This window comes from Pholis gunnellus (assembly GCF_910591455.1).
Source record: "Pholis gunnellus genome assembly, chromosome: 17".
NCBI lineage: Eukaryota > Metazoa > Chordata > Actinopteri > Perciformes > Pholidae > Pholis > Pholis gunnellus.
The window spans coordinates 1,480,973-1,625,151 of record NC_136544.1 but is presented as its reverse complement, the minus strand read 5'-3'; the positions used below and the strand labels follow the sequence as shown (position 1 = coordinate 1,625,151).

At 41.5% G+C, this 144,179-nt stretch overlaps 4 protein-coding genes across 8 annotated transcripts in view; 2 read left to right on the top strand and 2 right to left on the bottom strand.

The window, feature by feature from the left end:
* LOC306708864 (apoptosis regulator BAX-like) overlaps positions 1–5,371 on the top strand; it is an 8,782-nt gene extending 3,411 nt beyond the window's left edge. Inside the window, exons 5-7 of one of the 2 annotated variants that reach the window (XR_013767461.1) lie at positions 814–918; positions 2,585–5,048; positions 5,102–5,371. Coding sequence is in view for 1 of the 2 variants with exons in the window: in XM_079176822.1 (XP_079032948.1) it covers positions 814–918; positions 2,585–2,728 (249 nt within the window). In the remaining variant the exon portion in view is untranslated. Of the gene's footprint in view, positions 1–813; positions 919–2,584 lie in introns of both variants that reach the window. The other variant, XM_079176822.1, reaches the window with a different exon arrangement.
* Positions 5,372–27,669: 22,298 nt separating this feature from the next.
* Positions 27,670–96,904, top strand: LOC306709046 (voltage-gated potassium channel KCNC1-like; the record flags this gene model as incomplete). Of its 3 annotated transcripts, XM_079177062.1 has the most annotated exons (6): positions 27,670–28,212; positions 63,894–64,025; positions 65,142–66,003; positions 70,566–70,775; positions 76,864–76,884; positions 91,219–91,370. In XM_079177062.1, the coding sequence occupies 6 exons, from the start codon at positions 27,670–27,672 to the stop codon at positions 91,368–91,370; spliced, it is 1,920 nt and encodes a 639-aa protein (XP_079033188.1). The 3 variants fall into 3 exon arrangements, with proteins under 3 accessions (XP_079033188.1, XP_079033190.1, XP_079033189.1); XM_079177064.1 differs by lacking the exons at positions 76,864–76,884; positions 91,219–91,370 and adding an exon at positions 96,840–96,904; XM_079177063.1 differs by lacking the exon at positions 76,864–76,884.
* Positions 96,905–116,583: 19,679 nt separating this feature from the next.
* Positions 116,584–125,212, bottom strand: LOC306710051 (pyruvate dehydrogenase (acetyl-transferring) kinase isozyme 2, mitochondrial-like). The gene is made up of 11 exons (XM_079178426.1): positions 124,988–125,212; positions 123,856–123,997; positions 122,442–122,513; positions 122,081–122,268; positions 121,784–121,873; positions 120,570–120,647; positions 120,409–120,485; positions 119,929–120,027; positions 118,662–118,772; positions 118,410–118,523; positions 116,584–118,116 (listed from the first exon to the last, which is right to left on the bottom strand). The coding sequence occupies exons 1-11, from the start codon at positions 125,115–125,117 to the stop codon at positions 117,973–117,975; spliced, it is 1,245 nt and encodes a 414-aa protein (XP_079034552.1). The 5' UTR covers positions 125,118–125,212; the 3' UTR covers positions 116,584–117,972.
* A 2,486-nt stretch (positions 125,213–127,698) lies between these two features.
* On the bottom strand, positions 127,699–134,834 carry prr15la (proline rich 15 like a). Of its 2 annotated transcripts, XM_079177777.1 has the most exons (3): positions 134,621–134,834; positions 134,380–134,480; positions 127,699–129,594 (listed from the first exon to the last, which is right to left on the bottom strand). In XM_079177777.1, the coding sequence occupies exon 3, from the start codon at positions 129,563–129,565 to the stop codon at positions 129,203–129,205; it is 363 nt and encodes a 120-aa protein (XP_079033903.1). In that variant the 5' UTR covers positions 129,566–129,594; positions 134,380–134,480; positions 134,621–134,834; the 3' UTR covers positions 127,699–129,202. The 2 variants fall into 2 exon arrangements, with proteins under 2 accessions (XP_079033903.1, XP_079033904.1); XM_079177778.1 differs by lacking the exon at positions 134,380–134,480.
* Positions 134,835–144,179: the final 9,345 nt, after the last annotated feature.

The following is a 144,179-nucleotide window of genomic DNA, read 5'->3' as shown; positions in this document are numbered from 1 at the left end:
CTGTGTTTAGATAGATATAAACTTTATTCATCCCCAGGGGGAAATTAGTATGTAGCAGCAGCAATTTACTGAGTAAAATCAAATATTACGTATGGAAAGCCAACAACAAGCAACAACCGTGTAACGTTGTGGTAGTCATGTGAAGGATGATGATCTGGCCAGAGGTGATTTATTGTAAAGTCTTATAGCAGTGGGCAAGAATGCACTGGTCACAACGGACTGGTAGAACATCTCCAACATCTTGCTGCACACGTTGAAGGATCGAAGTTCTCCTCAAAAAGAGTCGACTCATCCTCTTCTTGTACACAGCGTTGATGTTGGTCTTCTAGTTCAGTCTGTTGTTGATGGAGACTCCCAGGAACTTGTACTCCTCCACCATGTCCACGTCCTCTCCCAGAACTCTCAGCGGTTACATTATCACCCTCTATGTACCAATGTACATTTATAACAAATACCACGCATATTACAGTAATCAGCGTTGCATATGTGTCTGACCAACATACCAGAAAAATCTAAAAAGAAATTATTCATTTAAATTATTTTTCTTTTTTGGGGGGGTAATATGAGTAATAAGCATATCATTTAGTTATCGCTATGAAATAAAAATAAAGTTGTGAACACTGGCTGAATATCTATTCAAATCATTATAACTGCTACTGTGTAAAGGGAATACTGGAACACACATTTATCTGCCACCCCATAAACATTTTTGGCCATAAACGATCTGCTTTTCACTGATCCAGCCACGTTATTGAATTCGGCAGCATCTTCTCTTTGTGTATGAACCTCTTCTGTGTTTCTGCTGTCCATCAGATGGTGGAGATTCACCTCTCTCAGACAGTGAAGGACATCCTGAAGTGGACTGTGGACTTTTTCACAAACAATCTCCTGGGCTGGATTGGGGATCATGGAGGATGGGTATGTTGGGCTGTCATTTCTTCCATGTGCTTCCTCTGAGCACTTTCCTCTACCATGTTGGTTCTGTGGTTACAGGAACGCAGCGATACTGAGACCTTTGTTCAGTTGGCCTGTCTGTATGAGATTATACAGCTGTATAGATAAAGCTATATGTATTTCCTTTTTGGCGGGACTGCAACATGGCGGGGCCAGCTGCAACATGGCGGGGCCAGCCCTATAAACTCCAAAGTCTGTCCCTGATTTACTGAGTATAGTTTTGGAGGTTGGCCATTGCTCTTTTCAAATAAATAGGGGGGAGCCTCCTCCATAGACTGTCGCAGGGATGACGTCATTTTGTAGGGCAATCCCACAAGTTAGCCTAGCAGTGGTTCTCTTGACCAAAAACAGCCTACGTGATTTTCCCATCCACGTTATTTAGTCTCATTTACCCACATGTTAGCAACCAGCTTTTTTAAGGAACCTAAAAGCCTCAAAATTCACGAGAAGTGTATCTGCTGACGTATTTTATATTGTAACGAAACGTTAAACTATCATAAGCTTGTGTTAACCACAGACCTTATTTCAGGCATCCTACCAAAAACGCATAAAAACAACCATTGACTTTGAGACGACTGAACAGGAAGTGCTAAAATGCTGACTCATGTCTGTGTTTTAGTCCCACCCGTTTGCTCAGTGCTCCGATCAATTTCCCCATTTCCTGTTATACTTAGATATGCTACGTCTGCTCAAAGGTAGCATTACTATGGAACTCAAATTTTATTATACGCACTCACTGTGTATGTAGTCACATCTTAAGTTGGCTAATGTTAGCGAAATGCTAGCTGACTAGCTAACGTAGGGCTACAGCTAAGTTGAGGTTTGCTTCCTCCTATTTTCTGTGGTAATGTTAGAGGGCCAATTTTGTCCTCTGGAGGCTTTTACAGTGAGACTCAACAATTTGGCTAAAATGTAGCACATTGACTAGCATCACCAGTCAAAATAGAAAATGTAAATTAGTTACACATGTAGCTAGTACGTTGTACTGGAAGGTGGATTTACAACACTGCAGATCAGCGATTGAGAGAGAACCATCACCACCTCGACACAGCACATCCTGCACAAACCTGCCGTTTTTAAATAGCCAAGCATCAATAGCGACCGCAATTTGTTTTGTATTCACTGGACCCAGATCTTGGGGGTGGGTGCGCAGTGGAAAACGAATAGAGAAGAGCAGCTGGTACCAACACGTGGGTCGAGTCGAACAAAGCTGTACGGTGGAAACACGGCATTAGTCTGATAAGGGATTGACAAACAATGGTAGTGTTCACACATGAGACAACAACACAGTGGCTGCACAGTAAGTTAGGGGTTAAGTTCCGGTGGTGGAAAAGGATCTAAAAGTTTTCAAAGGAGTTTGAGCGGCTGAACGTCGCTGATCCAGCTGCTGCTTTTGCTTGTGAAGCTTTATTCACAGTTTTGCTCACCGTGAAGTGCACAGCACCATAGCGTGACGGATGGATATTTCTCATGTTTGTTGTCACTTCTGCACCAACAATAAAACATTCCAGAGCCACATGGACTACAGATAGTGAATCACGTTTTTAAAAAAGTAATCTCCATTTAGTCTAATGACTGTTTTCCAGATACTTGTTTTCCACACCAGGTGATCAGAGCCGTCTCTCCACAGATCAACAGTTTTTCGGAGCTGGCGGTGGTGTCCGCGCAGAGTGTGTCGTCGTTGAGCTCTCACAGCTACGGCCTCGTCCTCATCTTTGTCACCGGCCTGACTCTAGGGAGCGTCGTCACCTGGAGACTAACCACACGGCCCTGAGGCTCGTGTTCTCACTCTCTCGCACACGCACACACATGCGCACACGCACACACTCCACACACTCTACACACTCCACACTTGGGTCACCCGTGTGTTCAAAAAGTAATTCTAGGCGTTTACCAGATAGGTGGTATTTGACCTAATATATAGAGCAGCCTGGTGCAGTGTTGCCAACTCGTCAGTAAGGAAAGTAGCTATTGGCTGTCCTAAAAGTCGCTAAATGACGTCATTGCATAATTGTAAAAACACCCTAAATATGTTTAGAACTACAAATGTACTTTCTTCTGTTGATTCTTGTTTCTTTTCTTTTTTTTGCCATTGAAATAGGCTATCACTTCTTATGGACCCCATTGTTAATCTCGTCACAGCGGAGGCATTGTCAGCCCTTATATCCAGAAGTTTCTCCGTTTTTTAAAAGATATACACCTTTACAGCGCACTCCGTAAGCCAGGGTTGGATCAGCGGCGGCTGTGCGCATGCGCGATTCATTTACAGTAGGACGCGGAGTGTCTGCGCTGACTGCTGCTGGGACTGCTGCTGTGCGAGGCTACTGTGAGTGCATCGGGGCGGTTCACGACAGTAACTGCAGAACGGTACGTGCTTTCACGTCAGAGTCAAAACACCAGAAAAGTCGCCAAGAGGATTCGGAAAGTCGCCAGATTCAGCGAGAAAGTCTGCAAGTTGGCAACACTGGCCTGGTGTCCTAAAAAAATACGTTTCCATACAACAAAACACATTTAATTTTTTTTACATATCACAAATACGTTGCTTTAATTTCTTTATCCCTCTTCCTTTTTCTTTTAGCAATTCTACCTAAAAGTCCTCATTTCTAGAGACTTTTCCCAAAAGGGAACGATAAATAAAATAATGTATAAAATGTACATTCATAGTGTTTGTTAGTCAGATCTGTCATGTGATGACAAAGTGCTGTCATGTGCTGATCACACGTTGCCATGCGACGGTCCAATCAGGGAAATGTGCCTCAGCCACTCTACATTTCTACTTCTCTACTGTTGTCTATGCAAACTTGAAAGAAACATTGTGTCAAAGATCTTTGGTATTGTTCTAGAAAACGTACTGTATCATGCTAAACTGATGACTCCATGCCCTCAGAGTGGTCATGAGACAGAAAATCCAAAAGTGTCGGTTAGGTTGAAAGCACTGGATGTGACCACTCTGATGGAGGAGTGTTTTTAAATGTAATAGCAATCAAAGAATAAGCAACTAACTAAGTTAAGGTGAAACTATTTTGTAGGTTTTGGTTTTTAAGACCAGAGTCAGCCTGACGTTTTATACCAGCACAGATCCAGCTCAGGTGTCATACCTCATGTTTAAATCCATCTTCTTTTCCAGTATAGTGGAGCCGTAGGGCTGATTAACAATGGACAGGTTTTCTTTATGTCGTATCTGTTGTTAGTCTATCGTGGATCATTTTAGGGGCGTCACCATTTCAACTCTAAATCGATTATCAGTCCAAATGAGCTTTCAGTTTTGATCTTCCTTATTTATTAGCCTTAGCCTGCAGCTGCTCCTTTCGACACAGAAACCACAGAACTATAACATCCTCTTGCGTCACCGAAGTCGCCAGCGTGGCAACACGGTGCCTTCCTCGTGAGTTACTGTATGTGAACAACGAGCGCATCGTTGACAGAAAATCTCCAGCTGGCTGACCTACGCCAGAGCCGTTTCCATAAGTGCAAAATATGTTGTAGATGGCTTCTTCCTTGGCCCATGCGACACTCTTCCAAGCTTCATGAAAATCTGTCCGGTAGTTCTGCTGTTCTGCTGCTGACAGACGACCGGACCAGAAACGTAGCCTCATTGTCGCAAGTGTGTTCAGCGTCTGTGAAGTCCATTCACAAACATGTACTGCCACATATTATCATCTTTTTTTTTCTTTTTTAACCCCATTACTTTTAGTCCTTGAAAAATGGTGCCTTTTTTAAAATGATGAAATCATGGTGTTAATATAAACTACTTACAACCTCTGTACTCCACTGGTTTACTCTTATGGTGGTAGTACAGTGTATTTGCACAGAATCAATTGTTTATTCGTGACCACTTTTGAAGTTCTACTTAACATGACCATGAAGCGATGTGGAAGGTCTCCTCTGTTTGAAGACTGTGCCCTGTGAAGTTCACTTTCCAAATACATGAGGTGTGGGAATAATGAGGTTTTCAAAGTGTGCCTTTACCTTGGTGGAGTAACGAATGCTTTTCAGACAAAAACATTAAAATCCAGGTCGTCAAAGATTGCCAATATAAGTGTTTGATCTTTTTATTGGTGATTTCTGGCAATGGTGTGTGTGTGTATGTGTGTGTGTGTGTGTGTGTATGTGTGTATATATATATATATATATATATAGTACAAAGTTTTTTTTAATCTGTGCTACTTTGATTTCATGCAAATATTCAGAGTTTATGTACGGCTAAGGTGCAGCTGCTCATTGAGCGGTGCATTGTGATGGCTGATGTTATGGGCCAGTTCACAGATAAATGCTAAATATGTTTGAGGTCATCCAGAAGCAGTGTGTGCATTACGTGCTTTGTCCACCAGAGAGCGCTGGTTTACTTTTACATTGTATACTTGGTATATTTCTTGGTCTCAATTCTTTGAAATTAAAGGCATTCTTTTATCAAAAATGTTTGTTCATGTTTTTTTTTGAGTAAATCATTTTATTAAACTACAAAATAAAATGACATTAAAGACACAAGATCAATAAAAGTATGAGAAGCAACAAAGTAATTCAATAAGCTTCACGTATAACAAAAGGCAGTGAGATGAGATCTCGTGCTCTCAGGGAGTTATTAGAGATGATCAAGATATTGATATTGAGGACCCCGAGTTGAATAAGAACCCGTTGGCAGAACTGACACAAACCTTTTCTCCAGGTTCATAAACATCAGGTTGCTAAATTAGATATGATTCAACCCTCATCCAACTGGAGTTAACATTTTTCATTGTTTTCTGTTTTAATTTGTGCTTTTTAAAAATAATGATTTAAATACTAATGAGTTGTGGTCATGGAGGGGTCCTTGGGATAAAAGCTGTTATTTCAGATTAGTGTATATTTTCATTTTACACGATAAACAAATTAACTAATTTTCCTAAAATATAATCTTTTTTTTCAGATGACAATCAAAGTTATAGTGCAGTTATATCTGCACTATCGTGCAGATCTCTGCAATCGCCACTGTTTGATTAAATGAAAACAACCCACAACTGGCAAACACCTCGCCTGCAAGTGTATTAGACCTGAAGCGTTTATTTAGGAGTCAAGTCTATAAATAGATATTTATACAATACGTGTGTAAACGTGAAGTCGAATCCCAAAAAAAGGCAAAGAATAACTGTCTCTGGTAAGCTGTTGGCAGCGAATGTCTAGAGAATATTTGTTTTAAAGCTTTGCTTTTATATAGTTATTTATAATGAATAGACTTTAATCTGAGTCTTGCACAGGTGGTCCAAAACCAATCCAAATCCCAAATGAAAACACTTTATATTCCGCTCCTAATGCCCTCGTGTTTGTGTATTTGCAAAGTAGGAATGGAAGACAAGAACACACCTTGTTGTTTGTGTGCAAATAAGTGAGTAAGAATGAGAGAAATGTCAAAATCCAGCCCACGCCACCAGTCTTGCAGTGTAAGAAGTAGAGAACAGTAACTACTGGATTGTCTTTTCCCTGTAACACATCCAACAGTTGTTTAGTTATTTCAGTCTGAATCAAATTGCCATCCCTAGAGTCATACTGCTGGCTAATACAACCCAGTGGCAACTGCCCACATCCACAGAACAGAAGTGTCCCAGTGACATGTACTGAACCTGTAGGCCTCTGGATAAGAGGCCAGAGACTGATCAGGTTGTACTTTACAGTCTCTTACTTTTACTGTCCTTTTAAAAAAGTCTCTTCCTTACAAAGTACACCATATCAGTCTTGTTAAATGCTCTTTGAACTGAAATAAACTTGAGTCGTCCTCCTCCTTCCTGTCATTTCCCCTACATTCCCTGTGCTAAGAATAAGCTCTATCAAGTTCATGTGTGATTTGGCTTAACATAATTATACCCCGACACCGCTACCTCTCTATCTCTCTCTCTCCCTCTCTGTCTTGCTCCCCGGTGTCTCTTGTGGTCCTATAAATGGTAGACAATTAGCAGGGAAGGGTAGTTTTATTAATTAGCCGGTAACAAGGGATGAGCAAAAGAGGGATTGATTGATGGATGGAGATGTTGAGCTTACAGAAAGTCAGATTTTACGTGTTCAATGCTGTTAATTAAGGGCTAGTATTGTAATATAGAACACATCAGAATGGACATGAGTGCAATAGACAATAGTCAGATATAGAAAAACATATCCGACTTCACATTTAATCACCTTTATACAGAGCCAGGCTGGCTGTTTCTTTGGGCTAAGCTAACTAGATGTTAGCTGTAAACCTTTGCAGGTTTCATGACTAAATCCTATTAGTTTCCTCCTTAATAGTCCCCGTGTCCACAAACAATTAAAAAAACCTTTCCAGACAGAGAATGTCTAAGGGGCTAACCACACAAAACATAAAATAATCGGACCACACATTTTATGCTAATGCTAGCTGTTGTGGCTAGCCCTGTTCTGCGACCGACATATAGGGTATGGTCTATCTCAAGCCATATATTTTCCTTCGTTACGGTATTTGTTGTTTAATATTGGGTTTTGAGAAACCAAATTGATCAAATGTTCCCCCATTTTGGCAGCAGGCTAGCTATGACCAAAGATACTGAACCGTCTCTGGTCAATCCACTGATATTCAAATATATGTTTCCCCCACACAAATGTCCTGCAGGGGGCATTCAAGCATTCACAAGAATCCACAAAATCAGGTTTGATACATTTTGAATGAAAATCCTTGAAAGGAATTTTGATGTGGTTTTTACTGTGATTGGTCTACATGGCGATCGGCCAGATGGAGGATAACATCCTTTCTCTTTGTATTACAAACTGCTGTGCAATGTTTATGATCCGACAAGCCTTTAAAGCCTTTAAAGCCTGGATCTGTTACTCAAACTGAATGGTATTTCATCTTCTGACAGGTACTTTACCTGACACGCAATGCTATATTTGGTCTCAATGCGAAGGTAAATGCTGAGTAGCAAATCATTTCAAAGCAGGTGTGACATATGAATCCATTTATGTAGGTGTGACCGGGTATCTGACAGTACTTTGTTTCAAGCAGCAGTGTGTAGCAGGTTTAAATTGCATTTCGATCGGTTATGGAAACTGGGCTTGTATATGGTTGTGTGTGTGTGTGTGTGTGAGAAAGATTCCAGTGATCTTTTTCCCTCTTTCTGTCTGTCTCTGTTCATTCATTATTAATCCCTCAACAGTGTCTTGCCCTACTCCCTGCTCATTTATTATGGCTGTGCAGTAGAAAAACACTGGTAGGGGCATCCTGTGCTAGGCGCACGTCTCGGGTGATGTAACATGCACTCTGGCGGCCATCTTGTAAATCCACAGCTCTCGACGACATCGGCTGTGAACAACTTAACAGCCTCAGCATGAAATCCACAAGAAAGGAATGGAAAAGATAAGAAATACCTGATATTGTGTAGCTTTACTTGACAATGTTATCGCAATACCTGACAGCGAACACAAGAGGGAGCCCCTCTGCACCACACATATGAGGTGGACACGGCAGCATATTGCTGCCACCAATATAACGTTTTTTCGTAATAACAAGAACATTTTCTTGTATTAACGTAAGCCTTTTCCCATTATGATAAATACGTTCATGATTAACACTGTGAAACACCATACAGGAATTCACTTGCATTAACTTATGTCAGACTAAACGCCACAAAACTGCCCCAGGGAGGAGAGCTGAGATGGAAGCTAAGCTAACCCAGCTAGGACCTGAGGCTACTCCACTACCCAGACTACAGCTGGCTGTCTGATGCTCGGTTGCGGAAAAATAAGATGGATGAAAGCAGGGGGAGGTCGGTGACTGTTGAGCCCACATCTTCACAGAGACCTGGATCCATCGTTCATCCCGGATCAAGCTGAACTTGACAGGTGGACATCAGGACAGAGCTCAGGACTCCGGTGGGACGAGAGGAAGAGGGCTCTGTGTTTGCACCATGATGCTCAAACGGTCAAAGTTGATGGACAACAATGTTTTCCTCAGGTTGAATTTTTAATGTTAAGATGTTGGTCATATTAGAATTGTTTTTGTTGCTGCTGTTCACATTCCTTATGATGCAAATAAAAAAGAATCACCACAGGAATGTACAACTACGTTTGTTTTGTTTGTCATGTGTTTGTCACATGGCATCAGTCAATCTGAGAACTTGACAGAATGACAAGCTGTGTTTTCACTTTACTCATTAAATGATGTTACAAGAGAAACATTAGCATGTCAGCAGATCTCCCCGCAGGGTTCACACACCAAATCAAACCCAGTCGATTCCTGAATGAATCCTCACCAGTGGCTGCCCTACATCTGGCGGTTACTGTGATAACTTACTGTAATTTCATTACTGAAAAAAATCATCACTGCAAGGTCACTGGGAGCAGCCTGGTGTGTTGTCTTTCTACCAGCTTTGGTGCAAAGGGGCCTCCAGCTGCAGCCTAGCTGTAAGGTCCAGGTTGAGCTCATATAGTTTACGTTTTCACGGCAGAAGGGGAATTTATCAATTTTATGTTTCACCTGTTTAAAATGTTTTATAGTGTGATAACATACTCATTTCTTTTTTTTTTTTATATTTCTCATTATTTCAACATATCACTTAATATTACAAGCACTACTTATTAATACAATTAAAAATAGTTCCAGTCAATGCTTTAACACTTAGCCTGCCACGGCCTGATACATTGACAATGACCTTTCCTTTTATTGTTTCATTTCCTCTTTTCTCTTCCTTACACTGAAAAAAAAAACTAGAGGCACATTCTAAACCGTCATCTTGTATTGCCATTTTGGGAAACGAGACAAGGAGCAGAGGAGGCAGATTGCGAGAAGAGCAGGAACGGAACAAGGAGGTCAGAGGGAGCACACGGACAGCTCAAGGTAGAGAGGAGACGACGAAGTGCGGAGGAGGGAGGGGGGGGGCACTGCAGTGTTTTTGGTTTCCTGCAGTTCTTTCTTTTGGCCCTTAGATGTCCCCGTGCACCACCCTGCAGTAAAACAGATCCAAGAACAGATGCAGAAACTGCACCGCACAGAGGGTGTGTGTGTGTGTGTGTGAGAGAGAGAGAGAGGGCATGAGAGACATCCAGGTACAGACTCTCTCTCTTTCTGTAGCAACAATGCAGCTGTATGCCCTTGATCTTCACGTCACTGACGTAAGAGGACACTTTCTGCCGCTCTTGTTGTAAAAGGAACGGTTCGACATTTATGGAAATACACTTTCTGTGACGTGAAGATGAATTTCAGTCTCATGTCTATGTGTTATGTACAGAGCTGGAGTCAGGACGCGGTTAGCTTAGCTTAGCAAAAGGCCCCCCTTGGTTACTGTTGCTATGCCTATCAAACTTTAGGTTCATGCTCAGCACAGACGCAGTTTCCATCCATCTGTTTATGTGAGAGGAAAAACGTCGATATATCGATAAAAAAGAAACTTGACAAAGTGCAATGGAAACAGGCTTAAAGAATAAATCCTGACATGCATGGAGCATGTGACCTAAACGTCCACTGAAGAGATACAAAGCCAAAACCAGCAAACTATCAATCTCCATGAACCAACTCTTAACATTCACATGTTCATTCTTCAACCGGCTTTCTGGAAATGTTATTACAATTTGTTGTACATTTTGATGGACTGTATTATAAATATATATTTAACTTCAGCACTATCTTATTTCTCATTTTATTTTTTACTTGATACATTTAATGAACATTGTTACAGGTAGCCTGACAACTGCCTCTCTGTTATTGTTGTGCATAAAAGAACAGAATCCTCGTATTTCTGGTCAATTCATATATGAAAGACCTGAAAACTCTCAAGTAGTAAAAAAGGTACAACACTCTGGGAGTTGGTGTAGGCCTTTAAGAAACTTTTAATTTGAATACGCTTATCCTATTCAGGGTCGCGGGGCAGTGCACATATAGAGACAGACAAACATTCACGCTCACATCCACACCTACGGGCAATTTCGAGTCTCCAAATAACCTAAGCTGTATGTCTTTGGACTCTGGGAGGAAGCCGGAGAACCCGGAGGGAACCCACGCTGCCACGGGGAGAACGTGCAAACTCCACACAGAAGGACCACCCGGGCCTCTTGCTGTGAGGTGACAGTGCTAGCCACTACACCACCGTGCAGCCCCAGCATTTTGTTATTACAATACAAAAATAAAACAAAATTGCATTTCAATGAACAAATATGTATTGCTGCATAATAATTGATGTTATGTTAATTGATTATAGTTATTGATGCATTAATGTGTTCATTACTTTAATGTTGCAGCTGCTAAATGTGGTGCTAATTTTTATTTATTCATATCTATTTTGTATATTATCTCACATATGACTGTGTAGCTTGTGGATTTTCCCCTGGGGACCAATGAAGCCGTTGTGATTTAATAACATTATTTAGTATGTTTTGTATTGTTAATCTAAATATGTAAAGTAATTGGTAACTTAAACTGTCACATAAATGTGGTGGAGTGAAAAGTAGGCTACTCTGAGATGTAGTGGAGTAGATATATATAAAACGTATAAAGTGAAATGGGATTAAAGAAAGTACAACTACATATTTATACTTCAGTACACTTGAGTGAATGTACTGTTATTTTCCACCACTAGTAACTGAATTGAGAGACACCAAGAAGTTAGCTAATGCTAGCTTGTTTAGCATCATTACATATGGCTTTAAACAGTGTGCAATGTTATTTACTTTGCGATGGGTTACATGGCAGCGGCTGGTGTGTTATTACCAGCACTTTATTTACTCAGGCTGCAGATAATAAAACTTGACTCACAGTACATTTTCGCAGGCTTTGGGCAATGATTCTCGTGTAACCCACGTTAGCCTCAGCAAAGTGCCACATTGCCACACAAGTCTGTTCGCTGCAAAAATGAAAGCTAACCTCAAGACACATTTTCCAAATACAGTCCATTCAGTTGTCAAGCTAATGTTAGCAAAATATTAAAATGATGCAAAAAAAATAATTAGGTGCATTTCTATCGACTGGTTTGGAGCGATTAAGCTAGGCTGCATGGCCACGCATGGCTGTAATCCGCTGTAGGGCCTCGCCACGCAGCTGTACTCCTTGGTTCTCACGAATGGCCTGGTAACCGAGCAGGCATACACAGAACTTGTCTTTCACGGCAAGGACCTGAAAGATTCCTGGTTAACTTAGTACGCACTGATGAGTTTCGCACCAGCAGCAACAGCAAAGTCTGCCAGCTGACTTTTCAAGCAACAAGCAAGTTAGCACCGAGCCGCTAACTCAAGGAGAACCAGGGATCGACCGTTTTCCTCTGATCTGCAGAAGATATCACATTAATGGACTGCATCATTTGACTCCGGAACCTTTAACTTTTCCCAGTGAGCCTCCTCCACCACTTGATAGAATTTCCAGCTAACAAAGGAATCCCTTTTCCTCCATGGACCTGGTAATGTCTGGTAATGTAACTGTGCCTCGCGCAGCACAGCATTAGCACCGTAAGGGCACATGACTAAGCGAGACAATGTACATGTATTGTTTTGATTTAATATTATTCAGAGCTTTATTGCTGCAATGTCTGTTTGTAGTCAGGATGTTGAATAGCAAGTTCAGGTTGGTAATGGTCTACACAGACACAGGTTCTTACATGAAAACTAACCACCCTCTTTGCTAAACCGCTACACAGATTTGGGGCTGCGGTGTCTTAGTGGGTAGAGCAGGTTGTCCTTTATCTTATCTATAAGTGTGGCGGTTCGATCCACGGCCCTTACTGTCTGCATGTCAAAGTGTCCTTGGGCGAGACACTGAATCCCAAGTGGCTCCCCAGGCGCCTCACAGCAGCTCACTGCTCCTGAAAATGCTTAGGATGGGTTAAAGGAAGATGTCATGTATGTACCTGTATGTAAATGTTGACCTCAATCAACAAACTACCTATTTGAACCTCACACCTCCCATTTAATTGGTTTCAACTTGACAAAAGTATATTCTATCAACAGACATGTCTGTGTCCAATGAAATGAGGGGCTGAAGGGGGTGTGACCTTTTGTTTGGGATGAAGCACTCTTTCCAGGAAGCAAAGCTGCACAGGACACAATGCCACCAATTGGTAAATTTACTATGGCTTTTAAACAAGTTTAAATAAAAATATCTTGATATAAAAAAATGTATGCATGCACATTAGTCAATAGTATGTAAAGAAGTATGTTTGATTCGATTATTTAGTTTTCATTTATATACTAAAAATGTTTTTGTTCGTTGCCTCAGGGCAACATTGTGCAGCTAGACCACTTATGTTCAGGCAACATCCTGCTACAGTGTGGAGATGATTATTATGACAATAGTTATTGTTTTTAGTTTACTATCTACTAATAATTTCAGAAATAGACACAGGAACATATTATGGGAACAAGGAACAGGATCAGGCGGTTTATTTGAGAGACAATCAGGTCTGCAGAGTAACGTGTGTGTGCATGTGTGTGTGTGTGTGTGTGTGTGTGTGTGTAGCTGTGTTTGTTTGCATGCGTGGGGGGTGCGGGGATACACATTTTATGATTGATATATTATCAGGGACCCCAAAGCTTCCCAAAAATGGAGTGAAATATTTTTGTAGGTATGTATGTCAGCGTTATCTCACAACTCCCACATCACACGCTCTTTGTTCTGACTGAACACGTCGCTGAGGTCCTGGCCATCTTTGATTCGGCCAATTTTGTAATTTTACATTGTCAGCCATATTGAATTTTAGATATCCAAATTGATAGTTTGGTACTGTTAAATGAGACTAAATTATTTGGCTATCATTTACCCTTTTTGAAGGGTGGTGCCCCATGAGTTTATTTAATGTAAATTAAATCATATTATTCATTATAATAATTATTTTTGAGCAACTGCACTTACCTAATTGTACTGCCCTGTAATTAATAATATCTATTGAAAATTGTATTAAAATGAATATGTTTTGTTGATAATAATAATAATCTTTGATATTTGCTAACAAGCAAGCCTGCTACTACGCGCTCCCAACATGTTGAACAGAGTAGAAGAAGAAGTAGAGGTTGCAAACGGAACAGACCAATTCGCCTCGGCTATCTAACCAAGAGACAAATGGAGACAGGTCTTCAGGAATTTGTTCCAATTCAAGTTTTAATTGTCCTTTAATTTCATCTAATAATGGCCTCGTTTAATGCTATCCGAAGACAATATAAATATATATCAAGGAAGATGCCACAGCTGACATCTGTTCAGTCATGTGAGATAGATGATGCTACATCAGAACTTATTCGGCAAAGACGTTTCCATATCCCATTTAGCACATCAACTCTTTTATGACAAAAAAACAAATGTTGTCATATAGCTTTCCTAATATGATACTTCAAAATTAGCATAAGTGTATATAAATGGAAACACAGCTTTTCTCTCCTCACTCACTCAGCACTAACATCTTCACGTGTTGATTGAGAAACACGGTCCGGAGAATTTTGTCAAATGGGTCACAAATAAGCACTACATGATATCATGCTAAAAGACTAAGATGCAACCCTGTTTGGCTATAAGCTATAAGCTTGGTGGATGGACATTCGTTTGCAGCTAATTTTAGAGCAGATAAACACCCTGTTTAATCCATTTGTTACACTTATACACTCTTTTAGGTTTAGAAAGACAAAAAAAAGTCACCTCTCCCAATTATTTAAATGCCAAATATCTCTGCTACTACAGCCCCATGTATACAGCCGATCTGGACTCATAATGGTAAATGGACTTACTTGTATCGCGCTTTTCTAGTCTTCCGACCTGTCAAACACTTTAACACTACATGTCATTCATCCATTCACACCCATTCATACACTGATGGTAGGGGCTATCATGCAAGGTGCCACCTGCCCATCAGGAATAACCAACATTTATACCCATTCACCAACGGCATTCCTCCGACTCATGTAAATGTGGGTATTGCGCCGAAACTGTGGTAATGGGGACTGCAGGAGTGCCGAGGAAAAAAGGGCAGTGGCTCGGCGCAAAGAGTTGAAACAAAATCAACTTTTGGAGGAACGCAACCCTCTTCGTCACACTGCATTGGCCAATCACGGAACTGGCAATCCAGAGCTGTACAACCCTTCCACGAGGGAACAAAAGGCTTTGATCATCGTATAGCCACTTCTTGTTGATGGGCCATTAGGCAATCTTTGCGCCAATCGGACGCAACGCCTGATTTGGTGTGAATACAGCCCAAAGGCTCGACAGAGGTTGATGAAAACTGCTCAGCACATCACCAGGACAAAGCTGCCATCCATGGGAGGACTTCTACACCCAGCGGTGCAGGAGTCAGGCTAATAAAAGAACCCAACCACCCCAGCCACAAACTGTCCTGCCTGCTGCCGTCGGGCAGACGGTACCGCAGCATCCGGTCCCGCACCACCAGGCTCAGGGACAGCTTCATCCCGCGGGCCATATGCCTCTAGAACTCTTGAACTCATTACTTTGACACTGTCACTTTATGTCGATTATGTAGGTATTAGATTCCCAATCTTTACTTGCATGATTTTCATTTTAGATTTAAAGAGTGTTGTCGAAGGGACCCTGACTTTTAAGATTTCCATTGCCAACAACTGGTTCTCTGTTGTTGTTGTTGCATATGAGAATACATAACTTGAACTTGAACTCGATCTATGCTCCTTCTGTAATTACATGAATAGCTCTCTCTCTTGGTCTCTTTCTCCTTTGCTGTAAATGTCTCAGGCTTCTTGCTTGCTGCACTTTTCCCATCTTCTGCCCAGAACACACACACAATTCCTGTTTTAATTTCGCTAAGTCAGCACCCCAACCAATTTATCACTGTCTCTTTCTCCCATCTATCTACCCCCCCCCCCCCACACACACACACTCTCTCTCTCTCTCTCTCTCTCTCTCTCTCTCTCTCTCTCTCTCCCCCCCCCTCATTGTGCTTTATTTGCCTGACCATCATTTAGTACAGTATCACCAAAGCAGGTTGTACAAGGTTACAATGTTCATCTAGTTTGCACGTTACTATGCTATATACACTATACTATACAATACCATATACACCATTCAACATACACTATAATAGACTATGACTACGTTACCATACTACATTCTATATTAAAGCAGTGGTTCCAAAAAACATCAGAGCTCTTGTTTTTTGGTTGTTCTCAAATGAATCAGATTCTTGGACTTATTTCCTTGGATTCGGTAACTTACACCATTATTCATAAGAAACTACAGGTCTGCCCGCATCTCCACAAACTCCCCCTTCATGAGGTCTTCAGCAGTGGACCAGGCGATTGGTGAAACAATTCTGCTTCCATTCTCACCTGTCCTGACCCTCAGCAGCAGTTTGTTGTGGGAGTGGACGCTGTTAATTGTGGAGCTGGGGCAGTCCTCTCTCAGAGATCTGTTGATGACCAAAGACCGCCTTTTTTCTCTCCCAGAAGCACTCACCTTAAGGCATCTCAGGAACTGGCCCCTGGTCCCAGATCGTATTGGCCTTTCTCTGTAACACAGTCATCCTCACAGTTGTCGGATGCTTTTCAGAATCTGCTCACTTCATTCCCCTACCTAAATTACCCTCAAGGCAGGGGAAGATTAGCCAAAGAAACAGCTGACATCATGTTGAATCATTTTGCTTGCAGGTCAGAGATGATGTCTCTTGGGATGCCCCAAGAGACATCATCTCTGACCTGGGGCCCAAGTTCCCCTCTCGTTTCTGGAATGGGTCTAAAATCAGCCTGTCCTTGGGCTTCCAGCCTCAGTCCAATGGCCAGACCGAATGCATGAGTCAGGAATTGGAGACAGTCCTGCACTGCATCTCTTTCTGAAAATTGGAATCCAGAAAGTTGGCTATCCGGTTTGTGGGTCTGTTTCCCATTCCCAAAGGTCATCAATCCAGCAACAGCCCACCTTCACCAGTCTATGCGCATCCACCCCCCTATCCATGTCCACCGACTCAAACCGGCTCAGATGGAGCAGTGATTGAAGCTGAAACGGTTTGCTGCCATCACACTGCTGTAATTTGCCCATTTGACCCCAAGTTTGCCCACATTTTTAATGAAGCACTAATTATTATATCGTAATTTAATGAAATTACGATGCTGAAGCTTTTGTTTTTTGAACAGAATCCAACAAATTATATAGGTTATAAAATATAAAATGTAGGTTATTGTTCTAATTCAAGGTGCAAGCAATCCAGGCGGCTGAAAGAGAGGGCCTCTACTTATCTTGCCATCTATTCTGTGCCATGAAAGCTCCAAGAGATGCATAATCAATAGAACTTGGGAAATTGATGAGTTGTAATGGCAAGACTGGTTGCTTGGGGTGCCAGTTAGGTTAGCGTCGAACAATGCTTTCGTCAGGTTTGTGAGTCAATGTTTTTAAGTTAGTCAACCGCACACATGACTCCAGTATAGAGCACAATAAACACATAAACACATTACTCATATCTTGAACCCTCCAAAGTACATCCTGAAAAGCAAAACATTTAGTACAGGCCACCAAACAATTAAACACCACAACAGCTATCTCTCAATGTAAATGCAGTTGTAATTCAGATTACTACACAGAAACAATTAGCTGTGTGATCGTGCGCGCTGAACTCATCCATGCAGCGGACTTTATTTGCTGTTAACAAGACTTGTATTTACTTTAATTACTTATATTTTTTATATTTATAAAGTGACACAAAGAAACAGATAACTTGCCAAATGATACGAAGGGACAAATTATTAAGAATAATTAAAGAAGAGTAGCATACCCCTTGATTTTATGAATTGTGTACAGAGAGGTTGTCGTAATGGTACATTTTAAATTGACAAAAGGGTCATTGGTGCAATGGCATGCTGGCCTAATCAAACCCTGCTTTCCTGACAAGGACCTCTGGTGACCGTCCTCTGTCAAGAGCAAAGGCAGAGCGTGACGTTGTTATAGAGCGCATAGTCCGCATAGTGGATGGGTTGACAAAGCGGCTGACATTGACATGACAGAAAGCTATTTCTTTTCAGCTTCCTACCAAAAATCTAAGTGGTTTCTTTTAACCATTACCGCAATCATTCCCTAAACTTAAACAAGTAGTTCTTCCTTTGACCGTGACAACAAAGGCACCCTAAACTTAAATGGGAAACAATTCCCCAATAACGGAGACAATAGTGTATTATTCAGACCAAATGCAGCCTATTTTTACATTTAAAATAGTTTTTTCCCTAAAAACCACTGTGGGATGGCCCCACAGTGTTACATGCCAGGGGAGAATATTTGTAACCATTTTTTCCCCAAAATACCCTATCATTTTAAATATGTTTTAGCTAACAGTATGGCAACATCTGGAACAACTAGCTTCAGCTGACACGTAGGCCTGTTATATTGTAATGAATTCCCATGCATGCTGATCATTGTATTTGAAGTGACCTGCTCATCTGCTGTCAGCTAACACAGTCCTGCTAATAATAGTGCTAACAGCTAGAGGTTGCATTCAGTTACATTATGATGCGTTCAAACTCCAAAGAGATTAATTCTGTTATTGTGATGCGTTCAAATGTAATCTTGTAGAAATTAGTTTTTTAAGGCTTTAATAAATCCAGTTGTATTAATAAAATAGATATTAGAGAGGAAATTCTAATGTGTTTTTTTGCAGTACCCACTATATATGTCAACAACAAAGTTTATTTTTTTTTGTCCAGTTGTCCAAATCGCCAAATTTGATTTATTCTTTAATAAGCCTAGATTTTCCATTTCAACAAGTCATTTTGGCAGTAATTCGGGCAAGTAAAACATCTCCGCTACTTAATGATAATAGTGTGGAATAGTATGTTGAGCTGATATTTTGTGATCCTATTCCAATGGTGCTAAGCCTACACTAACCTTCTATTTCTATTGTGATGTTTGAAGAAGAGCTGTGCTAAAGCAACACACCTGTTTGTTATAGGCAGTATTGTACACTTGACGCTGAAAAAAGGAACTTGTTCTTATTTTAATCTGCACACATTTTGATGCTAAGCTTCCCTTTCTTTTACCAACGATTTCTTCTATTCTTATCCAACTTTTGCTCAGAGGGGTCTTTCTCTCTTTCTGCCCTTTCAATTGTGTGGTTGAGCCATTGTACAGCATTTTATTCTCCATGCAAAAATACTTTTTATGCAAACCCTCATCCCATTTACTGGGTGAAAGATACACAAACACATCGTCAGTTTGTAATAAATTGTCAATCTCCTCAAACCACAAACAGGGTTGAATTATAAGTCTAATATAAATTACGCAATAGCATTTTGATTGTAGAGTATGAGTTACATTTATTTTATATATCGCAGCCATACAATACCAAGCAAGCTCCATGATTTTTAGTGCCACAAAACTGAAGCAAATTCATCTATAAGATACATTTTCTACATACACATGAATGAATACTGTAGATAGCCTACATATTGGAAATATAATAATCCTCACCAGCAGGCGGCTACGAGGAAAAGGAAAAACACTAAACTAGTGCCAATGTCGAAGTTCAGCAAGATAGTCCTTAAATATAAAAATATAAAGAAGTAGATCGTTAAAAAAAGACACATTATAATCAGTTTTCACAACCTCCATTTCACTATCATGACGTCGGTTATGACATGTGTGTGTGTGTCATTGTCCTGACAATTCAGATCGGAAAATGCTTACGAGGTCATTTGAGATTTTTTGTGGCAACAAAAGCACTTGGCTAGGGTAAGGAAAGGATCGTGGTTAAGATATATATGTTTGTTATGTGAAATAGGTACGCTTGTTGTGTAACTAGTAAATCATGGAAGTTACATAACAAAACTAAGGTAAAATAAGTAAATAAAGACTCGATTTCATACAGGGAACGGGCAACAGTCTCTTGTGTGAAAGTCTGTGTTTGTTTGACCCACCCAACCTCTGAGGACTTCTCACTCTTTATACTGCGTCAGTTACTCTGACCTTCTAATAATGACGCGGATGGGTTTACATTGGAGCTAGTTGAAAGCCTGGTGCGATTCATAGGGATGCAAAAAGGGAGCCTTAGTGCACAAGTTAGACGTGTGGATGGCTCGTCTCTTTGTGAATTGGTGCAATGTCAAAACAAACAGGTCTTTCCAGGTTGACTTTGCCTTGTACTGGCTATGTGTGTGCTTTGTCTGCATGTGTCCCCTCCTCTATCACTCTCATACTGCAAAGAGCTCTGTAGCTCCTTAGTCAGCATCTTAACTTAATTAACTGAGTGTGCATAGGGTTAGGGTGTGCGTGTTTACATGTGCTAATGGTTGGTCCATCTCTGTGAGTTTTTTTTGCATCGGTGTATGTGGGTGTGCGCGCTCGTGAGCGGCGTGTGTGAAGGAGAGTGCATGTGTCCATGTGTGTGAACGCGTGACTGCTTACGAGAACAAATAGCCAAGGCTGACCCATCATTCATTTTCAGTAAAAAAAAAAAGAGGTGTAAGAGGAGAAAGCAGGAGAGGACGCGGCGTCACAGCGAGGGTTAGAGAAAGTGTCACAGGACTCAAATGCATAACCAGATGCAGAGTAAAACGGGTTTTAATGAGCCAAGAACACGACAGGAATCTTACAGGGACACAGCAGGGAACCCAAGGACGAGACGAGAGACGAGGGTGGAAATCCGGCAGGACGAGGCAGGACGAGGCAGGACGAGGCAGGACGAGGCAGGACGAGGCAGGACGAGGCAGGGCAGGCAGACTAGGAAACCGGGAACCGGACGAGCCAAACGAGCATGTTGACATGACAATGATCTGGCAATGTGTGTCTGAGAGGCAGGGGTCTGTATAGTGGCTTGATCAGAGGCAGGTGAGTGAACAGGTGAGGGGAGTTGTGTTGATGACGAGGGAGTGGCTGACAGGTAGAGTGAGGAGGGTGTGGAGCTCCAAACAGACACACACAGCAACAGAACACAGAACACAGAAGGCAAAGCCTAATCGTGACAGTACCCCCCCCCCCCCCCCCAACCCCCCAACATAGGTCACAAATATCCCTGGACTTCTTCCTCGGTTTACCTGCCATTCTCAATGTTGTGGACAGATTTTATTAAGACTGCTCATCCTCTGCCAAAAAACCACTGAGATTATGCTCCATGTAAATGGTAAATGGACTTTCATACCCATTCATACACCTCCAGCAATTTGGGGTTAAGTGTCTTGCCCAAGGACACATCGACATGGCCTAGCGGAGCCAGGGATCGAACTGCCGATCCTCTAGTTGAAGAACGAACTTGCTCTATCACTGAGCTATACAGTCGCCTCTATATCCGACTGTACTGTATGGTCTCCCAAGTGAAGTTGTCTCTGATCGGGCCCCACAAATCACCTCTTGTTTTGCAGTCTCCTTGGGGCCAAGGTCAGTCTGTCATCCGGATCCATCGTCAGACCAATGGCCAAGTCAGCCGTCAGCCACAGACCTCTACCCCTTTCAGTGCTCCTGAGGTTACTATCCACCACTGTTCCCCAGACAAAAATGTGATTGATAGCTTTCCCTCAGTCCAGGCATCTGTCCTGTGTATCCCACGCTCCAAGGACCACTACCAACAGACCGCCAACCCTCACTGCACGCCCGCACCCTTTCCGATCAGAGGGGAATCCAGGAAGTTGGCACTGCGGTTCGTGTGACTATTCCCTATCATGAAGGTCATCAATCCTGTGGCCATCCTCCACCACCTGCCCTGTACCATGAAGACTCATCCCACATTCCATGTCTCCAAAGTTAAACCAGTTAATCTAAGTCTGCTTCCCTGTTTCATCAGCACAGCATTTTGACATTAAGTGAGAGAAAGACATTTTCTAATGATGGAAATCAAAAGAACAACAAGCTGTTGTAGTTACAAATAAAACAGTTTTATGCTATCACCTGTGAACTAGTTAATATATAAATAATACAACTCTTGACCTCCCCTACTTGAAGATTAAAGGTAGACATTTCTGTTACAGGCAGTCAAGCAGTACAAGCAGCAATTCCCATTTCCCACTTCACCTTTATCATTGGTTTTTTTGGACTAACCACAAAAAACAATGAATTGGGAAGTATAGTTAAATGTATGGTATTTATGGGGTAGTAGCCTATTAAAGGCTACACAATAGAGCCATAGTAATATGATGCGGTTTCATTTCAATACAAATTATTTCTCATATCCCAACTAATTGTAACACACAAATATTTCATACAGTAAACTTTTGTATCCCCCTTTGCTGGAATTGAAACCAAGCCCAGCATGTCTGCGTCACCATGTATCAAAAGGATTTAGTCAAGCTTTGACCTGTGCTGCGCTGACCTTTATGGCCACAGTGAACTGAAAGATACTATCATATGTTCAAATCAAATCAAATAATAGGGTTCAGCTAACTTATTATTTATTATAACCTATAATGTTTTCACTGTAAACTGTGCAGCAGGTGTTTCTGCACTGCAGCCACCTCTGAACCAATCGTTTACATTGAAGAGTATTTTTAAGCTGTGAGAGATTTGATAAATAGTTTTAGGATTTTGAGTGGGAGTGAAGAAGAAGTTACAATACAATATACACTATGTATGTATACCCACAGTGACCTCCTTCAAGCATTGAATCCACCCAGAGCAGGCATCCATTTCCCCCACAGTGTCAGTATCGATATATAGTAATATTTGAAATATTAATCATAAAAATATGAATTAGGTTCATCAAGTTTTGAAGTGACAGCCATCTGTGGAGGTCCTATATATACAGTGTATATATATACTGTACATGGTTAATGGTAATGTAATCATGAGGAACAATCACTTATTTTGATTTTAGGAGTAACATCAAAATCACGTCATTCATTCATTATACGTCAATATAGAATCATTTATGCATGCTTTTCCTAGACAAGTACTTACAGTACTTCTCCCCTCGTGGCTCCCAAGGTCACATGTTGAAGTAGTCGAATGTGTCACTTTGTGTTTTTCTGGTGGAGACTGGTGGTGGTGCTGCTGTCCATGGCACTGAAAGCAAAGGGGTCAGCTGCTCCTTCCCTCAGTACTGATTCTCTGCTGACGTTCACGTTCAGCACCGCAAACAGCGCCAACACAGCACGTCTGCGGCACTGTGTCGCAGGGCAAATATCCTGTGCAACGGTATTAGGTGTGTACATCATGTATTGGATTGCAAACCGTACCATTTTTGAGGATGTATAACAGAAACATCTCTCTGAATAATGCAACCGATGTTCAATCCCAGCGTCTTTCTGGCAGAATATGCATTTTTGATAAATATATGCCTGAAAACCTAAGTAGTCAGTGTAGTAGTGAGCCCTGAGTAGTATACACCGATATACACTATCACTATTATTATCATTATTATTATCAGTCACATTTCTATTACTATTACGATACCATTATTGCAAAAATAGGACTTTGAGAAGTGAGGGGGACATGTGTCCTGAGTGGAAATGACCACAGAGTTAAATCGACACCTCTCTAAAACAGGTTCAACAGAAAATATTGAACATTATAACATTATAAGGACTGCATTTGTTTTAGGTGTACCTAATAAACTGGCAACTGACTGTAAATGCCTTTTCTGTCCAAGATTGACATTTCTTTAATGACCATGAGTAAGTAAACTTGCCAAAGTTATTAAAGGTTTTCAATGTAAATGTAAATGTATCTATCGATCTGACTTTTTGTCGATATATAAAAGACTGAAAGCCTACAAGACCATAGAGGCCCTAATAAAATGTGTTTCAGTGTCGTTGTAGTGGACCCTATATAGCAGAGCACAGTGCTGCAGACTGTTCTCAACAGACCAACACAGCACATTAGCTCTGCACTAGTGTGTGTATGTGTGTGAGAGAGAGAGAGAGAGAGAGAGAGAGAGAGAGAGAGAGAGAGCGAGAGAGAGAGAGAGAGAGAGAGAGAGAGAGAGAGAGAGAGAGAGAGAGAGAGAGAGAGCGAGAGAGAAAGCAGTAGAGATGATAAGGGGAGGTGGAGATGGAAATGGAGAGAATACACTGTGTGAGAGAAAAAGAGAAAAAGAGAGAGAGAGAGAAAATTGGGAGAGCACTAATGATCTGACGGTCTGCAGTCTTTTCCCCCCATTTTGTGGAGCTCAGCAAATACTCGTTCTGCTTCTGGCCTCTCTCTCTCTCCCTCTCTCTCGCTGGTGGTGGAGGGACTATCTTGCAAAGGAAAAGAGAAAGAGAGAGAGAGAGAGAGAGAGAGAGAGGGAGAGAGAGAGGGAGGGAGACAGAGAGAGGGAGAGGGGGAATGGGCGGTGGGCGTGAAACACTCTATCATACCCCTCCTGCTTCGCTCTAATTGAGCCAAGTGTTTTAGTAGATTGAAAGACAGTGTGGAGGAAGGGAGTGATGCAGCAGAGAGAGGGAGGGAGGAAGGGAGGGAGGGAGAGGACACATGAGAGCTTTGGTAAAGGAGACTCATTTCCATGCACACTGAACTGGATCTTGAATATGAGTGTTGTTCAACTTGAGTGTTGAGGTACTGGCACTCCTTTTTGAGATCTTTTACTCCCACATGGACGTTTCTTTGACTGCATACAGTATGTGTGATGGATGTTTTTATCACCAAACACATGAACAAAAAAAAAACACTTAATCATGTCCATAATTTAAGACACGGGAAGAAACTTTAAGTACATTTTAATGTTAATACGTCTTCACATGTATGGTAAAATGTATCCATCCGTTTTCTGTACCGGCTCATATGGCCTGTGTTGGGTTTCACCAGCTATTCATGAAAATCCATCACGAAGTTTAAACATAAAGGTTGCACCAGTGAAGCTTCAGAAACGTCTTAGCTAGTACAGACTTTAGTGATGTGTAAATCTGTTGCTAGGAAACTTCTATGGTGCTGGCCAATATGTGACCTAAACAGGAAGTCACACTGTCATCACATGCTAAAGATAACTTCCAAAAAACCTACAGTTTAGAATGAGTGGGAAATATCTGATTTCACTAACCTAATGTTTCCTAATTTGAGGTCTGTTGTCATTTTCAGGTCATGTATGCTGACCGTATTCCATATTGTGTCTTTTACTCTTCTTATTAAATGTATTAGCAGGCTAACGTTAGCTTTGTCAGTTGGTTCAGGTGCTTCACAGCAGTAACACCCAGCAGTTCAAAAAATGTCCTTAAGTGGTGTCACTTGAGTCAGTGTCTGTTGGGAAAGAAGACTTCAAGTTTGAAAACAGAAGAAAGTCTGGAAGTAAGGAGTTCATTGGATAAATTGGCCGCTACTGGCATAACACAAATGAGTCTGTGAAGCTACTGACAATGTTATTGTTTTTGATCATTTTTAAGTCTTTACTTATCAAGAACAATTAAGCTGTTTGGTAATGTTTGATGTAAAATCAGTGATCATGTTTAGTAGAAAAAGAAAAAAAAAAGTTCACGGTCCAAGTAACAAAAAATGAAGAAATGAACTCATGTTTTTGTGTCTACTGACACATTTTCATCAGGAGGCTTCCCTTCCACAAGCGATGTACACCCACACCGACCGGATTGGGAAGAGGAGATGGTGCCAAAGTCAAACTCTGGCTGATCATTTCTGGGCAAATATCCATCAAATATTAAGTGTCAGACGGACACCACTAAAATTCAGTGTGGACAGAAAGTGATGGAAATGGATCATCGACTGCTTGCTCTCTTTGGCTTGTTGGGCACTGTGCATCCAGGGTCAGATTGACGCGTCAGAACTGTGGAAGACGCGATCCGAACCCAGCGTTAACCTCCGGTGCTGCATAATGATGCAGACGCAGCCTACGCAGCAGAGGAGACAGCTTAGCCATCTCAGCTAGTCAGGTTTAGGAGCACTGTTGACGCTAACTTGACTAACGACTCACGTCATTACCATGTGACCAATGACTTACAAGACTAGCGTGTGAAAAACAAGTCACGTGAATAACGACGATAGACTTAAGAAGTGGACGTAGTCATTGTGACGTCATCATTGGTTTGTGGACTGATGTTTTGAAGCCGCCTCGAGTTCGACGATTTTGCCGGCGCCATCTTGGATTACGGCTGTCTCCGTGTTGTTTTATTGGAACCCATAAACAGAAGTGACCATATTTGGAATGTGAGGAGTGTCGTACAGACGCCGTATACGGCTTTGGTAGTGGCAGTGACCTGTCAATCACAGTAGCCCCGCCCTAAAGCGTACCCTACTTTATGGTCTATTTGACTCTAAATGGACCATACTAAATGAACATCATGCTGTATTGAAGAAGACTTTACACTAGTGATTGAGACCATAAACTCATGTTTACAATGTTTACTGAGGTAGTACATTAGTCAGAAGGAGGCCCATTTTCTCATAGACTTCTATACAATCAGAGGAGTCGCCCCCTGATGGTCAGTAGAGAGAATGCAAGTTTTATGACACTTCCTCATCAACTGCTACCTCAACGACTCACATGGGTAACGTGGGTTGAAAGTGCGGTGCATCGTTATGAGACGGGGAGGGGTTTGTCTTTGATGAGTTGAGAGAGAGACCGGGGTTGACTCACGTGGCTACCGAGCAGTGTTGGGCAGCGACACATTGCTGTAATATTATTACTTTCCCAGTAACCAGTAGTCTGAGGGAGTTCCGAGTAACATTGCGATTTGTTGAGTTGAACTTTGGAAAACTTTCAAGGGAACATGCCTCAGGCGCATGTGTGACCATGCCAGGAGGGAGAGGAAGACACAGGCCCAGTTCAACTGGATACAAAAGCATGCATTGCAACCTCAGTTTAATAATTTGCACCTTCAGTTAAAATCTGAAACTCAATTACTGCATTTTGTGACTATTTCACAAACTGTAGTCAGACTGTGTTTCTGTGTGTCTGTTTCTCAAAACTGGGGTACGCTGACCACCATCAACTGTAGGTTATACTCTAACTATGAATGAGTACCTCATACAACCATTAAACCTCTGGCAAACAATTATATTTTACACAAAGAATATTCTTCCAACTTGTTGTCAACTCTTTATGTTTGGTCCCTTTCCTGTTGCAACATGACAACGTCCCATGCTCAAAGGCGGCTCCGTGAAATGTTTTTTTTCCAGAGGTTGGTGTAGTGGAAGAACTGGACTGGTCTGCACAGACTAAAGCCTTAAACCTCACCTTCCTCCAACACCTTTGGGATGAACGTAAACACAGTAACCCTGGGCCAGACCTGAACACCCAACATCAGTGTTGGACCTCTTCCAAAACCGTAAGCATAAAGACACATAGAAGGTGTAGCTTTCTTCAACAATGCAGTTTGCCATTATTTTTGGTATTTGAGCATTTACTGATAAAAAAATAACCATATAGTTTCTGTCCCTCTCTCTGCTTCCCAGTTCACTGAATGTTATTTCTTTGTCAGTTCAATCGAAGGATGCAGCAGATTCCACAGTAGCTACCAGAGAGCCCCGATGTGCAGAATGTGAATAGATTTGTTGGGCTGCAACGGCAGTTTTGACCTGATAATAACATCAAATGAGTAATATGAATTAAATCAGTCAGTCAATCGGGCAGTCAGTGATTCAGCGGGCAAATCTATTGATTCATAAAATCCGCATCCCACATATTCTCTCTCTCTCTCTCGCTCTCTCTCTCTCTCTCTCTCTCTCTCTCTCTTTCTCTCACTCTTTCACTCACACACACACGCACGCAGACTCCTCCTTCATCTCCTCTCCTCCTCCTCCTCCTCCTCTCAGTTGGCTCTGTGACTCCTTGCCGGGACGGTATAACAGTAGCCTACCGAGCGAAGGACCAGGCGGTGGATGGGGAAGGGCAGTAGCAGCAGCAGCAGCAGTCGGGCGCGCTGACCGAAGCATGCTCCAGCGCAGTCATGACTTGCTCGGCGTCAGATAGCGAGAAGATCGTGATCAACTGCGGCGGGATCCGACATGAGACCTACCGGAGCACCCTAAAGACGCTGCCGGGCACGCGCTTGTCTTGGCTGACCGAACCCGACGCCTTCAGCAACTTCGACTACGACCCCAAATCCGACGAGTTCTTCTTCGACCGCCACCCGGCCACCTTCGCCTTCATCCTCAACTACTACCGCACCGGCAAGCTCCACTGCCCAAATGATGTGTGTGGGCCGCTCTTCGAGGAGGAGCTCGCCTTCTGGGGCATCGACGAGACGGACGTGGAGGCATGCTGCTGGATGAACTACCGGCAGCACCGCGACGCGGAGGAAGCCCTGGACAGCTTCGAGACCCCGGAGCCGGACGTGCCGGAGGACGACCCGGCGCTCACCGGTGGGGCGGACGGCGACCTGAAGCGGCTGTGCATGCAGGAGGACGGCCGCAGGTCGACGAGGTGGGAAGTGTGGCGGCCCTACATGTGGGCGCTGTTCGAGGACCCGTACTCCTCCAAATACGCGCGGGTGAGTGTACCCCCCCCCCCCCCCCAAACACACACACACACACACACACACACACACACACACTTTCCCGTTTCTCCGTATTTTTACTGTTAAAGGACTTCGCTCCTTTTTTATTTTTCCTTTCTTTGCGCTGCGCTCGCATGCGCCATTTGGCACCGTTTTCGGCCACTGCGCATTGTTGCGCGTAAAGTGGCCCTCTAAAAGTGTTTTGGAGGAGTGGGGGGATGTCAAATTCACTGCAGTGTTTTTTCCCTTCCTCTCACATGTCTCACCTCCCCTCCTCTCCTCTCCTCTGCTCCGCTGAGGTACCCCCTCCGCTGCTCTTTCTTTTTCATCTCTCCCATTGATATCATCTTGTGAAGGTTTGACCACCGCTGATGCGTCAATGCGCATCAGTCCAGCCTTCTCTCTGTCTCTCTCTCCATCCAGTGTCTACATGTGTGTGTGCCAAATGATTTCTCCTGCAAAATACTCGCACAGATTAACATGATTTAAATGTTAATTGATTTGGGGTCCAGTTCTCTGCACCATCAGTCCACATGTGGTCCAATAATCTACTTAATCACATAAATCCACGGGGAAATCCAAATGTTGGTGGGTAGTCCTGCCTCCATGTGTCTGCTCTTTCTCACATATGCTATAGATGAAACAAAACTAAAGCATCCACCTCACACTGCATCCAATAGCATGCTGGGTGGTTCGTGCATGTGCGTGTGTGTGTGTTACTCCTTTACTCATGAGTGTGCTGGAAGGTTACCAGTGCCTGAGTGTCTGGATGTGTGTGTTCCAGTAGATAATGGTGCAAACACTGTTGCGCCACGAAACACTGCTCTTCCTCTAGCATTTGTCAGTTTGTTGCTTTACTTTTCTGGTGAGCACGCATCCCATTAGTGTAGACTGGAGAACGACATGAACCAATCACATCTCACTGATGTATTAGTAGTTAACATATGTAGAGCTGGTTTGAATCTGGCATGAACTGCACTGCTTTTACAGTACAGATGGTGAATCCTTTATGGCTCCAAAAAAAAGGAAGAGGTCCAGTAGAAATGCAGGACATATTGTACCCTTCATGTAGTAAAGCGGAGGGTAAGGGTCAGGGTGGTGTATTGGTGTTAGCGTGTACCACTTTACTGCGATAAGCTGGAGGTTGGTGGCAATCCGACGGTTGAAGGGTAGCCGATGCACACCCTTGGCTTCTCCTAGATTATTTAAAACGTGCGACGTGGAGGGTGAAGGTTGGTGCAGAGTTGTTGGAGTCGCAGTGTGTGATGACGCAGGGGTTCAGGGGTAGAACACGGGGTGACGGGGGACGGAGTCAGATCCACCACTGGTGATGACTCTCTCAGGATCAGGCCAAATCCAGGCTTCCATGTAGATGCACCGATTCCCAACTGTTTCAGTCCCGATACCGATACCTGGTCTTTGGCTACAGAGATACAGAGTACCGATCCGATACCAGTGTTTGATTAATAAGCTGTGTTCCTCACTGTGTGGAAGTGACTGGGATCATTCTTTGCATCAGGCTTGACTCAAACATTGCTTTTGTAAAAAAAAGTGTACTATTGGTTAAAACTTGTATATACAGGAATTTAAATCCCAGTATATTGCTCCACCTGTGCGGTCCGTCCTCCACCTATCACCCTTCGTCTCCCTCTTCTTTCCTCTGCTTAATTGTTGCTGAAAATCTATGGCCATTTGTAGAAACAGAGGCCAGTGGTGCTGACCAGGATCATTGTCAGTTGGGGGCTGTTTTCTCTGGACATACGCACAGAGACAGCATATTTGATAAGGCTGTCCTCGACTAAAGAAACGATTAGTCGACTAACACTTATACCATTTTGCCGACTAATCGATTTTCTGATTTACTCAACAGATCTGTAAAACTGGATTTCTCCACAACAAATCACACAAAAGAGCCACTTTAAATATTTTGTTTAACATGAGTTTCTTGGAAAAAAGTCAGCATGAAAAAACCTTCAAAAAGACTCATCCACTAAAGAAACCAAAAAGACCAGAATGATTAGTCAACTAATTGACTGTAAGCGTACAGCCCTGATATTGTCTCTGTGACTTAAGGTGTAAACACATATACACACACACACACACATACACACACACAGTCTGACCTGTGCACATGTAGTACTGTAGGGAGTATGAAAAACTGTAGATACCACACACCTACACACACACACACACACACACACACCTACACACACACACACACACACTCACACATCACCGTTTTCCTACTGTACAAGTATAAAAACATGTGGTCTAGAGAAACACATTACAGCCCATTTTCCCCAAAAAATGATGTCCAAATTAAATGATTCTGCACCTCGCAATTTGTGCCCAATGCCAACGTTCGTGTTAGTGCAGGAAGTAGTTTGCCCTTTAAGTACCAAGGCGGAAAGTAAGCACGTGTGTGGATGTGTAACATGTCTGAATTCCATGCAGGGGCGCAACAAAACCTGCAATTTACTTTGGCATCTTTATGAACCCGTAACCGCAATCTTTTTCTCAAATTCATTCAATGGAAGCCTTGCAGACTCTGTGTCACTGCAGTGCAGTGCAGTTTTGCCGGCGGACGATTGGAGCGCTGGGGTGCTGGTGTTGTAGAGGGAGGCCGGCCGCCGCTCATCTGCACGTACTGCCAGAACGTTAGCAAAGTGGCAACAATGTTAACCAAAACACATTTTGCTCTCGTCCAGCATTCGTAGCAGTACTACCTACGAATAATTCATTTGTAGATATCCCAGGATTTTTTTCAGTATGTTATTAACTTAAGTACTTCAGTAAAGGCACTCCCGTGGTTATGGTAACTATTCCGAGTTTTGTTGATTTTCCTGTGAAGACAGAAGTTTATTCTGAATAGACCGTATGCAGGAAAATGCAGGAAAAATGATGAATGACTCTTCTTATGATATCATACTCACCGTTGTCTGAGGATACGTTGGGCTATAATAAATATATCGATATGATTTTTGTCTTTGCCCACTTGGCCATTATATCCACAGTACTGATGAGCATTTATTAAAAATCTCATTGTGTAAATATTCTTGAAAGTGGCAATAGTCAACCCAACAAAAAGGCCACAATATCGTTATCGAGGTATTTGGTCAAAGAGATTGCGGTACTTGGTGTTCTCCGTATGGCCCAGCAATAGCGGTGTCGGTAGTTGCCGGTAGGTCTGTGGCATGTCAGCTGGGCTGCAGGACTCAAACATGGGTTGAGAACCATTGGTTTATAGCACATACTATTACAGGAGGAGTTTGGATTGTGAACCTGCAGCATTACAGGAGGACGGGCGCTCATTTTCGATGCGGCTGCATCTCCTTGAAGAATCTTGCCCTGTGCAGCTTTTTTTCACACATAAAATATGACAAGTCAGAAAATTGAAATGGCAGCCAAACAAGCGATCGAAGAACCAAACAGGGGTGACTGTAAAAAAAAAAGAAATACAAAAAAAAAAATGAAATGCTGGGGTGGTGTTATGGTGTGTGTGTGTGTTTTGGGGGGGGGGGCATCAGTATGACAGCTGAGGTGACTTTGAAAGTGTTGCAGTCAATAGTTTTCAGTGCCAGCGCAGGGACATAACGATAGGTTGGAAAAGGGGGGAGGGGGCAGCCAGCACAGCAGCATCGGCGCTCAGGTAGGCTGAGGTGAGGCGGTCGGCTCGGTTTTAGCTGATTAGTTCGTTGGAGAACGACGAGGGCGATCCTGCTGAGTGGTCCCTCGGCTGGGGAAGAATGTCGGATGTTAGAAGGAATTCAATTCCGTGCGTCCATTCATTATGCACATATGCAACGTCCTCGCCAAGGTAGCACGGTTTTTCCATCTCTTCCTTTTCCACCCCCACCCCCACCCCATCTTTCCTCTTCTCTCCATCGTCACCACGGACAGCTCGTGCTGCTTTATTACCGCGATTTCAGAGCTGAGTGCTGGATTGCTTATTATCGCTATTCAGCCCCCCCCCCAACCCCCCAACCCCCCAACCCCCCAAGCCCCCTCCTCTCTGGTTCTCTCCAGCTCTCCGCTTGTGCTATAGCGTAACACTGCAGTCCCCGTAGTAGCTGACTGCGCTCTAGTCTGCTGCAGAGAAGGAGGGAGAGAGACAGAGAGGGGAGGGGAGGGGGTGACAGGATGAGAGGTGTTTTTTAGTTGTGGTGTGTGTGTGTGTGTGTGTCTGTGTGTGTGTGTGTGTTGAGATGAATTCAGAGTAGGAAGCAGTAGGGGAAAATGAAGAAGAAGAAGAAGAAGAAGAAGAAGAAGAAGAAGAGGAACAGCATGGGGGTCACTTTCTGCACCACCCCAACATTTTTTGTTGCCCCTATTTTTTTCCCTCCCCCTTTCTGCTAAGCTGGGCAGGCTGGGACGCTCGTTTCCGTTTATTGATCGGGCCGTGCGTCTCTGCAAGCCTTATTCAGGTGGATGTCTCAGCTGAATGGTGTTCCTTTGTAAGCAAAACCTTCCCACACACACATGCCTCCCCTCTCTCTCTCTTCATCCTTTCACACGGTGCGATGGCAATTCCCAGCCCCTCAAGGAGGGAAACAAAACACCAACACAGTAGCAACACACACCTCCACTTACACTTACACACGCTTACTGTTTCTTCTGCCACACGCGGCCAATTGCGGCAGCGCTAATGTCATTTTGACCTCATTCTCAGGGGCTGTGTTGCATACGCAAGTTATTTTTGTTCCTCATCATTATACTGTCTGTGCTGTCATGGCCAGAGCGTAGTACTTAATCCTGCAGTTAAGCTCCTGTAATTTATTTGAACAGTATTTGATAGTAGATATACTGGGTTTTATGGTAATTTTACAGTATATACCAGCATGTTACCGTTTATTTACAAAGGGTAATAAAATCTACTTTATCATTTGATTCCCCACAACTAAAAAAAAAAGGGTAGAAAACACAAGAATTCATATACAATACAAGGAGTTTATTATTTGTAGTCAATCTCTTATACAGCTGACTTTGTAAGACAAAATTTAACAACATTTGCATTCAAAAACACTGAACTTGGCAAAGCATATTTCCACCACTTCACAGAAAATACTGTATTAAGCGGATCAATTATTTATCCAGCACTATGGCATTAACTTTTAATTTACATGCAAAGGATGAATATTTAATTGTATGTTACAGTTGTGATAAAATACTGTAAGGGGCTTGCACAGGCGCACCAATTGCTCATGTAGCTGGTCTTTCGTAGGAAAATTGACAAAAAAATAATATTTTCATAAGAGATAATTATGAACCGTTGTATTTGTCTGACCAGCTATGATATGCTGACTGCACAGTACACACATCCAACCAATCCAGTCAGTTGTGACAGCATGTGTTGCCACATGTAGCAAGAGAGCAGAGAAATTGTAGTTTACTAAATAAATAGAGTAAATTGCAAAACAATTGAAATAGCCAACTTAAAGTAATGAAGACACAGTTGCAATAGAATGTAAAAGTAGTTGACATAGTTTGATAAAAGAAATGGTTGAATGGTTAAATACTACGCTAAATGTAAGGGTAGCTAAAAGTAATAGATGAACAGTTTGAGTACCTAAATACTACTCCATTACTCCAACTCAATAAGGAGAAGATAGCTACTAATGGAGGAACGGTTGCATTATCCAGCTTCCGCCTCAAATTGGTGGGAACACAGATGCAAACTTGACCAAACTGACCAAATCAACAATGATTTTGCTACACTATCCACTTATACAATTAATAGTGTTAAATAACATCCTTTTAATATCAATTAAAATGTGGATTTACCTGCAGTTAGTGTATTCCTGCTTCCTGTCTTAATGCTAAGCTAGGCTAACCATTCCATGAATCCATCTCTGTGCTTGACACACACACACACTTGAGATTGACATGTTTGCATCTGACGAAAAAAAAAGACCCGTCTATGACCCAACATGTAGATCTGTTCCTTTAAGAGCTAAGGTGAGACAGGTGGTCAGTGGGTGGAAGCTGGCCCCCGTTTATTCACCGAATCACCCAAAAACAATGACTTAGCCAGTTTTATTTATGGAGCGGGTACAGTGCTTCTGACCTTCAGCATGGAAGCGCAGCGCCAGCCGGTAACTGCAAGACCTCAATCCTCTCTGCAGCAAAACTATGACAACCAGATGATGATATTTAATGACACACACTTTAGCGGTTTTCACACGGTTTTCTCTCCTGACATTTTTCGGCATCTTGTTTTCTTTTTTTTTCAAAGCCTTTAGCATATCTCTCTCTCCCCCTCCCTCTCTCGTGGTTTTTCTGCGCTATAGGCAATATATCCACCAGGGTCCCCCTTCCCCCTCTGTGCTTTTCAGGATAATGCTGCGACAGAGCTTTCTTTCTCTGTGTTGCCCATCGCAGGAGAGTGAGCGAGAGAGAGAGAGAGAGAGTGAGAGTGAGAGTGAGAGTGAGCGAGAGAGAGAGCGAGAGTGAGAGAGAGAGCATGAATGTAAGAGGAGAGGGTGCAGAGAGAGAAAGAGGGACACTACTATATTTGATGACATGTCAAGAAATAAAACGTTTAACCTCAGAGTGATCTCCACTGTCCTCTTGCCTCACGGGGGGGGGTCAATAACACACACACACACACACACACACACACACACACACACACACACACACACACACAGGCTAAATGCAGAGACACAAACACTTGCACAAAAGCGGGCAATTGAGCGTAGAAAATAGCATGTGCAGTAAGCCCCTAGCCCTCGACACATACAGTACACTCACATGCAGCAGATTACCGCAGAATGATCTGCTGTGACGTGCTGTGCGGCATGTGTGTGTGTGTGTGTGTGTGAGGGAGGTAAGAAATGCAGCTGATCTCCTTCTACCTTACTGGCTTGACTAGAACGCCCTTTCCTCTTCACTGTTTTGGTGCTTGTGTTTACTCTAAAGACTGGATATGGCTGCAAGAAAACCATAAGAAGCTGCTCAGATTGCAACAAGAAGGCTTCCTGACAACAGTTCCCAAATGCTCAGTACGGCATCTGCAAATAATCTTCTTTATTTTTTATATTTTCACATTGTTAACAAATCCTATTGAAAGACCAAAACCGATAAAGCATGCACCCGTGCAATACTTTCAGTACAACACTGACACTCCATGGGTTCAACTGAATGCATATATTTTTAAAGACGTGTGATCAATTTCCCAGCACAGCTGTATACTCAAACAGGAGGAGAAGGTGCATTTGTTTGGGACTACTTTTAGTGGTGGATGAATCCACATGTGGTGCTCTAGTGAGTAGTTGGGGCAGCAAGACGGTGAATGTGGGATTAAGTCAAAATAAACTTGTGTGTATGTTTTCATGGTAATGAAGGAACATGAGTAAAGCTCATTGATGTGTTTTTAATAGTTTTAGTCGTAACAATTGAGCTCTATGGCACAGAGGAAGAAGGCTTTGGATACAAGGGATAATACGTGAACCAATGTTAGGACGGAGCTCATGTTTTGACATTGGAATCTTTTTCAAGGAGGAACAGTAAACACATGATCTGTTCACTATAGCGATGGGGTTCATTCAGACTGATAGTCTGGGTACAGTCTAGGGACAGTTGGTCTTCTTCCAAAGGGGGGAGTGATGGTTAAAAGCACAATGAGTAATATTTGTCGGTTATGGTTTGTAAACACAACATTCAAGCAGCTGATGCTATTTGGTTAAGGTTGAGGAAAGATCAAGGTCGTGACTAAAAAGAAGAGGACAGGATACAAACAGCTTTCCGTGGTGCCAAAGTCAAATGCTTTGTACGCCCACTATACAACCTCCTCTTTATGAGTTTGTGTGGCACCATGAAGTCCAAAACAATCTAAGGAACAGTTGCTATCAGCAACATCTGTTAACGTGTGCTAAACTGCATCCTCAAAGCTCTGTAACAGCCAATAACACCATATGCTCCGCTTTAGGCTCCCGTTAGCGAACAACAACAACTCCCAGAAACACAAAGGCTACATCAGTCACATGCACATGCCTGGACACACACACACACACACACACACACTCATACACACTTTCATTTGTCATGGCTGAGCAGCTGCCTCGTGTTCTCCAGCAGTATGGAGATGCCAAACCGAGCCCAGAGGTGCCCAAGTGAAACCTCCTGTTTACTCTCATTTCTTTGTTAACCTGTAAGATGAAACACACGACAGCTATGACATCTGACGTCCAAAGGGTTAGAGTTGGGTTGGGGTTAGGCATAGCGGGAGAAAAAACGTAAAAATGTATTTTGATCAAGTCAAAATGTCATCTTTTTGTTTAGTCTTGTGCCTCTTCGTGGGGGCACGCTCATGTGATTGGTTGAAAATGGAGCAGGCTTATGATTGGCTTGATTTGTGACGTCATGGGACTCTGAGAAAAACACACACACAAATGCAGTGAAGTTCACACACACGACAAGCTGATTGTGAATGCATGTTCAACAGTTTGCATATGAATGTAACAATAAAAATTAATCTAAAACAAGATGTATATTCACAAAAAAAAGAAATGTCATGTGTTTTGTCTGCATTGAAACATATTTTTGTGGAGAGAGTCATTTGTATAAAAATCCTGAAACACATTTGTGAATCCTTCTCTTTGCTTTCATCAATAACTAGACTGATGATACTTGATGCCTGTCGCTCGCCTGCAATCGTAGCCTCATTCATTCAGTCTGCCCTTCAAAGTTGACGAGATCAGGTGGCTGCATAGTTAAACGATACGCAGCCCTAACTTTATGTTGTATCACACTTTTTAGTTTTATATCTTCAGTGTTTGGTCGGTTGGATTAGCTGATGGTATGTTAGTTCACCACGTCGGTGGTCAACAACTGTTGGATAGATTGCCATGGAATTTAATGTAAACATTATTATTATGAGCATGTCAGCATAATGAGTACTTGCCCACAGAGCTGTTAGACTCTTTGCTATTCCTAACTTTTCTGTCTATTTTTTCTCCGTATTATAAAGTGTGTGTGAGATTGTATGAAATACAACTTTTTTTCTCTTTCATTTTTAAATGCTTTCGAAAACAGGAGGAGAGCTACCTTTGTGTAAATAACAATTTACCAGTGGAATCAAATTCAATTGTGTATCAGTATTGTGGCCACAGTTTAGCACATTGACTATTCACGATCCACGTGATAGGGATGGTACCAACTCACTTTGAGCTTGGAAAATGTAATTGAATTGAAGAAAAGGTTGCTGTTCTTCAGATTGTTGTAAAAATAAAATGGCTCAAAATATCCACTAGGTATGGTTGGTTCTGTGCAGAAGTGTTTGATTCCCTTCGGGTGTCTGAGGAACCTGGATGAGAGCTCGCAGTGCATGACTCCTGCCAGTGTGCCGGACCCCTGAGCTGCCCACTGCTGAGCGAGCCGATACAGGGTGTAGATTTCAGCTAACGGCACAGTCTGCTAAAAAAATGAAAAGCTCTACACGTGCTGTTTGTTCCCTAGTGGTGCTGTCCAGTGCTGAAGTGGCTAATGTGGGTCGCTGGCACCGTCGTCTGACACAGAAACGGAAAGCATCGCTGGAAGTGAGGGAGTGCTGAATCGACTACAGAATGCAATTTTCATTTGGTGTTTAGGAGTGCTTGTTTTGTGCAGGTTAATTTGTTTGTTGGCACTTTCCGATAGTGAAGCAGCTGCTGAAGCAGACGTTGTCCAGCGCTGACGTGATGAAAAGACCCTTTTGGAAATGAAATGCAGCTGGTTGAAAGAATTAGCTTTCATCATCTCTCCTGACTGACTCAGGTCACATCACTTTGATGGAGCTTGTCTTGCCCATGACAGGATCACACCCAGACCCTCAGGAGCCCCAGAGCCCCAAGTCTCACTGTGTGGCAATTAGTTTTTTGATAATGTGATTTATTCTAAATCAGTTAAAATAATATGCAAGTGAAAAGCATGGTATTAACTGAAATGATGAGAGCGTCAATGAGCCTCTACATTAATCTGATGGCCCTGTGTCAACCTCTAGGCCTGTACACTACAGGGGCCTTTTTATTTGTGCAATTAACTTACTTACTTTCACACAGACTGCAAATATTACGTGGTGGAAATGTGATGTAATTGTTGTTTTAGAATTGGTCCATTTTGTCTTAGTTAGCCTGGCTACGCAGGTCCTAGTGTGTTATGATATATTACACTGATCTATTCAAATAAGAACATTCTAAATCTGTAAAGTTCCCTTAATTATTTGTATAACTATGATTATACTGCACAGTACATGTGTTTTTATTATTTAACACTTACGTCTACACCTGTTATTTTTATTTTGTATGTGTTAATATACATTTACCTCACTTTATCTTGACTTTATTGCTTCAAAAGCTAGAATGTGTTCAAATCTATAGAATTTGTTCATCACCTTTTGTCTCTTTAATAGTCGGTGCACCAAGATGAAGACTCCAACGTATTATTCTCTGTAACTTCTCCAGTCCATGTCGATTTGTCCTTGTGCAACACTCTTAACACCATATTGCCAAATCATTTGTGTATGAATGGGTGTGAATGGTTGGTTAGTCCTGATGAGCAGGTGGCTAGGTAGAAAGACTATACAAGTACAAGTACATTTACCATTTACCGTAAACAAGTGTGATGAGCTGTGTGCAACATGGAATAAAGCTGCAAATAGACCATAAGGTATGCTTCAGGGCGGGGCTAATTTGTGATTGACAGGTTGCTACCGCGGCGTTGTCCGGTCTGAGAGTTGTCCGTGTTGTCGTCTTTAACCCTTTCACAGTGTGTTTTCAGTTCATGAAAAGATTATTGTAATGTGTTGGTGCCCTAATAATGTCTTACGTAGCTCCACCCTCTAGTGCAACTTCTGGTTGCAAAATACCAAGATGGCGACGGACAAAAAACCAAGATGGTGACTGCCAAAATACCGAACTCAAGGCTTCTAAATCCTAGTCCACAAACCGACCCGGGACGTCATGGTGACTACGTCGACTATTTATATACCGCTTATGCTTGGAATAAGAAAGTGTGGTAAACCTCTGCTTTAAAGTAACTTGAGACACAGCTCTGTGTTTCCTGTAACAGTCAAAAAAGTGTAATTGGAAATTTCACATGAACGCGCATGTACATATCACAGGCAAAGCTGTGCTCATGTATCCATTCACAGACACGCACACACACTGTGGTAAGGGTGACTTTATTGACAGGTGACATTTGAAGAGCCTCCATGGGGAGTTATTGACCCGAGGAAGCCTTTCATAGTCGTTTGACCAAACCAACAGTATCACTCTAACACTCATTACAAAAAAGCCGCTGGCCGTACACACCACAGGATTACAAGCCACAGAGAGGACGGTTCCCTCTCCAATCCACAGTCATACTGTGGGTGCCAATAACAGCATGATGAATGCATTCATGTTAAATGATGGATTGACACAGATCCAGTTGGCGTTGACTTCTGGAAACACGCACACATTTTTGTGACACTGAATTATTATTATTTTTTACATTAAGATACAAATAGAGTAGTTCAGATATTGTCATTGTGTTCAATGAGAAGCTGTGTAAGCTGGATTTAATTGGTGTAGTTTTAGGATTCTCCTAACAATTCCTCCGTAGGGGGTTTGGGGAAAGCACTGCTGCCACCGCTTGGGAACCTACATTAATATAAAGCTTGTACACACTGGCCACACACATTCTTAGTGGAGCATCAAATCAATCTAGACTGATGAATATTACTACAGGTAAGAGGAAAAATATGAATCTTTGATTTTGGGGTGGACTGTCCATTTAAAGCTAGCGTGGGTAATGTATTTGTATTTGTTGAAACTCACTCTGTGATATTGAGGCTAAACACATCTTGACATAACTATCCCCCTTTAGCCACACAGTGGGGTTCTTGGGATGGATGGCAACTTTTGTTGGTCTACCAATTTGGTCCAGACGGAAATATCAGGAGACTATTTGATAAATTTACATATTTTGCTCAGACAGACAGAGGATGAATCCTTTTGAATGATAATTATCTTCTAGCACCATTGGCAATGCCCAATGTTCAATGTCCTGTGGCTTGGTTTATGACCAAATCCTTACCTGCAAAAGAAATGACCTTTCCTCTAGCCACAGCTGTGCTGTGTGTTCGATGCTATTGTCAAGTGTTAGCATGCTAATATGCAAATCTGAAATAGCAATCAAAATCACAACAGGAATCAACAAATCAAATGTTCCGACAAAAACTAGAAAAAAAATCCGGTATCTGTGCCTGTCACAGTAATACGTCTTGTCCAATCATTTGCGCCTGAATGAAATGATTGGACGGGCTACCTGTCTACCTACCTAGCTGTCTGCGCGCTCTGTCTTACCCCGGCTGCTAACTTGAGAGCTGTAAGTGCTAACAATAGCCATGTTCAGTGTTTACGTTCATAATTATTCATTTTGGGGGAGTGGCTTTGTGTGGCGGCCTGTCAGCGTTATCTACTGTGTGATTTCCTCGCTAGCTTTAGTGACTTTTGAACCTAATGCTGCTAGCTAATTACATTGGAACAATTAGCAATACTGGGCTGGGGTTTTAGTTGGATGTTTAAAAAAAATCTAGGGTACCCTTGCTGGGTTCTCCAATGTTTCCTAACCAAGCTTTTACAATGCCTGTGTGTAATATGAAATGACAAATCCGCAAAGCATCATCGGCAGCTCTGCACCTCCCGTGAGTTTTGTGGATCTTTTAGCTCATTTGTTTTGACCTACAACTTTAGTGTTTTTGGGTCGGTCTCAGAGGTCTCATCAGCCTGGCTTTCAGCAGCAGCAGGCAGTTGTTTTTGGTGAAAAGCTATGTTAGGCCACCGTACACCTGCTTAGCAGCAAGCGGCAGACAAACACCGTTAGCAACACGTGGGGGAACATAGTGGAGCATTTAGAAGCTTAAAAGTCAGATGCTTTTCTAAGGAGTTATGGCAGACCAAACTAAAGCGCTAAAGAGCTAAAGGGAGAGTGAATATTGGACTCACATTCATCAGGTGGAACCAAACACAGCTCCAAATGAATGCCAATGCTCCCCAGTATCTGCTGGATGTGTTCGCAGGCAACTATATGCTAACATACCATATCATCGTTTCAAGATGTTTGTCAAAGCATTAATCTAAAATACAAGATTGCTGCATAAAAGTTCAAATGACAGTTTAAATACATGTTAAGTTTGAGACTTTGTTAAAGATGTGATTGATGGAACATTTTTCTTTTATATTTACAGGCAAGTGGTGGTGCAGTCACTTCGAACCAGAATCAACATTAGATATACCACTCTATACAGAGGGTTTCCCTTTACTTAACTTATATTAGAAACATTTTATTTGTCCTCTCTATCACATAGGGCCTTCATTATATCCTGTACCAGCTTTTAACAACTCTTCATTAAAGATACATAATGTGTTCTTTAGAAACCAACTTCTAGCTTCACACTGAACGGACAGGTATGAAAGTAGTATCTATCTTCCCATCTCACTCTTGGCAAGGTATTAAATAACCAAAAGTTGAAATTATTCCTTTGAAATGTGTTTATAATTTAGTATGCAGTGGACCAGTATCAGAAAGAAAGATCCAGAAGAAAACAAGAAGTATAATTAACCACTGACTGGCAATTCGGGAAAAAAAGACACTGTAGAAGAACATGAAGACAAGTCTTTGCTGTGCTTTATAGTTTGCCACGGAGAAGACATTTTCCAACTGCCTAGTAAACTTGTGACAACACCCATATAATGGATTACACCTAAAAAGATCTTTAGTTTGGTTTTTAGTATTCGTATTTAGCTTCACCCTCTAGTGTCACTTATGGTTCCAAAACCAAGATGGCGACGGCCAAAAACCAAAATGGAAATGACGAAAACCAAGGTTGTGATGGCCAAAATGACAAACTCGAGGCTTCAAAACCATAGTCCACAAACCAAGGGTTGACTCTATAGGGTAAATGGTAAATGGATAGTCTTCAGATCACTCAAAGCGCTTTACACTACATGTCATCATTCACCCATTTCCGCACATTCATACACCGATGGCACAGATTCATTTGATCTTCCGATTGGACGAGGACCCGCTCTATCTGCAAGCCACAGCCGCCCCGAGTGACTATGTCCACTCCTTATATACATTGTATTGTTCCCAAACAACTACATTTTCTTCTCAATAACGTTTCGAGGGAAACATTTAACATTAACATAAACATTAATGTTGTAAATTAAAACAAAATAAAATAAAAATGCAACTAAAGTACTTGGTTAGGTTAGTAAAACATCATGGTTTGGCTTAAAATTTGTTACGTTGTTAAAATTACGGATGTGCAAGTTTAATGTTGATCCACCCAGACCTCTTCCCTCGGCGTACTTCTCGTAATGCGTCAAAAACAAAGATAATTTGTGAGAAATGATGTTGCAGGTTTGTTGTATGGGAACGTCATTTTTTGGAGACCAGGCTGGGAAAGGAGGGCAATAGAAAAATAATATCTATGTTACCCCCTGTCTTACTGTCTTACATTACTGCAGACTAGTCTGCCGTATCACACACACACACACACACACACACACACACACACACACACACACACACACACACACACACACACACCACAAACCTCTCCGTTAGTCCTCATGCTCCGCACTGATAATACGATGATTTCTGTAAAGCCTACCTTGTATGTTTGATGTCTTCAAGTCTCTCGTGCCACAGTCTTGGTTGACTGGATTTGTGTTTGTGTACCTATTCTGCATACTGCGGGAAAAATGTGAGGAGAAAAGAATCTAAGAATGACACCAGTGCAATGCCGCAGCACACCGTTCATAAAGTGGCATAAAGCCACAGGAGAGAGGGAGCTAGGACGACGAGTAGATGAATATAAAGAGGAGTAGATGATTAGAGAGGGCGGTTAAGGAGGGATTATTTCATGGGAAATTAAGACCTGGGAATTCTGTAAGGGAAAGGAGATAAAGGAACCTCCACTTCCATTTTCACAGTTTACATTCCCCCGATTCATTCCTGTCTTTCCCTTTTCTTTCTCTTCTGAAATCATGTGATGTTCCATTCCGCGTTCTATAAATTCATCTGCGTTAATGTTTCCCTTTCAGTATTACGCTAAGAAATCTCTGCCGGTTTGTGTGTGTGTGTGTGTGTGTGTGTGGAGGAAGAGTTATGTGCTTGTGTGTGTTCTTTGATGATGGAGATGAAATAGGTTGCTGACCGCTGCTTTGCAAACACGCATAATCAGATTGCTCTGTGAATGTACAGTGTGTGTGTACAGTATGTGCGTTTTATATTTTAGTGTGGAAAGGAGCAGGTCCTTTAAATGTATTTAAAGAAAAGTTTGAAATAGAGGCATTTCGTTTTACTAAACAAGACCACAACCAAGGTTAGGTTACATCTTTAAGAATGATTACATCTCTGTTTTGGAAGATCCGGAGTCATTGGAAACGTGGGTCTCTCGGCTTCGGGTGAGCTTACTAGGACAGTTCAGGGTTAGAAAGTGACAAAGCAGCGTTCAGAGTAAGTTAATGAAAATCTACAAAAGCAGTGGAGACATTAAAGTACACCTTGTCCCCCCCCCCCCCCCCCCCCCTCTCTCTCTCTATAAAATAAAAAGACGTCAGTCCTTACAATTGTGCTCCTATGATGATTAAAATCAGCAGTTTGCAGGTTGGGTCGGGTTCGGGTGGTTGATGAACACATATTTTTGCGGGTAAGACGGTGCTGATCGGGTGGGTGTGGGTAATAAAAAAACCTGATACATCACTACTATGCAGCCACCAATAGAATATCATTTGACAAATAATGATACTAATAATATTAGTCTATCTGCAACTGTCAATGAATAGACAGCTGGACAGCATTCAAACGTTGTTTTAGAATATGAATGTCAACTTTATGAAGACGCTTCAATGCTTCCAACCATTTGATACGGCCCTAGAATTGTCTTGGATATTGTGTTTACTGACTGGGAGGCACTCTGTTTTCTTTTTGTCTGTCAGTTGACTGGGGGTGGTGAATTCATGTTGCCGTGGCATGTTGTGATGGGAGGGAGGGAACTCCGCCGTCTCCCTCTCTGTCCCATCAACAACTCCATTTGACGCCATGTCATATTAGCAAATGCAACAATAACCTATGACAGATGACAGATGAGGAAAAACGCTGCTGCGCATCTTACCATATAAATAATGCACCATTTAAATAGCAGGAAAATACTGCACCACTGACTTCATACCAGGGCTTTTATTGTTCAATGGTGCAATTGCTTTCTGCGGCCTCAAAATAGCAAAGGGCCTGGCCTCACCTCATTTTAAAACCACACACACACACATGGGCGCACAGATGGGTGCAAGTACATTTGTACACTTACACAATGTGGGCATAAAAGCTAACAATGGCGGTGACTGCACCACTTTACGCCGAGTGTAAGATAGTGCCCATGGACTTCTGAAGGTGACAATACTGGGTCAATGTTAGCATGTTAGCAATCTATATACAATTGTAAACATGGCAAACATCTTCCAAACATCTGCATAGCATTGTCATTGTTAACCAGTTAGCAGCCCGACATTAGCATTTAGCTCAAGACACTAAATACAGCCTCACACAGGCACTAACATGGATGTAGTCATCGTGACGTCACCCATTGGTTTGTGGACTGCCGTTTCGAAGCCTCGAGTTCGTCGTTTTGGCCGTTGCCATGTTGGCTTTTTGCAGCTAGTGAACGGAAGTTACCATATTTGGAATGCTGAAGAGCGACGTAGAGACGGCCTCTGGTAGCAGTAGCGACCTGTCAGTCACAAGGTAGCCCCGCCCTAAAGCACAGCCTGCTTTATAATTTACTAAATGATCATCATGCTGTTTTGAAGAAGACTTGAAACTGTTGAGAACACAAACTCACATTCACAATGTGAACTGAGGTAATAGATCCAGTGAGAAGTAGAGTCATTTTCTTATAGACTTCTATACAATTGGATTTCTTTTTGCAACCAGAGGAGTCGCCCCCTGATGTCGAGTAGAGATAATGCAGGTTTAAGGCACCTCCGCATTGGCTTGACTTTTCCGAACTGGAGGTTGCCAGCTGCTGTAGACTCTAAATTAAATATTATCTGTGACGTTGAAGTGCTGACTTTCAGCTTTAAGGGTGTGTTTCACTGCGGAAAACTAGACTGCTGAACCCAATATTTGACTCTCCTCTAAGCTGTGGTTTGGTATAGGTTCCTGAGGAAAAATGTCTTTTAAGTTGTGACTGAAAGAAGAGGGAGGAGAGAGGACGCAGTAATCGCAAGGAGCATTTCTGCAAGGACAAATGTGAATGGCATTGTGGAGCACTGCAGCGATCAGGGAGAACAGGAGAACTAAGCAGAAAAAAGTGCACTGCCTTCTGTTTTGCCTGCCTAACCTCCGTGAGATGTGTTGGTGAAGGTGTACCAGTGCTGGGAAGCAGGCCTGAGTGTCAGGGAGAAAGTGCAGTCATAAGAACATAACAAACTGGTCTTTTTGTATGATGATTATAATGTGAGGAACTGATATCCGGGCTCATAATCTCTCATACATGTGTAAATGCTTCCTCTCTGTCTTTGCTTTTGTCCCTCTGCATACCATCACATTCCATTATCCTGCTCTCATTCTTGTCATCCCTAAGGTCCCGTGCTGTTCTTACATCACTCAGGGGACTTATACACACACACACACACACACACACACACACACACACACACACACACACACACACACACACACACACACACACACACACACACACACACACACACACACACACGCATATGCATCTCCTTCTAACACTATACCCTATATTTTATTCTACTATGTTCTTTCTATGTTTAAAATTTAATCACGTAGCCAACGTGTGGATTTGAAAAAGAAGAAAGACAGAGAGAAGAAGGAAAGGAAAGAAGGAAAGAAGGACTAAAGACAGCAAAGGAATGAAGTCAGAGAAATTTAAAAAAATAAAGTAGGAAGGAATGAAGGCAAAAGTAAGGAACCAAGTAAAAGGAAGCCAGCTAGTTAATGCACCCCCAGGCATCTCTTTACATCAGTGTACGATGGAGATGCAATGTGCTGTGTTCGAAAGGCTAAGTGTACCAGAAGAATTGTTAAGAAAAAAAGCCATGCAATTCCTCTTCTCTCCCTGATGCAAACGATCTTCATCCTCCACAAACCTCGGAGCAGTTCACTTTATGATTGCAGACATCTTCCTCCATTTGTAGAGAGTTCTTTCTGACCGTGAGGCTGAACCAGACCACTACCCTGCTCTCCATTATGTACTTTTTGTGTGCATTTCCGTCTCATGGGAATTTTTTTTTGTGCGTCTGGAAAGGAAAGGATGTCTTTCATTATGTTTTTGGATACATCTTCCAAATATCTGTGGGGAGAATTTTTTGACACACGCTATGTCAGACATCACTGGTGTAAAAGATACAGAGCCAGTTTACATGGCGGACATTTTTTAGGGAACCCAACAACCTCTTTAGGAACTTTGCCTTCATTTTCATTGTAGGAACCAGCGTCTACAGTCCCTGCACTTTGGTTTTCACAAAACTACTCGTATTGCTTTCATGTACAACTGAGTGCAACAGCATTATGACCTGCGAGTAGAGACGTAAGCACCCATTTGACAATGAGTATTGCACTTTTTCATGACAGCAGGGTTTTTACCCCGTGGTTGTTTGGAACAGCTTGCCTCCAAATGTGATTGGACAACAAGTTGTACAAAGTAATGGAATTTGAGCAGACACTGTCTTTGGTCCACATGGATAAACTAAATATGTGGCATTCGTCTTCTGGGAACTGTGGATACCTATATAAAATGTCAGGGCAATCCATCAAATAGTTGTCAAGATATTCCAGTTTGGACCAAAGCATCTGACTGACCAACTGACATTGCCATCGCAGCTAAAAAAAGAGGCTAGATGTCAGCTGCAGCAAACCCCAGCACAAGACCAGACCAAGGACAAAGGATGGCTCACACTAAAGAGAGGAAGAGAAGGAAAGACAGTTCAAATGTGGGGAGTGACAGACGTGAGCACACAGATAAACACTTATTCCCTGATATGTCTTTGTCTCGCTGATGAAATACTGAGGTAATTGTCATATTGCAGGTGCTGTGTACAGAGTTGAACAGGAACAACCCATACAAGGATTTTATTGCACGTCATTGTTTGATGGTGCCTTCCAAAATCCGAGCAAATAACGACGGAAAATACTCATATAACAACTTCCAAAGGTTTAGTTCTTTGTTCCTTTATGATTAGGCAACTAAAAATACTCATGCCTAGATGAAAACTGTATCCACAAAATATTCATGTTTTCCTCCATTGGTCACTATGTCAGAATAGTGTTATTAGATCACAATCATTACTGTGTATTACATGAAGATCACGAGACCATATTCACGTTACCAGGAGCCAGGAATGTGTGCTTGCACATCTTTCAGTCAGCCAACGCAGCACCTTGCCCAATGACGCTGTGTTGCACCAAAAGTTGACCCAACTCGAACCTTGCCCTTTTTTTGCTCAAGCATCAACGACCCTGCTCAGAGTTAACAGAGCTGTACAGTTGGGTTTAAAAGATGGTCGGAGAATGTCGGAAAAGTTGTCCAAGTTGTCTACACTTTCCAATGGTGCATCAGTTGTCTTCTTCTATGAAACACTACGCAAGATAAAACTACCTCCGTTTTGCTCCCAATGCCACAGCTCCTGCCATTGTTGAGCTGATGTTGTGTAGTCTTTTGCTGCTATACATTAAGATTAGGTAAAGGTTGTGGTCACGGTAAAGAAGAACTACTTTAGGTAAAGATTGTAGTTATGGTTAAAAGACACTAACGTCAACTATTGGCAGGGACAGGATGCCCGGGCCTTTTCAACCCGACCTAGAGCTGACCTAGGTCGGGTCGGGCTGTACTAGCCGGTGCTGTGGAGATGGTCCCATGAGGGGATCCTCCCACACTGAGCGGCCGTCCCTGACCCGCTGAGTTGAATCCCCTGGGCTGACTGCTTCTGAGAAGTGAAAAAATATTTTCGGCTGATCATGAAACTGTGGGGAACACTGCCACAGACAAAGTCTGACGAAACCGCCTCGTCACTTTACTTTCAGCCTTGCTGTGTGCGTTGTGCTGTGTGTACTTCATTCAAGAGAAAGAGGAGGGTTGGAGACGGTTCTGCTGCCAGTTTGACAATCCAATGGAGGTACTAGATTTAGTCACAAGCTGTTTATTACAATGGTTCAATATTTGCGAAAGCCATAGAGAGAAGTAAATGGTGACCAATAGCATAGATTTATAAACAATACAAAAAATACTGTATAGAAGTGTTCAAATCTGCAGGGATCTCACCCAAGTCATGCCCCACTTGGGACATACTGCTTCTGTTTTTCACAAGCTAAGAATGCATACCAACACACACACACACACACACACACATACACACAAAGAAAGAAGATCAATATATGACCTTAGCAGGGTGCCCCCTTCAGCTGTTGACCTCATCTAACCGGCCAGTTAAAACATCAATACAGGGCATGCAGGCGGGGCCAAGCTATCAATCATTACATTGGACAGTGGGAGGCTTACATGCAGCTATCCATTCATGTCATATGTCATTGCTGTATTACTATGGATGATACTCTGTCGAAAGGTCATTCAACTTGATTTAAAACTACATGTTGTCTTTCACAAAAGAGTTTGTATAATACATGTGTGTGTGTATTTGTTGATTACTTTGGGTTAATACCAAACACTTAGAAATGATTGACATTCCCTTCAGTCTCAGCTATGCTTTGTTATTTGGGCTAAAAAGAGAAGGTTAGCATGCTAGCATGATAGGGTGATACCATGACAACGGCTTATTCCGCTAGGAACAAAATTAATTAATTAATACAAATAAATTCTGGTTTAAACGTCTTCGAAAAGTGTAATGAGTTGCTGAATGAAGACAACAGGGTGGTCTGTATCAACCCTCATTAGCAGCAAGTGTCGGACAGCGCCCCCGGTGGCCTGTTCTTACACCCCCCCCCCCCCCCCCCCCCCCTCCTCCTCCTCCTCCTCAGGTGCGTGCAGTATTCACTTTCTGACAGCAGCTCCTTTTGGCCCTCAGCTTTGGCAGCCCGGGGCACTATTTGGCAGAGCCCCGTCCTCCCTACTTAGTGTATTGGAGCTACCTCTGCACCGAGCAAAGCACTGCAGCACTCTGCGGCCTGCAGCAGTGCTACAGCAGAGCGGGGAGGGGGGGGGGGGGGGGGGGGGGGGGGGGGGGGGGGGGGTTCATTCTCAAACTGGTCTTATTTTTCAGGTTTCTCTTTGGGGTTTCCTGCTTTTTTCCATCATACTTTTAGTTTGAGCTTCTCTGCTTCATGATTCAGTCGTCCTTTGATTCCCGTTCTCAGGATGTAGGTACACTTAAAAACTACTTCAACAAAGTCGGGGTTTTTTTTGGCTTATTAAACCAACCAAGTGGACTTAATCGAGATGCACACAGTCAGATACTCGGAGGCAGCAGGTTCCGCAGTGTGGCTCGGGGCTGCCGTAGCCGGTGTACGGATGGCTGGCTCTCTCAGTGCCAGAGCCCTGCCGCTTTGTGACAGCACCTCTCCTCCTCCTTCTGCCTCTCTTCCATTGTTCTAGGTGTCCATTGGTCCATGTCATTATGGCGCAGTTGGGAGCTCCAGGCGTTATATTAGCCTCTTACTTGTCTTCTCCACCTGTCCAGCGCTCTCCTTACGCACAATCTTTCCAAGCACAAACTGCCTCACTTAGCAGATTAAATTAGCCAGGAAAATGTTTTTTTCTCGCCCTAAATGACGTTAGCTAGTTATTCTCCCGGCGTACGCAAGGGGAGGGAAGATCCACACTCCATCCGACTGGCTGCGTTTATGACTTATGGAGATGTGTTGTGATTGATGTGATTTAATCTATCGATTTATAATGAAACCACATCAAGGCTGAGCTCTTTTGTTTTTCATCCAAAAGAGTCCCATCGATCCTCCCCCCTCCCACCACCACCACCACCACCTCCCTCCTTGCTGATTCAGTGCAGTACGGCTTTGCTTACGCATACGTCTGGTGAATGCCGGACGGCAATTACTATCTGAGTGCTTTAGGAGGTGTATGCAAGGCTGAGGCTGGTCAGCTCTAGTAGGCTCTGTCTATCTCTGTCAGGAGCGAGGGAAGAAGTGGAGGAAGAGTGGGCATCGATGCAAAGAAAGACAGAGCTAAACAGCCTTGGGGTCATTTCTTTGATGTACACTTTCTAATATACCCTTTAACTTCTAGAACATGAACAAGAATACCAGTTTTGGGGCTTGATTACCAAGGCAGTATAGCCAAAGCTTTCAAGCATTCGGGTTAATTAAAGCGTTACGGCTCACTTCAAATGTTCTGAAGCTATGTCCGTTGTCATGGTAATCAATGTCCAAAATTCCCAAATAGCCCTTTAAATACAAAATAGTAATCGCAGGTAATATATAAACTTTTATTAGTACGAGCTGTTCTCAGGCGGATAGCTGTTTGTTGTGTTTAGAGAGTGTGTGTGTGTGAGTGTGAGTGTGTGTATCGTTGCGACGCTGTCCCGGGTACTGAAACACAGTGGAAGAGAATGCTAGAAAGCCAGGTCTTTTAGTTTATCTTTCGCATACAGACAATTTATCGAATCATTATAGGCCTAAAATTGAGCAAATGTGTTTTTGCGGGCTATTACTGTAATTTATTTCATGTGATTATTTCACATTTTGTGGCCATTTTTGTTCAATCAAAAGGGAAATCCTTGAAGTTAAATTTTTGTCCTCATCTCGAAAAAAGTTTGAAGTGTCAGCTTTTATTTTTGTTTCACCAGCTTCTATCAAAACAGAACACAGCATTAGGAATAGATGAGTGAGACAGATATACAATGTATAAAATGTGCATACAGTATACAGTCACTCTTCTTGGCTCAAAAGATAGCTAGAGCGGGTCGTCCCTCAATCAGAAGATCCGGGGTTCGATTCCCGGCTCCTCTAGTCCATGTCGATGTGTCCTTGAGCGAGACACTTAACCCCAAATTGCTATTGGCAATATTGAATTTGGGGCTTAGATAGATGGGTAGGTAGCACCTTACTTTGTAGCTCCTTCTATCTCTGTATAAATGGGTGTGAATGGGTGTGAATGGGCACAGTATATTATGACATATAGTGTTAATCAGAAGACTAGAAAAGCGCTATACAAGTAGACGTCTATTTACCATTACTAAAGAAATAGTTCAACATTTAAGGAGACACGTCTTGTTTCCAAGAGTGAGAGAAGATGGATACCAGCCTCATGTGTTTGTTTTAAGAATGGTGCTGGATACAGCACTCGTTGCTGATGATCACAGGTTTTGGAAAAGGTATCTTTTAAAGACACCATGGTACCAAACATGACAACCTGACTGAGACCAATCTGGTGAATGGGAGCATGTAACTCCTCTAAAAGCCCAAACTGTTTTATTTGTCCTTCTATTTGTGTTTGTGAATAGCTGAAACAAGCCATGCTGATTTGTGAGCTTTAGAGGTGCCGGCTCTGTGCTTCCTTTACTGCTCAGGCAACTCTTAATGAGATTAAAAGTATCAACTTCTCCTTTCTTGACCTTGACCTCTACTACTACTGAACAAAAACACCAAAAATGATACACATAAAAATAACCATCATCTCTGGAAACATACGCTTTGAAAAAGGTGAATGAAATGGAGGGGTTCAGGAAAAACGGACATTTCTGCCCTCCTAAAACTCTTTGTTCTCTCGACAGAAAGTGGCAATGTGAGAGCATCGAGGGCTCCGGGCGAAAAAGTCTTTGAATGTTCAGCACAACGACTCGATATTTTCGTACCAGAACTTTGATATGGAGGAACATAAATCTAGTGAGGAATACATGCACCGTGTATATTTTGCGGGTATTGTGCTTAATTTGTACTTATTCCCAAACAAATTAGCAAGACATCAAATTACCACAAACTGACACACAGTGAATATTGGGACCCTCCGGACATTTACCGGGCAGTGGATACTGGTGTTAATCTAAGTTGTACACAAGAGAAATGAGTGTCAGAATACCAGATAAAAGTCCAGTAAAAGTCTACAATTATGGATCCACAATTTGATACCTCGGTTAAAAAACAATAAATCTCCTTAACTTCCACATACACTCTTTTATTGCTGTTTGCTTACTTTCTTTTGTGAATTTATTATTAATCCCCGATGACAACTTTCTAGCCAGAAAAATCATTTTAAAAGATTACATCCGAACACATCATGATACCATTATAGTTAATCATCGCCCGATACAGTTTTATTACATAATAGATCACGAAGGCATCATAATGTAACTCAACGCAACTTACATACGTTAGCTGTGTTAGCTGTGTTAGCTAGCCAACAGGCTAGATTCTTCAACGATTTGATATGACTTTTGATTTTAAGGTCACGATTAGTTTCTTTTTCAGCACTGATGTCAATTTAAGAGTTTGTTGCTGCAGTCTCTAAATCTTCTGAAGCCTACAAACAGGCTTATTGTTCACATAACTCACAGGATTTTACAGGTCTGTAAGTGTTAGTCTGTTAACCATATCCGACTCCACCAGTGGCTTTGGTGTCTCGAAAAGTGCAGCTGGAGATCCGGCAACCAGTAAGCCACGCTGTGCTGTCATTGAGGTGTGTTTCTTTTTAGGCGGGGGTGAAGAGAAAAAAAATCCTTCGAGAAGCAACGATCTTTTGACTTTGAAGGTCAAATTCGAAAGCTCGGTTCGATCAATTTTCGATTAAGAATCAAGCTTGTGTCGCCCTTACTAACAGCTAACATAAACTAGCTCTCCTGCTGATTTCAACGCAGATTGTTGTTCAAAATGTTGCATTATCAGGGACATTTTCTATGAATCTCACCCCCCGATCCCTCGTTCCTGTGGTACTGTAGAAAAACCAGTCGCGTTTTCAGAATTTTGGCACCGACTTTGCATCGAATTATAAGTTGATATCGTGATATCCCCAGAAATGACAACAGTCACTGTGATGAATGAAAAAAGTGAAGTTCATTATTCAGCTCCGTTATAATATCAAATTGCAGCATTGTCAGACATGTGTTGCTTGTTTGTGTCGAAGCTGATCTTTGACACCTCCTGCGTGTTGCCATCTGTCATCAACAGCGTGAGAGGGTGAGATGGCAAACAGGTTGAGGGGGGGATGCAGACAACCATGAGCTGCAGTCAGGATGAAGGCAGCCAGACAAACAAACTAGATAAAGAGCAAGTGATGAATGAGTATACAACAAGGGGAAATGAAGTGGGACAAGAGGGGAAATCCTCCTCCGAGGAGGTAAGCAGAGACACCCCAGCTACTGTAGCACACCGGGAGAGCTAATACGGTACACCGGGAGATACTCTCTGAAACAGCACCCAGCTACAAGACCACATACGGTCTGTCGTCGCACCTCAACCTCTACCGCTGCGTCTTTCATGTTTCACTCCCTCACATATACACACATGATCACAAAGCCTGTCCTGTCAGATTCTTACTGACTTGGCAGAACTCACACTTCAAATGTGTGTGTGTGTGTGTGTGTGTGTCTGTGCAGAGGGATCCCAGCCAACATACTGCTGTATCCTCCCCCTGGGGAGTAAACAGTAGGCAAATCTTCAGCCAGGCTATTTGTAGTGAAGTCACCTTTACAAGGGGACACTGTGTATGTGTGTGTGTCTTTTCTGCAGCGACAGAGAGGACATCCTGATTGCTGCGTCACTACAGGAGAGAATATGTGATGCAATTTATGAAGTATCACTTTATATCATCTCTCAGCTGCAGTCGCATTTGTTGTGAATACACATATGTGAAAAGAGTTATACAGTCAGGATTGGAACAATACATCCCATTTATGTCTATTACTGTTATTTTGTTATATTCACGCAGGACATTCGTGTCCAGCGGGTCCAAGTCTATTATTCTTTCAAACAAGTCCTCCAAATCAAACAGCACAATGCATCATTTGTAAGTGCCCTCTAGAAGTGACACGGCATCCCTTTGATGTATAGGGCCCCGGACCAACCAGCGGTATTTGATGAATTGGGAGTGAGAATGTGTTGTCATTTTGCAGATCACTGTTGGGTTTAAGTTTAAGCGTAGTCATGATTGGAAGACAACAACACTTACAGTGTGTGTCAGTTGGAGACAGGAAACACACAGAGTCAGAAGTTTTGTCAGAAGTTTTGTTGACCTGTCCATTCACTCCAGCCTCCTAGACTTTGATGCTCTAAAAAATACAGTCACTTTATGTCCTTTGTTCCCAAATGGACAAGAATCATAATTTCACTATTTCTCACTTGCCCTCTGAGATCCCGGACGATGTTATTTTGTAGGCTGTAGCTACATCAGTTTGGAAGCTAGAGTAAAGGTACTGTTATCATGTGAAACTAGATGACCCAGTGAATCCATTGGTATCATGCAGCTTGTTCGGAAGTGGCCGAATAATGCTCCAAACTTAGGCAACATTTGGCGAAGGGAAAACTGGATTGTCGATTTTTGAATGGGGTCCGTTGACCTCTCGCTTCAAGATATGTGATAAAAAATGGTCTCGATGGGGACCTACAAGGCTCCCCTTTACAGACACGTACCATGCAGTTGTTTGCATAAAGTATAAATGGGTTATTTCTTCTATTCTAAAAATGATGTATCTAAATAGTACTAGGGAGGACAGTCTCCTTTATTTGAATTATCTTTGTTAAAGCAGTGTAAACATTGAATTTAGATTCTTGATCTGGGGATTACTTCCATATATCTTGTAACATTGTCATAAGATGTGGAGCCCAGTCTCTAGAGTCAAAGTGCTGCGCCTACTGTTCACCCCAACCACCTTCAATAAATGTCATGTGGTCGATCAAAGGTGCACTTTCACCGCCCTAAAAAACTCTGCCACGGAACATAATACAGTCAGCAGTTCATTTTAATTGCTAAACACTTTTGGCCATACAAATTGGTAGAATATAAACTGAATAATAATAATAGATTTGTAGGAGACAGCGTCAATGAGCCTCACAGTATATCCACCAGCTGGAGGGCACAGGTTATTTTCTTTCATCTAGTGTACTCCGGCTGTCTCTTTCTGTAATTGTAATAGTAGCTGTTACTCCTCTTTTCTTTCTCTCCCTCTCTCAACTAACATAAATGTCAGTGCGGGGTCAGTGTGATGAGTTTGGGAACAGATTGCAAGCCTGGCCAGGTTAAATGATTTTAATTAGAAGCTTTTGATCCTCTGTCCCAAGCTCAGAGCACTTGTTTCTTATCTCATGTTATTGCAGTTGTCTCTCCTTATTTATCTTCGTTTTGTAAAAAAGTAATTTCTTCAATCATCCCCCTCTTTCTTTAAATCAATCTTACTTGCTGACGTACACACTTCCATTTTGCTGTTTGACTTCATCCTTTCACTCTCTCAGTATTGACATTATTAGCTAAGTACTTAGGTAATGAGTATTTTCTGAGTCACCGGATGATGTTTTAGTGTTATTCCTTCCTTATTTGCTCACACAAGCACTGTGTAAGAGCACTTAAATGCTTTTAAGAAGCTTGTATTTTTTTGTTGATTTTTGCTCTCATTTGCAGAGTTTAGCTAATAGCTGGATATTAACATGTTAGCAAAATGTTATAGTCTATAGTGTCTTGGGACACTCAGCTTAAAGTCAGGATATCCATTTTATCTATCACACATCGATCCAATCTCTTTCCACTTATCCATGGCCAGAAGTCCGTCTCCCCAGCAACGATTTCTGGCTCATCCTGGAGGACCCCCAGGCGTTCCGAGGCCAGAAATGTATACAGTAATCCCTCAAGTGTGTTTTTGGTCTACCCCGGGGCCTCTAAACAGTTTGATCTCCCCAGAAATTCTCTAAACGGAGGCGTCTAGGAGGCATCGTGATTAGAACCGAAACACTTTAGCTGGCCCCTTTCGACATGAAGGAGCAGCGGCTCTACTCCAAGTTCCCTCCGGATGTCTGAGCTCCTTACCCAATCTCTGAGGCTGAGCCCAGCCGCCCTATGCGACTGTGGCTCAGTGGTAGAGCAGTGTTGTCCTTCAATCAGAGGATCGGCGGTTCGATTCCTGGCTCTGCTAGTCCATGTCGATGTGTCCTTGGGCAAGACACTTAACCCCAAATTGCTCCCGTAGCTGTGCCTATGTTGTATGAATTAGATAGTTCTTATGGGCAGCTGGTAGCCCCTGCCATCAGTGTATGAATGGGTGTGGATGGGTGAATGATGACATGTAGTGTTAAAGCGCTTTGAGTTGTCGGAAGACTAGAAAAGTGCTGTAGAAGTACAGTCCACTTACCATTTACGCTACCTCTACAGTCTCTACAAACCTGCATCCCTAATGGAACCGCGTGTCCATCGCACTCTCCAGCCTCCTGAACAAGACCTCGAGATACTTGAACTCCCTTGCTTGGGGCTGTGGCTCACTACCAACCCAGAGGGTGCGTTTCACTATTTTCTGGCTGAAAACCATGAGGTACTGACTCTCATCCCAGCCGCTTTAAACTTGCAAATCCCCCCAGTGCGTGCTGTAGGTCATGTTCTGAAGGAGCCAACAGAACCACATCATCTGCAAAGATGAGGAGAAAATGAAAAACCAACACCCATTGGAAAAGTATTTCACTTTGTGCAGAATATATGGACCTGCAAAGGTAAAGAGCTGGCACACGGCTGCATGGCTAGGACAGAATATGCATTGCTCCTCCTGGATCCGAGATTCAACATTTCCAGCACCCTGGAATAAACCTTCCTGGGGAGGATGAGCAGTGTGAAAGCCTTAATAATTAGAGCACATTTTCTGGTCCCCCTTTGTAAAAGGGTAATCTTGTACCAAGTACACTTGCTGAACCACCCTGTGCTCGAACATGGTGTTTGTTGTGGCCAATCCATGACTATCATAGGAAAAAAAAGCACCACTTGGGCTCAGATCAGGCAGACTGTTCCTCCCAATCACCCCCCTCTAGGTTACCCACATGAGCGTTCAAGTCCCCCAGCAGAACCAGTCGGTGCCCTTTCCACGACATTTAAAGTCCCTAGAGCTAGTCTGCGATGCAAGGGGTCTGCACGCCAAGGTCCCCACCTCCACCTGCCCCCCGGCTCACAATGCACCCAATCCCAACACCAACCCCAATGCCTATCCCTGCAAGTGAAAAGCCCCTACAGAGACAATCCCAGACAAACCAGGTCATCTGGTCACAGTAATCTAAATGTACCACTGTGTTCAGCGAATTTCTAACGTTGTCTGTCCAGTGTTTGGTGCTATAGACAGCTTTTCTGCTGAAAACAAGGATTAAACAAGGAGAGATCTAACGATAGTAAGAGACGACGGAAACGGAAGAACACATATGAAGGAGAGAGGTATAAAAAGATTGACAGAAATAGAGGAGAAAATAGGAGAGACAGGAGGGACAGGAGTAGTCAGTTATGAAGAAGATAAAGAGAGAAAGCTAAAGAAAGTGAGGAGATTGTCCAGGGGAGGAATAAGGAAAGAGATTTAGGTCATTCGATATTAGTGACAGAAGCAAGGGAATGTGAAAGGACAGAGCAGGGAGGTAGGAAGGAAAGTAGGAAGAGGGAAAAAGAGAAAGAGTAGGATGAACTCTTGTGTCATGTAGGTTGAATAACGCTTAGAATGTAGATGTGTGTTTTAGTTATTATTTAACTTTTCATAATTTTATAATATATGTTTTACATTTTTCAAGCTTCCTCTTAAAACCATTCAGTGGTAATGTAGCTAGGAAGATATCAGGAAAAGGAAAAAATAAATATACAGATACATTGAGTTATACAGCACCTATCTCTGAAATATGTGGTGTATTTGTTTACAGTGCAGCCAAACAAACTCCTGTTGTTTTATTGATAATGATCATTTATTGATGATTGATAATGCAACCGCTGTAACGGGTGTGGTAAGGACCCAGAAGCAGTATGGCGGACACACGGAATAGTTGGAACGAAACTTTATTCCAGGCAGAACACACAACAGGCAAATAGTCTTGGATCTGCACGATGTGTAGAAATCCACTCGGTGGAACGCCAAGCCGTCAAAACCAGAGGAAGCAGAGGCAGAATCTCTTCACCTGACTATTCACTGCTGCTCCTCACTCCTCCATGACGTATTTTAAACTGATCTACTGTCAAAAATAAATAAAAACTTTAGCATTTTTGATGAACGATGGCCGTCATCACTAACCACGACGACAAAATTCATTGTGTTTTCTTGTGACAGCTTCACAATAAACGCCAGGCAAGTTGGACCAATTGAATGCTATCGCTATTGTTGACAACATGTTGACCATAACTATTATGGAGTTTGTTTCATGAAATGACTGATGACTTTAAACCAAGAGTGGAGAAATGTCTCTGTAAAAAAAGATATCTCACTCTCTGACATGATTATCAGAGAAAGCTCAATGATTCTCTTGATCTATGAAAATGATCCTGCTGCTCTTTATTTTTCATCACTTAGGAATGATGACTCAGTTCGTTAGCTGACTGGTCTTCCTTTGTGATACAGATACTTAATTGAGATACAATTGTTTATTTCATTCTAGTTGTACAATAGTATTAATGGTGCATCATCTTCACTGGGAAAATCCATGTGTCAATCTTCATGTGCAAAACTACTGAGTCAAACCTTTTTTAACCCTCTGCTGGCCACAGTGGTAGCCAAAGCCCTCATATCAACCAGTTAGACAATCAGGTTATTAAGCAAGCTGACTATGACGCCAAATGATGGCTGATTACCGGCCAAAGTGTCTGGCAGAGCAGAGTGACTCACCACTATTTGGCTGGTAGTGGGTGTTTCCCACTGAAAGATCTCAAATGCAGACTGTCATCTGACAACAAAAATAGAAAACTACTGTACTGTGTGTCACTGAAAAGACCTGTATAGTTTGATATGCTATGTTTGAAGAGAAAATAAACAATTGCAGAAAACGACAAAGGTGTTACATGGATCATAAATGTAACCAAATATACAGTATGTGCAGGGGCTATCAATATTCAAGTCCAACTGTCTAGTGGACATATTCTGATTAAGGGTATTTACCATCTCTGATTACCCAACAAAACACATTTAATCCTAAAGGACATAACAGAAGATGTGTTTCTAGTCACGTTAACAGCATGGCTCTAGAAATGATAGAATTGGTCGGTTATTGGTATCGATCAGTTCACCACTTGGTACCACACTGAGATATCTCAACAACAATAGATCAGGTGGATTGTCATGACACTGTTGTATAGATATCAACTTGATGTTCCTCACCACCTTGAGACAGACAGTTAGGGTATTGAGTGTAGAATCGCCACAATTATTGAATGGCTCGCCATACAATCTCTCTTATGGTTGCAGTTTCGGTGTCTATAAATGTCACAGACATGAAGAAATGGAAATATTTACTTTCACCTCAACACTTCCCATTTCCATTTAAAATGAAAAGCCCTCTAGCTTTTCTGTGTAGAGAATCCATTCTTTTATTAACGCTTTTATTGTGAAGTATTTGTAAGACCCATGGAAAATGCAGTGACTAGCATGGATCTATAAATTAGTGGAGTGAGTGGAAATGCGGTATTGGAGGCAGCAGCAGCAACGCAGCAGCAGTAGCGCGGTCTGCGTGGACACCACACATGTGCGAGACGCAGCAAACATGCATTGAGATTTTTTTCAAATCCAGCATCCAGTTAAAAAAATAGCTGGAATTTGTAAAGTCAAACGTGGGGATGTTTAATGCCGTGTTTCCTTCTGCATCTGCTTTTAATAACTCTCCAGCACCCTGAAAATGCTCAGGAACGCCTGTGTGTGTGCGTGTGATGTGTGTTTGTGTGTATCCAGGGCAGCTCTAGATAGCAGTGTTAAATTAGACCATGATAATAAGCTGTGGGATTTGATGAGTTCCCTTAGGATTAGAGAAAGACTTCCTCTGTCTGTCTTCATCACTGACCTGACACACACACACACACACACACACACACACTTGAAGGCATACTTACATATTCATATACTTGACTGGTTTTACATCGTCTTATGTGAGTTATTGAATCTGGTTGTAACTACAGTGTAATTAATGATATCAATGATGCGCCAGAGCCATCATTAATGTTATGAGTTACATCCATTCTTTCCTTGCTCTGACAAAATGTCCAATTTATCAGGTCAATTCTCGTTGTAGATGTTCCCACTTGACCAAAATATCCAACAACATGGTATGACAGTTTATAGCTATGCAGACGGCACACAATTGTTTAACAGACAAAATGTTCGAATGTTATGGGGCCTAAAACCGGTTCAATTGGAGCCCAAAAGCTTAAATATCTCTATAGATTACAGGTTTGAATTTAAAGAAAGCACATTGGCTGTGTCACTGAGACCACAGTTTTTCTATCTAAGAAATATGACAAAATCAGACCAAATCTTGCACCTGAACAGACTTCAGCTGGCACTTAATTCAGCTGCCAGAGTCTGAAGCAAAACAAGTAAAAGAGAACACAGACAGCATCTTTACACTGTCCCTTTAATAATCGATCAGCACCCACTTAGCTGAATGTCTCTCTCTCTTTTCTACTTCGCTGCAGTCTTAGGTCATCAAACAAGCTACACTATCAAATGCACCACCAGGACAGTGCGTAGGTGGTGGTATCTAGCGCTGTGGTTAAGGTTTGCAACCAACTTAATACCCCTCCGCTCACTACCTCCATTTTCAAGACTGCGGTAATGCAAGCTGCCGAGTTTAAAGCCCTTCGCCTCGCTCAGAGGCCGTCCATACCATACCAACGCTGCCTCAGGAGCAATGGAAGTCAGGCAACGGCTGGCCGCAGTTTCACAAGTGTGTCGGGCATAGGGTGGCATTCGGGTAACGTAAAAACGGGAAAGTCTCAAGCCATTGTTTGGTTTGTCCATTGTGGTCTACTGTAGAAACATGGTGGTACAGTATGGTGGACTCCTGGTCCCCCGCCCCGTGTAGCTCATTCTCATTCTAACGATAACAAAACGTTTTCCTAGTTTCAGGTGATTATACATATGTGCACATAACACACATGAATACTGTTTCCATTTCTGATAATATGTGTAATATAATGTAGTCCATTTGCTACACAAGAAAGTCCTATCTTGAGTGGTATCCATCCATGGAGATAGCTCTGGCTTTATGCGTCCAGGTTTTGAGATAGCTGTCTCTGAATTTTCCGCGTCTCCCCTAATTCCGTGGAGGAGAATGAAATATTATTTGACGGTTTGGCAGTTTCCATATAGAGACTATTTCTTCAGTAGAAAAGAAGGATCTGTGTGTACAGTGAGGTCGTATCCAGCTAATAATGATTTACAAGGAAAGACATGTGATCTTTAGTTTTGCAAATTGAATTTGTCAACATTCCATTCATGTTTATGTATTGTATTGGAGTATTAGCAAGACTAGATACCAGGGTGTGTGTGTGTGTACTTTGAGGGAACTGACCCATTAACCCGAAACACGGCCTGGAACTTAACCAAATGTGTCACACCGTCATTTGATATATATAACATACTGTTTATAATATATATAGACTGTCATTTTTTTCCAGTGGTAAGAAACTTTTAAATTAGAATAATACTGATTAGAATAGTGTGAAAGGGGTCACATGTGGTTACAAACCCACAGAACATTATCAACTGACTTTGCAACCCATCTCAGCTCTATAGATCAATTTAGTGTCTGATCTCATCTAAGTTTCATTTTATTTAGTTTTTTCCTGGAGGAGGAGACCAAAAACAGAGCTGAAAGAAGAGTTAATATTGGATTTCATGGACACAAACTCGTTGCATATTAACATACTGTATACTACACACCCAGTCAGTATGTACTGCATACTGCCTACTAAATGAACAGTTCAGCTTGATTTGACTTGTAATGTGAATTTTTTCGTCTGAAAAAATATAAAGTGACATATTAACAACTTGACAGGCAGTCATAGCGTTCACAACGGCGATTTTGTTGCATGGGGGGTAATGTGGCAGCTAACGTTATTGTTGAGCTCAGGGGATTGTACTTAAATAGTTTCGGGCAATTTCAGCAAGCTTAAAAGAGTTGATGTGCATGCTAGCAAGCTCATGTGCACGCTCAGAAGTTCTTAATAACGTAGTGTACATCAGGGCATTTGTTGCATACACAAAATCAACAGTCCATGCAGTGTGAACCCACTAATTACTCATTTTGACTTCATACACTGTATTGAATAGTATGGTAGTAGGACATTTTGAACACAGCGTCTGTGTGTGCTGGATGTGTACTCAGCAACTGACAGCTCACATGTTAGCCACATGGACTTTATAAGGACGTAATGTGTGGACTTTGTGTTCTACTGCAAGTATTTTCATAAATATGCCTCCGTGCTATGATCTCACAGACGGTCTTCGATCGGCTGCTTCTTGTCACATCCGATTAGCCTTTCCTCCAAAGTTTCGGAAGATGCTAAATATCTACTGACAGTAAATTATAGATGTGGTCAGAATCTAGGCAGCTCAGTATCTGCACGCTTGTGAGGCAGGACGAGCCAACGTCAGGGTTAAAAAGGAAGAAAAGGAGTTTAGAAAACGAGCCGGAATGATGTTCGGAGTCCTTGAGAACAGACCTTGATGGCCAACCTGGCATTTGGGAAGACGACTGCTGCTCCGCACACACTGGGAGGACCCCACGACACATCTCGGCAGCCCACTGCATAGAGCACAGGGCGAGAGAGAGAGAGAGAGAGAGAGAGAGAGAGAGGGAGGGATAGGAAGATGGAGGGGGGAGAAACAGAGTGAGAGAGAGAGAGAGAGAGAGAGATGGGAGGGAAAGGAATAGTAGGGGGTAGGGGGATGCTGCAGAGAAAAGGAAATCTCATTACACACGCGTGAGCACTGTACAGAAAATGGCTGATAATACGCTACATAAAATACATGAATGATTTGTCAGTTGCACGGTTGGTGGAGTGTGTGTGTGTGTGTGTGTGTGTCGGTGGTCTACGACAAATAATCATTGATCCTATGCTGATAGAAAAACGACGTGTGCCATTGCTACATACGTTCTACGATACACGCCGTGTGCTTTTATAACGGTGCTCACAGTAATGCATTCATCTCCTTATTCCCCCATTGTTCATGTACCCACTTATTTTCTCTTACCATACACTGTGTATCTACTTCTTCACTTTCTCTCTTTCAAACACACACACACACACACACACACACACACACACACACACACACACACACACACACACACACACACACACACACACACAAAGAGCTACCCTGTGTACCTCATTACTTTTACACTCTCCATCCATCATCCGTCCCTCCCTCCCTCTATGTCTCGGACTGTGCTGTTATCAATGGGATTGCAGCAGTCAGGACATTTGCAGTGAATTAACAACATTCCTCCCCTCTCCTCAGTGTGTTGTTGGTGCCCCCTGTCTGCAGCCTGTTGGCATAACCACTTCTTTCCACATACCGCAATGGCCCAACACCCCCTCCCCCCACAAGCAATCACATAAACACCAAAGTACTAACGACAAAGGCTTAAACTGGACAGAAAATTGTCGGTGTGCAGATGTGACAGATATTGCAACTTGAATAAAAGGAAAGAATGTATGTTTGATGTGCAAACTGTAAAAAATGTTAACCCCTCCCCCCCTCATTCTGTTTCTCTCTCTGCAGTATGTGGCGTTTGGCTCGCTCTTCTTTATCCTCCTCTCCATTTCTACCTTCTGCCTGGAGACCCACGAAGCCTTCAACACCATCTACAACAAAACAGAGAACGTCACTGTCGGCAACGTGACGCATGAGGAGGTACGGTGAAGTTTAAGTGAAGTGTTTTTTAGTATTAGAGATGTTAGTGTGACCATAATATGACACATCTTTTATGTTCTATAATGTTGGGAGATTCGTGAGGCACAGATTCAAGAATGAATGACCAAAAAAATGAAGCAGGGGCTGAGATATCCGGATAGTTTTTTTCAAGGAGATTCCTGTTTTTCATTGCCCTCTCCCTGTTTCCACCCAGGGTCTCCCTATTAATGACAACATTTCACACCTTTTTTTCCTCGCAACGTATCGCAACTTGTCTCAACCCTACTGCTTCCGCCAGGACAACAATGCAGCTACGCAAAATTTCGTGTCCTAGTGGCGAAGAGCTGCTTGCGATACAAAAACGGTTTGAGCTTCGCTTGACGCCTGGGTTCAACGCACATCCCAGAGCACATTGCTCAAAGATAGGCTTTGCGCGATGCAGTGAAAAGCTGTCGTGGTGCAGAACGATGGGTCTCAGAGCTCAGTGGTCAGCCGCGACCCCATGCTTTGGTTTGTGAAGGTTTGTGAGGTCTCAAGGTTGGCAGGTATGAGCATCCTATCGTAAGACCCTCCCTTCAAGGTAAAAGCCCACACCCATACATTTGTCGTGAAGCTCAAACCCTTATTGTAACACCATTGTTTTCAAAGGCCGAGTAGTGTAGCGCTGCTCATAATGAGGAAACACATTGTTGTGAAAAATCGAAGGACTGCATCGATAATGAGACATACCTTTGTTGTTAGAAGGCCATGCACTGGGTTTAAATTGTCTTTTGTTTCTCAGGATTTTGCGACTGGACTCAATATTGAAAAGGGCAAGAAACGAATTGTTGCTACTTTTAGTGTTGTTTAGATTGAAACGGAGGTAGTTTTGAAGGTGATCTGTGCCGGAAGGGGGTTGGCTAGAGGTTAGTTAGGATCACCCTAATATGAGTTACTGTATGTGTTTACTATTTTTCTATACACCTACATAGAAAAGACGTATTGCTACAGAATATTCAACTTTTGAGGGACATGGTGTTCTGCCTCTGGGCATATACCGTGTAATGAATGAATAAATGATTGAGTAAACTCTTCATAGAATCAACTAACCCTTGATTTTTTTCTTCTACCTTGCAGATAGTGTATGAGGTAGTCACAGATGGCTGGCTGACATATGTGGAGGGCGTCTGCGTCATTTGGTTCACCATCGAGGTGATGGCGCGCGTCGTCTTCTGCCCTGACAAGGCAGAGTTCTTCCGCTGCACCCTCAACATCATAGACTTTGTGGCCATCGTGCCCTTTTACCTGGAGGTGGCGCTGAGCGGCCTCTCCTCCAAAACAGCCAAAGACGCGCTGAGCTTCCTGCGCGTGGTGCGCTTTGTCCGTATCCTGCGTATATTCAAGCTGACCCGCCACTTTGTCGGTTTGCGGGTCCTGGGCCACACTCTGCGAGCAAGCACCAATGAGTTCCTGCTGCTCATCATCTTCCTTGCGCTGGGCGTCCTCATCTTTGCTACCATGATCTATTATGCCGAACGCATCGGTGCAGACCCCGACGATCCAACAGCTGCGGCCCACACCAACTTCAAGAACATCCCCATCGGGTTCTGGTGGGCTGTGGTGACCATGACCACGCTGGGCTACGGGGATATGTACCCTGAAACATGGTCAGGAATGCTGGTGGGTGCCCTCTGCGCCTTGGCCGGTGTGCTGACCATCGCCATGCCTGTGCCCGTCATTGTCAACAACTTCGGCATGTACTACTCCCTGGCCATGGCCAAGCAGAAGCTCCCCAAGAAGAGGAACAAGCACATCCCCCGAGCGCCACAGCCCGGCAGCCCTAACTACTGCAAGCCAGATGCCCTGGCCATGGCAACCGCCTCGCCGCACAGACTGATGGGCAATGTGCTTGGGCCGGGCATGGTGGGATCTGGTAGCATGATGGGCACTGGAGACTGCCCACTGGCACAGGAAGAGATCATCGAGATCAACAGGGCAGGTGAGTGATTGACCAGAACTGAGATTATGTGTGCATGGGAGAGTTCCAATGGGCCTTGGGGGTCCGATTTTATCGACGTGAAAAGAAATAAAAAATAAAACCTTGTAAAGTTTTCCAAAATGAAAATCATCAGATTCAGCGTCCAAATGTAAAAACCCAGCACAAAAGCACAGTTTAGTGAGTGAATTTACTGAAAGAAATGCATGTCAATGGAATTATACAAACAGCGCTTCTGCTGACATAGCAAATCTATGCAAATCTTTCACCTTTGGTACAACTTTGATACCCTCAGTTATCTCTCTTTGTCCTAAGATAAAACCTTGTGATGGAGATGTGTGATTATCTGTTAAACTGTTGGTTCTTTTTTTTAGATTGATCGATTACTCATTCATTAGGGTTGCACGATTATGGCAAAAATCATAATCATGATTACTGAGACCAATATTGAGATCACGATTGTTTAACATGTTTACTCATTGACTTTGGAAACATCATGCATTCAGAAAGAACATTTTGCACAAGTTAAGTTAAACGCATCCGCCTGGTGCACTTTAAGGAGTAAAACTAGACTAGATCTTTGAAGAACTTTGTTCTTGGAAGTCAAAATTGTAATTAAAATTAGAATTCAATTAACTGCACAGCCCTTTTGTTTAGCCTATAAAGTGCCATAAAAGAGTGAAAAAGGCCTACGATCAAACCCTGAGGTCACATCTTCAAATAGCTTTTGCCTTAAAAACCCGAATGTACTCAATTAACAATGAAATGAACAGAGAAAAACAGCAAGTCATCAACATTTTAGAAGCTAGAAACACATTATAGATACATATTTTGTTGCTATATTATTGACTTAATTGAATTAATAATGAAATATCATCATAGTTGCCCTTTTTATTCTGTTTTGGATTCAATTGGATAATTGTTCAAACACTCATTTAAAAACCGTGTCAATAAAATAGAAACCTCTGAATCATGTATCTAAGTTGAAGCAATATCACATCTTGCCCCAAAACACCGACATTAAGAGTGACTTCCGCTGGGAAAGTGACTAAGAAGGCTTGAATTTGAATTGAAAGTGCTGAAACACTGGTTGAGCAGTCGAGGACATGGGACATGTTGGTGTGTTTGTGGATGTTGTTTTGCACATGGAATGCCTTGGTCGAGAAAAGATTTGTTTCTCTATCAGACATGTATCGTCTTTTCCTCTTCACTTCCCTACTTTTAGAGTTCAAAATTCTAAAGTGAATCACTCGAGTGGCCCTGAGAAAAATAATTATATAAAACTGTATAAAAAGTTTCAGATTTTCTCATCAAACTGATGACCAGAGGTCAGATTTCAAGCACTGAATTAATGGGGAAAGTGCGTATCTAACAGGTTTTGAAGCTGTAAATAACTTGCTGATGTCCTCTTTCTTCCTAGAGAGGAGGACACTAAAATAGATTTTAATTTACGATGGGACAGGAAAGCTGAAGAAAAGCTTATGACTTTCACTTGACAAATCCATCTCTTCCCTCTCACGGCCAGATGCTGTCGCATCGAGGCTGACGTGTTCAGATTATCCTGGAATGGGTTTATATAGATATACAGTGTTTTATGCTTGCCGAAACATTGATCCGGGGCATCTCATCTCTGCTTTGCTGATTTAATTGACCTGTCCATCATCTAAGACGATACACAAGTGTTTTTGTTTGTGTGTGTGTGTGTTTGTTGCTGCTAGTGGTGGAGTTGCAATGTGTCCCATTACTGGACTGAAGGTTTATAATTATGTATAGCCTTGAGACTGGCTTGTTTGACGGTAAGCTGACATGTAATCAGTATAACATACCAATCAGGCATATCATATCTTTTTTCCTTGATTTTGCACATCTTTAGAAATTAGCACAAAAAATACTCAAAATGCAATTGAGCCCATGAAAGGTTCAGTGTGTAGGATTTGGCGGAACCCAACAGAGAGGTTGCAGATTGCAACCAACTGAAACCTTTCCCGTGTGCTGAGTGTGTCGGCAACAAGTTTTCATTCCAAATCGTTGCAAACTGATGCTTTGTCAGAACCCTTGGGGTCACTTTCTAATGCCAATAACTTGAAAACATAATCACCACTCTAACCGCTGTTGTATGATAGAGTGTAATTGCTCCTTTGCTTTGTATTATCAAGATGTATTTGTTTGACATAGTTGTTTAACCATGAGCACCAAGCAGAGAATGTCTGCTTCATACTTGGTATAGATGAGCCTGTCACCGCTCAGTCTGACAGACGTAACATTAGAGAAAGCACAACACTTGCCAGTAGCATTCAGTGTCCGACCAGCCGATCTACTCCTAAATGGGATTTTCGGGCTTTGTTATGATAGTGTCTGTCTGAAATACAGAGCTCAGCGGCCACACCAAAAAAGGCGCAGCGCTCAGAAAAATCGATGCTGGGTGCAGCACCTTTTTCTCCAGGAGGCTGCATGCGGCCGCATACGCTCCGTCCTCATTGGGAACAATTTAAAAAAAAGACGCTGCCGCTCAGAAAAAGGCGCTATGTGGACACACGCCCTTTCTTAGGTTTAAGAAAAACATCATGGTTGGCCTTCAAATAACTACGTAAACTATGTAAAACATAAACAACGTAACATAGGTATTGAAAACATGTCACAAACATCACTAACCTAGCTTAAAAAATAACTCAACAACACTTTGGGACACGAAAACCGGTCACTTGGTTGAAAGTCCCGTGTTTGTTTGAACCCACCCGCCAACTGTGTGTGTGGGGTTTCTCAGTCGTTATACTAGGTCTTCACACCTCCGGTGCATTTGAAAGCCTGGTGCGTCTCATACAGAAGCTAAAAGTGCCTTGTGCGCCGTTATCAGAACAAAGAGATTTGACGCTCTGGAAATGAGAACGGGCTTGTTGTAGGAGAACGATGATGGCCGTATGAAATCTGCTAAAGGGCCGTTCTAGATTCTAGAGCCAGTGTTCGGTTTGTCCGTCCTGGGCGACTGAAGAAACATGCAATGCGACAGACTTGATGAAGAGGCTCATTCCAAGCAAAGTAAAGTCATATTTACAGGTGATTATACACTAAAGAAAAACATAGCTATGCCATACAACATACCCCCCCCACAGTAAATGCTACACACTTGTCCTTTAAGTCTCCCTGAACAGCATCAGTGGCACAACTACAAATATCATCATTTTTTTCCCCTGCTGTGATCTCAGCATTGACAATCTCTCACACAAACTTCGACATTGAATCTTTGACATCAACGTCAATGAACCGGTACGGAGAACCGGAGGAGTCCAAAACTCCGTTCTCCCCATATTTATTATCTTGTCTTAATGAACGGACAGTTTTTCACTGCGTCCGTTCAGAACAACAAAACAAAAACACTTTTGATTTCTGATGTGCTCGGACAACACGTCATACGAGCTGGCTCTTTCAGTTTGTTGTGTGGAGACATTTGTGTCCTCTGTGTGTGTGTGTGTGTGTGTGTGTGTGTGTGTGTGTGTGTGTGTGTGTGTGTGTGTGTGTGTGTGTGTGTGTGTGTGTGTGTGTGTGTGTGTGTGTGTCCTACCCTCTGGCTTGTATCTGTAACTGTTGAGCAGTAAATCATATCAGATTAGATTTGACAGCTGTGTTGAAGGCTACAAACATTGCTTCCCCTGTAGCCATCTTCTCTTTAGTGTGTGTGTGTGTGTGTGTGTGTGTGTGTGTGTGTGTGTGTGTGTGTGTGTGTGTGTGTGCGCAGTATATGTCTTGTCCCACTCCTTTGTTTAGTCCCTCTCATTCAGTGCTGTTAAATGCTGTGTGTGTGTGTGTGTGTCCGCTGCCTGCTCTTGCTGCAGTGTGTTGGTCATGTGATCAGGATAGCTATCACAAGGCACTAACGTTCTTTTACACCCCCCCTCCTCCCTCCCTCCCTCTTCTCTCCCCTTCAATCTGCTGTCGTTTCTCCATCCTGTCTTCACCCTCTTTCATTTTCTTTTCCTTTCCTCATCTTTTTTTCTTTTTTTTCCTCACCTCATCTTTCATATCCCATTTTTTTCCCGCTTCTGTTGCTCATCTCCAAATCCTTCCTCCTCGTCCTCCTCACCCACCTGCGTTCTTTATCTCCCTTTTCCTGTTTCTCTTAATGGGTCCCACCCTGCCTACTCCTCCTCCTCCTCCTCCTCCTTCTCTCCGGACCATTCATCTTCTCTTCCTTTACCTACCCTCCTCCTCACTCTCACTCCCCCTCTCTTTCTTTCTTTCACATCTTTCACATGCTGACTTCTGGTTTCTTTTTCATTTTATATTTTCCGTATAATTTCCTTTATTTTCCTCTTCTCTCCACTCTATCATCCTCTCATGTCTCCTTTCCTCTCCTTTCCTCCTTTCATGTCCTCTCCATGTTTACTCTCCTCTCTACCTTAACCCTCTCACCACAACTTTCCTTGCACCCCTCTCGATATCCCTCCCTCGATATCCCTCCTTCCTCTTCTGTCGCCTCCTCTCTTCTCAACTTTCTACCACTTCTCTACCACTTTCTCTACACCCCCCCCCCCCCCCTTCCTCCCATCTCTCTGTCCCCCTTCTCCCAGATTCCAAGCAGAACGGCGACGCTGCAGCCAACGCGGCCCTGGCCAATGAGGACTGCCCCACCATCGACCAGGTCCTCGGGGACGAGCGCAGCCCGGCCACGGGGGGCCTCGGCTCCACCACCAGCCGAGAGCGCTACCCGCATGACCGGGCCTGCTTCCTGCTCAGCGCCGGGGAGTTCCAGCGCACGACGGACGGGAACGTCCGGAAAGGTAGGAGGGCGGAGGGAGGGAGGTGGAGGATTGAAGGGGGAGAAGGAGGAGGAGGAGGAGGAGAAAGAAGAGGAGGAGGAGGAGGAGGAGGAGGAGGAGGAGGAGGAGGAGGAGCGGGGGTAGGATGGTACCTGAGTGACAGCAGTGGACTGTCGATCGATGCATGGTCCTGACTGATATGTGCTGACTGTGTGTGGTGTGCAAAAAAAAACATCGACACGCACATGTAAAATCCGGACACAGCAAACACACATCCAACACACACATACATACAGGTAGTGGACAAAATAATAGGAACAGCTCGGTTCATGGTATTCAGTCCCCCCCCCCCCCCCCCCCATAAAGGTACACACACCATACAGACAAAATATGAAAAGCGTATAGTTTTATTTCAAAATAAAAATAGGCCCTGAGAGCTAACACTGAGACTCAGGAATACACACACACACACACACACACACACACACACACACACACACACACACACTACTTGTTACATTTCCCCTCCATCATTCGGTGTGATGGCTCAGCATCCCCACAATGCTCACTCCCTTCAGACCGTTCAGCACCAAGAGCACCAATCACATATCAATGCCCAATGAATGGCATTGATATACAATCCTGTGATTCCTCTCATTCACACCGTCAAACTACAAGTAGAGGCTCTCTGCATTCATCCTGCCTCTGAACTGCAGACGTCCTACAGAGGCTGCTGCAGCACTGCCATGTGCGCTGATGTTGGAGTGACTGATTTTACTCTCCTGTAACATACTTGACAAGCTTTTTTCTTCTTCTGTGAACTGTGGTCAAATAATGCAATTGATCAGAGTCTGCAGGTGATTTCTTACTGATGTCTGATGGGTCAACAGTCACTCAGCAACGCTACATGCAGGAGAACATCGGCCCTCTGTGTACGCTGTTTCTATGTTCATCATGATACCGTTCTGTGTGTTAGACTGCATTCAGCTAAACTGTTTCATTTCAAAACAATGTCCTTTTGTGGGGGAATTATATTGTTACCTGTCGTGTTTGATAAAGAAAGGTATAACAATACAGATCAAATTGGTGTTATTCTATTTTTTACTGTCAACAAATCCCATAAAAAGACAAAAGAAGACTAGTTTTACTTGTTTGTTGAACTGGCTTATATCACATATCCTCGTGAATTATGACTGTTGCCTTTGTGTGGCTTCATTTATTTAGAATTCTTTTTCTATTCCAATGAATAGTGTTAAGAATTAAATGTTTATTGCTTAAAGGGTACATGCATTAAAATGCTATTATATTATCATTTTATCAGCAGCATGAAATGGTCTTGAAATGACAGTAATAAAGTTTATCGTAATTATCTCTGGGACAATATATCGCCTGCCAAAATGAGTTACGACCTATGGCCTACTAACACCCTCAACACTGTAACTGCTAAACGTCAGCATGTTAGCATTGTCACTCTGAGCAATGTTGTTCTGATATTAGCACTTAGCTCAAAATAAAAATCACTGCCTCACAGAGCTGCTAGCACAGCTATAGCTTATCTGTTATGAGAGGCTTAGCAATTAGCAAATGGCTCCATATTGTAGTTTTTAGCAAACGTTACTCAAATAGGAGGGAATGGGGGACTATTTTCAGTCATGGATGTATACACATTTGGTGCTCGAGTGAGTATTTGTTGCAGCAGAACAGTTTATGTGGGATTGAGTCAAAATATACTACAGTGACAGAGATGGGCAAAAACACATCAAAATGTATTTTGATACAAAATACAAAATACCCCCAAATAAATGTATTACAACAAAATACAAAATACTGGTGCCAGAAAATGTAACAAAATACATGTATTTTGTATTTAAAATATAGGAAATACTTTTTTTCTGGATTTTCCGTTTTCTCACAATTTGGTATAGCAGAGCATTCAGGTTTATATAATGTACACAAAGCTCTGGTGAACCGAACAAAAAGGAAGAACAGTCACAGAATGTCAGTGTAACTAAGCAAAGCTATTGAAAGACAACAACTTGATTATGTATATATATATTTTGATTAATGGGACTTAACAGCCCATAAACTTTGGCTTTGTATCAACAAGAAAATATTCATCACATATGACATACAAGCTCCCAATCTCCCTCTTCCTATAGCTAGCTACTCGACTGATAAGTTAACTTGCTAAACACTGGCTATGCACTAGCCTAGACAGCATGCTAGCGTCATTAGCATGTTAGCATCGATCGCTAGCTTGATATTATAACCATCACCATATATATACAATAGGCTATGTAGCCAGACCCAGCATAAGTTATACATCAAGTTAGTTGACATCTGTCACACTCAGATAAAATATTTAACTTGACAGATAATCCGTTGAACATGAAGATCTGAAGACTGAACTCGTGAACTGTTTTTTGATTCATGGAGAAAGTATTTAGAGTATTTTAAATACAAAATTACTCCACTCTAAAGTATTTTGTTACAAATTACGTTCGATTTTTAATCGGCCCTATCAAATACAAATAAAAAAATACTCAAAAGTGATTGAAATACGTATTTCAAATACAAGTAATAGAAATACTGCCCATCTCTGTACAGTGACATGTTCATTTGTGAAGGAAGGTGTCACCGAGTAGAGCTCTATGGTGCAGAGTGAGAATGTATACCCGGTTTTATTACACACAAAAATACTTTCTGTGATTCTGTTCTTTTAATGGGATTTGATGAGTAAAAATACAAGATATCTCCAGCCTCATTGCTTAAAGTACTGACATCACGCGCTTCCTGGAACTTTCTTGCAGCAATTGGATGTTGTGAAATCTGCTTCTGGACGTCTTGTTTGGAAATGAAACTCTTCAAGTGTCAATGTGTTTTGAATCCGATCTGGCAGGACAGCCAGATCGGATGAGCGTCATTTCTGTTCTCATGTCATAACATCAGGCTCCTTCATTGTTCTGCTCTGTCTGTCTGTCTCTCTCAGTCTGTCACTCTCTATGTCCCTCCATCGCTTCTTTTTCTCACTTTGACCATGCTGTGATTCATTAACTCTTCCTTTCTCTCTCTCTCTTCTCCCCACACTCTGTTCTCTCACCCCATTCTCCTACTGTTTCATCCTCTCCCTCTTCTGTTTCCCTTCTCTGCTTGCTGCCTCTCCCCTGCTTCCCCTCATCTTCCATTCATTTTTTACTCTTTTTACTATGTTTTACATATATATATTATTTGTACCCCCGACCTTTCAACTTAAACACTATACACTCCCCACATCCTATTTCCCCCGACTTCCACACAAACACACACACACACACACACACACACACACACACACACACACACACACACACACACACACACACACACACACAGATGGCTCAGAGTCCAGCAGTGTGCTTTCCTCCCTGGGAAAGGAGTGGTTGAAGCCAGAGGAGCCTCTGCTACAGCAGGAGCTCAGTGTTAACTCCATCTCCTCCTGGATCAAAGCGTAGAAACACAGAGGTAACACCTCCACACACTGCACAAAGCAGTTAGGAATCCTACCGTAACTCACTGGAAACTTTACTGAACTGAAAAACTGCAAACCAAAATATTAGATTAGATTCAATTTGAGTAGAAATGGGTTAAACTACACTAGGCAAGATTACATTCTACTAGTCTAGAGTAGATAACAATAGATTCTACTAGATTAGATTATATCAGACATTATTACATGAGATGGGGTGAGATTCATATTCGACTAATTAGCTTTGAATAAAAGAAGAAAAAACGTGACTAGACTAAATTACCTTTTGCTAGATATATTCAGTTAGAGCAGGACCAGATCATGTTCGATTCATTTTGATTAGATTTAACCAGATTATATTTGATCATAAATCAGATTAGGTTAGATTCAGACTAGACTAAAGTCTAGAAACTAGATTACAATCCACAAGGCTAGATTCAGTTAGACCAGATTGAGCTAGATTGTATTAGATTCATTTAGACTAGATTTAACCACATTATATTAGATCAGATTTTAGATTAGATTAGATTAGATTCGGACTAGACTAGATTACAATTGACTGGACTAGGTTCAATTAAACCCGACTCAACTACAATATAATATATTACTTCAGATTATATTTGACCAGATTATATTAGTTCAGATGTTTGCTTAGATTCGGCACTCGAGTAAATGTGTTCAGATCTAGGTTCGATTGGACTAGATCAGCCTTGATTAGATTACTACATGTGTGAAAGCACCCTCAAATGTGACAATAAAGTGAAGTATATTAGTAGTTAAATAACAATGCAATACAATCAAGTCACAAAGTTGAGATGAAAAGTGTTCTCACCCGAGAAACATCAAGATCGGGAGCAATTTTTGGGGTTAAGTGTCTTGCTCAAGGACACATCGACATGTGACAACACACACACACACACACACACACACACACACACACACACACACACACACACACACACACACACACACAGGTTGAATGTATGCAGGTGCATGCAGGTTGCTTGTTATTGTAAAGCTTTTAAGTGTCATTCAGCAAAAGAAGGGTAATGGTGTGTGGGTGGGTCGTTTGGGGGGGGGGGGGGGGGGGGGGGGGGGGGCATATGCATGGTGTGTGTATTTGTGGTTTTTCAAATTTATTTTGTCTATTTGGATTCATTTCAATGAACAGTAATATTTTGTTAATAATAATGTCTGCTGTATGCAGAATATATTTTCACTGCTCATTATCAATAGTATTCATCATATGTATATTATTAGCCCAATTTACTGCGGCTGTATTTCATGAATCAAGTCTTGTCAAATGAATAAAGCATAAAACTAATCATCGGAACAATACATACAACAATACATCTCTTGGCACAGATGAGACAAATTACATCTTTGTATGGAGTTACATTTGTGCTTCAGTTGTGGGTATGCAATGGGACATTTTCAGAACATTAGAACGTTTTTTGTAGAGAAATTATCATCACTTTATTATCAAATAATAATAATGGTTTGTACAAACAACCATAGGACTTTCAACCAGGCGTCCGCGTCCAGTCCGAAACCAAGTCAGCTTTGACTTATTTGACCTGACTTTTGTTTCGTACTCTACGAACGCCAGTTACGTGGACTTTTGAACTCCAACCACAATCTTTTCGTAAACCTAACCAAGTAATTTTCATTTGCACAAGTAAGCCTAAAATCAAAGTATACCTTAGGTGGAAGTTTTTTTTTTACCGAGAGCGTCATAGTTTGAAGCGTAGGACCTAGTTGACGAGATGGGAGTGAGAACGTGTTGTGCTGGCTGGCTACTGAGTTAGCGGTTAGCTCGGCAGCTACAGCTCACCTACAAGCCCTGGTAGTAGTCCCTAAATCAGCAAACCTCTATAACCAAATATATGGCACAGATACATTGCGTTGAGCCACTTCCTGGTGTGGCAAGGTCTTACTGGCGATAGTCCGATGAATTACACTCAAACTACGAGTGTATGGAGGTGGGGAAAGAGTCTAGAGACTACTTAAACGATGTTATAATGTGTGTATCATTAACACAATATCAGTATTTCATTTTGTAAATATCATATATATATTGTCAGTACAGGTATATTATCACATGATTTTTCTATTTTACGTGTTTGAAGAACTTTTAATTTCTGTGCTCTTGTCCCATCTCATGCTCAGAAATGTGACACAAATAAACTGCCATAGTTACACATCGCATTTTAAAGTTTGTGTGATAAGTACATAATAGCCCAATCACTGCCAGAGGAATCAGCACTCACAGTACACACACACACACACACACACACACACACACACACACACACAAACACAGATCCTAACACCACTTAACAAACACACCCTGCGAGTGTTCTAGCATGACTGTGATGAAACGCACGCCTCTATGTTGTGTTCATTAGGGCTGTTTGTGTGCGTGATAGAGATATGCCTTCCCTCTTTACACCCACAGTATGTTGTATCCACCGGGGAGAACGGGTCACGGGGTCAGAGCGGGGTGTAAAGGTCTAAGTCCACAGTGCGTGGTCCATGTGCGATTGCGTGCTGTTGCTGTTGTTGTTATTTTCTTGTTGTTGTTGTCACTGTCTCCTTCCCCAGGTTGTGTCAGGTCATGCGTTTGTACGTTGGCTCTTGTTGGTCTGTGTTACACTATCCATCTGTCTTTTTTTCTGTCTCTGTTTCTCTATTTTTTTGTCTTTCTTTGTCTCTGTCCTTGTGTCCGTCCTTTTTCTGTGTGTGTGTGTCCGTATTCCGTGTGTAGCTGTCTTCCCCTCCTCCTGCTCCTCCTCTTCCTCCTCCTTCTCCTCCTCTCACCCGGTCTCTTCTCACTCTGGTACTTACAGATAGGGGGGGTCATCACGTCCCCCCCAAAAGCACTTTGGCTCAAGCCAGCCTGGTCCCCCAAAAGCAGGAAAGACATTCCTGCTTTTGGGGACCGGGTGCCCGGTCTTTCCATACTTTTCTTTATGTGTGAAACAACTTTATACAACTCCTTTGGTTTTCACACTCTACAGTATAGTTATAGGACTTATGTAACAATATTTTATTATTCGAAATGAAAACTAAAATGTAAAAAAATTGTTTTTCACAAAAAAAAATATATAAACAAAGTATAAAAAACCGAGGAAGGAAATAAATGGGAGTCATTTGAACGTGTTTTGGGATGGGTGCCAGAGTGAAAAGTGGCCTCGTTGGCCAGCCAGGCCAGTGAGAGCTGGTTGCTGATTGGTTGGTTGGTCGGTTTTCCTCCGTTCTCTACTCTGGAACTGAGCTCAGGTCAGTTTTTTACAGCTCAGCCGGCAGAGAGCACCGTTCAGGATTGACAGCAGAATTCTGGCTCCAAACCATTGCGTCAGGGCTTTGGCTTGATTGGATCTTTTCAGGGAACATATAACTGATCTACAAAAAAACCCCCAAAAAGGCTTTAGAAAGGTTCTGCCAAAAGAAAACCATGTGTTTTGTCGCTGAGCCGGGTCCGACTCTCCGCCAGGCTGGGCTGGAACACTGACTGCTGCAGTGCTTCGAAGGTCTACGTTAGCCAACGAGACAGCTAATGTTCGCAAATCCCCCAAAACACACGAGATCTAGCAGGCTGTTTGACAGTAAAGCAGATAGATGAACAGGGAGAAAGAAAGACAGACAAAACTCTAATCCCAAAACACACACACACATATTCAGGTAAGCATTGGCACAACTTTGAAGGGCTGTGGTGACAAGCATAGCGGTGGCACTTTGCTCTGCTGTGATGGCCTCTTAGCTTTCTCTCTCTGCGCTCGAAGAGCTTCAAAGGCTCTGGGAAAACTTTTAGCTGACTACCTCAGGGAGACAAAAATAGAAAACTTTACTTATCTTTATTTAAGTTATCTTCTCATTGTGACTGGTTTAAGACAAATCAAGGACACCTCAAGAATTCGCAACCGCACACGTTTCTCAAAACCGCCGGGCTTTTGCTTTACAAGTGCCCCCCTTCCGACCCCTCTTCCTCTTTCTTTCTTTCTTTCGCTGACATAATCACAGATTGTACTTGGATGGGATTTATTACAGACTCTATATCAGATCTATGGTAGCGGCGGGCTGGACGAACGAAAGACCCAAGCATTTTGAAGCCGTTCCGAAAGGGCCGCATCGCATCGTAACGCTCGTTTCCCACTTCTGTGCAACTTTATTTTTGCTCCTCTACTTCAGCTGTTTCTTATTTTTCTTGTCCCAGCTTGTTTCTTTCTATGAGCAAGCAATGGTTTGGGGGGTTTCAAAAGGATTAAAATCAGACGGATAAAACTAATAGCAAAATATAACTGAAAATCATTATCAATGCAAATCTCTTCAGCACCCACCTTTGCTTAGCCACTGCCAGAGGGTTCCTGTGTTTTGTGGCTCGGCCATGGTTTGATTTTATGAAATCTATCTATCTATCTATCTATCTATCTATCTATCTATCTATCGATCTATCTATCTATCTATCTATCTATCTATCTATCTATCTATCTATCTATCTATCTATTTATCTATCTATCTATCTATCTATCTATCTATTTATCTATTTATCTATCTATCTATCTATCTATCTATCTATCTATTTATCTATCTATTTATCTATCTATCTATCTATCTATCTATTTATCTATTTATCTATCTATCTATCTATCTATCTATCTATCTATTTATCTATCTATTTATCTATCTATCTATCTATTTATCTATTTATCTATCTATCTATCTATCTATCTATCTATCTATCTATTTATCTATCTATCTATCTATCTATCTATCTATCTATTTATCTATCTATCTATCTATTTATCTATTTATCTATTTATCTATCTATCTATCTATCTATCTATCTATCTATCTATTTATCTATTTATCTATCTATCTATCTATTTTAGTGTTTTCACCTCATTGATATAGTTGATAGTTATTTTATGTTATATTTGATCTTCTATGTTTGTCTGTCATGTTTATTGCATCAGTCTGTCTTACTTTCCCATGCTTTGATCTTTACCCCACCATCCCTCCACTCTCTCTCTCTTTCTCTCCTTTTCCTGCTGTTGCTACGGAAACAGTGGACAGGGGAATTCTGGGACATGGTGCAGCAAAGCATTTTGGGTCAGGGCTTGGTGTTTGATTGCATTATTGATTCATATTGGTACAGTTGGCTTCATTTTACTAACCGCGCAGTGAGGCCAAGGGAAACCGCTGGTGAGACGAATTGAGCCCTTTGTGGGGTAAAGGATGTAATGTGATCCAGAAAACAACACTTTATGGGTATAAGGAGATATAGTAAGTGATTACTCATAATGGGAAAGCCTGAGCGTATCAACTGTGGGTAATATATAATAACTTGTTTGACAAAGTACCCACATTCAGTAACAACACAATTTAAAGTGCTTTATATCAAAGGCATCGAGACAAAATGTGAAATAAGCACCACAAAATGTCGTTAAAGAGGCAAGAAAATAAAAAAGCAAACTGAAATAGAATAAAACAGGTACAGAATTAGAAGAATAAAAGTTACAGTGCAGTGTTAAAATTGATTTAATAAAAGGCAGCAGCAACCTAAAAGCCTTGATTTAAAAGGAGTGAGAGTTTCAGTTTTCTGGGAGCATAAACACTGATCGTTGATTCTCAAAAAGCAGACCTGAACCAGATGTGTGAATGGTTCATAATGTCTCAGAAATATCAGAAATAAACAATTCAATGCTTTATAAACCAAAAAAAAAAAAATGTTTGTAAATCACTTCTTTGATGGACAGGGAGCCAGTGTGAAGAGCTCAGAACTGAAGTGATGTAACTGAATTCCTTAATGGCTGAAAAAGCATATTTCAGTATTATCTATATTTTTATAGTAACACAGAATAAGAGACCTACAAGACTTGTCTGTGTTTTAACATAGGCTATATGTTAAGGTTCATAGAGTTGGGTTTCTATGGGAATCCTCCCAATATTACTCTTTGTCCATATAGTGTTTTGTTTTTTTCTGCCAGAAAAGTGCTGGCAAAGTGCTCCCCAGTGAACGGTGGAAAAAAACGCTATTTGGACCCTAAGCGTATTAGGCATTTATGCTTTTCTATTCGATGATCTCTGAATAATGTTACGTTGTAAACAACCAATCTGTGTTTAAATCAACAGGAGGAGAGCTAGTAGCGTTAGCAGCACTGCTAACGGCTAACAAACGAAGGTTCTGTTCAGTTACATCATGATGTCTTCAGGCTCTGCTCAGTGAACATGAGTAGTGGACGGAGGTAAATTATAACGTTATCATGATGTGTTCACATGTAATCTCGTAAAATGTAGTGTTGGTGAGAAACTTGAATAAATCCAGTCGTTTGAAGATGTTTTCACAACAATATAAATAGATATTAGAGATGAATTATGAACTGTTTACACTAAGCAGCTTATAATACATCATTAAAACTACTAATGACAAGATTTGTTTTAATAAATAAAATTCCAATCTTTTCATTTGAACTGTGTTTTATGAAGAAAAGAAACCACTATAAATGACTATAACAAAGTAAATAGATAACATGTATTGCTATAACCAAACAACAGAGAGATCTGTATTTGCCAATATGGATCATCATTGATTGGCAATTAGTATCGACGGCAAAAAAACTTGATCTGAAATCTCTAAAAGTTATATTTGCTCCCTTTTTTTCTTTTGTGGTGATAGATCTGTGATCCAATCCGTAATACGGTCCAAACTGAGGCTTTTATGATGCGTTGCACAACTAGAAAATGCACCTGCTGGTATTGTGATTATTAACTTTTTGTGTAGCCTAAACAAAGCGTCCGTTGTACACATTATACTTCTGCTAGATGTTTTTTGTGAACCCCAAACCTTAACGTTCAAGCTACGCCTTTGTCTGGCATTACAGTGTGGCTATTCAAAAAAAAATCTGCTGATCCCTTTTACTCACTTTAATGTCCTGCTGGAACCAAAAAAGAATCCGACCAGCTCTCTGTCTTTTCTGTGACTCTGCAACTTGTTAAGGTTTCTCACTGACTCGGTACGAAAATAGGATGAATGATGGGAGAGAGAGCGCCCTGCCAGCTAGAATGCAAAGAGGAGAACGCTGCCTGCTCCCTTTTAGAAAAAAAAGAAGAAAAACCTGCAGAGAGGTAGCTCTGGAGCAAACGTTGGTGCAGTGCCACTAGCGCCTCCCAAAGGCCAAGACTGCACACAGCACTCTCATCCCGTCTGCATTACTTTGAAAGGCATTATGATACTGTACACGTATACCCCCCCACCCCCCCATTGGGAAACCCAATCAGTGAGTGGGTGGAGGTCGAATAGAAGAATGAAATATTGCCTTAATCCCTCCGTTGCTTTGTATTTCATCTTCTCTCCCCATCTACCATCCTGTCTCCCCCTTTCTCTGTCTTTTTCTTCTCGTCCTTCTCCACCTTGTTCTCAGTAGAGAAAAAGTATTGATCCTCTTAATTGACAGACAGATATCGTTGGCCTGAACTGACTCGTGAGTCTTACTTAGAGGCCCGCTGATGTCAGGAGATATGCTGCACCATAACAGAGTGGAGAGCCCCCTCCTCCCCCTTTCTCACTCCCTCTCTCTTGAGTTCTACCGCCAACATGCGATTTTCATATACCACCTTAAATATAATCTCTTTCCACCAGCTTTCATTCTGTTCATCTCTCATTAACACACAGGCTGTTTTACTTTCACTTTCCTTTCCACCCTCGGGTTAGTATTTAATCACTATTGGTGGTCAGACTCCCCTGAGGCCTCTTGGATTGCACTCACATTATTTTATTTCCTGAGCGCAGTCGAGCCTTTAGCGGTGTCAGGAGGGGAATCATGTTGACCCAGGAAAGTGTGAACTCATCGATTATATTGATTATGATCATAGAGCGGCAATTGTAGATTTAAAACCCTGTAAGTAAGAATCTACATTTAGATTTAACCGGAGAATTGTCCTCAGTAATATTGGGAGAGTCTGCATTGGTGTTGGATACGTTGCGTAACTTGAACCTATTACAGAGTGATAATCGAGGATGTTTCGCACAAATTACCACACGTAACAATTCTATTGTGGCTGTGCTACTTAAGGATTCACACACAAATAGTTAAATGAGAATAGAAAAACAGAAGCAAGTTAAGAAGCACATTCGTCACTTTGATAAAGCACACTCAATGGATACAAACAAATTAAAAAGCTGCGGCTAGCTAAGCTAATATTAGCTCCACAATTTGGAGCATAAATGTGACTTCAGCTGATTTTTTCTTTTATGTTTCCAGCTTTCTCATTTTAAAGAGACAGCCTTGTTATGAGTCGCTAAAATATGCACTTGATGGCTACATACTCACTTTCACACAGGAGGTCGATGTTCAAGTCCAAGTCAATGTTGATTTACTTTACCGTAGTTTTGTCATGTAAGTGACAAAATGTACATGACAAGTTACTGGCGTAACTACTTAGTTACATAACAACTATCAAGCATACTTATATTACGCAACAAACATACTCATTTTAACCGAAACCACAGTCTTTGGATGAGTTCGGCATGAGAACGTGTTGCCCAGGCCAAAACATCGACATCCTGATGATCCATGTAGAAGACACGGAAGTACAGAAACAGCATTGTGCTTGTACCACACTGTAGAGTTTGTTAGTCCTAGTGATTTAAGTATGATACTTATACTTGTTTGCAAACTGTACGTTTTTCCTTGAAGGTTAGAGGAGATAAGGCTCACATGGTGCCAACTAACATAAATTTGGCAGATGAACTGGGTTAGTGGAGTGTAAACTGCCCCAAATTCTACTAAGAGCTAGACAGAGACACTTTTGTTACCCTTACCTCTGTGAGTATCCAGGGTGGGCTCCCACAACACTGACTTTTGGTCTCACACAGGACACGAACAGTGGTGTCCTGTGTGAAAGTCCTGTGTTCGTGTGTGCTTCAATCCCCTTTATATAGTAGGTCATTGTTTTAATTGTTTATTACTTACATTATACTTTTATAATCTCATTCATGTTATCTGTTCAAGTTCTACTGCCTGCTCCATCCGTAATAATGATCTGCATGTGCATCTCTCTCTTTGTATGAGATAGCAATGAGACTCTATGTATGCTTTCTTTTCTTTCCTATGTTCTAATCCTGTGTGTATGTGTCTTTCCTCTATGTCCTCTTTCTTACCTCACTTATAAATGAGCTATGTCATATGTCACATACATACACGTTATATGTATGTATGTATTTTTTTAACCCTGAGGTTCAATGCATTGGTAATGTCATATTGCATTTTTATGTCTGTATTTGATGCAAATATTATTTCTTGGCAATCTAAAATCCACATGTGGTTTCGTATGATGAAATTCATTTTCAGGTTCACATTTGTGTGTGATCATATTGTGTTTAATAATAAGTAAAACAAAATAAAAGCTTCCCTGCTTATTTCCAAATAGCTGAAAGTAATGAGCATTTTGCAGTAAACTGAAACACGTGTTGATATATATTTTTGCATACGGATGGTTGTCGGGATAATATTTGCCCCGGTTGTTCACTTCTTTGTACCTTTCCTCACCCCTTTCCCCTTTCTTCCTCCCACTCTTCCTCCTTGGCCTCCCTGCACTCCTCTTTCTACCACCACCCTTATATCACTTTCCATTTCCACATGCTCTCCTTTTCTCCCCATTTCCTTGGAGGATTAATCCATTACATCGTCACAGATCATAGACACAATTCTACAGTATATCAATCAATATTTGACATTTTTGGAAGTAAAATGATTCTTTACACTGCTGGCAAACGTTGCAGTTAGAGGAACCGACAAAAAGAGACTTAATGTGGTTTGTTCTGTCTTATCTATCAGTGGCTCTCCACATAGTCTGAATAAGTATTTAAAAAGTCTGGTGGTATTCTCTATTTTTCTTGTTGTCTAAAACCTTGAAACTTGTTGTGTACCATGCACACGCAGTTAACACTGTCCTGCCCCAAATTCTCACTAAAGCCGCTGAAAATAGTCCCCAATAAATGCACTATTTCCTTCTGTTTGAATAACGTTTGCTAGAAACTACTGTGGTCAGCTGTTTCAGGAAATTACTCTGTGAAACTGTACTTAGGCACAGCAGGGTTATTGAGCTTAATGATATCCATACATCAGTGTGTTGTGATAGTACATGTGTCAGTTGTATTTTTAAATATTGTATGACCTAATTTGCAAGTTATTGTAAATTTGGCTCACCCTATACAGTACAGTTTGAATACAATAAACCAAATAGCTGTGTTTAGGCATTTTACATCAAATCTTCCTTCATAACTGACTACTGGTTAGTTACAAAGCAATTATTTTTGGAGCATTTAATTATAAAACACCAAAAATCACAAAGTTGCCTCAAAGGGCTTAACAAACAACACCCTCTGTCCTGGGACCTTCAGAGTCTCGAAACAAAGCTCATCCTATACCATTATCTCCCCTCTGCTTCAACCTCCTCTCTCACTCCTCTTCCTCTTTTTCCCCATCATCCCTTGTTCCTCCCTTTCCCCCCCCCCCCCTTGTGTCTCCCCATCCCATTCTAACACTGGTGTATCCATCCCATCCTCAGGCTATCCTCCTCAGTCTCTCCCCCTGCGTTGTGTTTCTAAAGTCTGACTGAGTGGAGGTACGTACAACGAGCTAACCAATCGCAGTACAGCTTACGGATGCGCCGCCACTCTGTGAGCACTCGCTTAGCTTCTTGCTTCAGGAATCAAAAGTTTGACTTTGTAAGATATAGAAGTGTTCAGAAATAATCTTATTGGTTGACTTAATCAAGCTGTAAATTCAATAGCTATATCAGTTTGAATTTAGAAGATGAGTAAAACAACTAGCCGTATCAATTGCACTAGGTATTTATATTAACTCCCTCTTTTCTTGCCATTTCCCACTGGCTCTCATAATTAATTTACTTTTCTTAAAGTCTTAAAGGGCCACACAGTCTGTGAAAACAGTTGCCTAGTGTCCTCTTGGATTAAAAGATAGCCTTTGCAACAAACTGGAGAGGGGGAGGGGTTTGAACGGCCAAGACTCTGGTGAAAGATGCAATTTAAATTGCATTATGGGAATTGTAGGATCATTCTAGAAGGATCTTATTGCAGCTTGACCAATAGCTCCATCAATTTGCCAAATGGAGTACCTCTTTGACTCAACCAGTGAGGATATTTCTGCTTCCGTAATCGTCAAAGCAAAATTTTATAGTGCACGTAATATTCTGAATACGTCAGGCTTTACATTATTATAGTATTAATATCATACTGAAATCCATATTTAGTACTATTACCCTCAGGGTTGAGAAGTTACAGAACAATTACTACTGCTAACACTAGAATCCTACAGTGCAGTAAATGACTGAAGAAATGAATGAAGACATTTTGATCCATCGATGCAAATAGCTTCAAAGGCCTTGAGCGCGGCAGAGCTGAGGCTGCCTCATGCTGCATCTGCTGCAGAGAAAACTGCAGTCAGCCACTCATTATAGATGCTAAGCACTTCTCAACTCCACTTCGTATACAGTGAGAGTCACAGTGGAAGCAGTCCCTGCATTAGAATCTTTAAAGTACTGAGCCGTGTAAATGCTGACCTGTTTTGCCTTTGTTTTTCAACGAGATGTTGATCAGGCAGATCTGCGCTCTATAATCAGAATCATATTCACAATATCTCTGATTATAGCAGTCCCTGATCAGGGATTACAGGTCTCTACGCTTTGCTGGTGCTGTAGGTTATTGATAATCTGACACTGCTGCTGCTCCGCCAGTGTTTGTGTGTGTGTGTCCCAATCAGCTAAGAGCCGCAGTGCTGCTGATTTATTCCTGTAGTTACATGACTTGACATCGTAAACACGGCTATTTAAACAGAGCAGAGTGTGTGCTGCTACACAGTGAACATGCACAAATGCACACACAGAAACACCGCATATATGAAGTTGTAATGTACATAAAGGCATTGGCCCTTCATTTCAAAAGAATGTTCTAGAACACATGCATGTACTGTACCATACTAATGTAGAGTGGCGGGCCGTGCATTTTATACCAGTGCTGTCCTGCAGCTGAAACACCACCTAATAATCTCATTATGACGCACAAGCTACGGTTATTTGTTTCTAAGGGTGTAACAATACACGTATTCGTATTAAACCGTTAGGTACGAGGCTTACGAACCGAGGCTTAAATTGTGGGAAATATAATGTTTTCGGTGGACTACACTCACGTAGGAGAAAACGAGCTTTGTGACCTCTGAACCCAGAAAAAAATAAAATAAAACAAAAGACTTCTGGGAGGCTACGCTAAACTACCTTAACAAACAATAACTCCAAGCATGACGGTATGCTTCGTAATTAACGGACAATGCATATAGTCCAAATCTATATAATTAACACAATGACAACAACAAACTCACAAGAACCAGTCACATATATTCATATGACAACAAAGCAACAAATCAATCCAGCAGACCTGCAGCGGAACACGCATTCTGCTACACACTTGAGGGCCATTCAGATATTAGATGTAAAAAACAAATGCAGTTGACTTACTAAATGCTGTTCACTTAAAAACCCCATCCTCCTTTCTTTGTTGACAAAGAGTTTATTCCCACAGTTAAATCCCAACTCACAACTCCGTTTCTCCTCCTTCAGCCATTGAGTGTTAAAACAAAGCTAGGTAAAAAAATAATAATCTACACCAAGCAAAATGCAAAAAATGTCATCATTTCTTCCATATCTTTCAATTTGAACTCTCACTACTCCGACTAAGCCTCTGATGGCTACTTTAAGTTTCGTTTCACAATAGTCACGTGCTCGCCCATTGACCAATCACAGCACACGCTGCACCTCACTGCAGAGTTGCACCTGGAAACTGAGCTGTGTGTTAATGCTGACGTAGTTGTAGACCAGCTAGAAGGCTCTGGCACGTCAAAGAATACGCCCAATGTGTCAAACTAAAGATCTGATTGGTTGAAGACTATGACAATCAACAATATCGTCCCCATTCACTTAAACTGCAAAGGGATTCACTTGTGAGTCTGCAGGCCTGGGGCCTCTCTTCTTACCTAGAGACACAGAGGTGAAATCTGATTGGATAAAAGCTCTACTTAAAACAAGCTGCACCGGAAGCAGAGCAACTGAGGAACACAGTAGCTGTGCAATGAGGAAATAAGATAATGGGAAAAATATTTTTATAAATTATAATACATGTAGTGTATTTAAGAAAAATTCTTAAATTATAAAAAAGCTCTAACTTTGTGATTCTGTTTAGGCCCGCAGAGAAGGCCTTGTTGGCCCTTACGGCCCACCACTGCTAATGTATATACCATGACCATGGCTGGACACTGTGGCAGTAAATCGGCTAGTGCCTATTGTCAAACTTGTCAACAAACATTTTCAGGGGGATTTTTAGTACTGTCGTTTTGCGTCCTAAAATGAACTGAACAAGGGTCTTTGGGGTACAAAAACGACACAGTTGAAAGTCCCCCTGAAAATGTTGACAATGGGTGATGAAAACCACCCAGAGCATCATTGGTAACCATCTACCGAACATCAGTGTTATTGGTGAGGTGAGGTGCCTGCGCAGAGCCCAAAGGATATTAAAAGACAATACCCATCCCAGAAACAGTCTGTTCACCCTGCTGCCGTCTGGCAAGAGATACAGAAGTATTTGCTGTCTTACCACCAGACTAAAGAGAAGCTTCTTGCCTCAGGTTGTGACTGCTCATCCTCCCTATTCCAACATAAAAAATATTGAGAACTGAGTAGGCCTATTACGTTTTCTCTTTGTCACTGGTCCATGATTTCGTGACTGTATTGTTTTTCGACATACGCTTTTTATGGTTGTAAATACAACCTTCGACCCTAGTTCCATTTCCCCATTGTAGCAATCCACAGACGGAGGAGAAATGACAGGAAATCATAGAGGCATCCAAGAAGAGAGACGCAACAGCCAACACAACCAAAATAGGCTATACATCACAATGTATTGGGATAAACCAAGCAATTATTTGTAAAATCAGACATTCAGCAACCCCATATAGTCCGGATGGGAAGATCCTTTGTTTTATAACCAAATTTTTTAACTACTGTGAAGGTTTTACAGTGAAATTGGCAGTCAAACCAGGCTCCTAGATCGGATCATTGAATAGACAGTGATTTTGGATCACCCCTAAAATGAACTTTGAATAGCCACAGCCACTGTTCTCCATTAACTGACACCTTCATACTACCATCTTTCAGGCCTACAGAAGGTGAGATTTGATACCTAAAAGTATATCATCAAAGAAAAACAAAACAGCAAACCAACCTCTAAACCAATCCTGTTCCAGAAAGATCTCTATGCAGGACATTTTACAAACTCTAGGTGTGTCCTTACATGCTGGTCTCAGATGAGAGCCTCACTTACTCTTTATGCACCATCCAACTTTAGTTTCTGCAGAACTGAAACTGATCCCACACTAACCTCACCTCAAGGACAAATCCTTCCGTAGAAGTTGATGAGTAATTAAAACCTCTCCTATATCGCGTGTTGGTGGGTTATGTAGGTATCTTTTTTTAGTTATTTGTTGTAGCCATTGTGATAAGGGTGCAAGGTAAGGATGCCCTTTAGTACTTTACTGTCATCATTTCCCATGACTTGTCCAAGGACAACATGAGTTTTTGCAAGTTGGTGCTAAAGCCAGAAATTACAACAAGCCAGCTCCAACATCACCACACTAAATGTCAGCTGTTTGTCCGAATGGATACATTGATGAATCCGCAATTTGTTGCAATATTCAATAACAGACCGTAGCCTTAATAGACCATAACATGGTGTCAAAGGTATATTTATATAATATATATCATATATAATAATATATATGATATATATATAGGGACGCACTGATCTGACTTTTTCAGTCCCAACACTGATACCTGGAGTTTTGGTATCGGCCGATACCGAGTACCGATCCGATACCAGTGTTTGATTAATAGCTGTATGTCTCATTGTGTGAAAGTGACAGGGATCGTTCTTTTATGCGTGGGGGCAACAAATAATAAATCGTACACTAGCAATTTTGAAAAACATCTTCAAAATGAACAGGGATTACAATCTTTTTAATGCAGCAACAAATTGCTTACAACTAAAACATGAATTAAGATTCAAGTATATAATATATATCGTGTATTCAAATAGAGTTGAATTGAATAGATTTTCATCATCATCGATACCCAGTTCAAGCTTTGGAGTGTGAATGGAGAGGGCATTCAAGCCTGCATTATGGTAAATGTAGTATTTCCACAGCATGACCCATAATAGGGACTTAAAGTCGAATCTTTTGGTCTATTTTTTTTGTTTGATTGTTCTCGTATGAGTCTCTCAACCTAAGTTCTATACAAAATTGCTGGAATGCTCTTTTAAATGAACCTTTTCGAAAGTGTTAGTTAATGATTTACAATAATGTAAAACAGAATGGCAGCCAATATATATCTAAGGGATTTTTTTAAACTTTCAATTCTCTATATCATACTGTCCTAAAACACCTAGTATCCATCAGGCTATATTAAAAAAAACATGTGGACTTTGCAGTCGTATATCAAAGATGTGCTTTTTCTTCAAAAGTTAGGAACGAATGTTGTGATCAGATCTAGGAAAGGTATACATTACATATGTAGTTTCACAACATTCTTCAAGAAGATCCACCCAACATTTTGAAACGTCACCTAACTCTGCAGCCTTCTGCTTCGTCAACCTGTTCCCATCAGCGTCAGCTGTACTCTGTGTATAGTGATAATTTGCAATGATTAGTATGCTAACATGTTAAACTAAGATGGTGAACATGGTGAACATTATGCCTGCTAAACATGCTGATAGCATTTAGCTAAAAGCACCGCTGCGGTCAAATACAGCCTCACATTGCTGCTAGCATGGCTGTAGACTTTTTTTTTTAAACATGTTGAATTTGATCGCCTAAATGAAAAAAAACATATACCTGACCCTGACTTTGGAGAAGGGTATTTTCTTCAGTCAGTCTGTCAGTCTGTCTGTCTGTCTTTCTGTCTAACTTGACTGTTTCCCTGTTAACAGCAGCCTGTTGTCCTTGCCGGTAGACTGGCTAAAACACCTGGACTCTGAGGTCAAAACGTCCCCAGTAAAGTGTAGAGATTGCAGCGTTAACTTTGAGTGATTGTGCGTACTGCTAACTGTGCTCAGCTCCAGATGATTTACCCACCCGAGTTGCTCTGAGTTTCCCAAAAAACAAAAAAAACAAATCAATAAACCACCGAGTCCTGCTGTGTTTCATGTTTCTCAATAAAGTGTACCACCACCGATGTGCTTTTGGGAATCCCAGAGCAGGTAGTCCAGTGGATGTACAAGTATGAAAATCTCATGGGATATATTCAGATCAGAGGGGTTTGTGTCCATCCACTGGACTAGTGCATCCTCCCTCCCCTACACAGTTGGTGTCGGTGCCACAGAGCACCACCTCTTGGTGTCTGAGGGATATTGTGGCAACTGATAGCTGATTTTCGTAACCAATATTCCTGTTTTGTCCTGTCTCTGTCCTGTCTGTCCATCTGTTTGTCCCTCCGTCCATCCGTCCGTCTGTCTATCTGTCTTTTTCTAACTTCCTCCTTTGGTCTAAACTATTTTACTTGGTTTGGGCTGGTTTTGTTTTGAGTTGTTTATCTCTTTTTTTTTTTTTGACTTTGTTTCATTTACAAATGCTTGTAACTGTAACAAATGTTTTCTATTTGCAATTTCTGATGTGTGATGCTGTCATAACATAAATGGACATATCATAACATTACTTTCTGTCATAAAAAAATGCATTTCCATGCACATTCCAACTTTTTTTTTTTTTCTTATTTTTTACCATATCATGAAAACATTCATGCTGACTGTTTCATTTGCTAATCTGAATGGCCCTTCATGACTCCGCTCTGACCTTTGCCCTCTTGCCTGTGCCTTTTCATCTTCACGTATAGCCACGGGTTATGAGAAGTCGCGCAGCCTTAATAATATCTCCGGGATGACGGGCGCCCCGCTGCGCCTCACCCCCATCATCAACTCTACCTTTGAGCCCTTCGAGCCGCCTGGTCTCAGGCGATGCCGCTCCCCCATTCCCTCCATCTTGTAGCATAGCCGACAGGGAGACACAAACAGCAAAATGTCAACAACAACAGCAACAATACAATATTGAATGTTTTGGGTTGTTTTTCTTATTTATTTTCCTTTTTTTCTGGGGAACATGCAAGGAAAGCATCAACATCGACATTTGATTCATCCTAGCTGCTCTTTCACTCCCATTACTCACATTTCCCTCTTGATAGAACCAACAAGGAATTAGCGGTCCTCTTCTAGGCACCAGAAAGTCCTATTTTAAAACCACAGCATATCTAAACCTTGCCGATTAAGCTGAGATAGACGCTTCAGCAATTGTATTTGAAAAAACACGAACACACCTGCCTTACTAACAGGGATAGAGTATAGGTTAGTTTAGATGGATATGGTAGTTGAGTTAGTTTGCCTCTAGCTTTCCCTGTGCTACTTCTTGCCTGTATCTCGACACTGCACTCGCATTTCAATGCTTTAAGACTAACACTTAACAGTAGCTATGAATAAGGACTTCTAGTATTAAGCCTCAGAATGCGTGCACTCACACACACACACACACACACAGACACTAACATTACTGCAGCATGCATGTTTTTACTCATGAGAATCTCCAGAATAAGAACATATGGTATACCTTCAAGTAGTAAAAAAAAAACATTTTTGTATACTTAAAGTCAAATTCATACCTCTAAAAAGAGGAAATACCCCAAACTGTAGCGCCTCCGCACCTTTTGATAAAAGCCTGTTGTGTTGCATTGAGTCAAAATGACCTCTGTTACACATACATGCACACTTAGTTAGTTTGTGCTCAGTGTATCCCTTTAGTACAGGGAGAGAGGTAGTTCAATTAGATTCTACTTACATCACCTCCATAACAAACGTATGAAAGCTGCAGCATCCCGTCCTCTTCTTTATTTCTGCTTCCTCCTCTGGCCTCAGACTCTGCTTAGACCCTTAACATAACACACAGAGAACTGCAGGAGGACTTGATGAAACATTATTTTTAATACCGTGGACAGCTGGGGAACAGGTGTCTCTGTCAGGGTTGGTCGCAGGTCATAGGACAGTAGTTCCCAACCTGGAACCCCTGAGAGGTTGCAAAAGAAACACAACAGTCAAGAGTTGATAAAAAAGGTGGCAAATTAGCTCAAATATGACATGATATTTTATTTATTTTTACATCTTTGCATTTTCCTCATGAATTACTGGATACTTCTTACATTAATTGACCTAAAAGTAAAACAATTTCAATATATAGATATAGAAGCAGCCTATGTTATCAACCTGTTTATTCACATAGTGTTGACCTACAATGAAAATGCACCCACAAAAATCCCCAAAATGTTGAGAATCACTTTCAAAGAAGATTATAGGAGGTTATGGGAGCAGAGTGTTGGTAACACTAAGACTGGGCTAGAAACATATTTTGCTAAATAAATAGACAAAAGCAGCTATAGGAAAATAGAAATATCTGTGAACATGTGTACACTTTGACTTTTAACCTCACAAAGACTTTCGGTGAAGGAGCAATAGGGTCTGATCTGGATCAGACCATCACTCTTTACCTCCTCTCCTTGCGCCCTCACCCGGGCTTTCAGTAAAAGAAGGATTAAGGATGAGCTGCAAAGTAGGAACAAAGGGAAGATCATTCTCATGTCTTCTTCTATTTAATTATCTTTACTTCTGTTTTCATTTAGTCATTAGCTAAGGTTTAAAGGAACAGTACCAAGAAAGTTGATTTGGTTTCTTATAGAGAGTGAGATGAGAAGATTGGTAGCGGTCTCAGAGTCGGGATGCAGTTATCCTTGCTTAGCATAAAGACTGGTATCAGGGGAAACACCTAGTCAGCCTCTGTTCACAAATACACCTACAAACTAAAAGTTGTTTTAAAATGATCAAAAAAGGCTCTGTATGAAATAAATAAGTAAAGTAAATAACATGTTAACATGCTAAAAGTACAAAGAAGACCACACAGGCGCAGTGACTGTGCACACTTTCTGTGACTTTGTTGTCACAATGAAGTTGCCAGGTTTGCTACCATCATACCTTAAACAGTGCTAACATGTGCTCAACAAGCTTATTATTTGTCAACTTTGGATCAATCACAGTGTTCCACATCGTCTGAAGTGGACTGCAGGTAAAGCCACACACCCTTTTTCAGCAAGCATGGCCAAATGTCAAGAATGTTGTGGTTAGACGGTTACCCTCGATTACAAGATGTGAAAACTCTTGCAACACTCGCTACATGACGACCTATCCTAACCTTTACCATTCAAGGTCAATGCAAAAACCGTAACCTTATAAAGTCAATGTCTAACGCCTACCCTCACCAATTCATGGTCAAAGTCTAACCTCAACTACTCAAGGTCAATGCCTTAGCCCAACCATCTCACGAGAGTTTCGCAAATCAAGGGTTACCATCTAGACATGAGCCATGAGGCAAGGAGGCAGTGTAAGGCACATTTCAATCTATTAATCATATGTTAAAGTACATCATTTGTGTTTAAACTGTATTTAAAGTGAACATGGTATATATCATATGAAAGATTTATGGCTTTTACCCCAAATAATCTGTTCATTGGAATGGTTGGGTGATCTGAATGACACCTGAAGGGAAATGAATAGAGAAATACTTTTAAACTATCTCTTTATTCATTGATAAGAGTTAACCATTTATGAAAACTATATAAACTCTTTGTTTGTTTGTTGAAAAAAAGGTAACATAAGACCTTCAGATATTTATTGATATATTTAATTAGGTGTTTGTATTTGGATTCAGATTCCATTAGACTGAACATAAAAAACAACACATTATAAAGTATTTTGATTCTTCATTATTATTGCTATTGATTTTGTATTAGTTTAGTTCATTTAGAGCAGAAATCTACCATTACAATATTTTCTTATTTGGGTTCTAAATGTACCACAGAGTCCTTTTCTTTGTCTAAAGAGTAAACAAAAAAGTTACTACGTGATCATTTTAAAACAACTTTTAGTTTGTAGGTGTATTTTTTAACAGAGCCAGGCTAGCTGTTTCTCCCTGCTTCCAGTCTTTATGCTAAGCTAGGCTAACCACATCCTGACAAGAGATTGACTTTCATCTTCTCACAACATTTTCAGAAAGAAAAGCAAATTATCATATTTCCAAAATTGGTGTTGGACTATTCCTTTATGGTGGCAGGGTAATGACTTTCTCTTTATCTGGGAAAGGTTTTTAGACATTGCAGTTTAGCCTGAGTGTGAGAAGCGTGGTTTTCCTCAAGTCTGAGTTCATCCCACAACCATCACCACCACCACCACTGCCACCAACAGCGTTACTACTTGCACTGACTCCAGTGTGACTCAGCAGCCAGTGGCAATATTTTTAGTTTTTGGCTTCTCTTTCTTTCCCTGTTTTTGCCCCCCTCCTAAACCCCCCGACCCCCCCCCCCCCCCCCCCCCCCCCCCCCCCCCATCCCCATCCCCCATCCTTTTCTGTCCGTCCACCTCTTCTATGTTTTTCGGCTACGGCTGCTCAGTAGGAGGCACTGTGAACGGCTACTGGAGCGACAGCCCGTGGTAGAGGAAGAGCGGACGACAAACACCACAAGGGAAGAAGCAAGAGAACATGACAACAGAGACAGCATACAAACATAGAAATATGCAATGTAGATAAATGAGACAGCGGCGGTTGGACTTTCGTGTTTCTGTTCAGTTATTTTGTGTCTGCAGCACACATGCGTGTGCATGTGGATGTTTGTGTGGGCATGAGTGTGTATGTGTATGTGTGTGCCCGGACCTGCATCTACCTCTCTACTAAGATGCACAACTTGGAAAAAATACTTTTTTTTTTTGCTTCCACAAGACAGAAAGGAAGAAATCATTCTTTCAGTTTAGTTTTGATATTTTTCAAGCTGTGTGTGATCACATGATGATGTCATCTTTCTGTCACTAAGTGTACTTTTGTTTTTTTTGTTTTCTTTCCCTAAATATAAGTGTTGTTTCATTTTTGTTTTAAACTGTAATTTTCTGATGTTGCAAGAAATGTTATTGATTTATTGAAGAACAACAATGTCAGACTTGTTCTTTGTTTTAGACAGTAATTATGTGTCTGTTGGTTAAGTGTTTAAATCCCTTGTACTCATCTCGCGCTCTCACTTTCCTGCTCCCCCGCCAGAAAGTAACAGATAGCTTTCAGTCGGATGGAAATCATTCACTTTGAGTTGCATTAGATTCCCATAAGAGCACTATCACTAACCACCGAGTGAACATAGACTCCTTTTTCAGAGGAGGGTTCTGTGCACTGAGGTATCTCCTTCCTGTTACTTTTTTTTTGCATTCAAGCTGGGAGTATTGGAAGGTAAGAGCCCCAAATGAGGAGACTCTGTCACTGTTGATTTAAAGAATCAGTTCAACATTTTGGGGAAAGCACGCTCTGTTATGAGCTGTAGCCAGGAAGCGATGAGCCGAGTTTAGATTCAAGACTTGAAGCAGAGGAAACATAGCTAGCCTAGCTATGTCCAAATGCAAGTACACATTTTATCATTTTGTTTAACATGCATAGAACACAAATGTGCTATTTTTGGTCCTCACCAAAAAATAGTAACAGCACACATATCCCCAATTTGTAATCTTTGTGTTGATACGAATATTAGTTCCAGGCTAGCTGTTTCCCCCCTCATAATGCTAAGCTAATGTAATTGCCTCCTTAGCTCTGGGTCATCTCACTCTCAAAGGATGTAAATAAGCGGGGGGGTTCCCCAAATTGTCGAGCCAGCTCTTTAACATTTTTGCTAGTTGGAGAATAATTGTAACCCCCAGTCCTGTTAGCACACCACACACACATAGATGTAAACACACACTCCAGTTTCTCTACTGAGTCTGCCTATCGTTTCTGAACATTTCATCTTCTCTTCATCCTCCTCTCCCTTCCCCATCGTCCACTTGTTGTTGCGTCTGCCACTTCCCCAAAGGCCACTGCTGATTGGTCGCTTTTGTCCCGGTGATTGTACATATGTAAAGTTTGCGTTGTATATGAATCTGCATGGGTTTCCATTGCAAGCAATAAGGATACTGATATGACTAATAATGTGAGGAGGTTTGATAAGATTTTAGTCTCAAGCTTAATGAATGTGTATATATCGTTTAGACTACTAAGAGTGTGTATGGATGTGTGTGTTAAGATGCATACATATGCACTAACAAAGCATGCAGGACAAAAAAATGTTCACCTCTTTGAATGCAAGAAGAGGGAGGACGGGCTGACATTATGCATGCCGAAATGCTATGATGCTATTGGTCGGAAGAGACCAAGTTAGGTACTGTAACGGGGCCGGGTGGGGGTGGGAAAGTTTATTTTTGCAGGACGGGGCGGGGTTACATTTCTGGTAGGTCTTGTATAGCTGCTTTCTTATCAAAACTTGAAAGACTTATGATAAGAGAAACATATTAACAATCGTAGCTTATGATATATTTTTTTTCTTCTTCTTTTTTTTTGCTTCTCTTTTCACAGAGAACTGTTCTGAAAGCCCCGTGCTTATCAGATATATGCAAAAAGAAGCAGTAACTGTGAACTAACGCTAACACATGAAAAACAAATCCAGCTTCTTCCATCATTGTCTCGACTCCTCTTCTGCAAGAGAGAGGAGAGAGAGACCGTTCTCCTCCCCAAGATACCTCCTCACCTAAACTCCCCTCTCTGTTGTCTCATTCGACCGCTCCTTCGTTATCCGTCTGTGACTTCATTCTGCCCCACCTCATGTTTCATTTATTTCCGTCCTGTTCTATTGTCTACACTTGCATTTAAAGTGCAGTGAGTTCAAAAGTAGGATACCTCTGCAATGTGAGAATGCAATGATTCAACACAAGATCCTGAAAAAAAACAGGGCCGGATTAACCTGCCAGGGTTCCTTCGGGCACCTCTGAGCTGCGGGCCCCTTTAGAGTGAACCCACTCCAACCCAGTTTCTATTTAAGTTTGATTTAAACTTTTTCAAACATAATGCCTTGTTGTATATTCTGGCCAATTCAGTATCCAATGCAACATCAGGTCAAGAAACTTAAAGACCCCATGGAATATCGTTACTTCCATTGTGTTGTGTAGTTCCTGCTGAAATAAGTCCATAGGTGTAAACCAGGCAGATTGATTTGACAGGACTGTCAAAACGCAAGATCATTGAAAACCTTTTTAATGATTTACCATTTTAGTTTATAACGTGAAAATAAAAATAAAGAAAAAGAAAGAGAATTGTCTCTGAACCCAGGGTTTTGCAGGACCAATGTTCTTGTTGAGTCTGCTTTAGCGCTGCATAGTACCATTGATTTTATTTTTTTATCCCAAAAGATCTTTGAAGAAGTCACATTTACTACCCAGTGAGAAACCACACTGCAGAGGCACCCTTCGAAATTCAAACTTTTTTTCTTCTTGAATTTCTTAAGCTTCTGCGCCTCGTTGCCAATGTTCCTCCCCTCTCCATCAATTCACAACTCAGGTATCTCTTTCTCAATCACCCCCTCTGTGCCCCCATGGTTCCTGTCCACCCACGTTTCCTTTAAGATGTACTGTATGTATTAAAAAAGGGAGAGATAACAAACAAAAAAAGGCAAGCTTTCCTCTCTCTTCTGTCCCTGTGAATTCCATGTGCTCTGTTTTGTGGCTCTTCCCCCCTCCTTTAAAAAAAAATGCTTGTCCAACTGTGCTTCCTGTCTTCTCTTTGTGTGGTTTCTGCCCCGTCTCTCCGCCCTTTCCCGCTAACCGTGTCCCTCTTTTTGAGAGACTTTATGCCCCCAACACACCATCCCCCCCCCCCCCCCGCCCTGAAGTCTCTCACAGCGAAAACCAAAAAGGGAGTAAAATTGGAGCAACTTCGCATTGAGAGAAAAAAAAAAGGTTTGGTTGGCCAGACACTGGATTTCACCGAGGAGGAAGACAGGAACGGACATTTAAATGAATAAAAAAAAAAAGACTATGTAGACCGGGGGGGGGGGGGCTGTGAAATGATATGTTCTGAGATTGTCAGCCGAGCAGCGTCAGAGGGAGGAGATGGAGGAGGAAAAAGTTTGGGGAAGACAGAAAAGTATGGTGATGATGATGAGGAGGAAAAAAAGAAAAGAAGCAGAAATCGCTTCTCCATGTAAGAATGTGTACCTCACCGTTGTTCCTGTGCACTGTCTTTGCTCCTTGTGTCGTGTTTCCTCACCTGTGCGTGATTCAGTGTTGGTGTGACATTTTTGTTGTTGTGTTCTGTGTGTTCCCTGTGTTGTGTGCCGCACTCTTGTTTCCTTACCTTTTTTTCTTTTGTGTGTACCACACCTGGGTCAAACAGCCTTCGCAATCACCAGCTCGTTTTATCCCACGCAGATGCAGAGTAATTGTCATCCGGGGCAAACATCACCGGAGTGAAATTAGAAAGGAGCTGACCTGATGCAGCTAAAACCCTGCGTGGTCTGCCGGTCAAAGTGGGATGAAACAACTAAAAAAAAGCTAAAAGAAATAAAAAACGATTTGTCCAAGGTCTGGTCTGTACATGTGCAGGACACACCAACTGAGATGCTCCACTCTCAGTTCTTGGTCTGGATTTCATGCCCAGTCCTGGTTGGCTGCAGTCCTCTGGTTTGAGCTTTGAAATCTTTTTAATTTTGCTAAGTCTGTGACCTCAATGTCCTTTGGTCTCGTCAGGCTTCTTAATTAGTGTCCAAAGATTTGTTATATCAGAGGACTGAGCAGCCCCCCCCCCCCCCCTCCCGAGGACTTCTGCAGATTGTATCTGTGTGTGTGTGTGAGTGAGTTACAGAGACAGAGAGAGAAACGTTAGAGTGTGTCACGTTCAATCTCTGTTCTTGATGTTCTTGCATGTTGGCCGGGCTGGGCGAGCTTTGTGGTGGTGTCTTTTCTTTGCTTCACCGGTGTGTTTGGCCCTATAATTTCCTTGCCTTGGTGTGCAGTATTATACTGCTGATGTTACAACTATTTCATACAGAAATTACAGTTTAGGGTTAGGAACACACGGTCTGCCATCGTAGAAGTCTTTCAATTTCTACATTCTTGCTACGACTTGAGAGGATTTTGTTTGGAAAGCAGTATTAAAGAACGAAGGGTTTCTACAATGGCTAACACTATAAATCTCATTTACGATGAAAGAAACTCCCACAGCCTCTTTCCCAACAGCATCTTTGGGATTCAATTTGTTGATGTTAAAGACAGAAAGAATTGTTTGCTGCAACACGAAAGGGTGATAAACAGTGATTGCAGTTCCAGCACTAGGCTCTGTATTCAGTGTCTCACATGTCATGAATTAGACATAGAAATAAAAGCTGCAGCCAAGTTCATATTTAAAAATGATTCAATTTATCAACTTTTTTCGTAGCTTTTGACCACATCTCACTGTCTTCATCTACAGATGTTATCGTCTGTCATCATCACCTGTCAGTGATGGAAGAAGCACTTTCTTTGCTGAACGTACCTTTACAACAATACTTTGTTACAAGTAAAGGTCCTGCAACAGAAAAGTGTACATAAAGTATCAAAAGTAAACGTACAAGTTCTGCCTTATTAGACAAGACAGCCATATTAATAAATACATTATTTTATATTAGCGGTTCATTAGTAATGCATGAATGTAGCCGGTGAAGGTGGAGCTAGATAGGTAGTTTAATCTGCGGGTCAGGCCCATCGAAGGGGTTGTGAGATGATTAAAGGTGATGAGTAATTCCCCGACACAGATCTTTATTATATTTTTGGGGACTTCTCTCTGATATTTGCTTGTTATTCAAATAAACCATCTGAACAGTTTAAAGGGGAAATCTCTTTTTGGTGGAACTTCTAACAACTCGTAGACATCTGAAATATGTGACGAGTAGACCCCAGCTAGATACAGATTGTCCTGTAATGGGCCACAGACCAAAACCAACAGATTGTGAATCACTGGTTTAATCCTGCCATGTGGTTGAATGCTCCAGAAAAAGATCGTACTGCATAAAAGGCCAAAATGTAAGATGTATTCCAACACAGTGATCATTCCCCGTCTTGATGCTTTTGGGAAACAGGTCTATATCTAATGTGGTTCCACACTGGACCTCAGAAAGATATCAAATCATTTTTTAAGAAATGGAAATCAAAACAAGCTGTAAATGTATTGGATGGTGGGTAAATGAATTGTCAGTTTTGCTCATTTCGTGTACTTAAATCTCTTGGCCAACTGATAGATCTGTGTTGAGTTGCACCATTAAAGTTAAACAAATGTCTTAGCTCGTCCAAACTTTTATGAGCTGTTGGAAACATCTATAATATAGGAAGTCATCATAGCATCACAAACTAGCATAACTAGTAACATTTAGAGGCGCAAAAAAATTATATTTAAAAAATGTAGGTATTTGATTTATTTATGCATGCATACATGGATAAATATGTGTTCATGAGTATTCGTACAGTTTCACGCTAACTAAACCAACACTTTTAGCTCATTTAGTCAAACGTTATTGGCATAACGTTTCGTAATTTAAGATATGTCGTGCTATTTTTGTGAACTGTAATTCAACATCTTCAAGGTTTAAGTCATTATTATCAACGTATGTCAACGAGTACTCCGCGTTACCTCTTTTACTCTTCGCTCTAAACGGATCCTATATTAACGTATCTTAGCATAACGTTAGCTCTGTCAGTTGGTCCAGTTAGCTACACAACAGAAACACCCAGCAGTTAGTGGGTGTGAATGTTAAGTAACAACTAATCGATATGTTAGAACTAGTTAATGAGGACAAACCAGTTTTTTTTTAGTGATGCATAAAATTCCACTTCATAAAATAGGTTAGAACTATGCTAAGCTGGAATTTTACGAACAGCTGGTGCAACTGGCTCATCAGATGCCATTATGAATGATTACGAAAACAAAGCAAACAATACTTTACCCACCTGGATCATTCCACTTACTTATAGTCTGTGTTAAATGGGCTTTGACCTTTCACTGCACCAGACCTAAATAAACCTACAATTAAAATCTGAACCAAAACAACTGTTTGGAAATCATTACAAAATGCTTCATCTGAAATATCTATTTCTCATCTACAACATGGTGTTTTCTAATGAATTATAATGTTTTGATGAAGCTATTGTGAGCTGTACACTCGCACAAAAAACGTCTTTAATTATTGAATCAGCTTTCATCAAACGCTATGCCATGGTCTGGTGTCTGAGGGTCAACAGTCATGAATTATTCACTGCAAACCCTCAGTAAATTCTCTTTTCTTTCTTCCATTTCAGTGCTGAGTTTCTAAACCCCCCCATCCTCTACGAGAAGAGGAGAAAAACAGTAATACGTTGAAAGCGCTGCTCCTCCATCTCCCCCGACGGGATTCACTGTAGAAACCGGGGAGGGAGATAGAGAGAAAGAGAAAGAAAGAAGACAGGCGGTGGAAATCACCACTGACACACTCTGACCTGAACATTTTCATCATCCATGTGACACATTCATATGCAACCTTGCCGTCGATCCCAAGGAAGAGCAAGGGTCACAATCACATATAAGCTATTTTTAAAGATGGGAGTAAGAAAAGAAAAAAAATCCCGCCTCTTTTGAACAGATTATCAGAGCAAACCACTGCATGGATGCTCCCCTATGACAGACATGGATTTGAAGACCATGCGACGAGGATGCCCTCTATTTAACTTGTGTTGTTGCTTTATTCTTTTTATTTTAAAAAACTTCATCTGCAGCTGTTGATTTCCAGTTGGATGCCTCATTATTTTGGCACTCAAAGCACTATGCAAGGTGACGGGTGGTTCATCGTGATGTCTAACAGCTCCCGGCGGAGTCCGATCTGGTGTCGGCGCTAATCTCTGCTGAGCTACAGGACCTCTAACAAGCAGGCTGAAATCTACTCATACATATCAGAAAACATCGGCCATATCACATGTACATTTGACATGATCCTGTATTTGATATCATCTGAATCTTCCTGGAGACAGCTGACATCTTGGGTCTTCATGTTCAACTGACTGGTTTGAATACTGATATCTCAGCTAACGTCAAAGAGCCAGTTTTCATCCACCTGGTGATGGAATTAACCCAAAGACACACATGGATGGAAGGACCGGACGAGACAACTGGCCGTGACATCTGCCGGCTAAAAAACAAAGATGTGACTGACCCTCTTTCTCACTCTCTCTTTCCCTCTCGAGTGTTTGACCACCCCCCCCCCCCCTGCATCTCAGCATTGCTGCTGCTCCTCCTCTTTAACAAAACTGCATGGCATGAACGAAACCAATTAAAACCAGAAGAAAGACAGCCAAGAACACAATGGATGGATTAGAAAAAGGGGGTTGGGGGGAAGAACGGACGAAGAGACCATCATTTTATTTTCACGCAGCAATGTCAATGCAAATTCAGCATCACCCACTTTTTAGCCCCACCCCCTCAAACTGGCTGCTAATATTTGCAAAACAGCATCTCCTGCAGCAAACTGCTTTCTCTGAAGGCATGATGGATGAGGAGGAGCCCCCTCCCCCTCTGAGGGAAAGAGGGAAGGGGGGGGAGGAGATTTCTGCAGACCATACACTCTATACCTCTGGGGATGTGGGGCGAGAACATATAGAGGCTTTTTAAAGAAAGCAGGTATTCAGCAGGAGCGGGAGAACATCTTTGAGAAACTATTCTAGGGACAAAAAAAAAATGGCAATGATTGCAAATTAGAAATGCATTTTTATGACATTGTTTACCAGCATGAATATTCTGCATGACTTCTGCAAGCCATTCTGATCTCCCCCATGAATAACAGGGCTAGAAATTGAGAATTTAAATGTGAAAACTTAACAAAAATTATGTTATATGCAACAAATTAAAACAAATGTAGGATTATGTTTAAAAAAAAATGTTTTTATGATAAAACACAAATGATTAAGAAGAAAGGGGTTGCAACATCTATCCTGTTTTATTTTCTTCACAAGAAAATCGTAGGAGCCCCACCCTAACCCCTCTAAAATCCAAGAAGACTCCTCCCAACTACTGCAAGTATTTATTCTGCTACAACAAGTTTGTCTACTACTTCAACTTCTCACCCGACTGCTACTCTGCTTCTTCTTCCTCCTCTTCTCTTTCTTCTTCCTCTTGTAGCCTTTTACCAGAACCCTTATTAGAAACTCTCTCCAATGGCAGCTGTGTGTGTCCATGTGACAATGTGGACCCAGGACTATCAAACTGAGCTCGTACTGAACTGTGCCGTCCACTCAGAGATGTCGTTGATCACGCGCGTACTTGCGCATTTAAATTGAAAATGTCTGTTGTCCCATTCTTTTGGGACTTTTTCTTGACCTTGATGTCCACGGCAACGCCACCCTCTCAAGGTAAGAAGGGTCATCAAAAGTCTTGTGTCAAAAGTTACAGTTGAAGTTTGTTACATGATCCAGGCAGGTCTGAAAAGGTACAAGATGGCTGCCTCATCATCCAGGGCTGTTATTCCACTCTGCCCAAAGAGAATGTATGGTCAGGGTTGGTAGTAGAAGTAATTTATGTTGTATATGGATACAAATTATCAAAATATTTTGTATGTGCCACTGAAGTAGGAACAAACAGAGGGCCGTAGCCAGGAATTCAGAAGTACCGAAGTCCAAATCCCCTCAGCTCAACTATATCCACATTTGATGTAATCATATCATTTTTCAATTATAAGAAATCCAATTTGATCTCCCTTACATCATTGTTGTCAGGTATAAAAAATAGCTTTGCCTAAAAACAATTGAAAAGAAAAGCAAAGAGTCCAGCGCAAAACTGAAACAAACAAGAAAGTGCAAGAACCTGTTACGGTCTAAAAACAATCAAATTATTCTATTTCTAAATTTCATGTCAAATACATACGAAATGACCTCGGACCTGACCGAACTCAAGGAGAGACAATATATAGTTCATGAGATTCAAACTGATGTTTGCTCCAGTAGCTTTTTCATGGTGTAGCTTTACCAAATCTGCCCTTTGACTCTTTGACTTGTTTATTGAAGGGGATTGATCATTTACTAACCCTTGAGTTTACGGAATGTAGCCACAATATTGCTCAAGTAAAGCTCCCACATTGTTTACATTTTCATGCTCTTCTTTTTAAAATAGTGCAGGAAAATATTCACTTTCTTCTGGAATTGTATGAAAGTGTAGCTTCAATTTAAAGTGTATTTATTTTACTGAATGATGTTCAGTATCAGTATTAAAATATTTTTGAATGATAATACCGACTTTATTGATGATCTCAATTGAAACAATGTGAGCCTACAATCACAGCGTCTCTTATCAGGGTCAGAACTGACATTGGAACACACAGACATCATACACAGGCTGCTGGTAAATGAAGGGAGTGAAAACTGAGTGAAGACAGCCCAACGTTCAACCTATAGAGTGAAGGCTTTCCTGTGTATTAGCCGTGAACATGGCCCGATTTGCAAAACTTAACTTGCTGGTTGGTGTACGCAATAACACCAAAAGAAGACAAGCAGATGTTTAGCGTTCAGCTCAGACCAGCATTCATGTTTGAACAACAGCTCCTGTTCACGGTGGTTCCCCATGGGTGAGAGGCAGCCATCTTGGCTCTATGTGTTCAAACAGGGTTGGCCAAGTACCCGTCTCATCAGAAGCAAGGATGCTCTGCTGGGCTGTGGGGGAAAAAAGTATTTTCTCAAAAACTCTGGACAGTTTCAGAAAAAGTAGATAAACAGAAGGAAACATGCTGATAATTGAAATGCCTTGAAAGGTGGCAGAAGCACTTTGTGTGGACTGATAGGTAGGCGCTGGACAAAAACTGTAGATTGTAATTGTCATTTCTTTGTCTTCTCATGTCTTTATTTTGAATCTCATGTGAGAATTAATGGTTATTTTTGACGGTTATTATTATGGCCATTTGCTCTGTGTTGATAGGTATTTGGTTTATGAAACCATGTGGGCCCACCACAAAATAGTTTTGAAACTTTGTAGGTATGGATGGATTACTGAACCGGCCTTGCAGGCACAGGCCAAATATTCCAAGGGTAAAGGGTTCCCTGGGCAAGAACCTCTGTTTTCATGTGACTGAAACCATTTCTTCTTGGAAAGTCAATCAAATTATGACAAACGGACACAAAACGACTACAAAGTGACTCAAAATGACTACAAAGTGAAGCAAAACGACAACAAAGAGACACAACCGACCACAAAGGCACTCAGAACTACTTAAAAGAAACACGAATGCCCTACAAAGACATGCACAATGATAACAAAGAGACGCAAAATGACTACAAGGAGACTCAAAAGCAACTGTAAAGACACTCAATCACAGAGAATCTTTCAGTCTTGGGCCTCTTTACATGCTTGTGCCCAGGGCCCGTTGTCTCGTAATCCATCCATGTGTGTTCATTCATTTTGTGGCTGACATACAGTAGGGCTATAACAAACACCCAACCAAAATATGTTCGTTCATGACTTGTTCCCCTAATTAATCTTTGATGCTCTTGAATGACAGAAAACAAACATTTGACGGGCAGACATATCTGCACTCTCCTGTTGTCACCGCTTTTGCCAAACTCATCAGCCAGAAAGGTTTATCAGCTGTACTTCGCGCTTTTCAAGAAGGGCTATTGAGCTAAACTAGTCTACCATTGGGATGTGTGGACTGCACCCTCACAAAATGTTTCTTTGTACCCATTGTCACATTGCTGGGCTGCTAGGGGACAACATTTTCTGCAAGCTACATTCTTTGTATTGAACTGAATTCTTGGAATTGGCAATTCATGCAAGATCTGGGTCTGCGACATTAAATAGATTTTGGTTCATATACGCAGTAGAACATAATATTACCAAGGACAGCAGAAAAGGTCCTTTGCACTTGATGAATTACGGAATTGGACAGTGCTGTGCACTCAAAGACTACTTTGCTTAAGTATTTTGAGGACTAATAAACATTATAAAGAGTGCATGCAGCTACTGAATCCAATAACTTGAATGGCCATGACTGAAAAATACTTAATCACCTGTCTGGTTCCAATTTTGGTTTGCACTACGTTGTGCATTATGTACTGTACGGTATTCATTCTCTGTTACAAATTACTGTATGTTGTCACACTACACAACATAAAGAAATCATTGAGAGTTTTTTAGACATACACACTATCCTCTGTATCATTCTAGGGTCTAGAGTCTTGACAAATTACATGGGGCCAAAACTCGAATAGAAAACGGGGCCTATCTCAGGAATACACAGTATCAGAAATCCGAGAGGTGGAATGTCAGGATGCTGCAGTATGTATTTTCAGGAAAGATTCAAGTTTCAAATAATAGTTTCGAATGAACATTAAGATCCTTTCAGTGGATCCCGCTACTTGAAGCGCGGAAGTAAATCTTTCTGTATTTTGGTCTATACTGTGTCCAACTGTCCTTCCACACTGCACTAGGTTTCATTGCTTCCAGGGTGTTCTGCTTTTTCTATGTGGTACTGAATGTGACAGGAATCAGATCTGATGTTTCATATCACTTGTCTTCTTAAAGGTTTAAAGTACAGCTTCAGAAATGTCAATAATAATAATAATAGCCTACCATGCACCGTACTGTAGCTATACCAAGGTGAACGCGACTTCCTTCATGAATTGTTTTGGTTTTATATTTCCTTCAGCATCTGTTTACATGTCATACATATTTTGTAAAACATGCAATTATGATGAATTATGATCATCAAGATTATGACAATGGATCGATAAATGCTTTTGTTTTCATGCATGCAGTGAACATAAAGATAGCCTATGCATGCGCATTGGAGAAAAACTGTTTATGTGTCTCAGATGGGTTTGGGGGGTTTAGTCAGGGGGGCTAATGTGGCTATTATAGATAACTGAGACAGAAGACTATTAACCTGGTCATACACCTGTCTCTCCTACAGGGTGACTTCTATCATGGCCTTACCCTTCACTGTAGATGTAAAACGTAAAGGTTTTAGAGCAATAAAACAGTATGCAATTGAGCCAGCCACGTTATTAGACAATGTTGCCAATCAAAATTGCCCATACATTTTTGTGTTGCTACCTACAGGCTGTGAAAGTGATGTAGCATTATGGATGTGACCATCCAGAACGTTGGAAGTCTTGTGAGAGGCAGATTAAAAAAACAAGGGTGAAAATGTAAGCAGCTGAGGCCAAGGAAGTTTGACTTTTATTCCTCAGCGTGGGTCAAGCACTAAAAAGGCTGGCTCATACCATTCCCATAATGCCACATAATAGTGTTTGGTATTTGACCCTTGCTGCCAGGTAAACTCTGCATTATGCAACGTAGGCTCAGTTAACAGGAGTCATTCCCAAACAATTTGGTGTCATGCAAGAATGCAAGTGTAATGAAGACTGTTCTGTTAAGACTAACCTGATTGGCTAAGACCTCACGGAAACCCTGATGGTCCAACCAGAAACTCTCCTGGGTCTGTGTAACGCAGTGTGTTTAGAAGCACAAAAAATGCATCGTGATTTATTGACATTGAAAGGTTGAAAAATCCCCAATCCTCTGGTGCCCTGGTTTGAGAACACTTAGCTGCCAGAGTAAAGTTGTCAATGTCTCCAATGTCTTGTTTAAGATGCTTCAATGGTTCATGGGATATGGGTACATTGGATCCACCCCTCTCCCTCCATACATTTCCTAAGGCATGTTGCTCCAGAAACTAACCTAAATTATTCATAAAAAGAGACCTGCACGGCAGGAGGAGGAGAAGAAGAAGTGATGGCTGCGCAGTTCTAGGCAGTCAAATATAAACCTTGATTATTCCACTGGAGTGTAGTGGGGACAGAGCAATAATGGTATAGGGTCTTTTTTTAAGGTTTTGGTTCCATGTGCGTACGTGTGTCCAAGAATGTGTGTGTTTGTCTATATAAAATACTTGTGTGCAAGAAAGGAAGCATGCTGTGCAAACTGAGCTAAGCCACACCCCTGTGAGAAGACTGACATCTGAGCTAACTAATAGTGCAACTTTACTTGAAACCCAAACGACGACCAAACATATCAGGACAAGATGCATCGGAGCGTCTCTGCCCACTGTCACCCTACCCCCACCCCACCTTCATTCAATGCTGATTGGAGTTTTAGAGATCTTCGTACAAATGTTTCAATAAGCCTGGAGCAATCTGATTGGTGGGTGGTGCATCAAACGAGTCAGAAACAGTTTCTGCAAAGCTCTCTGTGGGTTAACACTTCCATAAATGTGAATCTGGCCACACCCCTAATCAGTGATGTCAGAGTCGGTGTTTTCCCTTTGAGAGCAGAAAATAAAACATCTAGTGTGACATCAACAAATTTGAAGGCATGCAGGGCAGCGGTTCACTCCCCTGTGAATTTACCATTTGGACTCAAGTTCTGAAATATCTATTTCTTTTTTCATGCATTAATACTTTGCATTGTAGAATTTCCGGCTAGCTCGAGTTTATCCAGACAATGTGGGCAAGTGGAGCGGTGTCAACGGTCTAGCTAACCTAGACCGAGGCTAGCTTTTGGCCTAGCTCTGCTAGCCTACGCTGTGTGGATCATACGTTTTAGACTAAATACATTCAAACTTGTAAGTGGATTTAAGCATATTTTTTTCCAAGGTGATGAACGAACTTTCATGATCAACCTTGATAGTTCTCTGTTTCAGTTTGAAGCTAGCAAGTTGGGCTCTAAAACTCCAGTCTGCATTTCTTGCCGCAACCTCTCCTCTCCTTTCCATGCTCCTCACCTCTCCTCTCTCTCTCTCTCTCTCTCTCTCTCTCTCTGTCCTTTCCTCCTCTTCCTCTTCCTCCTCCCCTCCCCCTCCTTCAGTTATTTTGAGGAAGAAGCTTCTTTTTGCATCCCTTGTTCTTGTGTTTTTATATTCTTTTTTTGGGGGGAGATGAATTCTAAATGCATGCATGGGAAACTTTAAAATGCTGACTTAACCTAATTGCGAATGGTAATGTGAAGGGAAGCCTCTCCTCTGTGGGGGAAAAAAAGCAATGGCTCTCGTCTTTCCCTCTTCCTTTCTCTGTCAGGTTAGAAGATGCAGTGACACACACTCATTCACTTTTTTTTTAAATTCTCGTGCTTGTTCTCATGCAGGCAGGGGATTCTTCACAGAGCCACTTCTCACAGGCAGCAGACTGTGATGTGATCACTTTCTGGAGGCAAACGGGCTCAGTTTCATGAGTCCAATCATGGTTTTCCAGAGGCTTCCCAGCACGGTGTCCAGGCTTTGGTGTTTATTTTGTGAAATCACTTACTCACCATTTCAGAACATATCCTATGCATATTTGTGTGTCATCGTTCTCTTTATTTTTTACAACTTTTCACTGAATCGCGGATGCTGAGGTCATGGAAAACGTGCCTCTCTCCTCCAGTCTGTTCAGATCAAATAAATCCGTTATCTCCACTCATTTCAGGTTTTTTGTTTGTATCTTGTGTTCATTTTGCTGTGCCTTCTCTTACCCATTTTCATTTTTTATAAACAGGAAACCACATCATGCTTTAAGTCCAGATGTAGCTATTTGGACAGACACACTGGGGTCCATTTCACTGTTGACCAATTGGTCCCACAACAGGGAGAGATATTTGGTGTGTGTCGACTAGAAAGAGGCAGAGAAACAAAGGATGACAGAGACAAGAGAGACAAGAGGCTTCCCTCCACTAATGAATGGGGTTTATGCTATAAATACTGATGCTGGATATAATTTTATTGTCACTAAACTGAAGAGAGAAAAATAAAACAAAAAGAATAAAGAACTGTATAAAATATATTTCAATGGAATGTTTATTATTTACCTTTTCTATTTTTGAAACATGTAAAAAACAAAAAAGGTGAAACTGTAATAATTCAACAGCATTTGTGAAAAAGAGACTTATAAAAACAGTTCTGTTGTTAAAATGTATGAAGGTTTGACTGTGAATGCTGATTTACCTGAGCAACTCTTCTCCTTTACCGATAGGATAAATAAAAACCAGATGAATAATTAAAAAAAAATCACAAAACTACTGGGAAAAAGCAAACAAATTCAGTTTAAAGAGAAAACATAGAAAACTTAATAAAAACATTAAAAGCTTATGCCAAAACTTTCCATTTGCGTCCTGTGCCTTTTTTCTAACTTGTTTGTTTTACAGCTGTGATCAATTTCACAGTGATGCAGAACTCATTACAGTAATCACCACACAATGTTTATACTTTATACACTATGAGTAATGGTACTTGTACTATACTTGACTGTTTTTATTTAATGCTGCTTTAGACTTCAACTCCACTAAATTTCAGATGGAGGTATTGTACTTGTTACTGCACCACTGATTACTTTGCAGATGAAGATTTGAAGGAGGCATTTTTTAGCTTATAGTAAATGAACCCACCAATAACAATAAGACCCTCCCCAGATGTGGGTTGTAGTCATTCAATCATAGAATACAGTAGTGGCTGTTATAGACACGAACATCTGCTCTGCTGGGTACTGGTTCAATATGCGACATCAACTGTAGGAGCCGCATTTGAGTTCATGACTATGTATTTGAATTACTGATCTTTTTCTCTTCTTTTTGTGAAAAGCAAGTGTGCCCGCCCACAGGTGAGGAGCGCCACCTATAAGACGGGGTTATGGCGCATAGGGAGGTGGAGACCTCGGCCTCAGCCTCAGCCTGTGACAGGAGCAGCTGATTGAAAGGCATCAGAAACGCTGAAGCAGAAACCCCAAAGACATTCAAACAACAGCGTCTTATGTTCGCTCCTTTTGCTTATGTCGCAATAAAAGAAAAGCAATAGTGAACCATCAGGTCCTTCTGGAGTTTATTGTCGGAAAGGCTGCGAGTCTGACGTGAAGCAACCGAACTCCACATAGAGGCAAAACTATAAAGGACTAAACATATCGGGGTTAAAGGAACAACCACATTTAGAAGTTTTGCCAATATATTAACAATGTGGGAATAGTGATGATGCTCAAACGTTGTAATGCATTATATTTTAATAAAACATGCCTCATTGACTCATTTCAGAAGATTTGTTTATTAACTTTGAACAGTTCTCTTAAAGCACAGTGGAAATCTATTAAGTCAATTAAGTAATTTAGATCAGACTTGGATCCCCTCAATTGTCTTCTCACCTGTTTATATTTATATATATATATATATATATATATATATATATATATATATATATATATATATATATATATATATATATATATATATATATATTTTTTTACATAATGAGTGACAAAAAAAAATTTAACATTTATTTCCCAATTTTCAACAAAATTATATCATGGAGACCACTTTATGCAATAAGAAAAAAGAATATACTTGGAAACCAATTACACTAGGGTCAGTTGGTTTTCATGTAGAGGTGTGACTGTAGCTCAGCGGGTCGTCCTGGAGAGACCTGCTGCATTAAAGCGCATTCCATCCCACAGCGTACACTAACAGTACTCTCTGTGCAGTACATTAGCGCTGATGATTAACCTTCACGTTCGTGATGTTATGCACTTTCCCCTCATTAATAGTAGCAACAAAAGGGATTATAAATATCAAGACAATCAATTATAACATCCTGTCAGTCTGTAGAATGTGCAACGATGTACAACATGCTTAACTTAACTACCGTTGGCATCGCATTTACAAAGGACGAGGCCCGAAGGAAATGAAAATACTTGAGACATAAATACATTAAGAGGAAATCGGACAGGGAGAAACAGAGTTGAATTAAAAGGAAATGAAAAATTCATGACCACTCTTGGTTTTCTGGAACGTGTTGTTAAGGAGAGGCTGACTTCATCAAACATGCCCCAGGCCCTAAATAAACCAGACCAGTACCGAGGTATCAAGATCAGCTCATTTAATCCATCCCACAAGTGATTAGGTTGTTACAATGGTAGATTGATTTACACATATTTTGGCGTGCCTACTGTATTTATCTGGCGAGTAAGTTGGTTTCTATGTAAAAGGTGACAGACACAACCACAGTGTGTGTGATAACATGAACACTTTTTTGTTATTATAATAATTTGCATTATCGTATTTGTATTAAAAAGTTGACCTGTCTAAGAGACTTCCCAACATGTTCCAAGTGCTGTCCACTTTGCAAAGACCTTCATTATTGCAGTCTTTGCCAGATTTCAATGCTACATTTCATATTGAAAAGTGTTTGTATTTTTATTCATTCAAATATTTAAGAACAAGTGAAACAAAGCTCATTTTTTCCATCTTTAAGGTGTTTGCTGTAATACTCATTTTGTCCACAAGAGGCTGACGTTCACCTCTACCGCATGTTCTAAAAGTCACAGATTAGCGCCAATGAAAATACCGATCTAGCCCAAAACAATGACAGAAAAGTAATGTTACATAACTTGCCAACACAATGTGACTTGTGTTTGAAGTGCATGGATAAATAAAACTCAAATATGACAATGCGTCAAAGCTTTTGCACTGAAATTTGAGAACATTTTACAGACTGAATATGATTTGTGGCATTGTGACCGTGCCAGAATTACTGACAAATACGTAACATTTATGTTTGACAGCTCGTTTTAACTGTCCATGTGAGGATTTACACAAAAAGCATGTGTATATATATACACTTTTATATATATATATTTTTTGAGCAGTGTAACCCATTTTGATCATCACTAACTCAATGCATCACTGGATCAACTGAAGATATTTGTACTTTGAATTCTGTGTGGAAACAACAAGACGTGCGGTCAAGTGTCATTTGACAGTTGTCCCAAAGCAACTGGAAATATTGTCCGTTCATTGTTACATCATCGTTTTACTGTAAAGTGAGACCAATAATCCTGTCCTACACCCCCCTCTAGTGGACACACACAGCACATCACTCTCGTTTTGTTGGTGGATTCAGGTCCAGGTCCACATTTTTTGCAAGTTTGAATACATATTGTGTTATAAATATGCTTGATGACTACCTTTTCTTTCTAAGAACTATAGGAGACAGCAAGAGAGATACATTTCAGCATCATCGTCCATGACATGTACTGACAATGTATTTAAAGCAGCATGATGAGAACGAATTACAATAGTTCAAGTTTCGTTATGCTGCAGTTGTGACAAATTGCGAGCTTGATGTCTTCTTCACTCGTGCTGAAGAACTTCCGTGCCTGTGTGTGTGTTTGTGTCTGTATGTGTGTGTTTGTGTCTGCGTGTGTGTGTGTTTGTGTCTGCATGTGTGTGTTTGTGTCTGTATGTGTTTGTGTCTGTATGTGTGTGTTTGTGTCTGTGTGTGTGTTTGTGTCTGTATGTGTGTGTTTGTGTCTGTATGTGTTTGTGTCTGTATGTGTGTGTTTGTGTCTGTATGTGTGTTTTTGTGTCTGTATGTGTTTGTGTCTGCATGTGTGTGTTTGTGTCTGTATGTGTGTGTTTGTGTCTGTGTGTGTGTGTGTGTTTGTGTCTGTATGTGTGTGTTTGTGTCTGTATGTGTTTGTGTCTGTATGTGTGTGTTTGTGTCTGTGTGTGTTTGTGTCTGTATGTGTGTGTTTGTGTCTGTGTGTGTTTGTGTCTGTATGTGTGTGTTTGTGTCTGTGTGTGTTTGTGTCTGTATGTGTGTGTTTGTGTCTGTGTGTGTGTGTGTTTGTGTCTGTATGTGTGTGTTTGTGTCTGTGTGTGTTTGTGTCTGTATGTGTGTGTTTGTGTCTGTGTGTGTTTGTGTCTGTATGTGTGTGTTTGTGTCTTCATGTGTGTGTTTGTGTCTGTATGTGTGTGTTTGTGTCTTCATGTGTGTGTTTGTGTCTGTGTGCGTGTGTGTGTTTGTGTCTTCATGTGTGTGTTTGTGTCTGTGTGTGTGTGTGTTTGTGTCTTCATGTGTGTGTATGTGTCTGTATGTGTGTGTGTTTGTGTCTTCATGTGTGTGTTTGTGTCTGTGTGTGTGTGTGTGTTTGTGTCTGTGTGTGTGTGTTTGTGTTGCAAAACAACAGACACACAATACAAAATCATTAGATTTCAAGAAAGTCTCCGTGTCTCCTCCACTTACGTAGATCTTTAATAAATACATCTTCAAAACATGGTAAATAAAAGTAAAAATAATTTTGCCAAAATACCATAAAATACGAGCAAATGCAGCTCTAGTGTAAGCTCAGTCAGGAAGACTATTCTCTTGTGTGCTTCTCATATATCTGTCATTCACTTCTCACTCATAGTTTCATTGCTGTTATTGTTTGAGGCTGTCAGTCATGATATCAGCTGTTTAGATCAGCTGGTCTAAACAGCCTATCATCTTGCTGCTGTCTCTTTTTAATATGACTGTCTCTCTACCTTCAGTACGTTCCTGCTGCTGTTACGCACCCCTCCACCTCCCCATCTCCGCCCAGTCTTCATCAGATCCATCAGCTTCATCAACTCATCATTCTATCAGCCTCATCAGCCACCATCCCCACCAGTGTCTGGACTCCACGGGGGGATTATCTTGCTGCTGCTCAGGCAGACACCCCTCAATTACAAATCTCCCTGTAGAGTCCAAGCACCAAAGACTCTGAAGACTTTATTATCACATATCATCTGTTATCGATAAACAATTATATTTTCTTCATCGGACTTGTCTCTGTTTTTGGTAGTAGGTTTTAGTCTGGACTGTCTCATTCAAATTCCCTGTTAGCAAAATATGGATGATACCTCTGAGTTTACAAGCAAGGCGATATGCTGCTTTGTGTTGCTAGCCGGCTAACGTCAACCCTGTGGCCTTGTTGCTCTCAGTTGCCAGAAGGGTCCCAGTGCTAAAAGATGAATAAAATAATACTGATGTTGGAATTTAACCAAGTTTCACGGATGTTATAGTTCCTGATAGCCTGTTAATTAAAAAACGGATCATCCAGACTTCTATGCGTACAGATTGTAAAGCTCTCTAAGGCAGATTTGTGATTTTACAAAATAAATTGAATTGAAATCTAATTGAACGTCCAACGCCTGCATGTTGACCAGCAGGATGACCAGCGTACAATGAAACCTACATCAAGTGACTCGAATTAGCTCAGGTGACACTGTAATGGTAAAAAATATATATCAGTATCAGGAAATGGTTTAGAAACATTTTACGGATTAGAAGAACAGAGGTAGAGACATTTAGGCTCGTCCAAACATGGGTTTACGACCAGACCACATACTGAGTGTTACTGTCTTACTTTCAAGGGTCGTAAAGAGAGACACAGGAAGGTGAGCAAAAGGTCACACTGCGGGTTTCTTCCTCTCCTGGGGATGTTTAGGATCACGTAAATATATCTGACAATGAGATCAAGGGAAAATGGGAGCTCAGATAAACCAGAGTGAGACACCTTTGACCTGTCTAAAGGAGGAGACTGTTTCTGCTGTAGTATATAGTGTGTGAGGATTTGAACTGATGTTGAAGAATGCTCCCAGCAGTCTCTGTGTGAAGAGCTGTGTTGGGGGATTCTCCCTCTTGCAAGAGAATAAATGGAAAAGGACAACTTTGAATGATTTGGAGACTTGGATTATTTTGATTTGCGAATATCACTCTCTTCTCCCGATGGACATAGAAATATTCTACGACAACACCTAGCAGACAGCGTCTGTGCAGCAGCCACCTGTAGCTCTAAGCGGCCATGCCTTACTAATGTAAAGCCTCTATACAATTCAATTGAGTGAGTCATTTTTGTTCTAGGCTGTAAAAATGTTTATTTCTGCTGTAAAGTTGATCATTTTAGAGTTGGTGTCTGTGGGGATTGACTCGTTTTTGGAGCCATCCTCAAGCGCCCATTTGATGAATTTCTGCTTTTAGCACTTTGCTTTGGCTCAATTTTTTCAGCCTCGGAAGTTGCTGCTTGGAATGTATCCAACAGCGACAGGTCATGGACTACACCCATACTCAGAGAATCTTGGCTTTCAATATGTAGCTAATGTTCAGACACACACACACTGCGTGATAACTGAAGTCCCGACAAGCACACCTGGCATGGTGGCCAAAGTCCCTGCATTGACCCTTGTTCTATTGTAAGCTATATCAGGTCATCTACACAAAGAAATACACACACACACACACAAACACACACACACATTATTGCACATCTTGTTATATAACTCTTGACCGTGTCCAGACCTTGGAATCCGCTCCATTCCAGTTTAACGAGTTCACAATTCTGTCTGATATCAGGCAAATAAAACTCAGTGCCTGATTGGACAGCCTGCACAGTTCATGGCCTGTGAGACACACACACACACATACACACACACACACACACACACACACACACACACTTTCATGAAGACAAACTGCTGCCAGAAACCCTGAATCAGCAGAAATGAATTCACCAAATAATATTGATGACAGAAGGTAAATTAAGGACGATTTATTTTCCAAACATTACTTCATAGATAATAGAAGTCTGTTGTATATACAAACATACAACAGAATATATACACTTCACATGTCAAGGTCACACGTATCTGCAAATACACAGTGAATCACTATATCAGTGATATAAGTGATTATCTATATACAGCTATATGCATACAGAGTCAAACACACCCATTGCAGTTTGGACCTGTTACAGGTCTTCAACAACAAATTGATTAAGATGCGTTCCACACTTTTATCAAAGCCGATTAATGGATAACCATTACTGTCTGCAGGAGACACGTTTACATAACTCTTTGACATTGTTACAGTATCTGCTAAACATTAACCAGATGATCCTGAGTCAGTGTCTGTCTGCAAACCCGTCAAATACCAACGCTTGGTATGTGGCCCCACTCCTCAAACTCTGTTACCCCTCAAGCGTCCCTTTTTATACCTGTCATGAAAAGCTTGTGAGTTCCTGTTTGTTACATGCATAGTGTCTTTTCAAAATTAACTTCCAAGGTAGCTTTACTTAGTTTTTAGGTTTACTTGCGCTACACAAGTACTTGGTTTGGCTTCGGGAAAGATTGTGGTTTGGGTTCAAATAAGTATGTTTACTACTTTACTTTAGTGACGTAACAAAAGTAAAGTAAAATAAGTCAACGGTTTCACATGGGACACCAACAGCGGTCTCCTGGGTGAGAGTCCTGCCCTATGCAGACTTCCTGCTCTTTATCCTGTCAGTTGCTCTGACAGTCTAATAATGATTAGTTGAAAGCCCGGTGGGTCTCATACGGTCACCGAGGGTCACCGACCAAGCTTTGATATTTGATGAGTTGGGAGTGAGAACGATTGAAACATCAGGCACCTTAAAGAAAGACGAAATGTTCTGTTTCTTGAGGCAAAAAGAAAAAAATGCACTTTGTCTGTCAATGTGCACAGGCACTTATGGCCCAATGTTTGTCGGATAATGTCCACAATAAGATATTTTCTTCAAATTGTTCAGCCCTACCATTAGCTCAATTCACCTCTCCATCTCGCCGTGTCTTTCTGGATCTCCACCACTGCGTCTTTGACTATCCGCTATCTTAAACGTCAACCCCGTTGTTCTCTTCCTCTATCCAAACCACACGTGAATAAAAAAAGAGAGAGGAAAGGGAAGAAGACGCGCGCTTGCAATCCAGGAAGTACCCAGACGATCAGGACGCAGACGCTCCGTCTTGTTTTTTTATCTCCTCGGCCACTTTTGGTCACCTCAGCTCCCGTCCACCACCGGGCTGATAGTTCTGGTTCCACAACGCCCCGTCTCTTGACGGACATTTATTTATGGTCAGCTTGTGAGGGTTTGTAGCAGAAGTCGTGTTACAGGTCATGACCGAATCACTTGGAAGCACGGTACACGGCGAGGTCCAGTGGCTCCTTGGAGGGAACGCACCAATCGTCCGCCTCCAAACTCAGCTTGTAGTGACGCAAAGCGGTCTTGTTGAAAACTGGCAGCCTCTCCACTGAGTCCGTAGACAACGCCTAGAGACGGACACAGAGTAGACAATCGATGCAGGGATGCTACAGCAATAACCTTGTTAGCTTCATTTGATTGTTAACTATTTGACACAGACTTTGATTTTCAGTTTTCAATTTATCTTGAAATGCCGTCAGAGAAACAAGTCCTGAAACTAAACCCAGCCAGTGCAATCGTGTTTACAGTAAAGACTTCAGTACATGTACATGATGAAATATAATGACAATAATATTTAGAGAACGGGGCCCTGATCGAGCAATATGTTGGTGCATGAATGTGTGTGTAAACAATACGTTACCTTCAGGTGTATGACCGCGTCAGTGCCGTGACCCTCCATGGAGTAGAGCTGCAAGTCTCCCTGGAAGTAGCGAGTGTAGAGGCGAGAGATGGGCAGACCATAGCCAAACCCCGCCTGCACACACACACACACACACACACACACACACACACACACACACACACACACAGATATATACATATGCACACGTTAGCTCTCCTCGCGTATTAATATTGCGGTTGATTCGTGTGTGTTTGTGTGCGAGCTGCTCACCAGTGGGGCTCTGTGCGTGTCTCCTATGGAGGGTCTGGGAGCTGTGGAGTACATATAGCTGAACAGACGCTCCGTCTTCCTGAAGGGAACGCCGCCTCCTCTGTCACTCATCTGGAGGAGGACAGAGATCACAGAGACGTTATAGGGATGGTTTGGGTATATTTAAGTGTTTAAGTTTGGTTTGTATAAGGTACTTATCCATAGTCAGTGTATTATCTACATTGTATTATCTACAGTGGACGGGGGCAGGAGCAAAACCTATTTTAGCCATCTCAGTTTAGGCCTACGCTATATTTGGAATATTTTCACCGCTTTATCTTTCCGTCAGTCTCACCTTCAGTTTAGTTCCTGGTCAGACAATATTCTAAATATAGCATACACTTTAACTGATGTGGATTTTCTGCTGTCCCCGTCCACAGCAGTACAATGACATGCCCCCGTGTCTAATACGATTACCATTACAATGTCAAGAAAGGGTTGAGATCTCAGTTTGGACACAAAACTCTATTTACCTGGTTAGCATAAAACAGAGCAGGATGACCTGATACGTGTGTGTGTGTGTGTGGGTGTGTGTGTAACTCCACCCTTAACAACCACATTCAGTTTTGTCAATAGCAGGCAATTAGGGCAAGTAGGTATAAAACAATAATGCGCTAGTGCGAGTTATTCCTGTCTAAATATGGACGGATGATGTGCCAGGAGGCAATGATGTCAATAAATAGGCTTGGTATGTGGACGGATGATTCTTGATGATAATGAGTGTTTATGTATCTAATTAAGCAGCTGAACAGAGATCAGTCAGGGTAACAAGAACATTGGGGCAAAGGTCGAAAACGCTTTCAGAATGGGGACAAGAAAAATAAAGCTATTTCAGCAATCATTACATAATCACCTTAGGCATACTTATTATTAGTGTGGCTGTAGTACAGGGAGGATTACTGTGTATTTTGGGGTTAAGAAGTATTAGTCAAACCAACTTTGTTTCTATTCTTGGTTTAACAATTTGGTGTTCAAGTAACACTTTTCTTGTTCATTCAACCTGTGACGTTTCAGAAAGCTTCGTAAATGTTGTATTGATGAATGCTGATGCATTCTGGGGTTTTATGAATGGTATATGCTTGCCTTGCTCTCAGTATAGTCCACGCAGTGCAACAGAAGTACAGTACAAAACTGAGATACGAGGAAATGAAGATACATCACCAACATATTGCCGATGTCAAGTAAAGACGATTTAAGAGTTATATCTGTATTTAATAGAGTCACTCACCTTGATTGATAGGTCCTCTCCACCCAGAGCGACCATGACTTTGATGGGTGGGAGGGTCCTGCTGGCCTCGTGGTTCTCAACGGTTGCTCTCATGGCATTCTACAGAGAGGAAACACGGAGGCTTATCAGCTGTTGGGACCAAAATGTCACGCATTCAGGTCGGTTTTAACATTTCATTTCAAAGGCAAATATATGATATCAAAGGAAGTTCAGTGTATTCTAAAACCCATACTGAACCAATTGCTTAAGTCAGTGAATTCACTGTTGGAATATATATTTATTTTGGATCAATTTAACAACTATGGTGCAGTATTTAGAACACAAACACAAACGTATCTTCTGAACATGCTTATAACAGAAAATGATTGGTTGCTTCTTCATACCAACAGCTGCTGAGGCTCTTACTTGAGGTTTCAGGTTGTTTTCATTTATTTAAACTGGACTATTTACTTTTAGGTAGCGTACAGTATCATTTGTTACCTTGAAGAGTTCAAAGAGCATGTGGTACAGGTGAGATGGGACGTATGAGATGTGGATGGGCTCTCTGCTGTTGTTGGCTAGGGGAGGAAAACAACAGTCAACGCCTAAACGCACACAAACACACATATTAGAAACGGATAAAAACTCTGAATGTGTCCTACCATTCATCTGTCTCAGCTCCAGCTCTGGTGCTCCCAGGTAATACTGCTCACACAGCAACTTAGCGCTCTCATAGGCATCTAGAGAGTGACAGGAAGAAAAGAAAAAAAACTCCATTCTTTGCACCCACATAGACACGATAAAACCGACAGAATGATAAACAGATGTAATAAATAACAAGGTAATCATCGGGATACACATCCTGGCTGATAAGTGTGATGGATCACAACCAGCTGCTCTGACTCGTTCAGCTTTAACATTGAGACTGGCCCGAACTGGATGAGCAGCTGACCAGCTCTAACCCAATTATCAACCTGCTTTATTTAATGATGTGGTTTTTATTTTGCTTCTGAAATGGCAGTTGTAAAATTAATAGAACACAAAAATAGTTTTTAAATGCACTTTTCTCCTTCAAGGTGTTACTATTTTGACACTGTTGTTGGGCACCTAAGAGTAGGCTTAAGACTTTCCTCTTTGATTACATTTAAAGGCTGGCATTTAAAGGATTACATTTAGGGCTGGCTCAGGTTTACAGTTAGGGCTGGCTCAGGTTTATAGTTAGGGCTGGCTAGGTTTATAGTTAGGGTTGGCTCAGGTTTACAGTTAGGGCTGGCTCAGGTTTATAGTTAGGGCTGGCTAGGTTTATAGTTAGGGTTGGCTCAGGTTTATAGTTAGGGCTGGCTCAGGTTTATAGTTAGGGCTGGCTCAGGTTTATAGTTAGGGTTGGCTCAGGTTTACAGTTAGGGCTGGCTCAGGTTTATAGTTAGGGCTGGCTCAGGTTTATAGTTAGGGCTGGCTCAGGTTTATAGTTAGGGCCGGCTCAGGTTTATAGTTAGGGTTGGCTCAGGTTTATAGTTAGGGCCGGCTCAGGTTTACAGTTAGGGCCGGCTCAGGTTTACAGTTAGGGCCGGCTCAGGTTTACAGTTAGGGCCGGCTCAGGTTTACAGTTAGGGCTGGCTCAGGTTTATAGTTAGGGCTGGCTCAGGTTTATAGTTAGGGCTGGCTCAGGTTTATAGTTAGGGCTGGCTCAGGTTTACAGTTAGGGTTGGCTCAGGTTTATAGTTAGGGCTGGCTCAGGTTTATAGTTAGGGCTGGCTCAGGTTTATAGTTGACTTGACTTGTAATGAGATCATGGAATAAAGGACAAGTGTCAGCTGATGTACACCTGATACCACCTCTCTCTCTCTCTCTCTCTCTCTCTCTCTCTCTCACTTACCTCGCGCAACTTCTGGCACGTCACATATGGAGTCGATACAGCCAATGGTGTTGGGGTGGGCGGGGTTTGTGTTGCCATTGAAGACAAGAGCTGCAAGAGAGTTGACAAAGAAGAAATAGTTCTAATTTGAGTATGACTACCATAACTAGTAGTAGTTAGTTATAAGTGTGGTTAAAACAGGTTGACACAATCTGAACTGAACAGAACCTGGCAGCAACTCTAGTGTCCAAACCAGCTGGAAGTGTGCGTTTAGCTTTGTGAGTGTGTGAGTGAGTGTGTGTGTGTGTGGCTGCTCACTGTGCTGGTTGATGAGCATGCGGATGGAGATGCGGCTGGTGTAGAAGCGGTCCAGGAAGTACTGGATGTTGTGGTCGGTAACAGCGTCCTGCTGACCGAAAGCATCTTTGAACTCGATGATCCCCTGAGCCATGGTGGGGACCACCTCGTTGTGCCGGTTTCTGATGGACTCCAAGACCTCCACAAACCTGGGATCGGTGGGTGACGGAAAGAAGAGGGGAGGAAAGAGGAAGAGGACAGGACAGAGGGAGAGGAAGAAGGCAGACTTTAGGCTCGAGGAAAAAGTTGAGAGTGAAACGTTATCCTGTCCAGACTTGTCCCGGGTCTGCTCTTGTTTTTCACATAAGTGTGCTACGCTCACATTTCAAGGACTCTGTGGTCATCGGGGTTCTTGTCCAGAAACTCCAGGATCTCCATCAGGCTCTGGATGTACCTGAGAGAACACAAACACCAGGAGAGAGTCACTGGCTATCCACAGGAGACAGCGGTAGCTAGACACACATGTGATCACATTATCACCACTGCAGCATGGAGGTATTAGCTGTACATTCCTCTGGGCGAGCAGGACAGAAAAACAGAGAGAGGGGGGGGGGGGGGACAGAGAGGATGTAAACACCATCATCCATTTCTGACCCTGACGCACAAGTGTGCGCGTCAAAGAAAATAACTTGCACGTGACTATGGTGCCCTGAAACAACCCCCCTCCCACATACCCACAAACAGCAGATCATGAGCAGCTGGTTAGACGAGTCTTTGGGGTTTCTAGTCTAAAGATAGTCCCAACATGTTTTCCCTACAAAGAAAATCACAGTCTGGTGAGAACTCATTTCCTGTGAGCGATTCCTAGAATGTTCCCAGAGACACCACAGCATGCTGTCAAGATTGTGGAAAACATTAGAGAGCTGCAAAACAACTGTGTTATTTAATACACTGTATAAAAAAATAAACATAAAATCAAACAGCTTAACATTGCAAGATCGTGTCAGTTTTAAAGACCAAAAAATACCTTTTTCCGCATTGTTGTGTGTACCAAACCTCCCAAGAATGGGAACTTTACAAGCCAACAACAATGAGGTCAAAGGTCAGAGGTCACACGTCCATGACAAAAGATGGAACAAGTCTTGAATTAGCCTCAAAAGTTCGAGAACGAATGTAACCAGAGTGTTTTCAGTACGCATCTTCAGGTCAAATGTCACCATGCGAAATACAATCTTTCGACACCTTTCCTAGTTACTATTTTCTTATGGATGATGCTAAAAGTATGACTCTGTTTATACCTCGAAAGTGAGGCTGCTGATCGGAACGTACTGTTCCTCTCAGCCACAATAACAAGCAGGCAGGGCGAGCAACAGAAGAAGAGGAAGAAGGAGAAAGGCGGGGGTTAGAGGGGGAACTGGGACAAAGTTCACCCCCCCTCCCCCCCTCCCCCCCTCCTCCTCTCACTTCTCTGTAATGTACTGACTGATAATATGCTGTGCAGTGTTGGCCTGCTATTCACTCGGAATAGGATTAATAACGTCACAGCTCTTACGTGAGGTCCTACGCTGCAGAAAACAGTTACGACAGTACTTTCAAAGTGTTTCACAAGTCTGAAGGGTCAGAGGACGGTCGGTGCCTGAAGTGAAAACAGGAAAACGATTCAAAGGTGGAATGTCACTTTAAATGTACTTTTGTTACTTGTACATTAATTATAATAAGTTAAACAAGTTAGTGAGTCACATTTTCTCAGAGTCAGTGCATGAAGCTTTCAGTGATAGTCCATGTCTATGCCTCACCAGCTGTGGAGCAGCTGGACCGAGGGCGTGGCCAGCAGCCGGTCCGGCAGCACGCTGATCTCCTTCATGATGTTGGACAAACGGACAGGAAGCTCCTGTCGCAGGAAGACGAACGATGTGCGTTCACAGGCGTTTGTCGTACCTGGAGCACAGAACAGAAGAGGATTACAAATCAATGGAAAAGGACTTGAAACAAGTTATTACTAGTCTGACGAAATAACTCAAGGTCCACTTACTGTTTTTTTACGGTACTTTCAACCACATCTCATGGTCTTGGTGAGCAAATTGAGATGGCTTAGCTTTCATTAACTGACCTAAGTAAGTATGGGATTTCGGCCATGGGGGGTTGGGGATTGTAACTGCCTCAGTTTGAACTCAACTTGCTGATGAAGGCCATGAGATGTGGTTGAAAGCTTTATGAAACTTGGATGTGGACCAGGGTCAAGATTTAGCTAATTCATTATGAATCGAATTATGAGAAAAATGTTGGTAATTAGAACAAAACTATGGGCCTGCATAAAAACTGTTGGTGTGGTTTCACTTTGTTTTAAAAAAGCACAGCCCTCCGCAGAATGATTAATGCTCTGAACCTCACATTAAATATGTAAGAGGGCCACTGATGTAAACATTAATAAAACCCAGATACAGTTGTCCATGAACCACTCCTTCCACGTGGAAGTTGTTTTATGGATTTAGCTGTTTAGTAAACTACTAATTATGCAGCAGGGGACGGCTAAAATAAAGTTGTAATTATAGAATATAACAACAAAAGGAAATGAAAGCCCTGCTCTACCACAAAGGCAGACTGCTCTATACCTTCAGTCTAAAGAAAAAGCAAATCTTATTATTTAGTATTTTTGTACAGTCCCTAACAAAAGTCATTGTCATCATCACCACTCTGAACTGCTTGAACCTGAGCAGCAGCAGCAATGTTCCCACCGTCCTCATAATTAACAAATCATCAAGGTCTCACTAGACACGCGCTGCAGAAAAAATATGAATACAAAAATAAACAAGCGAACGTGCTCAGTCTGGAACATATCAATTCGCGCAGATGTCTCTTTCACAAACACAACAAAGAACATCTCTGCAGGTAAACACAGCTGATCAGCGACAGATCAGGAGTTCTCACCGAAATCCAAGAACTGCTTCATGGACAGAGGAGACGGGGAGAACTTGGAGAAATGATCGATGTGTTTGGGCACGTTGGCCTGCGCCGCTGTCTTTATCAGAGACCGGACGAACCGTATTTTACCCGTCATCCTCAAAACGACCAGAAAAACATACAGGATAAGAAAACGAGGTATACAATCCTTGAGTGACAGCTGAAGGGCGAAGTGGAGGAGTCCGGGAGATGCTGGCGTTTACAGTCTGCAGTCCAAACGCGTGGAACCCGTACTTAATAAATGGACTCAGCCAATGGGAGAGCGCGCGGGGGTGCGGCGACAAGCGAATTGGATCCGAGGAGGAATCCCACCTACATGTACTCTAACAGTAGTAAACAAGCAGGCAAGCGCGTGCGGGTGACCGGGTCACGTAGCGCTTTCCGTAACGTTTCTTCCGTCCGATAAACAGCGCGGATGGAAAAAGTAGAACCGTGTTTTACTTTCATCACGTTCACACAAACAGTAACAGCTGTACAGCACTGCTGCTCCACGTCAGCCCTGTTTACATGGAGGCTGTTTAGAGGACTAACTGTGAGAGTGTCTCTTGTACGACTCAGTGTTTGTTTGTTGTGACAGCCGTAATAGGATCTTGGTCACTGTAGTATTTAAATAGCTTTTTATTGAAATACACAATAAACAAATTGGTTTAAATATTTACTTCAATCAGAGTCTTTCTTAAAATACCTTCAGAATAGCAATAACTGTTAAAAATGAGCATAAGCATTAATATGCATGATATCAATTTGTAGAAATGAATAAAAGTGCAACATCATGTCATAACTGTAACTGTAGACGCAACACACACTCAACAGATTGCATCTGGCGGGCATTACAATGATTAGACATTTCAAATGCAGATGCAAGTTTGCTGTGTGAGTATGCAATGCTTTGTCAGACGGGATCAAGTTTGAACATGTGATATTATCAGTTCCTTTGGTGATGATCTGCCAGGGGAGGTTTTGCGTTTTGGAAGTCTGCACCCCCCATGTGGTTGACCTCGTGGCTCATGGTCTTTCTGAGCGAGGCATCACAAAGTTCCCTGAGAGAGCAGGAGTAGGATTGTGAATTATTTCAAAGGTTGTGCAAACATTTGATGTAATTTTCTAAATTCATAATATTATATTTATTGAGTATACAACAGTGGTATTATTGACCTGTTATTGTCTTATTATAAGGGCAATCATGACAGACCAGTCCAACTGCAGCCACACAGTGTGAACATTCAAACAGAATCATCGTGTTTCTTTACAGAGGTATTCAAATGTCCTTTGAGCAGATAATGGGCCTCATGCACAAAAAAAGAAAATTGTTGTTCGTATTAACTTGATGAAGGTCACCTGTTCAGGAGGAGGTGCACACAGTGATCATTGGTGTAATTAATGCCACTAAATTATTATATAAGTGTACACGTTCCTGTTTATATATGTGTATGGTTACAGCAGTCCAAAATGATCGGAATCTCCCAGCCTGGATGTCATTTGAAAATGAAAGTTTGACAGGTGAACACAATTTATTTCTATATTTCTGTTAGAAGTTTTGTTACGGTGAATTTGGCCGGCATTATGATTAGGCTCACAATGAGGTTCGTGGACCCCTTGATTGACACTTGAGACCCCCTGAAAGTCTTGACAAAAATGTTGGGGGGTCTCTGAAAAAACAAAAGAAAAAAGAAAAGAGATTTGACTTGCAGTTAAATGTCTAGTAAAGAAGCTTGTCCACCAGAATTCACTCTTCAATCTGCAGAACATTTACTATTGCTGTGGTGTTTTCCTCATAGGCTGAGTGTGAATATAGAGGTTAGTTTTATTTTCTTTCTCAGATAAATACTTACCTGGTCTCTGAACGAGCATACCCAGTACATGTTGCTGGTGAGGCCGTCTTCCATATGGAGGTGCGTGGCATTGTTGCAAATTGTCCGCAATGCAAATGTTGCATAGTTTAGGAAACCTACGGTTACCCCTTACAACCTTGAACGCAGTAGATTTTGAGGTGATAGGGTGAAAAGCTGTACAGCGACACACACACACACACACACACTCACACACACACAGACGTTTGAGTCGAGTGTGTGCATCGAGTTAGAGAGAGGGAGACGAGTGTCCTCAGCTGTGTGGAGTCTATTGCATGGTTGTGGTGCAATAGTGGTTGTGTGCGTGGCCTTATTGTTTATGATATTAGCTGTGATGATGTGTATGCAAAGCGTGTAGCCTACAGTTGATTGCATCCATGAACTCTTGTAGGCCTGTATTGAGTCTGGGTCAGACTTCAGCACAATAAGGCTGGAGCACCAGGGGGTCCGTAGAAGAATGTCCTAACCTTGTCATTTACTTCTGGCAACAGAAAAAGTTGCGGGTTGGCCAACAAACATATGTCATCCCTGCAGCACTCTAGGGAAGGGATCTTCATGAGGTTTTTAGATGAAGTGAGGACGCCCTCTTGTGGTTTGAAGTGACCACTGCAGCACTGTGAAGACGCTGTATCCATTTGAAACCGTTATTTAACATGCAAATCTATTTTATTACTGATATACAGTACGTTACACCTGGAGTGAATGGAAGACTGAGAATGAAATATCATTTTGAACAAAGCATTTACCTTTAAAACCAGACATTTTATTTATACAACAATTCATTGTTAAAAAATATATATATATACATATTCCAGTTTTGGAGCATTGAAGCTGAAATGATTAGAGCAAGAATAGATAATCAACATGTTTGCACTCATTTCATCCAGAATCAAAACTGGTGAGTTGTGTTAGAATGATTGGATGTTATTGCATGTACTGTAAAAGAGATTATACTCAGAAAACAAACTGTCACCTAATAATCAGAGTAGAGGAGTGTTTGAATGAACAACCTCCATCTATTGACGACTAGGTTTCTGATTAGAGCAATGCTGCCCTCTGCTGGGCGTTGACTGTGCAGCTTGGCTGTGTGACGTGGTGTTATAGGCGTGCAGTGTGTTTGTATTCCAGTGAAGGCTAGAGGGTGTGTAGCTATAGATACTACTGCTGATATGCTGATTTCAGCCAAACCAGGCTCCACGTTCAGTAAACACTCATTGATGTAAAGACTCACAGCTCCCCTGTTGGACTAATGAAGCAAGAACTTGTAACTTTTCTACACGTCAAAAGAATGTTTCTGATTCAAGGACTAAATGTTGATTAAATCACAAAACATCGATTTTGACTTAGTTTAGTCAACAGAGGCAAAGTGTTGCAGTTGGTTTTAAAAGTATAATAATTATAAGACCTATAAATACATGAGTGGTGCTAGACTAGTGCTTACATTATTACAGTAGAGGCTGGTAAAGTGCTTGTCCAATAGTGACTTTTCTACACATCAACTTAATCACAAGGAGACTAATTGACATTGATTGTAAAAAAAAATGTTTTACCACAAATATCATCAATTAACCAATCTAATTGGTAAAGGTATATACTAACGAAATATATATCTCTGAATCTTATTATTTATCTCCAATCCAATCAAGACAGACATGTCATTTTGACATCTTCAGGTTAATGTCTGTGTCGTTTTTAAAACTTTTGTTGTAAAATATACTTTGCCTTCAAAGCATATTTTTGGATCCTGACCCTGCGTTCTTACAGATATATCACTGTACAGTCTCACACAAGGTCCAAAAGTCTAGTCATAGGGGCCATCCTTACACAGCTGGGTTGCTCTAGTTACCATCCAGTCCAACGGAAAAGGTTACAGGTTTGATCGCGTTGCATCTAAACTTAGACAGTGGACTAAGTGAGAGCTGGAGAGCTTGTACTGGAAAGGTTGTAGGATCAGTCCCTACAATCACCATTGTTTTATTATCAAGTGGATGAAGTAGAAACCACCACCAGCGCCTCACGATGCAACTCCTCGGGTGGCCTTTGGTTGTTTCTTGTATTGAAGTGAATGGGAAACTTCTCTATAGAAATATAAACCAGGCATATGTTTTTCAAGTCAGAAGTTAAGGTCTAGTTTTCACTTATTCTGATGAGTGTCTTAGTGGTCATTTTGAAATTGGTGCCCTTCCAAGAAGATGTTAAGGTTAAAAGTGTCCCCGAATTTAGGCTCCATCAACTGACAACAAGGGAAGAGAGCTGTAAACATTAACGGCCCATTTTAAACTCTCCCTATGAATGCAATCGTAATTCATTTTTAGAATACTCGCGTGTCCTGTCACTTCCCAGCCCGCTGGTTCTCATCTCTCGAAGGGTCACCCTCAGGAAACATCTCTGGGTTCTCTGCCAGCGTGGCTCGCACTTTCTTCTTCTCCTTAAACCTCCCGGAGTGAGACACCTTGACGTGGCGCCCCTTGCTGGCCGTCGTTTTATCCATGATCCTCTCCAGTCGGGCGTCCAGCTGGGGGTCGTGTGCCACGTCCTCTGGGTGGGCGGCAGCTCCCGCGGCTGTGATGGACCCATGCTGGCCCGTGGCGGCATTGGAAACAAACTCTGCGGGGATTTCATACAGGACCTTGGGCTGGGATTTTTTCCTCCTCAGGAAAGTCAGCTTCCACCAACTTGGAGACGGCTCTGCCATGATGGATGAATAGTGGGATGGATGGAGGGCTGAGGAGAGGAGAGGGTTAAACAAAGAAGGTTTAAATACATAAGAAATAGGCTGGGTAGAGAAAAAAATATACTTCTCTTTCTTGTGTGTGTGTGTGTGTGTGTGTGTGTGTGTGTGTGTGTGTGTGTGTGTGTGTCGGAGATCCTACCTGTCCACCCATGACACTGTTAATTTTTCAGTGTAATTCAATAGTCTCCATATGCTGTGGATGCACACATGCGCAGGCTACGGGGTGTGTGTTGGTGTGTGTGTCACGTCAGAGAGTGTTTTTGTGTGTTATAGAGAAAGAGAAACACATATGAGGCCAGACTAATGGATATGTAGATTATGTATGTATGTAAGTGTGTCTGTGTGTGTGTGTGTACGTGTGTGTGTGTGTGTGTGTGTGTTTCAGATCACATTTCACAGAGCTGATCCGAGACCCAACAGTAGGAGAATGAGTCAGAGAAATTATTTCACATGGTGTGCTTGAAAAAGAGATAAGTGGACAGCTTAACCAGAGTCTTTAACCATGAATGGACAGACTCTTGTTTGTTCAATCTTCCCACGCAGTTGAAACCAGTATATCTCATGTGAAGCACCACTAAGAGACAAAGCACTAATCTTTTGAGCAAACGTACCGACTCGTGTACGTTTTGCTCAAAAGATTTGTGTATATACTGCAAATAAACAATCTAAGATCCCAATATGATCAGAATCCTACACATGAATTCACTGAGCAACAATGATGTAAACAGAGAGGATTGAGCTGAAACAAGTGGTTCAATAACCACAGATAAAGAACCTGCATGGACATGACTTCACACCTGAATAAAATGTAAAGCTGCAGGACAATTCACTTCAATTATTTGTTCTAAAATTAAGTACTTTATTTTAAGATGCACATTTTTCAAAAGCTTTCTGTTGTGTATTATATATGTTTTAATCCAACCCTTAATTTATTTGAAATGAGAGAAGAACATTTATTTATTATTAGAGTATTTATTATTCATAATTCATCCAGTTCAATTTGAAAACTGACAATAAATATTGTTGAGATATTATTCATTCATTATTTCATTTGACAGTCAGTAGTTGACTACATACATAGGTTAATACAACAATTGGCTACTTCAATATGCATGGCACTAATATAATAGTGCAAGTTAGACATTACTGTGATGTTCCAGACCTCTGCATGAGGACATTCTCTCTAACTGGACCTCGCTGAATTTTAATTTAATACCCCTGGCGTAATGTATGATTGAGACACCGTGGTCATCACTGTGCTGCTATAACAGCTTACACCTCTTCTGGTTTCTGGCTTTCCTCCAGATGTGCTGCAAAGGACACATGTGATCAGTGGCGGACTCAGGCTGTCTGAGGGGCAGGGGCAGAAAATAAATATAAAGGGCACCGGCTGCATGCGGTGAGGCACTAGAACGCAGAGACTGTGTTCTTCACTGGAAGGATATCCTACAGGGAAATTCATCATTCTTCAACTCCCACAGGTGCATCCAACAGGGCACTTTTGCCGTGGTTTATTCGAACATACGGGCACCAAGGGGAGCGGTCACCCACAAGTGCACGTGACGTGCAATGGCAGCATTGTGCTTTGAGAGTAGTCTACTTGTTTGTCCCCGTGTTGAATAATTAAGCGACATATTAAAGTAACATGATAATTATGTATAGACATTTAAGAGGCTTCATCAATTTGGAACTGATTGAAAAAATTGTCCTTTAAACCAAACAGACAAAGTCTAGTTGCTTTAAACGAAGGACTCCACCTGTGTCATGTCAAACTGGTGTTCCTTAAAAAGTCAAGGAGAGAACTCTTTTTTTTCCACCATGAGCTGAATTTATTACATTATGCAAAAGAAGGACATGTATATGATTATTTATGATATATATGTCAGATATATGTATGGTTTGTGCTGATTAGCAATTGTTAGCATGCTAATGCTAAACTAAGATGGTGAACATGTTTACTTTGTAACTGTGAACATATTAGCACGACGTTAGCATTAATCTCAAAGCACCACTGGGTCTAAATGCAGCATACAGAGCCACTAGCATAAGTGTAGTCATTAACTTTGGACAGAATCCCACTATATTCTCCTTGATCCTTCATGCTACACTAAAATAATCTCCTGAGGTCTTTAGCTTCATGTTTAGCATTCAGATCTTCAGGTCTTAGAGATGCAGTGTGTAGGATTGTGTGCAAAAAATTGAAATCCACTCCTTATGTAGATAAAAATGGTTCATTCTAAAAACACAATTCTTATTTTCATGTGATTATACACTGAAGAAAACATACTAAATAATATGATGTTATATATAGATCCCCCCAAACGCTACACACTGGACATTTAAGTCTTGCCAAGAAAGCAAACAAGTGAATTTCCCAGGTGTCAACGTTACTTGGAATAAATGGGTATATACCATAGGAAAAGTAACAACGGACCAAAACTCCCTCTGAGTATGTCCATAGCGGTGTACACATACTATACAGTGTATAAGTCCCTTACATGGATGTTTTTTTAACCAAACAATGAACATAAGTAACCAACAACAAGTATAATGGAGGAAAGCAATATAAAAAATATATGAAAAATAAGAAATGATCTACCAACTCTAAGATGTGACCTCTTTTAGAAATCAACCTGGTTAACTGTTCCATTATTCAGACTTTAAACAAGATCAACTTCAGCTAACTGTCCCAGCTGGCATGCAAACTGGCTGCAGGTCAGCTCCTGATTGCGTCCTGGCCCCTTTTCTAGCAGCTGAGCAAACAGAAACTAACCCACATTGTTTTATTGTTTCTTTTCTTCTCTCCCTTTCTCTCTTTTTCTATTTCATGAAGACGTGATACACACAGCTTGCTGATTATTGTTTGGCTCCCTTTGTCCCTTTTGATGTAGATTCTATACAACTTTGAAGTGACCGAGAGTATCGACTTCCTAGCTGCTCTATGTTTGACTGCCTGCCAGTGGGAGGGAGGTTGGGGGGGAGCGGCCATTTTGCTGCTTGTAGTGCAGAAAATGTATTAACAAACCTTGCAAAGCCTGATATATCCCACCTTAACATTATTTACCACTGCATTTATAATAGTGATCAAATTAAAGGATTTCCCTTTCGAGAAATGATAGGTGTCAAGACAAAACCTCTGAAGTCCTGTTCATGCTCCCTGGATGATATAATATTCTTAGTCCATGTCCATGTGTCCTTGGGCAAGACACTTAACCCCAAACTGCTCCTATAGCTGTGCCTGCGGTGATGGAATGTTAGATATTCCTGATGTACAGGTGGTACCTTACATGGTAGCCCCTGTCATCACTGTATGAATGGGTGTGAATGGGGGAATGAACATGTAGCTTTTCCAAAAGAAGTATTTAGTTTCTGGTGGAAACCTTTTACATCCCAAACCTGTTACTTTTCTGTAAAAGAAAAAGCATAAAATAACTTAACACTGCGTCGTCTTTGCATCTGTTCAGATACTTTCATGTGTCATATGATTCATATTTTACAAAAAATCAAGATCAAATGGAGTTGCATGGTTTTTAATCTTGATATATGTTTCGTCCATCATTGATTATTATTATTGATGATTGACCGGCTTGAGGTCGGCCGACCTTTCCGAACCAAGTGCTTTTTCAGATCAGGCCTTTTGTGAACTGGATCACGATACTTTGTCATTTTGTGTGTCCCAATAAAGTTTTGGTAAATACTGCAATATAGATCCTCAACCCATGCTGAAGAACCAACATACTACATTATTGCCACTAGTGAACCGACCATCATGGACCACTGCATCACAAAACAATCTACCTGCTGGAGAGTAAGACCACTGTAGAGTCAAATCTGATCGTTGGAGTTGCCTCACAACCTCTTGAAAGTCCCAAATCACCAATATCAACTCAAATCAGGGATTGTACGTATAAACTTGAGCACAACAAATGGTTATGTATCTGTAAGGCAACCCTTCTTCATACATTGTCCCAATTCATACATTGACAAAATACACATTTACAAGTTTCCAAACACAAAATCCAACTTTAGTAAAAGTACAGAGGTACGAGCAGCAATGTTTGCTCTGCAGAAAAATAGCAACTGTGACTAATTTATTACTATGTTTGAAACTTTTAGATTGCTAATACTAATATGAATTATCTAATCTTTGCTTTTTTTGTAATATTTGGCATCTTGACCACTTTATTTTATTATTTCAATGAAACCAGCTTGCTTGTTAGGATTATCACATTTGTCAGTCAAAGTTCACAAAAGTTGACCTTGACGGAAAAAAAGAAATTGGAAAATATCCTGTTTCTAACGTTTCGAGTAAATCTCGAATCCAAATTGTGGACTTATTTGACCGTTTTAAATGCTACAGTGATCGGCGGTGGGAATTTCCAAATGGAAAAAGGTTCTTCCGGTGGAAATTTGGGACATTTTTTTAAAAGGGATGCACAGTACTTTATGATATTTGGAAACATGACCACTTGACACGCATATTTATTCAGTGATATTTTTGTGTGACATCCTAATCTGAGAAGAAACTAGTTGAGTTGTCGGATAAAAGTAGCAGAATCGACATATAAAGTAAGAAAGAAATATTCCTTTATTAGTCCCACAAGTGAACATTATTCTCTGCATTTGACCCATCCCTGTATATATAGGGAGCAGTGGGCTCTCTACCCAACAAGCCACGGTTGCCCCAAGTAGCATTACATGGTAATGCTGTACTTGTATTTAAGAACAGTACATCGTTATTTTCCACCTCTGGCTTTGCAATGCCATAGACTCACCTGTTTGAAAGGTCTCTTTCCAGCTGTGGTTGACTTCAGCAGGGTTCAGGATCAATGTTCAGCCTCTTCACTCCAAAACTTGTTCAACTTCTGAATTCAGCCTTCAAGCCCCCCAAAAAACACTTTGTGAAACCGCATTCAACTTCGACCGTCCTGCTGATCTCTCTACTTCTGTGCTTGTATGTAAAAGTAGCTCTTGGAGAGGTCTGTGCTTCTATGGGTTAATGATAAACGGTCTCACCTTTTTAATCCCCGTTTTGTCGATAATCCATTCTTCACCCAGAACTACATTATACTAGGAATGATAAATTGCTTGGTGTTGCTGCAGGGTTTGGAAGTTACACTTCAAGTGAGAGCTAAAATGCCTTGTTGGCAGCAGTCCACACTACAGCATGATCACCGTCCCTCTGGACCGGTTTGTCATTTATTCTAGTGCTCTCTAGTTTCCCGTCCACGTTCACTCCTGTCTGTCCTCTCCTAGGTGCTGAGTTACAGGTGCAGTGGTTGGCCCCTCCCTCTGACACAAAAAGACACGCAAATACAAACCTTACTATATTTGTGAGGGCTTTTGCTGAACTCACAATATTGACTAAAATATAACCAACTTTCACTTTAACAAATGACTCCAAACAAGGACTTGGTCTTATCTAAGCCTTCGGTCATGTCCGTGGACCTAGTTGTCGTGACGTATCCTATTGGTTTGTGTAGCTGACAAAAGCACCACCGTATGACAAATCCTTGGACTGATGCCTACAATGTGTCTGCTGCAAGAAATACAGACACAATGCAGAAAAGGTCATGCCACAGACATACACTGTTTAATTATGTTAATATGCTTTAGTGTAGTACAATGTACCTTAGTGCCATGCATGGGGATATTGCTATGGTAGAAAGATGGATGACTGTCCATGGCTTAAGTGTGCATTGATATTTGAAAATATGCATTATAATTTGTATCATGTTACTAACTATTCATTATATAATTAAATTAGTTTGTATTTATATTTGGCCTATATATATTTATTTTGTAATATTTTTTATTTTAAATAATAGCAGTGACTTTACTTCATGAAGTTTTTTCTATGTAAAGAAAATGCAATTAATTAAACTACTTGGGCCATGTTGCTGTAGCTTAGCTTGCTACATTTCTCTGAGGATTTGCTTCAGTGTAGTGAAGCTTCATATAATGCAACTGGTAGCTCAGCTTGCTACACTTTACAAGTAGCTTTGCAAACACTGGCCACAAAAGTCATGCTGTACCAGATGCAAAGCAGCATGTTTGCACTAACAAAAGGCAAAATGTTCTGAAAGACATCTTTGTTTTCTTGCTGACTGTCAATAAAGTTAGTCAATACAGATGTTTACTAATGAAGTGTTGGTTTTAAAGTATCTGGTTGCTACGGTTTGCACAACAAGTTGTCACAGCGGCAATTATTTTATCCTTTGTAGTGACGGTCGCATAGCAAAACAACAAAAATTGTCATAGAAGCGCAACTTCCTGATTCCAAGAAGTGTGTCTCCCTAGATTTCATTTTTTATTTTAGTGGCTATTTCTCTTCATATATGTCTTTATGTATCAAACAATTCAAATGCTTTTAGGCACAACACATGTTTTTGGTTTCACATTGATCACCTGTTGATAAATGGATGATGGTGCTCCTGATCAACCTGCCCTCTGTACAGTATGTATTCATAACTCTGACTGTTTCAGGAAGTAGGACAGAAGCTAATAAGCAACCAGGTTATAATCTTCAGCACGCTCACAAAAACTATATACACACACACACACACACACAGCTTGTACTTCTATCTTTGTGAGGACAAACTTTGAAATTCAGCATTCCCAAGCCCATTACCCTAACTGTAACCATTACAACTAAATGCCTAACCTTAAACCTAACCCTTACCCTAACCTAAATCTATTCTCAAACAGGCCTTTGAGGGCAGTCCCAAAGTGAGGACTGGCCAAAATGTCCACACTTTTCCAAAAAGTCCCCCCTCTGAAGGTCTAAAACTCACATTGGTCCTCACAAAGATAGCTGTACAAGTGCACACACACACGATTGAAATCCTGATTTTTAGGGGTGCCTTGAAGCACACATTGGAGAGGTTCGACATGCACGTCGTCCCTTAACCAAAACTGAACTGTGCCCTCTCTCATGTGTTGGGGCTATTCGTGATAGTGAACTCTGCAAGTGTTTAATAATTAGTGGCTTAGCATATGTTCCACCACAGAGAGCAGGCTCAAATTCAAGAAATCACCTGATGTCGTAAACCTGCAATGGGAGGTTTTGGATCCAGTGTTTTGTAGAGCAAGACCTACATTTCAAACTAAAAGTAAGGATATCACGGCCTCAATTTCGACCATTCTTTGATTAATTTGTCCCTTGTGAGTCAGCTAATATCATGGTATAGTGCTAAATCACTGCAGTGCCTTTTTGAACTGGTATTTCATTAGGTGCTCACACTAAACATCCACAGGTGACAGAAAAAGGCGCCCGTTTTTTTGTCAGCACTGCGTCATGCAAATCGGGAACAATAGCACTGCTGTGATCCCAATCCACCTCGTCCCCATCTCTTTATCGTAGATCCCTGTGGTGGCCATTAAACTGTATTTTTATGAGAGGGAATAAGCTGCTCTTTGCTCCCTTGTCTTTGATTTCCTGTATTAAAATGAGGCTGGATTCACAGATGGACACAAGATATAAAGGGACACGCAATCGCAGAGAATGTATGGCCCTCACTGATAACAGTTGGAGCGTTTCATTATTAGGAGTAGTGGAAGTAAAGCTACTATTCTAAGTTGTGAAAGATTGACATACATCACCGGAGGGGTACCAGTGTGTCAGTTACAGTTTGGTGACCTCCATCTGAGCTCCAAATTACAATACCACAATATACACATTTATATTCAAATCAACCTTCTCTGAAAATGCTGACACATGAAAACATGTTGAACGTGATTTACAAAAAAAAGACAGCTTCAATGCACTGATGATGAGCAAGAAAAACAGAAAGAGGAAAGAGAGAAGTTCGCTCCTCATGTGACCAGCTGAGGTCACTAAAGCGCTGGGTGCACATGCCTCGGTCAAGCATCGCCATCTTGTGGTGAATTTGGCGAAGTGCAACTCAACCACCTGCTGGACTGATTTGAGCTTTAAAAAGCCTAAGAATATTATGGAGTGGTCAGAGCATGCATGCATGTTTCTATATCACAATGGATAACATGACTACTTGTGTGTTAAAGGTGTCACTTGTATTGATGAAACCATATACAATGATCACAATCTTTTAATAAATTGATAGGGTTTAAAAAAGTAACCCTCAGCTCTATGAAGCTTTAAGGTCTGTAAGGTTTAAGGTGTCTTTCAGCACATTGTTTTGGTTTTTCCACTCACAGTAGACAATCAAAGTTAGCAGCCAGTTGGTGTACGTAGTGGAGCATGTATCAGCTAAAGAGACAGATATTTCTTTTTCACCAACACAGAGCTATAGGGAGAGGGAATCGGACTTACATTCATCAGGTGGCCTTTAAATGAATTATTTAGGATAATTATTTTGCTCCAAGTTTGCAGGATGTGTAAAAAGACAACCCAAGGAGTGCAATTAGGGGAAGAGTGTGCGCAGGTAGGTAGGCAGGTAAGTAGACAGCCATCCAATAATTTCACTCAAGCCGAATGATATGATTGGATGGAATTATTACAGTCCTTCCCACAGGGCTTTACAGGATGTCGCATCTGTGGATTTGACATCCTCCATCCTTGGACCCTCACATTGGAAAAGGAAGAACTGGGGGGAAAATGGAAGAAACAGTGGCAATAGGTCAGTGTAGTGTTTCCACTGCCCCCATGTGGCCAAAAAAGCAGCCATCACTGGTTTGAATTACATTTAAAACTGAAGCAGATGCCTTATATTTTGTATCCATGTAAGTCGTAGTGGATATGAGACGGGAAAGTGTTCAGTGTATGAATCTTGGCCTCCCCTCGGTCTCTTCCTCTCGTATTATACTCAACCACCCTTCCACTCTCGCTTCCCTCCCCTCGTTACAGAAGGTGGCGACTTTAGGGAGCCAGTGATGAGGGCTATCCATCAACATACACACAAACAGGCAGACACACATATACTGTATAGGTTCACACATGAAATGTACTGTATGCACACACCTCTTCCCCTGACTTCATTCTGTCTGATGTTTATACATCGACACATTTTAAATAAACACTATAAAGTTTATATTGTTACTGTCAAGTCAAATGAATGAGTAATTAGTCGCCTTACTTTTACAACATAATACATATTAACTGTGGAGGTTTACACTTTTTTTTAATTCCCAATATTTTCTTGTAAAAATGTTATATCAGAAGAAGACCCTGTCAATTATTTACAATATTTTAGGAGATGTAACATTATTTCATAAAAAATGTAATTATTATTATTTCACAGGCTATGACGGTGATATTTCACAATATAATATAATATAGAATTTTATTGTTAAATGAATGCAAGGTGTGGCTATTACAGCCACGATTACCTGCTAGCTATTGTGAATTCCAAATATCGTGAGTAGGAGTTTCCTTACATCCAGTCACGGCGAATTTCGAGCTGCCTCATTCCGACTGAATTAGTTATGTTAAGTGTTGAAATGTTAAATATTGTCAACTAAATATCTAATATTTAACTGCATCAACAAAATGGCGTTAGTTATAGGTACTGTTGTGATATGTATATTTTGTAAGTTCTAGAATGCTCGAACAAGCATAGACTGTGTATTTACAAGGAAATGGAGAGAAAAGATGAACAGAGACACGACACCGACCATGTGGTTTCCGTATTTGCCTCCGACAGACGACTTCTCATCGCTGTTTTCATTTTGCTCTGAGGGCTGAACCCGCGCTGTGCTGCCAAATTGGAGACTGGGCTCTCTGAAGATGGAATGTCCCGATCCTGGAAGCACTCGCTTCACCGGGAGGAAATCCCACATCATGCACCAAGCGGCGCACCTTCTGGTGACTTGGAAAGCTAAGTCATATAACCTTGCATCTGCATGAGCTCATTGAAGGCCTTGGTGACTTCAGGAGAAGCCCTATAAGTCTCCCATGCAATATGTGTTCCTCTCACATCCCGTTGGAACAATAGGAGAGTGACACAGGTACTTGGAACCAGCTTGTTTGCAACTTAATTCAATTCAATTTATTTTTGTATAGCTCAAAATCACAAATCACAAATTTGCCTCAGAGGGCTTTACAATCTGTACACATACGACATCCTCTGACCTTTGACCCTCACATCGGAACAGGAAAAACTCCCCCCAAAAAAACTTTAACGAGGAGAAAAGAGGAAGAGACCTTAGGGAGGGCAACAGAGGAGGGATCCTCTATCAGGATGGACAGAAGTGCAATAGATGTCATGTGTACAGAATGAACAACATAACTGAGTTACAACACATTCAATGTATATGACAGAACCACGGCAGGAGGCAAGACCAGGGTCCCAGTGAAGAAGCAAAGTAAGGAATGTGCATGAATGGTATCGGTAATATAAAATAGTAATGTGAGTAATAATAAAAATAATATTACCAGTGGGTGTCAGTCAGCAGGGCCATGGTGGGAGGAAGGACCAGGGTCCAGATAAAACCACGATCCAGAGAAACTTGTGAGGCGAGAAAGCACAAAGACTCCGGGGAAGAAGCAAAGTCAGTAATGTGCATTAATAGTATCGGTAATATAATTAATAATGTTAATAATAAAAAATGGTAGTAGCAGTGGGTGTCAGCAGGGCCATGGCAGGAGGAAGGACCAGGATCCAGATAAAACCACGATCCATGGAAACCTGCGATTCCATGAACCTTCATGAACCCCAATGTATCTGAAGCTGGTGCCTGTACTAAGAGCAATCCACATTTCCTCTGGCTCAACCTTCATAAATATGGTCACGGCCAGTGGTGGGAGTCTTCCATCTCCTCATTCCCTTCAGCTATGAAACCAGGCAACACCACCAAAAGTTACAGAAGGGCTTAATAATTAAGCAATAAATACAGAGATACTACTGTGCAACTTTATATTCACAATCACCATAAATCAACCAAACACCGAAATATAAGTTTGTCATTTCATTGTATAAAAGTACAGATTGCATTTAATGAACAACAAAACCAAAGTATATTTTGTAATTTGAATTTAAAGTTACGTTAGCTCAGAGGAGGGAATCAACACACCACGCAACCAGAGTTAGTAGCTTAGGACACCGCACGTTCCTTTCCACAGCGAATCCAAAGGCCGATGCCTCATAAGATCTCCAAAAAACAGTGAATAAATCCAAAAGACAATGCCAAAAAACACGATGTCCAGTGATACGTTGTCCTTTGATCCGCCAAGACTCTCGGCCAAGGTTAGCTCAAACTGCTAAGCTAGCTACTACTAGCGAGCTAAAAGTTCACGCTAGTTATAATCTGCTAAACTGGCACGCTATAAATTGGCACCAGTTCCTTGAATAAGGCACTTTGTAAGAAAACCTTTTTACAGTCAGGCACTGGTACTGAAAGACGCCCCTCGGGTTGTATGCTCCTGTGCTCACAGTCAATTCCTCTCGGGGCTGACTATCTACGTTTTACTAAAAGTCACTATTGGCTGAAACCTTCACAAGCAAATTACCAAAAATAAGTTAAACCCTGTTTTACAAACGTCTTAAACAACATCAAAGAAAATGAAACCCTTCAGAAAACAAAGTGATTCATATTACAATTTTCTTTTTGTTGCTTATCTTTGAAAGGAAAAGTTAGTTTTAGTGAAATAATAACACTGCACAATGCAAACACAAATCAATGGTCTTCTTAAACAGTGCCACATAGGTCACCCTTCCTGGCTCACAAACACGTGGATGTTAATGGATTACGCGGGTTATTTACAAATTATATTACTTTTCATAGGTAAAGCTACGAACAGCGTATGAGAACAGCCTGCACACTTAAACTTTAAGAATTGTAACTTTTGTCTGATTTTGTTCTAGCAAAAGTACAATTATATAATTTAGTACCAGTAAAAATGGCAGTCAAAATTAAAAATTGCTCAGTATGCAGCGTTTGTGTTTGTCAGATTCTCTACAGTCACTGAAACCCCTATTTCCAACAGATGATTTGTAACTTTCCTAAACAGACAATCTGACAAGTTCACCCCTGTTATGCGGTGTACAGAGCTATCAAAGTAAGCTGGATTTGAACTTCTCTCTCAAGCTTGTATTCTTTTACTTTTCATTTGTACAACAAAGTGCAACACCATGTACGAATGCTGCCAAGAAGAGACTGCAGTAAAGAACACACACTGATCCCCATTAGGGACGGGTATCCTTGGATTCTATCAATGCTACTCTTATCGATACTCTTATCTGTTCTTTTTGATTATTTTGTGAGAAAAAAAGACAATTAATTGATTTATTATTCTTGAATGTAAAGTTTTTTTTTTCTTTCTTGAGCAGCAATAGAAGAAGTTCCAAAATCTTTCAAACACATTCTCAGCTAAACAATTAGCTTAGCAATTAGCTTTCATTTACAAACCTATTGTTACGATCAAACTCCGTATCCTGTAGTGGACGAGGATAGAAAACTGTGCATTTCTGCAAATGTATGTTCTGCTTGTTGGCCAAATGTTTTGATGCATTTCTGGTATAACCTACTTGTAAGGGTTTTATTGCATCTGTGACAACGAGAGTAATCAGCATCTACTCGAGTCAAATGCTGCTAAAGCACCAATTGCTCAACCGTTAACTCTAGACCTAACCAATACTCCAGGTTTTTACTAAGTTAGAACCAGGTTTTGGAGGGCATCCCTGATCCCCATCGTACAATTCGTTATGCCAAGACTACAAAGATACTTAAAAGGTCTAGAGTTCTTGGAGCGACACTGGCCAGGAAGTGTGATGCTACCAGGAGGAGGCTGAAAGCATAAAAGACATGTTTGATTCAAGAACACGAGTCCTCCACCTCTCCCTTTGCTTTTCCAATCTTTTTCCCTTCATCCCTTTCTCCTCTCACCACTCCTTTCTTTTGCTGCATCTGTCCTTATGTCTTTCTCCATATCATGTCTCTCCCTCTCTCCCTCACACTCTCTCTCTCTTCCCTGGCTATACCTCTCCTTCATATTTCTCCATTAAGCAGGATTTTTAACCACCTCTTGTATCTTCTAATAACGAAAGTTCTGCTTCGTTTACCACGACCGGCTATCAGTCACTGTCACAGAGCTACAGCCCTCACACAGACACACACAGACACACACACACACACACACACAGACACACACACAGATACACACACACACACACACACACACACAAAGACCATACATGCCTAGATAGATATAGATACACAAACAAAAGGGTACCACACATGTACCCACAATAATTAGCTAGAAATCCACATCCTTCATGACAGACACACACACTCAAACCACACTGCGGCGTGCAAGAATCGATTTGTCACTGTGTGTCAGAGGAGAGAAGGGGTGGAGGGATGCTAATGGAGAGGTGGAGAAAAGAGAGAACCGGGGTAAAGAATGGAAGGAAGCGTGGAGTGATGGAGGGCAGAGAGAGCAGAGAAGCAGTAAAGAAGGAAGGGTCAGGGGGTTAAGGATGGAGGTGTGGAAATAGGGAGAGGAAAAGGGACGGAGGGAGGCATGGGAGGAGGAGAGAGAAGGTATCATCAGTCCTCTTTAGCTTCCATTATGAAGATTAAAGTGAAGACTGCCTGTTCGTCTTAACCCTTTCCACTCCCTCTTTGTTGGACTAAGAGATTCTGAGCTCGCTTCAAGCACGTTGGAAAGATGATCAGAGCGCCTTAGATCAAACAAACCTCGTAATCTCGTAAGAAAAGAGAGAGATCCAAGACATGCCAACAAGTTCAAAAGCTTTGTTGTAAGCCAATGCAGTTAATCATAACTGTACACATTTCTCATAATTTCAGTGAAAGAGCACCAAGAGATGCAAAGAAATGTAAATCACTCTGGGTGGCAACAAGCAAGGCCAAGAAGTGTTGAAAATGTTTTAGTACAAGCGGAAACATTAACTCTGATCCCTATAATTCATGACTTCAGTCTATTTTCTTTTCATTCTGGAATATTCAGGAAATGGACTAAAAGAACTATACGAACTTGCTCCTTGTAAGTTTCGAGATCAGTCAGAGGTTGCGTTGAAGACAAGACACTTAGAGATTTGTTGTTTAGTCGCAGGGATTAATTTCCACCAAGTCTTATGGCAGCACCAGCTACTAACCATAGAAGAAGTGGACGTAGTCATCATGACGTCCCCTAGTGGTTTGCAGAGGGCCGTTTTGAAGCTTCGAGTTCGGCGATTTTGCCATCGCCATGTTGTTTTTTTTACAACCGGATTTTGGAACAGTTGGCTCAGCGTCATTTTCATTTAATTTAGGTCAACAAATAAATACAGATAGAAACCAAACCAAAACACTTAATGGATGAAGCACATTGCTGTTATGGTTGTTGTACATGACATTAACCGGACATTACGTTGCTAGCTCCGGAGTACAAAGACTGTGTAATGTCTACTATGAGCCCATGAGTGAATAGAGCCGCTGATTGTCTGGAGAATTCACGGCGAGCGAGTGGTTGTGTTGAAGACGTTGCTAGCATGTGCCTGGTTCTAAACTGTAAGATGACGAACCTCCAAGTGTGAAGAAGGGTCATTTGCAAAAACAAAAATATCGAACTGCAAGTTGCAAGTTCTTGTTATAAAGCTTATAGTACAGTAATAGCTGCCATGCAGTTGCCAAACCAGTGTTCCACCCCTTCAGAATC

Bases quoted from the DNA above. Each gene is read 5' to 3' on its own strand.
- LOC306710051 (XM_079178426.1), bottom strand. From the start codon at position 125,117: ATGACGGGTAAAATACGGTTCGTCCGGTCTCTGATAAAGACAGCGGCG. The intron at 122,514-123,855 runs GTGAGGCATAGA...GTGTTCTCTCAG, and splicing joins GTCCAGCTGCTCCACAGCTG to GTACATCCAGAGCCTGATGG. The intron at 118,117-118,409 runs GTAACGTATTGT...GTCCGTCTCTAG, and splicing joins ACGCGGTCATACACCTGAAG to GCGTTGTCTACGGACTCAGT.
- prr15la (XM_079177777.1), bottom strand. From the start codon at position 129,565: ATGGCAGAGCCGTCTCCAAGTTGGTGGAAGCTGACTTTCCTGAGGAGG.